Raw genomic sequence first — 115,134 nt, 5'->3', positions numbered from 1 at the left:
CATCTCCTTGGTCTTGATGACGTTGAGGGAGAGGTTGTTGTCCTTGCACATCACGGTCAGGTCTCTGACCTCCTCCCTATAAGCTGTCTCATCGTTGTCTGTGATCAGGCCTGTTGTGTCATCAGCAAACTTAATTATGGTGTTGGAGTCGTGCCTGGCCGTGCAGTCATGAGTGAACAGGGAGCACAGGAGGGGACTGGACACGCACCACTGAGGGGCCCCCGTGTTGAGGATCAGCGTGGCGGATGTGTTTTTACCTACCCTTACAACCTGGGGGCAGCCCGTCAGGAAGTCCAGGATCCAGTTGCAGAGGGAGGTGTTTAGTCCCAGGGTCCTTAGCTTAGTGATGAGCTTTGAGGGCACTATGATGTTGAACGCTGAGCTGTAGTCAATGAATATGATTCTCACGTAGGTGTTCCGTTTGATGGTTTGTCGGAGGGCATAGCGGAATTTCTTATAAGCTTCCGGGTTAGAATCCTTGAAAGCAGCAGCTCTACTCTTTAGCTCAGTGTGAATGTTGCCTGTAATCCATGGCTTCTGGTTGGGGTATGTACGTACAGTCACTGTGGGGACGACCTCCTCGATGCACTTATTGATAAAGCCAGTGACTGATGTGGTGTACTCCTCAACGCCATCGGAAGAATCCCTGGAACATATTCCAGTCTGTGCTAGCAAAACAGTCCTGTAGTTTAGCATCTGCTTCATCTGACCAAAACCTTGAGAGTCACTGGTGCTTCCAGCTTTAATTTTAGCTTGTAAGCAGGAATTAGGAGAATAGAATTATAGTCAGATTTGCCAAATGGAAGGCGAGGGAGAGCTTTGAATGCGTCTCTGTGTGTGGAGTAAAGGTGGTCTCGATTTTTTTCCCCTCTGGTTGCACATTTAACATGCTGATAGAAATGAGGTAAAACTGATTTAAGTTTCCCTGCATTAAAGTCCCCGGCCACTAGGAGTGTCGCCTCTGGATGAGCGTTTTCCAGTTTGCTTATGGCAGTATACAGCTCACTGAGTGCAGTTTAAGTGCCACCATCAGTCTGTGGTGGTACAGTTGAAGTCAGAAGTTTACATACACTTAGGATGAAGTCATTAAACCTCGTTTTTCAACCACTCCACAAATGTATTGTTAACAAACTATAGTTTTGGCAAGTCGGTTAGGACATCTACTTTGTGCATGACACAAGTAATTTTTCCAACAATTGTTTACAGATTATTTCACTTATAATTCACTGTATCACAATTCCAGTGGGTCAGACGTTTACATACACTAAGTTGACTGTGCCTTTAAACAGCTTGGAAAATTCCAGAAAATTATGTCATGGCTTTAGAAGCTTCTGATAGGCTAATTGACATAATTTGAGTCAATTGGAGGTGTACCTGTGGATGTATTTCAAGTGCCTCAGTGCCTCTTACATGACAACATGGAAAAATAAAAATGAATTAGCCAAGACATTAGAAAAAAAATTGTGGACCTCCATAAGTCTGGTTCATCCTTGGGAGCAATTTCCAAATGCTTGAAGGTACCACATTCATCTGTACAAACAATAGTACGCAACTATAAACACCATGGGACCACGCAGCTGTCATACCGCTCAGGAAGGAGACACCTGCTACGAAAAATAAAGATAAAACTCTCTAGGTAGATAGTGTGATCTACCGCTTATCATGAGACACTCTACCTCAGGCGAGCAAAACCTTGAGACTTCCTTAGCTATTGAGCAACAGCTGTTGTTTACATAAATGCATAGGCCCCCATCCCGTGTCTTACCAAAGGCTGCTGTTCTGTCCTGCCGATAGAGTGTATAACCCACCAGCTGTTTGTTCTTAATGTCGTCGTTCAGCCACGACTCGGTGAAACATAAGATATTACAGTTTTTAATGTCCCATTGGTAGTATGAACATCCTTTCAGTTCATCTCATTTATTCTCCAGCGATTGAACGTTAGCTAGCAGGACGGAAGGCAAGGGCAGATTAGCCACTCGTCGCCTGATCCTCACAATGCACCCTGATCTCTTTCTGCAAAATCTCCACTTCCTTCTCCAGTGAATAACGGGGATCTGGGCCTAGTCGGGTGTCTGTATTATATCCCTCCCGTCCGACTCATTGAAAAATAACTCTTCGTCCGGTTTGAGGTGAGAAATCGCAGTTCTGATGTTCTGAAGCTCTTTTCAGTCAAACTGTAATCGATGGTAGCAGCAACATTATGTACAAAACAAGTTACGAACAACGGGAAAAAACTAACAAAGTATCATGGTTGGTTAAGAGCCGATAAGACGGCAGGCAGCCTTCCAGTCCGGCGCCATCACCTCCCCAGTCAGCCTATTGTGTTTATTGACATTCATATTTCACTGTACAGCTTTACCTAAGGATTGGGGACCAAAGAAATGGGGTATCAGTCTACTCAATACCCAATATATTTTTTCCCAACGTCCTCCTCATTTATCAGACTCCAAAACATCCACGCAGTATTGTTTTTCCTCTGGAATAGTGTTCAATACACACAGGTTGACAATAAATGTGGCTCAATTCACAGTTGTTTCAGACTCCCGCAATAAGAGCTACGACGCTAATGTTCTCTGGGTGTCACTGAGTAGACTGATACCATGTCATTGATCCACAATCCATAGGTAAGGCTGTACAGTGAAATAAGTATGCCCCCAATGCAATTCTGAAGTATAATACATCTAGTGTGATTTCAACAGATTTTTGGCAAATTAACAAATGATTGCCTTTTGTTGATTTTATATAACTACATTCCAACCTTGTTTAGCATGATCTATTCAATTATGGCATAATTCTACTATTTGTATTCATTTGCATCACTGTCAATGGCTTACTTTTATTCTGAAGGCTAACCGCAAAGTCCACTATTGTGGAAAATTCTTACTAGGTCTAACTTCACATAGATGGCTCCGACCACCATTAATCAGATAAGAACTGTCTTATATATTAGGGTTATATTAGATGATGACACCTAGCTAAACTCAGCAAAAAAATAAATGTCCTCTTACTGTCAACTGCGTTTATTTTCAGCAAACTTAACTTGTGTAAATATTTGTATGAACATAAGATTCAACAACTGAGACATAAACTGAACAAGTTCCACAGACATGTGACTAACAGAAATGGAATAATGTGTCCCTGAACAAAGGGGAGGTCAAATCAAAAGTAACAGTCCGTATCTGGTGTGGCCACCAGATGCATTAAGTAATGCAGTGGATCTCCTCCTCATGGACTGCACCAGATTTGCCAGTTCTTGCGGTGAGATATTACCCCACTCTTCCACCAAGGCACCTGCAAATTCCCGGATATATCTGGGAGGAATGGCCCTAGCCCTCACCCGCCGATCCAACAGGTCCCAGACGTGCTCAATGGGATTGAGATCCGGGCTCTTCGCTGGCCATGGCAGAACGCTGACATTCCTATCTTGCAGAAAATTGCGCACAGAACGATTAGTATGGCTGGTGGCATTGTCATGCTGGAGGGTCATGTCAGGATGAGCCTGCAGGAAGGGTACCACATGAAGGAGGAGGATGTCTTCCCTGTAACGCATAGCGTTAAGATTGCCTGCAATGACAACAAGCTCAGTCCGATGATGCTGTGACACACCGCCCCAGACCATGACGGACCCTCCACCTCCAAATCGATCCCGCTCCTGAGTTCATGCCTCGGTGTAACGCTTATTCCTTCGACTATAAACGCGAATCCGACCATCACCCCTGGTGAGACAAAACCGCGACACGTCAGTGAAGAGCACTTTTTGCCAGTCCTGTCTGGTCCAGCGACAGTGGGTTTGTGCCCATAGGCGACGTTGACGCCGGTGATGTCTTGTGAGGACCTGCCTACAACAGGCCTACAAGCCCTCAGTCCAGTCTTTCTCAGCCTATTGCGGACAGTCTGAGCCCTGATGGAGGGATTGTGCGTTCCTGGTGTAACTCGGGCAGTTGTTGACACCTTGTTGTGCTGTGCTCACTTGAACAGGAAGGTGGCGCGGCGGTCCTTTGTGGGCAAATTTGGTCATCAAACTCTGTCATCAAAGTCTGGCATTGTGCACCTTGTGCTTGGGACAATAAACGGCCACTCTAAAATGTGCAGTTTTGTCACACAACACAATGCCAGAGCCCTCTCAAGTTTTGAGGGAGCATGCAATTGCCATGCTGACTTTAGGAATGTCCACCAGAGTTGAAATGTTCATTTCTTTACCATAAGCCGCCTCCAACATCGTTTTAGAGAATTTGGCAGTACGTCCAACCGGCCTCACAACCGCAGACCACGTTTATGGCATCGTGTGTGTGAGCAGTTTGCTGATGTCACCGTTGTAAACAGAGTGCCCCATGGTGGAGGTGGGGTTGTAGTATGGGCAGGCGTAAGCTACGGACAACAAACACAACTGCATTTAATCTATGGCAATTTGAATGTACAGAGATAACGTGACGAGATCCTGAGGCCCATATTTTTAAAAAGTATCTGTGACCAACAGATGCATATCTGTATTCCCAGTCATGTGAAATCCATAGATTAGGGCCTAATATATTTATTTCAATTGACTGATTTCCTTATATGAACTATAAGTCATAAAATATTTGAAATTGCTGCATGTTGCGTTTATATTGTTGGTCAGTATAATATAGTTGCTATCTGTACTGTAAAGTAGTGCAACAGAAAATCTATAGTAAACCCAGCTGCACACTGTGCAATACTGCAGAGTAATATAGCTGAAAAGTATGTGTCCAAGGAAAACTAGGAGCCACTGGAAACCAGAATAGTTACTGTCCTTACTGTAAAGTAGTCCAACACAACTATAGTAAACCCAGCGATACACTGGAACTCTCAGTGTAATAGAGCTGAGATGTGTTTCCAAAGGAAACTATGATAGTTACTGTCTGTACTGTAAAATAGTGTAACAGAAAACGAAACACTGCGTAATACTGTATAATAGTCAAGTTACTACTGACCTACAGTATCAGCCTTTGTCTCATACACTGTCTGAAGGAGATGTAAATGGAATGTGTACTGCCTGACCGCGAAGGGGAATTGCACTCTAACTCTGTTAAATATAAACTATGTGTTCAAATAGCTTATGTCTTGCTTTGTACATGTAGGTCGCCTGTAAGTCATGCCACGTTCATAGCTATTTCTTGATTCATACGTGGGGGTTCAAGTAGGCAGGACTTAAGGGGAAAGTGTGCTCATAACTTTGCGCTTAGTCCTGCAATGGTCACCTCTCACTTTGCATAGTTCGTTCACTGTGGAACACACAAGAGTCTAGGCAAGATTGCTGTGCCCTGTGAGAGATGAAAGCGTGGTGCGCCTTGCGTCACCTAGCTTGCTCTCAAGAAAGAACTGCAAGTCCGCCAGAGCAAAACATACACAGAAATACACAGTCTCCCGATCTTGTGGGGTAGGCGCGGTCCCTGAGCCCGAAGGCAAAATAACGGTTCTGGTGGACAGACAAGTCACATAGACAACCATGACAAACCCCCAGCGCCACAATACTGGTCGACCAAACCGAGTATTAGCCCAGGTTGGTTCACTATCACAAATAATTAAAACAGGGCCAAAACCCAAACCAGATAGATCAGGCCAACCCGAATGGGGGACAGCAGTGCACCCAGATGGGGAGGCTAGCTAGCTGCCAAGCTATTTAATAGTTGCGGGTATACTTATGGGTACACTCTAACATAGAGCTCTTACCAACCGAAAACTCTCTGGAATGAGCCGAAAAAAGAAAGATGTGGAAGTAGTGCGTGGCATATATTTAAGGGTTCAGTCGCAGCCGCAGCACTACCAAGTACGGGTCTAATCTGAAATCATTATTCGGAATGTATTCTGCTGCGCGGAAGGATACCCTATTGGAGTAATCCAATATAGTGCTATGTAACAGCAATGGTGTATGATGTGCAGGTATCCACAATTCACCTAGTAACAGAGTTCCATATGACTAAAACAGTAGCTCCAAACACGTTCACAAAACACTCTACATGAATACTTCTGCGAGTAATACAGGACACGTCTGGATAAAGCAGCAGCCAAAGAATAATTAAGGACTCGCGCAAATTCTGGTTGAAAACTGAGAAACCTTAAAGGGGCAGCACACAATTTTACTATAGCGCTATACTGTTATTATCAACTCCACTATGATATTACAAAAGTAACACAGGGTTACACATGCGTAAAATGTGTGCGAGTCCATTCTAGTTTGTAGGCCCTATATGCCTTTCCTGTACACATGGCTGCTTTCACACAGGCAGCTCAATTCTGATCTTTTTTTCAGTAAGTGGTCTTTTGACCAATTATATCAGCTCTGAAAATATCTGATGTAAAAAGATCTGATGTGACTAGTGAAAATACCAATTAGTGGAACAAATATCAGAATTGGGCTGCCTGTGTAAACACAGCATATAGGCCTATATTTATAATAGTAGTTTGGGCCAGTTTTTTTTATATATATATATATATTTAGTTTGGGCCTGTTTTATATTGTATTTGCCCCACAAAACTAAGGCCCTGCAGTACCCTATATTGCAATCAAAATATGGATGGGTCTGTCCTATAGTCTTCAATAGCCTATAAGCGAGGACATGCATCGTGGGACAGCATCATGAGATGGCATCTCTGCATATACACAACACATGGAAATGTGAAGTTGTGTGTAATAGGCTTTATAAAATGAAAACCTATGGTCTACAGCACACAGAAAATCCCCACCAAATTTAAGAAATTCGTTTATATGACCCGAAATGTGTGTGTGTGTGTGTGTGTGTGTGTGTGTGTGTGTGTGTGTGTGTGTGTGTGTGTGTGTGTGTGTGTGTGTGTGTGTGTGTGTGTGTGTGTGTGTGTGTTATAATAAGTAGGTGTATTGGCCCGCCTAAACAATTTTGACTTGTTTTGCAGATATTACGCCTGCTGTATGAGGATATTATGTAGTTATTTTGCATACACTTCAGAACGGACAAAATGTTGTGAAAAATTATAGTTCTACCCAAGTTAGGCCTGTACTTTAATGAAGGTAAATTATGATTAGGTGCTAGGTAGGCCTAGCCCTAGCAAACCCCACTTTATGAGTCCCCTGATTGTAAAATAGTGCCTTGCTATTCGCCAGTCGATGATGCTACCGGTGGCATCAGGGAAACAACAGTGTTCGCGTGGGTTAATGTCCCTCTATTGATCCCTGCAACCACTTTTATCGAAAATGAATTACTCGACCCTGCAGCGAATCCGTCAGCTCCGCGCAGTGAACCTTATTGGTCGGCTCTGTGATATATGTTAACTTTCGTCCTCCTTCGCTGGTAATTCACACGGGTGTAATACACATCAAAACTCAAGATTAAAGTTTTTATAGTGTATAGTTTTATAGTTTTTAAATCACCAAAATGTGATTTTAGGCTAATGGTCGGAATAACACTGTCCCGTTTCTTGTTCGTTATACCCTCTCGTTTCAAATCGATGTTAAACTTAGTTGTTACTGTAGTTTGGTTTTCAAAAGCTGTTGAAAACACTGTGTTCTGGGCCATCAATAGTAGCTTATTTAACATAATATAATCGAATGATCTTTTGGACACACGCACACTTGGTTTTAATAAGGACATGTCCATATATTTTGCTTTGGTTAAATAATGTTAAATAGTGTTGGCCAAGTTATTTCATGCAACTGCAGCTTGTGTGCATAGTTCATATTTGCATGCAAACGATGCCCCCCCGCCCCCCCCCCCCCCCCCTCCCCCCTCCCATTCTTCAAAATCTATATGAATTGGCCTAGAGCTTGGTTTTAATTTGTATTTTAATCTACGGTTTTCGAATGTCCAAATAAGCATATCCTATGGCAAATACAATATGAAATATTAACGTTGTCGATATATGCGGTGTGAGAAGGGCGATGCGCGGGGCCCAGACATTTATTTCACATTATTAACAGCGGGTGGGTCGGTGGCTTCAGCACCACACTGGCATCGACTTTACTCAGCCACGCTGGTGCTGCTACCGCCTACATACTCCGGTTAATAACAGACTTACAGACGCAGACTGGTAGGAAATAAACAGCTTTCATCTCCTTCTGTGAGATATGCATGGTGCCTTATACTATTCTTTTTTGTAGCACCTGTTGTTAAGTAGAACAGCCTTACCAAACGAGTTTCGTCATCAAAAAATATAAGGACTTATTCTCTGGCTCTCTGTTAGACCTTCACAAATATGAGAAATATTAGTCTATATTATTTCAAAAACGTTTTATGTGACCTTTGAATTTACTATCATGTTTCGAGGTTTTTGTTGTTAACATCTCCACCAGTTTTTATTTTTGGAATAGACTAATACACTAATGCTAATATGAACACTTTTTAACGGATTTCATCGTCTTATTATTATTATTACTGTTATTATATTAAGGACTGGGGATGATTGATTTGTGTATTCACAAATGACAAATTTAGTGCACCTGTTTTTGTAATAACATGTTAAAATAATTAGTTTACAAAGTTTGCATGTCGTTTGGAAAAATATTGGAATATAGTGTTTTTATACACAAATAAATAGTACGAAAATTAATATTGAAATAGGTTTTTGTTTTTGTTTCCTCAAATAGATTTGAACATTTGTTTTCTTGCTTGTACTGTATTAGGCCTACATAAAATTCCTGACCACATTAGCTGTTTGAAACCAATGAAAGAGAATTCGTACAAGTCCTCACACAAACTCTATTTTTTCGAGTCTTTAAAAAAATCACTCGATATAGAGACAGACTAATCTTTTCATGGCTTCTTGAAAGACTCCATCGCTGATGGATCACGCTAATGTATTCTAAAGTATATTTACTTGAATCTGGCTATTGGCAATAGTTAAGTACCGGTGTTTAGTAATGTCGCATTGATCAGTCCTCTGAGCAAGTCAGCGGGATGGAGCACTCTGCAATGCCACAGAGCATCAGACGCTAGGTGGCCTTGGGTGTGAGAAACTCAGAAACTCGGTTGTATGACTAGCTCTACTTTAAGTAAGTCTGTGTGTGTCTATAAAACTTAGTGTGTGTGTGTGTGTGTGTGTGTGTGTGTGTGTGTGTGTGTGTGTGTGTGTGTGTGTGTGTGTGTGTGTGTGTGTGTGTGTGTGTGTGTGTGTGTGTGTGTGTGTGTGTGTGTGTGTGTGTGTGTGTGTGTGTGTGTGTGTGTGGATCACTACCATCAATATGGGTCACATATCAATGATCTCGTATACACTGAACATTAGGAACACCGTTTAGTTTCACCCCCCCTTTCAGAACAGTCTCAATCTGTCGGTACATGGACTCTACAAGGTGTCGAAAGCGTTTCACAGGGATTCTGGCCCATGTTGACGCCAATCCTTCCCACAGTTGTGTCAAGTTGGCTGGATATCCTTTGGGTGGTGGACCATTCTTGATACAAACTTAGCAGCGTTGCAGTTCTTGACACAAAGCGGTGCGCCTGGCCAGGGCCGGATTAAGAAATCATAGGCCCCAGGGCTTTGTATTTTTATATATATATTTCCACACATGGAAATATAGGATTTCCACACATGTGGAACATTTGTTAGCAGGATCAGGAAAACAATTGCCTTTTAAAAAACGGATTTCATGCGTTTCAACGTCAACTACATGCTATATGACATTAGCTGAATCTTTTTTTTAATACCACACAAATTACAGAAATGAGTGGCTACTCTGACACTGACAAACTGAGATCAATCTGGTCTTGAATTCAAACAAACAATAGCCAGGTCAATGAAGCGACACACAGATTGTACAATATTAGTAGGCAATGTGTACAGTACCAGTCAAAACTTTGGACACACCTACTCATTCCAGGGTTTTTCTTTATTTGTACTATTTTCTACATTGTAGAATAATAGAGAAGACATCAAAACTATGAAATAACACATATGGAATCATGTAGAAACCAAAAAAGTGTTCAACAAATAAAAATATATTTTATATTTGAGATTCTTCAAAGTAGCCACCCTTTGCCTTGATGACAGCTTTGCACACACTTGGCATTCTCTCAACCAGCTTCATGAGAGAAATGCCTGGAATGCATTTCAATTAACAGGCGTGCCTTGTTAAAAGTTCATTTGTGGAATTTCTTTCCTTCTTAATGCATTTGAGCCAATCAGTGTTGTTGTGACAACGTAGTGGTGGTATACAGAAGATAGCCTTACTGGGTAAAATACCAAGTCCATATTATGGGAAGAACAGCTCAAATAAGCAAAGAGAAACAACAGTCCATCATTACTTTAAGACACGAAGGTCAGTCAATCTGGAACATTTCAAGAACTTTGAAAGTTTCTTCAAGTGCAGTCGCAAAAACCATCAAGTGGTATGATGAAACTGGCTCTCATGAGGACCACCACAGGAAAGGAAGACCCAGAGTAACCTCTGCTGCAGAGGATAAGTTAATTAGAGTTACCAGCCTCAGAAATTGCAGCCCAAATAAATGCTTCACAGAGTTCAAGTAACAGACACATCTCAACATCAACTGTTCAGAGGAGACTGCATGAATCAGGCCTTCATGGTCGAATTGCTGCAAGGAAACCAGTACTAAAGGACACCAATAACAAGAAGAGACTTGCTTGGGCCAAGAAACATGAGCAATATTATTTAACCTTTATTTAACTAGGCAAGTCAGTTAAGAACAAATTCTTATTTACAATGACTGCCTACCAGGGAACAGTGGATTAACTGCCTTGTTCAGGGGCAGAACAACAGATTTTTACATTGTCAGCTTGGGGATTCAATCCTGCAACCGTTTGGTTACTGGCCCAATGCTCTACACATTAGGCTACCTGCCACCCTGTGGAAATCTGTCCTTTGGTCTGATGAGTCCAAATTTGAGATTTTTGGTTCCAACTGTCTTGTCTTTGTGAGACACAGAGTAGGTGAACGGATGATCTTCGAAAGTGTGGTTCCCACTGTGAAGCATGGAGGAGGAGGTGTGATGGTGTGGGGGTACTTTGCTGGTGACACTGTCTGTGATTTATTTAGAATTCAAGGCACACTTCATTTTAACCAGCATGGTTACCACATCATTCTGCAGCAATACGCCATCCCATCTGGTTTGCGCGATCATTTGTTTTTCAACAGGACAATGACACAACACACCTCTAGGCTGTGTAAGGGCTATTTGACCATGAAGGAGAGTGATGGAGTGCTGCATCAGATGACCTGGCCTCCACTATATGATTCCATGTGTTATTTCATAGTTTATTGGCTTCACTATTATTCTACAATGTAGAAAATAGTAAAAATAAAGAAAAACCCTTGAATGAGTAGGTGTGTCCAAACTTTGACGGGTATTGTATATATATAGACTACAGTCGGCTACTAAATACAATTTCCAATGGCACACTGACTCACCTAATGATGAAGATGAAGCCATAGGCTTGGCCGATGTGCCCGTCTTGGCAATAACCTGTCTCAAGACGAGGTACTTTGAAAAACAGTGTTTCTGTTCTAAAAAAAAATGGGAGTTGTTAAGATTTTTTTTTTAATATTGGTTCTACAGGCAGATTAGTCTTCTCTTTTCAGCTGTAGGCATTTGTTTTGCAAACAGTATGTTTTTCCTGTGATTGTATTTTGAAATTTGAAATTTGATTGTACCACGTTCATCTGTACAAATAATAGTACGCAAGTATAAACACCATGGGACCACGCAGCTATCATACCTGTCAGGAAGGAGACGCGTTCTGTCTCCTAGAGATGAACGTACTTTGGTGCGAAAGTGCAAATCAGTCCCAGAACAACAGCAAAGGACCTTGTGAAGATGCTGGAGGAAACAGGTACAAAAGTATCTATATCCACAGTCAAACGAGTCCTATATCCACATAACCTGAAAGGCCGCTCAGCAAGGAAGAAGCCACTGCTCCAAAACCACCATTAAAAAAGCCAGACTACGGTTTGCACCTGCACATGGGGACAAAGATTGCAATTTTTGGAGAATGTCCTCTGGTCTGATGAAACAAAAATAGAACTGTTTGGCCATAATGACCATCGTTATGTATGGAGGAAAAAGGGGGATGCTTACAAGCCGAAGAACACCATCCCAACCGTGAAGCACTGTGGTGGCAGCATCATGTTGCGTTGGTGCTTTGCTGTAGGAGGGACTGGTGCACTTATTGGAGTGGCCATCACAAAGCCCTGACCTCAATCCTATAGAAAATGTGTGGGCAGAACTGAAAAAGCGTGTGTGAGCAAGGAGGCCTACAAACCTGACTCAGTTACACCAGCTCCGTCAGGAGGAATGGGCCATAATTCACCCAACTTATTGTGGGAAGCTTGTGGAAGGCTTCCCGAAACGTTTGACCCAAGTTAAACAATTTAAAGTCAACGCTACCAAATACTAATTGAGTGTATATAAACTTCTGACCCACTGGGAATGCAATGAAAGAAATAAAAGCTGAAATAAACCATTCTCTCTACTATTATTCTGACATTTCACATTCTTAAAATAAAGTGGTGATCCTAACTGACCTAAGACAGGGCATTTTTAGTAGGATTAAATGTCAGGAATTGTGAAAAACTGAGTTTAAATGTATTTGGCTCAGGTGTATGTAAACTTCCGACTTCAACTCTCTCTCTCTCTCCTCTCTCTCTCTCTCTCTCTCTCTCTCTCTCTCTCTCTCTCTCTCTCTCTCTCTCTCTCTATATATATATATATATATATATATATATATATATATATATATATATATATATATATATATATATATGTGTGTGTGTAATATATAATTGTATACTGGATATAGTTCCTTTATTTATATATATTTTTTGTTGCCTCCTGGGCCCAGGGGCTTCAGCCCTGGTAAACTCCTGCATTAAGCCAGTCCTGCGCCTGGCACCTACTACCATTCCCCTTTCAAAGGCACTTAAATATTGTCTTGCCCATTCACCCTCTGAATGGCCACATACACAATCCATGTCTCAAGGCTTAAAAGTCCTTCTTTAACCTTTTACTGCAGTTGGCTAAATCAGCGTTCTTGGTAGTTGTAAACAAATCTACTTTGAAACAAAAGTGTACACCTCACACACATGGTTATGGGCTTTAAAAACGAAGACACCTGTACTATGTCAGATATATAGTTGAAATGTATTCAATGTTGAGTTTGCATCCCAATATTACACTTTATATACATCACAGAAGACTGAAATATAACAAAACTGTTTGACATAGAAACACAGGATTTTTGGCTGTCTAACATATATTTTTTAAATAAATTATGAAATTATGAAAAATATTAATTACATTCCACCCATGAGGCCACTAGGTAATTTGACTGCAGGAAAAGGATTCCCTGTCTCCTCTCCTTCATCTACACTGATTGAAGTGGATTTAACAAGTGACATCAATAAGGGATCATAGTTTTCTCCTGGATTCACCATGTTAGTCTATGTCATGGAAAGATAAGGTGTTCTTCATGTTTTTTATACTCAGTGTATGTGTAGCATTATGTCATGTGTCCTGCTTCTGAAATGTCATAATAATTTATAATAGGCCTAGTTTATTTTAGTTGGCTATTTTGTATTATTTCAAACTAGCTATCTGTTTTGCATTTCTGTATTGTGCTGGAATGTCCTCATACACAACGTGCGACAAATGAAACACATTGACAACTGCTTCCCCGGATAACCATTCTCTTTCCATCTCTCTCACACACATCGGCACCTAGGCTTGGACCAACGCTAATGTTTTACCTTCAAAACAACAGGCCTGTCCCTCTGCAGGGACACTCAACTAATCAATATTATAGGCTTATGTTTTATCATCTATATTGTCCATGCTCAAGTTTTATTTTAAGTAATGTTGTTTTTTACTTGTAAAATAATGTGGCTTAAAGGATCATGTCTTGAAAATATTTAGTTTTTCTACATTTCTACCATTGCATAATAGTTGAATTTGTACATGTGTGAAAGCTCCACTTGCTCTCATTGAATTTCAGTGTTTGTAAAGCGTTTGCGTTGTTTGTTAAGAAATATTAGTCTGTTGCCATAGATTATTATTTAGTTACATTTGCATTTGAAAGCGTCCTGCAATAGAGGATTTGCGGTGAACAATAGCACTGGTGCCATATCGCTCTATCCCGAATTCTGATCAATTGGCAGGCAGTATAGGGCCTAGAATGCTTAGGGACACTATGGTTGGTTTTACTCGAATTATGCAACTTGGATTTTACATGTATGCATCATTTACTTATATGACGTAGCCTAAGATATACACTAAGTAATGTAAGGTGGGGCAGTAAAAGTTTTCGGTTGCCCCAAAAACAACAAGAAAAGTAATTATTCTTTACAGCTGTGAATCTATCGATAATCTATATATTTAGCCATGCCAGGGATGTTTATTGGCATCGTATTAATCAGCCAGATCAGAGAGGAGTTTCATTTTTAAGATGAATTGCTTAGAGGGAAAACATAAACATCCACTGTGGGCTACACTTAACAAATTAAACACAACCTGAAATAAAATATTTTATTTTGAAAACATTGTTTTTTTGTATTCCTACCTTAATTCGTATTTAATGGTAAATTATATAATGGCACATTTTTTAATAATAATAATAACATAGTTAATTTGATAATAACAAAAATAAGGCGTTATAACAGCATAATAAAACATGTGTACTCTTTTTCCTTTCGCCTAACACTGAAATGTATAAGGGGGTCGCTTATTACATCATGTAGATACGACATAAGCATAAATAATAATACGCATATAGAAATAGCCTACATATAATGATTTCATTGGCCCGAACGGAATACTTTTTAAATCATCAAAGTGTGTTAATCTGATTGTTGACTATTTCGAATTTGTGAAGGGCATGTACGAGAAGGCTATAATAAGATGAACATGGATGTTATTTTACAAATACAGTTGTGATATCTAGAATGTGTCTTACTGTTGACTAGTCTACTGACTACTTGTAATGACTGATGATGTAACCAATATTTAGCCGCCTGTCGACACTTCAGATATATTCTTCCTCTGCTATGTGAGCTATGCCAGCCGAATTCGAAAAATATAGCATTTTTGAATTTTTTGGTACTTTTACTATGCATGTGAGTTTGAGTCCGCTTGAGCCACTGAACATCGAACAAGCATTTTTGATTGCACTCCCATCAGTCGGGACTGTTGCTATAAGGGATATGCAGGATATATACATTGATTTGTGAAAACTCTTTTAAAATGTTAGTTTTTAAATATATTTGTATTAAGTAACCACAGCCCTGTTGGGATAGGCCGATAGCATGTCATCATCGACATCCTTATCTAGAGCATCGATCTTATTGGGTGGATTGATTGAATCATCCCAGGTCTAACTTCATTTTGCCCCTGTTTCTGATGAGTAAAAAAATAAATAAAGTTGATGCTATGTTCCAAAACAACACATCCCATTTCCCTGCACATGATAGGCTACATTCATATGATATCGGATTTGTCAGGGATTGTGCAATTAATGTCACATTCTTTACTAAGGAAGGTAATAGGTTTTATGAACCCATGGAGGAACCCATCATCTGTAATATTATATTCCAGGTTGAAAGTAAAACTCAAAATTACTGCATAACTCACAAATTAAACTATTTTGTAACATCTTGCTTTTTTATAAATCATCACCAAACGTAGGTGGTTTTGTATGAAAATGATGTCATTATTAAGCTTATAAGGAAATGAACTGGAGGCTGCATCCAGTTTCTAACAATTTTCCAATGGACACTTTTGTTGTGTATAATGATGGTTATTATCTCACAGGGGGATAGTGAAGACTGAGACCTTTGTTTGTTACCGATTAGACTTGAAATGTAATTACAGTTGCCATGTCTATCTCAGTCATAGTCAGCTGATAACGTGCACCTCCCTCCTGATATGAATGTTCCTAGAGTATTCTCTCTATCCTTAAGTCCCCCTCATACCACACAGCCTTTTCACACTCTTAAAGGGCTCTATTCAATCTGTACCGCCATAGAAATGATAGAAATGTAAAGGTCATTTTCAGATTGAGCCGACATATGCAGCGTTTACCGTGAATGCAGTCACTGCTAAAGTGGGAACATTGCCTTTAAAGTTGTAAAGTCGAACTTCTGCAATGCGGATTGAATAGAGCCCTAATTACTCTCTTATTTACCAGATACTAAATACTTGCTGGATATTATTGAATGAAGAGATTCCAAACTTGCACTTTATTTCTAAATATTATCCATAGGTTTTTCTTTCTTTCACCAAAACACTTTATGAAAGAAACAATATCAATGCTTAATAAGAGCAGTGACATCACAGACTGGATAGGATTTTTTTTTGTTGATTCACAGTCTCATAAAATGGACAGAAAATCACACTGTCAAAGTTGTCGCTCATTATGTGTTTACTGTTCCCCTGTAATATACAGTATAGGCTACATTTGGTACTGTTATGGCAGTTGTGTAAAGTTACATGGCATCATGGATAGACCTGTCATAACAGTCAAGCAAAATACTATAGAAGTAAGGCTATTCCATGAAATAAAGAAATTGGAAAGGTTATCCTAATATTCATCAATATCAACAAGCTCACCAATGTACAATAAGCTGTTAACCCCCCCCCCCCCCCCCCCATTCTAAAACGACCAACCTCCACACCCGATAGAGCACTGGTTGCTAAGCGACAGAGGGAGAGATGGATTGAGAAGGCATAGTCGATCAATTCTACAGAGAGAGTGAGAGCAGAGAGAGAGAGAGAGAGAGAGAGAGAGAGAGAGAGAGAGAGTGACCCAGAGAAAGAGGAGAGGGGGAGAGGAGAGAAAGGCAAAATGCAGAGTGATTGCAGTCATATTCCTGCTTTGAGTTGCAGAGAGGGGTTCGAGATGATCCTTTGAAAAATATAGCTTTCTTAACAGTATCTTGCCTTGGCAAATAAATCATCTCTAAACCTGTCCGCCTATCAATCTCTTATCAAATATTACACTTTCATACGTTTACCACTACAAATTATAATCTGTTCACCCTCCCTATGTTGAATATTCACCAATTCATGAGAGAGCTTATCATTTTAAATGTTATACTGTCTCAGTCTTTCTATCACACACACACACACACACACACACACACACACACACACACACACACACACACACACACACACACACACACACACACACACACACACACACACACACACACACACACACACACACACACACACACACACACACACACACACACAATTACTCATGCCCAGCAGTAGCACATCTCCCCCAGTGTATGTGTGTCTGTGCAGAGCTTGGTGTTGAGCGCATCGACTGAGTATTGATCTCTCCACTCACCTCCCTGCAGTCAGCTCTTGTCCTACATAGCATGCCCTGTCTGATTTCTCCCTTAATGGCTTTTATCCAGCTCCAATCTTTATTTAAACTGAAAAGTAGGAATTAGCGCTCACTCCCATCCCACTCCCCCTTAGCCATCCTTTTCACCCTCCTCTCCAGGTAGTCAACACATCACTGAACCCCATTCCTCCTTTTCTGTCTTTCTCTTTCTGCCCATCCACATTTAACTTACTCCCCCCACCAACCCTGTTTGTCTTTCAGTGTGCTGGTAATGATTGTGGTGCTGTTTGTGTGTCTGTGTGACAGAGAAAGAGAGAGTAATAGCAACAGAAAGATCATATGAGTTTCAGTCATATAGTATCTGATATAACCAAAAATTAGCACCTAACTCATCAAACATCTCCTGAGAATCATCCTTTGCCATATGTGATTTGCTGATTTCTGATTTACCAAATAAATATTCAAGCTTGATATATATGTACATGTAATTTCCATCCTAGTGTCACTGACATTTCAGCCTGGGAATGGGAAGCATTTGTTCTCTGTGGAAGTCTTTGTTATTGATGGGCTTTCTTTATTGTGACTAGCTAAGCATTGGTTGCCTTGGGGAGGACCTGCTGCATGCCGTCACCCCACCATTCCATGCGGTTTGATTTGTTGTTCATAGAAGGAAGTGATGGCAGACTCTTATCTTGCCTGAGCAGAAAACAAGCCATACCAAAGAAGACACGGCCGACTATCTGTGCTGGCACACACAATGGGGATTAATTGATCCCCTAATACCACCGATAAATCAATTCCTGCCTTCCCCTGGAGCTCATCTGTCCAATTGGAGGACTTATCGTTTGATCAACAGAGGCTCCCTGGCCAATGGGGAGGCAGGTGGGAGGGAGACTGACAGACAGCAGCATAGAGGTTAACCCTACTATGGCCAGGGGAGAGTCAATCAGAAAGCCATTGGCAGGAGAATTGTTACTGAGCTGGATGGAATAGAGTGAGCGCTAAATACACAGAGCTACAGAGTGCCCTGTGTAGTACTTGCAAAGTTGGAGTGGGAAACGACTGTATAAGAAGCCGTCTATGGTCAGAGAACAATATCTAGTTGACAAAATATTCAGATACATCTAATAAGAATTAATGTGTTTGTTGAGTCCATTGATATCACGAAGCACACGAGTTACTGGAAACATTTGACAATATCATCAAGTATCATATGGTCACCGTTTCTGCTTGCCCCGCCCAGATAGCCCACCCTCTCCTCCTCCCATGCAGCCAAGACTCTGCTCGGGGCATCGGCCATTTTCTCACAGTCGCATCCTGTTATCTCCACCTTCGTTTGATTCATCTCCATTAGACTATCGCTTCCATCCTCACCATCACTCTCACTCTTCTTCACCTTCTTTTGTCTCTCTCCTCGCTCTCCTCCTCTCCTTTATAAGCCGACATGCTGTTTCTGCCTTTCCCACAAACATGTTTTCGTCTTACAGCTCATATAATAAGGGGCTAAAAATATGCCTTTTTTTCTGGAGAGTATTGATTTTGCCCGTAGCATTGTCTATAGAGAGCGAGAGGAGAAAGAGAGAAGGAGAGTGGGAGGGGGAGATAAATTAACTAGCAGGAAAAAAGGGGAAAGGATTAGTCTGTGTCTGGTGATGCTCCCACCTTTTGTATGACTGTACTTTAGCCTGTTGAAACATCATGGTACTGTACATTACAACACAATAGTAATCCCACTAAGTTGGTTGAGTTTTTCTCCATTGTACCGTCCAACAGCACAGGGAGTGAACATGTACAATATGTAGAAATATGTACCATTATAGCCTACTGTCTACATACATTTTGTGATATGAAAGAACATTCGACAGGCCTTACAATGGCAAATGCTCACCAAATATGTTTTAGTGCTGTGAATGGCTGGCTCTTTTGGCACTTGTGTGTAATGGAAATGGAGAGAGCTGATCAATAGGCTATTGATCGTAGCTGGCCGTAGTCAGGGGAATTGAGAGTGAAAATAGGAGGGAGTCGGGGTGGGGGCTGGCTGCAGGTTGAATTTTTTCAAATGCTCTATTTCAGAGATGACAAATAGTCTGTTTGAAACGAGGGGAGAATGGCAGAGCTGAAGCCTCTCCTTCCAGTATGCACTCTGTCTGAACAGAGATCAGACAGACTGGCTTTCCCAGAAGTTGTCTCTTGGATCTGAGCTGAATCTACTACAAAGCGATGCAGGCTTTTAAGGCCACAGCAGCTTGTGTGTGGGGATCTCTGTTTAAAGGCTTTCAGATCCATCCAGCAGTGTTTTAAAGCACTGCAAGCACATCTAGTCTAGGGATTTGTACTGCTGTCCTGGGTGCAAGAGTGCCGGGAACCCCAGGGGATACACAGACACACTTAGGGAATAGTTCCACACACACAGAACACGTTGACCAGGTCCTATAACCGTACACCCGACACTGGAGGAGTGGATAGCAGAGGCACACCAACATTTTATAAAGGGGGCACTGATCATCAATTCATTTTGTGTGGAAAGAAAGAGTATATCTTTACCATACAAATGGATTACATTGAGGGGGCATGTAGGCTACCTCCTCAGTTTCAGTGGGTATACTGGCTGTGGTGGACAGGACCAGCTGGTAACCCAGGTCCACAGGAGCCATTGGTAAGGCATTGGTAAGTGGTTAGAGCCCTGGTCTATAAGTAAGTCTCCCTGTGAGAGAGGCCCCATACCTCAGTAAAAATGCAGCTGTAAATAATGTATTGAATGGAACCTTAAGGTCCAGAGGGAACAATGGATGTGCTTATTATTATTTCTGGTTGCCTATTTATGCAGTGAAGGTTCAGACTGATTGGTTTCCAGCTTCATTCTCCATTATAATTTCAGCAGTCTATCCAAATCCATATCCATAGGTAGGGCCTATAAATATATGTAGTCTTATTTTTCCATTTTGCCCCCAGGTTTGCATACAATAAACCTGTGCGCCCACATGTTTCTTGCCCTCTCATGGTTGGGGTTCATGTGTGTGTGTTATCTAGACCGGTATCCGAGGCGGATACATGGGCCTAGGTGTGTGTGCCCTGTTAATGCGCAGAGCCAGGATCCATTGATCTCTGTGCAGGATGTCAAACATTTTAGCGCGGATCTTGTCCTTGTTATTGCCCTACACAAGCAGGCTGTTAATGCATTAAAAATCGTTTCTCCCTATCTTTGCAAGCCCATTTCTGAGCCCTGCCCGGAGCAACACAAGAATATACCTCCATTGTATCATATACCACTCCTGACCCCCCTCCTTCCACAAACTGTTTCTCCCTGTCCTTCCATCCTCTTTGTCTCAATCAATCTTTACGACACCCGGTTGCATCAACCTAATGTTTCCGGACTTTACTGTATCCCCTTTCAAAAATTCTTAATTAAGCCCGTTCTGTGTGTTTACAGTTGGGAAAATTACAATCTGACAGGGCTAATAAAAGAACATTTGAGAGAGTAGGTCAAGAAAAGCATATAGGGACCATTCTCTATGATGCTTACCTACTCAATCTACCACTCCATCTCTACCACTCTTTATCTCCCTCCATCCAACTCCTCACCAGCTGTTTAGGGCGACCTAGAAGGTGAACCAAATCAATGTATTTATGAAGCCCATTTTACATCAGCAGATGTCACAAAGAGCTTATACAGAAACCCAGCCTAAAACCTCCAAACAGAAAGCAATGCAGATGTAGAAGCACGGAGAGAGGCCTACCACATAGAGAGTGGTCTACCATCATCTTTTCAGAGCGGAGTCCAACCACACGTGTCTGAGGTCAGAGGTCATGGCACGAACAAATAAGGAGTGGTTTCCTCAGCAACCTGAAAAGAAAGCAATAGACCCCAAATGACGCAAGAGATATTCAAAGGGAGCGTTTGGGAAATGCAAAGGGACATATAAGAGGGCCCAGTTTCACACAACTAAGGTACATTTATTGGCCAAATGGTTGGATTGGTACAACTTATTGGTAAAGAGTCTTACTTACTTTCAAATATTCTAGTGACCAACAAAAACTCAAATAAGTTAAATGAGTTTGAAGCACTTTCAAAGTGCATTATTGTCTTCTGTATGTATGTGCGTGAGCAACAGAGGAAAAGAGTGTGTGTGTATGTGTGCGTTCGAGACGTTTTATGTTGCTCGACACAGTCTGACAGGAGCAAAGCCCTGTAGAATTGAACGTATTGTATTTCACACTCCACTGGACATATACCTCACATTGGATGTGTGAGAAATCCATTGTGGTCTGTAAGAACCTTTCAGAGGGCCTCTGTGAACACACCCTCACCTCCTCTATGTCAGCCATACACACAGGCAACCCACTGCAGTGTGATGTGTTTGACTCTCACAGGAGGGTGTGTGTGAGTGTGTGAACTGAGAGAGAGAGAGAGAGAGAGAGAGAGAGAGAGAGAGAGAGAGAGAGAGAGCGGCTCTGAGTATGTGTCATAGGATCAGTGTGCGTGTGTGTGTGTGGAGTGTGTGTCTGAATGGCTGTCTTTAGTGAGTTAATCAGAGGAGAGGTCTGGAGAGTGTCAGGCAGCTCAGTTGAAGTGTCCTCAAGCCCTCTCACTGTGCGTTGACACCTCTTAACCCCAGTCTATCATCTATCACACTGACACGGCCTCTCCATTGACACTTGCCACCACCGTACAACGTACAGCCCTCTCCAAAGGCTGAGAGTCCACTACAGGGGTTGTTAGCGTAAAGACAGTGTTCAGAACAGTAAAGCATGTGCATGGTATGAACTGTACAGGGCCTTCAGAAAGTATTCAGACCCCTTGGCTTTTTCCACATTTTGTTACGTTACAGCCTTATTCTAAAATGGATTAAATAAATAAAAATCTCATCAATCTACACACAATACCCCATAATGACAAAGTGAAAACAGGTTTTAGAAATGTTTGCAAATGTATGAAAAATAATTAGAAATACCTTAAAACACTTTGCTATGAGACTCGAAATTGAGCTCAGGTGCATCCTGTTACCATTGATTATCCTTGAGATGTTTCTACAACTTGATTGGAGTCCACCTGAGGTAAATTCAATTGATTGGACATGATTTGGAAAGGCACACATCTGTCTATATAAGGTCCCACAGTTGACAGTGCACGTCAGAGCAAACACTAAGCCATGAGGTCCAAGGAATTGTCCTTAGCACTCCGAGACAGGATTGTGTCGAGGCACAGATCTGGGGAAGGGTACCAACAAATGTCTACAGCATTGAAGGTCCCCAAGAACACAGTGGCCTCCATCATTCTTAAATGGAAGAAGTTTGGAACCACCAAGACACTTCCTAGACCTGACCGCCCGGCCAAACTGAGCAATCGGGGGAGAAGGGCCTTGGTCAGGGAAGTGACCAAGAACCCAATGGTCACTCTGACAGAGCTCTAGAGTTCCTCTGTGGAGATGGGAGAACCTTCCAGAAGGACAACCATCACTACAGCACTCCACCAACCAGGCCTTTATGGTAGAGTGGCCAGGTGGAAGCCACTCCTCAGTAAAAGGCACATGACAGCCCACTTGGAGTTTGCCAAAAGTCACCTAAAGACTCTCAGACCATGAGAAACAAGATTCTGTGGTCTGATGAAACCAAGATTGAACTCTTTGGTCTGAATGGCAAGTGTTACATCTGGAGGAAACCTGCCACCATGCTTCACCTTAGGGATGCAGCATCATGCTGTGGGGATGTTTTTCAGCGGCAGGGACTGGGAGACTAGTCAGGATCAAGGCAAAGATGAACAGAGCAATGTACAGAGAGATCCTTGATGAAAACCTGCTCCAGAGTGCTCAGGACCTCAGATTGTGGCGAAGGTTCACCTTCCAACAGGACAATGACCCTAAGCACACAGCCAAGACAACGCAGGGGTGCCTTTGGGACAAGTCTCTGAATGTTCTTGAGTGGCCCAGCCAGAGCCCGGACTTGAACCCAATCGAACATCTCTGGAAAGACCTGAAAATAACTGTGCAGCAACGCTCCCTATCCAACCTGACAGAGCTTGAGAGGATCTGCAGAGAAGAATGGGATAAACTCCCCAATTACAGGTGTGCCAAGCTTGTAGCATCATACAAAAGAAGACGCAATGCTGTAATCACTGCCAAAGGTGCTTCAACAAAGTACTGAGTAAAGGGTCTGAATACTTATGTAAATGTGATATTTCAGTTATTATTTTAATTTTTTTGCTAACATTTCTAGAAACCTGTTTTTGCTTTGTCATTATGGGGTACTGTGTGTAGATTGATGAGGAATACATTTTAATGCATTTTAGAATAAAGCTGTAACGTAACAAAATGTGGGAAAAGTAAAGGGTTCTAAACACTTTCCGAAGGCCCTGTACTGTATCAGTACCCCCCGAGATATTACATTGTAATGAATTCAAAAAGATCAAATAAAATTAGGAGACGCTGATTCGTTCTGTAAAGATATGGATTATAAAAGATGAAAATGAAGTATAATGACTTTCAGCTCCCATGACCATTCTCTGCATGCCTGTCACCTTCACTCGTATTATTCATTTATTGTGCAAATGGATGGATGGATAGATGGACAGATAGATGGATGCATGATAAAAAAGATGGATTGAAGGGCCAGTGATGAAGTGAAAAACAGCATCCATCTGCATTACCCCAGAAACAATGCAAATTTGTTTATTCAAATGTGTCCTTCTCCTGTACAGCTGCCCAACGGAAGAGAGAGGGGTGTCAGTGCTGTCACTGACCAGTGTAAGTGGGGTCAGGGGGTGACGGTCAGTGGAGGAAGGTGAAAGGTCACCGAGCAGTGGGTCTTGTTAAAATACCTTTTAGCCTCCTTCAGGGATGTTATGTAATGGCTCGGGGACCAGTTTGGCTTGCAGGGTGAGGGGGTGCTAGCTAGGAGAATGTATATGCACTTTGCCGGATGCATTTACTCACATTACTCTTTTTTCTATTTGGATTCAAAGTGAGTGCACAGAGGTCAAGAGGGTCAGGGTCAATGTTTATATATTTTTGGGGAAGTATTATTATCATTCTGTTTTACCTAAAGAGGACGTGTCTTTAAGTATCATACTTGAACCTTCCAGACATTTTAATGTCATTGAATGTCATGAAATGATGGTGTTCTTTCAGCTTTATCTTTAATCTCGCGATAATAACCATATTCATTTTCATATGCTTTGCTCAATAGCCTTGTATCGTGAGCGATGATATCCCGCTTTTACATTACAAATCTCCATCACTCTCTCCACATCATCATTGATCACTCCACATCCCCAGTCTCTCTCTCCCTCGGCTATCTTTCTCTTCACACCTCTAACCTCCCTCCATCCTCTAGCCTCACTGTAAAATTTGTCCTTATTCCTTGCTTCAGCAGGCTAACCGTGTGCTGTACCTTTTATCAGTCCAGAGCTGTTAAATTAATAAATTGATATTGACGAGCTATCAGCCGGGGGATAAATTATTTGGGAGCAGAAGGCCTGGGTCATATGACTTTTAGTACCCACGATTCTGTAATTATTCCCTGCGAGTATGCTAGTGCATAACCCATCCCCCCATCCATACATTCACACATTGGTCTATAAACATCCACACGTACAGTGGATTACAGGGGGCTGTGGGGAATACTGATGATCATTATTGCTGTCATATTCATCATGTCATCTTACATGGTTTAGAGCTGAATGTTGTGCATTGCTATTGGTATTAGCCTATCAATACACTCACAGAATACATACAGTATGTGCGTCGTTGTTCATACAGTATGTGCAATATATGTATAAGGATGTATAGAACCAAATGCAAATTGTACACTATTGAGCCCGTATTCTGCTTAAGGGCAGAATACCTACAGAAACAAAAATGTTAAAACATGGATTGTTATTCAGCAGATGTTCCCATTATAAATGCCAAGTTGGAGTTGAAATCTGGGAGAAAGGTGACGACTGCAGATGAGGGGGCAGTGAGCATGTCAGAGTGCCAATCATGGAAACGCTCTCATTGCCCTCCGGCCACCACTAACCTCTTGACCCTGGCTTATGGCCTAAAGGTTAAGGGTCACCAACAAGAGGATCACTGCTGGCCTGGCTGGAGAATCATCACCATAGCAACCCTGTCCCTGGGGAGAAAGAAAGGGAAAGGGCACCGGACTGCTCTAACATCTACCATCTCCCCCAACCATGGGCTCCATCACATCTGTGCTGCTTTTAGAGATTTCAGCTGTCCCTATGGCACACATTGGACTAGCAAAGAGTTGTATCGCTTAGGCTTACAGTAGGAAAAGTAGACACAAGGCATCTAGTAAGTGACCATTATCATGATCTATTTCCAATCAAATGAGGATTGGGAGTGACACTCTCAAGCAATCTGATACTCTCCCAGAGAGAAAGGGCTGATCTCTTGAGATTCTCATATGACAAAAATTTGACATTTGTATCTTGTTCTGTGAAGTATTGTTTTCCTTGTCTTACTAAGATGTCTTGTTATGTCACTTATATTTTATACCCAGAAAATGACATGCAAGTCTAAATACTGCGCGTGTAGGATTTCAATATAGCCTAAGTGCGATGAATATGAGGCCCACTGAACTATTTGTTCCAAATGATCAAAACAATGTTGAGGTTTACTGGCATCTTGCGTCATCTAGAGGCGGAATACCGTATTGCTCTTTACGCAGCGCGGCACAATTGGTCCTTCACCGTCTCTCCGCTCTCCTCACTGCTCCTCCCGCAGAAAAAAATAATTCGGTCTGCCTCAGTCTCCCGGGAGCGCCGGTCGATGCCTCGTCCTACCATATGTCTGAGCCCAGCTGCCAATCAACAGGTCAACGCGACCTCGGGGAGAGAGGGAGGGTTGTTGGGAGAGATCAAACAGTGTACCTCAGGGATGACAGATGCAGATGAAAAGAAAGGCAATAAAACATTGCTTCAAAGATGGCAACGGTGCACTGGGAAGCAAATGATTGTTAACAGTAATGTGTAGAATAGCGCCTTGCATTCATGATGATCGATTGACTATTATGGGGCCTTTGATGCTCAGGCAGCCTGGGCTATTATTCCTACACCATAGAGATAGAGGTTCTGGTTCCAGCATAATGCTGACGTCTAATCTACCGGTTTCTATCTATTCAACAGCTTTACAAAACGTTGTTTCTACCTTTTCCAAAACTCCACGTTCTTGCAGGCGCATCTGCCATATCATTTTGTTTTGAACGTTTGCAATACAAGAGGCTGAAGTCATTTTTGGTCTATACCTATTCAAGAGTCCTCCAAATTGATTAATTCTGTGTAGAATTAGTTCTATAGTTAAACCTTGGCTAAATTTGGGAAATGTAAATGTTGACTAATTCAAATAATCTAACAGTTTTGACATGTTTATTAAAAGCATATGTTTATATTTTTGGTGGTGAAGTTGTGCTTCCTGTCTAATCAGTCATTTCCACAGTTTGAATGTCCTTTTTGATGCTCTGTGGAGTCAGACGTCAACCAATGTTTTGTCAACATTCGTCAATATTGTCTCTTGTCAATCCATAATCAATCCAAGAGATACTACAACAGAGCAATACAAGCAGCTTTGGAATGCTACAATGTAGCCATAACATGGCCATAAGTTTTCATCATCATCACAGCAGGACTCATCTTCTTACCTCACTCTCAGATTTGTTAATCAGGGGCAAATCGTGGACAGTAATCCCAGGCCCCCTGCACCCTTCCGCCTATCCTATTGGATTAAGAAGATAAAGCACACAACCTAACACGCCTCCCTCTGCCATGGCCCTACAAGCTGCGGCTACACTGACAGCCTTGGTCAATTTAAACACGTAACTTGTGGCCATAATGCGCTGAATGGAGACATTCTTTGGTAAACTGAAAAATCTGATGTTTGATGGACGTTCACATATTCCTAACATGTATGGCATCTAGTTGTGTGCCACAATGAATTACGAAACAGCTGAAAGAATGACAATGAGAGAAATGCTTGAATGGAACATTGCATTCACCCTCAATTTGGGTGTACATCATTACTAACACTATAACAACTTGTCAACTTGTGTTTTGTGTAGAGATAAAATGTAAAAACGGTAGATCAGCATACTGTAGCCCAGTAGTTTTCCTATTGTTCATTTTATACATTACACTCTACAAGGAGTGCTTACACCTTGACACATTTTGGGCAACTGTCTGTGTGTGTGTGTGTGTGTGTGTGTGTGTGTGTGTGTGTGTGTGTGTGTGTGTGTGTGTGTGTGTGTGTGTGTGTGTGTGTGTGTGTGTGTGTGTGTGTGTGTGTGTGTGTGTGTGCGGTGTAATGGAAAACTGTAATTTATACAGTAATTTTAAGTATTATTAACAGCAACAACAAAAAACTCTGAAACGTTTTACTGCATCATACTGTAAATTATAATACATTGTGGGAAAACTGCTGTATTTTGAATGATACTGTAATTCCACCCCACAGAATACAGTACCGTACCAGACTGCCCAAACAATTTTGACCACTAGTGGGTGCTTGGTATTGTTGTTTCTGGCGTATTGACATATTTTCAGGTGTGCCTTGTAAGAGATTATATTTGTTGCAGTGAGAATGCTCTAGCAATTTATCTCCTATGTGGTTACAGTGCCCCATCAATTTAAATTGCATAGGGAACAGATTGGAGTGGCAGCTAGTCTAAAACTTTAAATGGTTAAGCATTTCGCTTAATCTTTTTGGTCTGATTCTCCTTTAGTCGCTGCCGGTTTGGAAACCATTTGTTAAGGCCTCTAGAAGTGCAAGTGATATAAAACACCAAATATTCATTAATATGCTGAAATGCGTAAGCACTTTACCCACATTCTAAAAAGAAAAGGTTCCTGGAGTATCCTTTAGGGGTTCTTCAAATTGAAACTGTGGGTGAACCCCTATAAGTTCTTCCAATAACCTTTTAAAAGGTTTCTTCAAAGAATCCCTTTTAATGGATCCTCAAATAACCTTTTGAATAACCTTTTTGGGGGAATTTTCAGTGCCAAGAACCCTAAGGTTCTTCTAAGAACTTTGAGGATCATAGAAGAACGCTTGTTGAACCCCTCATTTTTTTAGTGTAGCAGCCAACCTGCTTGCACCAATCCCATATAATGACAAAAAAATGCTGTGAAACACATGCCTCTCCCCTCAATAAATGTCATTCATCCATTCATTCATTAATTCCGATTACGGTTGCATTTACTTTTACAGTATAATACAGTCAATACCATACAGTCAATACAATACAATCACAGTACTTGCTTTGATACCATATTTATATTACAGTAGGTGTAATGTAATATTTAATACAGAATTGTACTTGCCACCAAGCTGCCAGTATAGTACTGTCAAATTAAAGGTTACCCCTAAACAGTGTGTGTGTGTTTGTGTGATGGATGCAACCTGTTCAAAGCCTTGTTTCCTGCCAGCATGCAGAAAACATATGCAACAGAATTAAAGCCCTAAAGCTTGCGAATTGAAGAGGATTTAATGCAGAGTGCAATTCATGGGAATTAAACAAATTAGTGGTCCAATTAGCTTGTCCGCAATGAACAGAGAGATTTGGTGAACAAAATTAATTAGATGGATTTGTCATCGCTCTAATAAACAGAGAAGAAAATAGGGTTTTGACATGTTTGTCTACTGTATTTTTGTCTTTTCCCATAAATAAATACATTCTATTTTCTTTTTAGAATGTACTCTAATCTACCTTTCAGATGTATTGCCTTATCCATATTTCCAGTAATTGGTAGACAAAAACTGCACATGAATTGACATAAACAAGCAGTGTAAAAAGTCGATCTCTGACCTAATCCACTCAAAAAAACAACATGCTCAAGTATTGTGAATTTAAATGCCAACCTTTGGAAATTACATCTGAATTTCCTATCGATGGAATAACTGACAGCTGATGATTGACTTTTCTTTTTTATGATAATCTTGTTGTATTCTCCAGATATAATTATCTGACCATGCTACTGCATATTTTAACACGTTTTGCCCTTTGATAAAGAAATATGGAGCCAGATCCCTATACATTCTCAGACCGGTATAATGATCAGTATTATTGTATACTGTATAATATACCTTTCACATTTCCAGTTGAACTGTTGTTTCTGACTGGACTCGTCCCTTTATATCTTTTACTTGTTGTTGCCAATGAAGACTTTGACAATGGTCCCCTTTACACGGCCACACCTGCACCTTCACTTCTCCGCGCCACCCACTCCCCTGACCCTTCTGCCATCTCCTTCCCTTTACCTCCCTCCCTCCCCCTTCCCTTCCATACCCTCCCTTCCCCCTCACCTCACCCCCTGCAGTGTCTCCTCACCACAGGAACGGTAACAGATTACACTGTGTGATAAGCTTCCTATTTTTCGAAACTCCTTGGGATCTCTGGGATTATCCGGGTGCTTATCCCCCAGGTCGACTTTGGGAAGCCTGCTTTAGTCTCTTAGGGCACAAGATTTGGCATCCCAGCATCTCTGACTAATTAGCATCTAAACTAGGCCGGGCTTCAGGAGTGGGCTCACTTTTAACACCCTGAATCCACACACAACCACAGGAACACACAATCACAAAAATACACACAGACACACAAAGGTAGAAGCACGCATGCACGTATTCAAGCATGCACATGCACAGTTAATGAACGGTACCACCTGGTGTACCAAATATCTTCTCAGAACAGTCATCTGTACAGTAATATGTCAGTACAGTTATCTGTACGGTACAATATTCTGTACATATAAATTACTGTAAAGCAGGGGTCGGAACCGAAAGATTTTCCAATCTTTTCATTCTGAACAGAACCATTCTTTTTTTGTTTCATTCCACTGTTCCGACCAGCAAAATAAAGTTCTGAACCAGTGTTTATTGTTCCTTTCTGTTCGTTTTCTTTACATTTAGCTCTAAATTAAATTTCTTCACCAATCAGTGCTAATAGAGCAGCTTGCTGTAGAGTGGGTAAGCGATTGAATCTGTACACGAAAGTCGTTAAGAGCAAATTGTATTTTGCCGTAACAGCATAGTTTAATCATAATGAAAGACAAACACACACACTGTGCTACCAGTCACAGTGTAGGGCACTACTAGATGCAACTGAAATGTTGAGGGTGAGGAGAGAGCGAGAGAGGATGGAGGAAGCTTCCCTTGAAGCGCTGGGCATCTTGTTATCTGAATTAGGCCCACAGAACTATACCTACGGAGGAGCGGCTTCTATAGAGGAACTTCAAATGTCTTTGAACTTCCGAGTTGGTTTAAAGTTGGACCAGAGCAAGCGTTAGCTAGCTAGCTTGTGTGTGCAGAGCAGCACTAGAATTTAAAACTAATCTTACCTTTTTGTAGTTAATAAATCCAATGTGAAACATGATAACTATAGTATCCTTAACTAACATTGAAAAAGTCAACCTGTTCTTCTCTTATTTAACATCTCTCCCTAATTTCTGAATTACGCTTGTACCGTTGTCAGTAGGTTTCAGTAACCTATGTTTCAGAGGGGAGGGGCAGGTAGCCTACACACACACGCACACCTACTAGCAAAGATTTCTAGTTGTCAGGCAGACGCTGGAATACGTTTCTGAGTAACTGAGTGAAGGCTTTAAATATGGGCTTTGTTGGCACTTTGTTTGTTGTGTGGGACTGGAAAAAATGCCCAAAATGTTATTAACCGGTTCCCATGCTTTTAAAATAATGGTTCTGTTCCAGAACAGTATAGATCACTTTTTTTCGGTTAGTGTTCTGTTCTTCAATTAATTTTGTTAGTTTCCGGTTTTTGGTCAACCAGTTCCAACCGTTGCTGTAAAGTGCTTTATTTACAGATTTAAAATATTCTCATTCTGTGTACGCATTTTCTCATGTTTGACAGAAATCATTGACACATTGTTTGGTTAGGTTTTTTTGTTTATTTATTTGAAATTGTTGAAGATATATATAATAATGCAATACGTTCATCAATATATTTACAATTCTATTTCTTCATATACAGTACTCATCAAATACTATATACATAATATTACAGTACAAATCTGGTGTATCACATTTCAAACAATAAATAGTGCAATATAGTTCTTTGGTGCTTTGGTACTCTTATTTGTGCCAGTCAGTCACAGATTTCACAATCATACTCAATACATCTCTCTCAGCCACCTGTCATACAAAGAGTAGTTCAACATCAAACATGCATCCAATTCTATGTGGTGCTATTGAACTGGAACGTGGAGGGATGGGTGTCGTCTGGCATACTGGCTAGCCCAGCTCCAATACATCCTGGCTGAGAGGCAGGACAGAGGGTGGGCCGTGGAGAGAGGGTGGGCTAGGGGGCAGCACCAGCACAGCACCCCCCTGGGCCTGTTGAGGGGGTAATAGGGTGTGTGCAGGGCATACGGAAGCTGTCCTGTCACCCTGCGGATCCTGCGGCGAGCTCGGCGGCGATGGTAGTCCCCATTGGAGAAGTCTTGGAAGTTAGCGGGGTGGATGGCCCAGAAATGGCCTTTACCATTGTCACTCCGACCAGCCTTCACAAAGCATTCGTTCAGGGACAGGTTGTGTCTGACGCTGTTCCTCCAGTTCTTATCCTATAGGACAACAATAATGTTTACATAAGAGACATGAAGAATAAAGGTGATTAATGAATTAACTGTTGTATGTGGCCCTGGAACAGAAATTATCCAACATCATCCTTGTACTCAATTATTAGAAACCAAAAATGGTATTCCCTCATGGCTGAATCCACCGTATACATTGTACAGAGAATATTAACAATTTTCCCTTGCTTTTATTTCATTGGTGCCAGGTCATGTAAAAGGGCCATAAGTGACGTTTGGTTATGGTTGTTTGAGTTGACTGACAGACGAAACCACCACGTTCACCTTGTTTAATTCCCCTAATTCCATGAGATAAACCTGTTGTTACACCTGTTAAAGACCTAGTTTTAGTTCTTAGCCCGTTGAGGCTATCAACAGAATTACCTACAGCCTTTAGGTTACTCAGTTAGACCTTCCATGCAACAACAGGATCAGCTGAGCCAGGTTCATGCATGCAGCAATTCTACCCATTACTGTGCCAGACCACTCTTTTTCAACAGTTCACAATGGGAATATAGTGAAAAGAGAAAACCCCAGATATACTTTTTTCACGCTCTTTATTTGAAGATGCTGTCTTTTGACTACAGTGGAGGATGTGCGTAATGTCCCAGAATAGTACTTTAGGTTTTTGAAACTTTCCACACACTAGTCATTTCTTGATCAAACACCTTTGCAAAGGTTTTTCTCATGAGTATCTAATGTTATCCAGTTAAATATATTATAATTACAGACGATTGCCAATACAGGGAGTTAGCAATGTCAATTCCAATTAAATTCAGTCCGTGTTTGAAGTGAATTTAAATTTAATTTCAAGAATCGAAAACAATCTGCTTTCAAAATAAATTGCACTCTTTTCAATTCTTCAATTGGAATTGGAATGTATCTCCTGAATTGAAATTAAACTGATCCCAACCCTAGTTCAGACAAATATTCAACTTGGAATGAACCGTGAATTGAATCACTTGGACATACCTTGCTCTTGAAGTAGGGGTAGCGATCCATGATCCAGTGATAGATGTCACACAACAACAGCTTCTTCTCCTCTGAAGCAAGTATGGCCATGGAGATAAGGGCAATGTAGGACTGGGTGGGCTTGTCCCGTGGACTGTCTGTAGTGGTCGCCTCTTGATCTTCTTCCACTTTGACCTCCTCCTCCTCTTCATCCTCTGACCCCTCTTCTCCTTCTGGCCCCTTCTCAGGGCTCCCAAGTTCGATACTTTCCCTCTCTGAGAGGATGTCAGGACTCTGCTCCTCCACTGGACTACGAGGTGTTTGCTCTGCTGGGGGACTCTTTGCCTCCTCTCTCATGCTCTTACTGTCCTTGTTGTACAGCAGGTAGTCTATGGTGAAGCATAGTCCCAAGCGCTCCCGGCCAGTGTTGCAGCTGCTTCTGTCCTCCATGGGCCTTCTTGGACTTTTAAGGCAGTTGCTAACACTTCAAATGTAGATGACCTATTTCCACCACAATAGGCAATCATCAGATTCTTTACAGATGTTTTTGTTTCTCAGTTTCCCAGTGCTGGTCTATGACACTGCTGTGCATCAAGTAAGATGTCTCTCTTCAATGTCCTTTGGGCTAAGTAAGTTAATGACTGCGGTCTCTTTGGTCACAAGATCAAGTTAGGACAATTAAATGGGATAGTCCCAATTTACCCTGATTGTTTGGTAACTCAACTCAATGTGATGCCAAAGCCTGTATAGGTTAAGGACAATCAAATGTGTTATACCACATTGATCTGATAGAAGAAGAAAAAAAAAGAAGAAAAAAAAGAATTTATGCCTTCCTCAAATGTATCTTGTGAATACTAGATCAGAATGGATCAGTATTGTGATGGTACCACTATTTAAACGTCCGTAAATGTATCCCTCACAGTGAGGGGCAATAGAGACAGGAGAAGCACAGGTAGGGGGTCTAATCAAGGCGGATTAATTTTATTAAACCACAGCAAATCTTTGTAATTACGGGAGATTAAACACTGATTTAGTAGGACATGGTGTTCAGAGGGTGCTTCAGCAGCACCAAAAGGCATTTAAACAGCATTATCACTACTTAAATGGGTTTCAGACAGAGGATGCTCCGTATAGTGCACATTATCAGAGTAACTGTAAGCGATTCTGTTATAAAACAGTAATACATTTATCATAAATGATGTGCTACAATCAAAAAACATCCCCACAGCATGATGCTGCCACCACCATGCTTTACCGTAGGGATGGGGCAAGGTTTCCTCCAGAAGTGAAGCTTGGCATTCAGGCCTTGTTTTCATCAGACCAAAGAAGTGGGCTGTCATGTGCCTTTTACTGAGGAGTGGCTTCCGACTGGCCACTCTACCATAAAGGCCTGATTGGTGGAGTGCTGCCGAGATGGTTGTCCTTCTGGAAGGTTCTCCCATCTCCACAGAGGAACTCTGGAGCTCTGTCAAAGTGACCATCAGTTTCTTGGTCACCTCCATGACCAAGGCCCTTCTCCCCTGATTGCTCTGAATACTTATGTAAATAATGTATTTCTGTATTTCATTTGTTGTAAATTAGCAAACCTTTCTAAAAACCTGTTTTCACTTTGTCATTAACGGGTTTGATGAGGGAAAAAATAATTTAATCAATTTTAGAATAAGGCTGTAATGTAACAAAATGTGGAATACTTTCCAAATGCACTGTATAGGCTAATGACAGAAGAGAAGCTGCATGTATGTAACTATAGACAAGTTGAGTGAAGAACAGCCAACCAAAATCTTGGAAATTATAAGCAGAAACGTATCTAAATCAGACAAAAAAATCCTGCACCCTCTGTCAAAAAATTGTTTGGCATTTTCGGGTTAAGGTTGGGTGCTGGCCTATATTATTTATATTTTTTCAGGGGGTGCTGCAGCAGCATCAGTGCCCCTAATTCCTGCGGCTATGTGAAAAGATGTGGATTCGTTCATGCCTATGTATAAAGGCTTAGATATGTCAGCATGTTGACACATACCCTTTCCAGAGTTAGAATATTCTACAAATACAGTGTCTTCAGAAAGTATTCATACCCCTTGACTTATTCCACATTTTGTAGTCTTACAGCCTGAATTCAAAATAGATGAAAATGTATTCTCACCCATCTACACACCCCTGAGTTAATACTTTTTAGAAACTCCTTTGATAGCAATTACAGTTGTGAGTCTTTCTGGGTAAGTCTCTAATAGTTTTCCACACCTGGATTGTGCAACATTTGCTCATTATTCTTTTCAAAATTCTTCAAGATCTTTCAAGTTGGTTGTTGGTCATTAATAGACAACCATTTTCAGATCTTGGAATAGATTTTCAAGTAGATTTAAGTCAAAACATTAACTCGGCCACTCAGGAACATTCACTGTCTTCTTGGTAAGCAACTCCAGTTTCGATTTGGCTTTGTGTTTTAGGTTATTGTCCTGCTGAAAGGACGACCTGGCCAAGATAAAGCAAAGCAGTGCGACAAAAACAACAACACAGAGTTACACATGGGATGAACAAACGTACAGTCAATAACACAATAGAATTTAAAAAAACACAATAGAAAAATCTAAGTAAGATTAGGGAGGTAAGGCAATAAATAGTCCATAGTGGTGAAATAATTACAATTTAGCATTAACACTGGAGTGATAGATGTGCAGATGATGATGTGCAAGTAGAGATACTGGGGTGCAAAAGAGCAAAAATAAAAAACAATTTCGGGAATGAGGTAGTTGGGTGTGCTATTTACAGATGGGCTGTGTTCAGGTGCAGTGATCGGTAAGCTGCTCTGATAGCTGATGCTTAAAGTTAGAGAGGGAGATATAAGTCTCCAGCTTCAGTGATTTTTGCAATTCGTTCCAGTCATTGGCAGCAGAGAACTGGAACGAAAGGCAGCCAAAGGAAGTGTTGGCTTTGGGGATGACCAGTGAAATATACCTGCTGGAGTGCGTGCTACGGGTGGGTGTTGCTATGGTGACCAGTGAGCTGAGATAAGGTGGGGCTTTACCTAGCAAAGACTTAGAGATGACCTGGAGCCAGTGGGTTTGGCGACGAATATGAAGCAAGGGCCAGCCAACGAGAGCATACAGGTCGCAGTGGTGGGTAGTATATGGGGCTTTGGTGACAAAACGGATGACACTGTGATAATCAAATCAAAGTTTATTTGTCACGTGTGCTGAAAACAACAAGTGTAGACCTTACAGTGAAATGCTTACTTACAGGCTCTAACCAATAGTGCAAAAAAGGTATTAGGTGAACAATAGGTAGGTAAATAAATAAAACAACAGTATAAAGACAGGCTATATACAGTAGCGAGGCTATAAAAGTAGCGAGGCTACATACAGACACCGGTTAGTCAGGCTGATTGAGGTAGTATGTACATGTAGATATGGTTAAAGTGACTATGCATATATGATGAACAGAGAGTAGCAGTAGCGTAAAAGAGGGGTTGGCGGGTGGTGGGTGGGACATAATGCAGATAGCCCAGTTAGCCAATGTGCGGGAGCACTGTTTGGTCGGCCCAATTGAGGTAGTATGTACATGAATGTATAGTTAAAGTGACTATGCATATATGATAAACAGAGAGTAGCAGCAGCGTAAGAAGAGGGGTTGGGGGGGCACACAATGCAAATAGTCCGGGTAGCCATTTGATTACCTGTTCAGGAGTCTTATGGCTTGGGGGTAAAAACTGTTGAGAAGCCTTTTTGTCCTAGACTTGTCACTCCGGTACTGCTTGCCATGCGGTAGTAGAGAGAACAATCTATGACTGGGGTGGCTGGGGTCTTTGACAATTTTTAGGGCCTTCCTCTGACACGGCCTGGTGTAGAGGTCCTGGATGGCATGCAGCTTAGCCCCAGTGATGTACTGGGCCGTACGCACTACCCTCTGTAGTGCCTTGCGGTCAGAGGCCGAGCAGTTGCCGTACCAGGCAGTGATGCAACCAGTCAGGATGCTCTCGATGTTGCAGCTGTAGAACCTTTTGAGGATCTCAGGACCCATGCCAAATCTTTTTAGTTTCCTGAGGGGGAATAGGCTTTGTCGTGCCCTCTTCACGACTCTCTTGGTGTGTTTGGACCATTCTAGTTTGTTGTTGATGTGGACACCAAGGAACTTGAAGCTCTCAACCTGCTCCACTACAGCCCTGTGATAAACTACATCTATTAGGTTAGTATTGTGTAGTAACTACAGTTTTGTTGATCCATCCTCAGTTTTCTCCTATCACAACTTTGTAACTGTTTTAAAATCACCATTGACCTCATGGTGAAATCCCTGAGTGGTTTCCTTCCTCTCTGGCAAATGAGTTAGGAAGGACACCTGTATATTTGTATGACTGGGTGTATTGGTACACCATCGAAAGTGTAATTAATAACTTCACCATCCTCAAAGAGATTTTCAATGTCTGCTTTCTTTTTTACCCATCTACCAATAGGTGCCCTTCTTTGCGAGGCAGTGGAAAACCTCCCTGGTTTTTGTGGTTGAATCGGTGTTCGAAGTTCACTGCTCGGCTGAGGGACCTTACATAGAATTGTATGTGTGGAGTACAGAGATGAGGTAGTCATTAAAAAATATTGTTTTAAACACTATTATTGTACACAGAGTGAGTCCATGCAGTTTATGTGACTTGTTAAGCAAATTTTTACTCCTGAACTTTAGTCTTGCCTTTAGTCACTTTCGCATTGAGGACATTGAAAAAAGCAGAAAGTAATTACGCACAGATAGAACGAGAAGCCCTAGGCATCGTTTTTGGAGTGTGTTTCACCAGTATCTGTACGGGAAGAAGTTCACCCTTCTTACAGATTATCGTCCGCTAACGAGCCTCTTTGGACCGAATACTGGCATTCTGTCACTTGATGCAAGCACAATGCAAAGGTGGGCTTTGTTATTGTCAACACAAACCTACGGCATCAAGTATCGCAAGTCAGAACTGCAGATGGAGTTTCCAGGTTACCACTACCTGTGGTCAAGCCAGAGTCATGCCAAGTGGACATCTCCTACTTCAGTCAAGGGGAAAATGTACCAGTCACTTCAACACAAGTGTGGAGAAACACTTAAAACAACTCAGTGTTATCTGAAGTAATGGAGGTACTGTAGAGTCGCAGGAGATGCTCCGGAACTGAAACCTTACCTTTCCAAGTGAAATGAGCTGTCAGTACAGTCCAGTTTTCTGCCGTGAGGGAGGAGAGTTATCATTCTGCCTTTGCTGAGGAAACCAGTGTTGCAACAACTACACTCAGGTCATTGTGGAATGATTCACATGGAGGAGATCTCACAAAGCGAGCAGCCTGGATTGGATGGAAGCATTGAGGAGAAAGCAAAAACATGCTCCTCATGTTAGAAGGTTCACAACGTACCTCAACTTGCACCTCTTCATTAGTGGGATTGGCTGGAGGAGGAGTGGCAACGCATACGCGTCGACTTCACAACTCCATTTGAAGACAGAATGTTTCTTGTAGTAGTGGATGCTCATAGCTATCATGAAGTCTACTTCTGCAGAGAAGACCATCAAGAAGCTGAGAGAAGTGTTTAGTCGGTTTGGATCGCCACTCCAACTTGTTAGCGACAACGGACCGCAGATAGTGTCCCACAAATTGGCCACGTTCCTACAGGTGAATGGCAGACAGCACATCAGGTCTGCACCGTGTCATGTATCTACCAACAAGATGGCAGAGAGGCTTGTACAGACCATGAAACATGCCTTAAAAGCATCTCAGGGTCAAGGGACACAGCACCAATGTCTGCACAGCTTCCTGCTATCCTACAGGAACACGCCACATTCATCCACCAAGGCTTCGCTGGCATCACTTCTCCTGAAGAGAGAGCTACACACAAGCTTTGACCTACTCAAACCTCGGGAATGCAAAGGAGACGTGGCAGGAGAGCCAAGTCAAACGTTGTGAACTGAGAGCAAAGGACATCGCTTTCAATCCTGGAGAAACTGTCTTAGCTAGGAACTTCCTCAGAGGACCAAAGTGGGTTCCTGCTACAGTCATTGCTCAGACTGGTTCTGTGTCCTACTGTACACTGTCCAGACTGAAAAAGGCACACAGATCAGTTACTGTTGAGTAAAGCCACACCGACAGAACCACCAGAGTGGTCCATAACTGTTACTGGGTGACACCCTGACCCAGCAGTCGTCACCTAGGGCAGTGTTTCCCAACTCCAGTCCTCGAGTACCTCGAACAGTACACATTTTCGTTGTAACCCTGGACAAACTCATCAGGGGCTTGATAATGATAATGGCGCCGGAGGAGATGGCTGCCGTTTTACGGTCCCCTAACCAATTGTGCTATTGTGTGTGTTCTTTTGCATTATTTGTAACTTAATTGGTAAATAACGTTTCTGCCACCGTCTCTTATGACTGAAAAGAGCTTCTAGATATCAGGACAGCGATTACTCACCTTGAACTGGAAGAAGATGTTTTCTTTAACGTGTCGAATGCAAAGGATTTACTTCAGACACCCGACAAGGCCCTCATCCCTGTCATTCTCAGGAGAAAGAGACAGAGATATTTTGACGTAGGTCGGTGTGCCTTGTAAGGATCTGAATGCGAGTGGGTAATCTGCCTTTACCATCAGTCCTATTAGCCAACGTACAATCATTGGAAAACAAAACAGACGAACTATGATCACGTATATCCTACCAACGGGCCATTAAAAACTGTATTATCTTATGTTTCACTGAGTCGTGGCTGAACGACGACATGAATAACATAAAGCTTGCGGCTTTTACGCTGCATCGGCAAGATAGAACAGCCGCCTCTGGTTAAGACAAGGGGTGGCGGTCTGTGTACATTTGTAAAAAAAACAGCTGGTGCACAAAATCTGATAGTGTAGAAGTCTCAAGGTTTTGCTCTCCTGGGGTAGAGTATCTCATGATAAGCTGTGGACCACACAATTTACCAAGAGAGTTTTCATCTATATTCTTCGTAGCTGTCTATTTACCACCACAAACCGATGCTGGCACTAAGACTGCAACGAGCTGTGTACGGCCATAAGCAAACAGGAAAATGCTCATCCAGAGGCGGCACTCCTAGTGGCCGGGGACTTTAATGCAGGGAAACTTTAATCCGTTTTACCTCATTTCTATCAGCATGTTAAATGTGCAACCAGAGGGAAAAAACTATAGTCCACCTTTACTCCACACACAGAGACGCGTACAAAGCTTTCCCTAGCCGTTCATTTGGCAAATCTGACCATAATTCTATCCTCCTGATTCCTGCTTCCAAGCTAGAACTAAAGCAGGAAGCACCAGTGACTCGGTCAATAAAGAAGTGGTCAGATGAAGCAGATGCTAAGCTACGGGACTGTTTTGCTATTACAGACTGGAATATGTTCCAGGGATTCTCCCGATGGCATTGAGGAGTACACCACATCAGGCACTGGCTTCATCATCGATGACGTCGTCCCCACAGTGACGGTATGTACCCCAACCAGAAGCCAACGAATATAGGCAACATCCGCGCTGAGCTAAAGGCTAGAGCTGCCGCTTTCAAGGAGCGGGACTAACCCGGAAGCTTAAAATAAATCCCGCTATGCCCTCAGACAAACTATCAAACAGGCAAAGCATCAATACAGGACTAAGATTGAATCGTACTACACCAGTGCCAACGCTCGTCGGATGTGGCACGGCTTGCAAACTATTACAGACTACAAAGGGAAACACAGCCGCGAGCTGCCCAGTGACACGAGCCTACCAGATGATAGAAATGACTTCTACGCTCGCTTTCAGGCAAGCAACACTGATGAGAGCATCAGATGTTCTGGATGACAGTGTGATTACGCTGTCCGTAGCGGACGAGAGTAAAACCTTTAAACAGGTCGACATTCGCAAGACAGATTACCAGGATGTGTACTCCGAGCATGCGCTGACCAAGTGGCAAGTGTCCTCACTGACATTTTCAACCTGTCCCTGACTAAGTCTGTAATACCAACATTTTTCAAGCAGACCGCATAGTCCCTGTGCCCAAGAACACTAAGGTAACCTGCCTAAATGACTACCGACCCGTAGCACTCACGTCTGTAGCCATGAAGTGCTTTGAAAGGCTGGTCATGGGTCACATCAACACCATTATCCCAGAAACTATAGACCCACTCCAATTTGCATACCTCCCCAAAAGATCCACAGATGATGCAATCTCTGTTGAACTCCACACTGCCCTTTCCCATCTGGACGAAAGGAACACCTATGTGAGAATGCTGTTCATTGACTACAGCTCAGTGTTCAACACCATAGTGCCCTCAAAGCTCATCACTAAGCTAAGGACTATGGGACTAAACACCTCCCTTTGCAACTGGATCCTGGACTTCCTGACGGGCCGCCCCCAGGTGGTAAGGGCAGGCAATAACACATCCACCACGCTGATCCTCAAAACTGGGGCCCCTCAGGGGTGTGTGCTCAATCCCCTCCTGTACTCCCGGTTCACTCATGACTGCATGGCCAGGCACAACTTCAACACCATCATTAAGTTTGCCGATGACACAACAGTGGTAGGCCTGATCACCAACGATGAGACAGCCTATTGGGAGGAGGTCAGAGACCTGGCCGTGTGGTACCAGGATAACAACCTCTCCCTCAACGTAATCAACACCAAGGAGATGATTGTGGACTACAGAAAAAAGAGGATGGAGCACGGCCCCATTCTCATAGACGGGGCTGTAGTGGAGCAGGTTGAGAGCTTCAAGTTCCTTGGTGTCCACATCACCAACAAACTATCATGGTCCAAACAAACCAAGACAGTCATGAAGAGGGGACGACAAAACCTATTCCCCCTCAGGAGACTAAAAAGATTTGGCATGGGTCTTCAGATACTCAAAAGGTTCTATCTCTGTACCATCAAAAGCGTCCTGAGTGGTTGCATCAATACCTGGTATGGCAACTGCTCAGCCTCCAACCACAAGGCAGTGCAGAGGGTAGTGCGTAGGGAGCAGTACATCACTGGGGCCAAGCTTCTTGCCGTCCAGGACCTCTATACCAGGCAGTGTCAGAGGAAGGCCCTAAAAATTGTCAAAGACTCCAGTCACCATAGTCATAGACTGTTCTCTCTGCTACCGCATGGCAAGTGGTACCGGAGCGTCAAGTCTAGGACCAAAAAGCTTTTTAACAGCTTCTACCTCCAAGCCATAAGACTCCTGAACAGCTAATCAAATAGCTACCCAGACTATTTGCATTGAGCCCCCTTTTACGCTGCTGTTACTCTCTTTTTATTATCTATGCATAGTCACTTTACCTCTACCTACATGTACATATTACCTCAATGACCTCAATTAACCTCACGGGTAAGGGGCACTATTTTCACCTCCGGATGAAAAGCATGCCCAAAGTAAGCTGCCTGCTACTCAGGCCCAGAAGCTAGGATATGCATATAATTGGTAGATTTTGATAGAAAACACTCTGTAGTTTCTAAAACTGTTAAAATAATATCTGTGAGTACAACAGAACTGAAATGGCAGGCGAAAACCTGAGCAAAATCCATCCAGGAAGTGCCATTATTTTGAAATGGCTGTTTTTCCAATGAAAGCCTATCCACCATTTAAAGGGATAGGACCCAGATTCCGTTCCCTATGGCTTCCACTAGTTGTGACCAGTCTTTAGACATTGTTTCAGGCTTTTATTCTGAAAAATTAGGGAGAATGACAACTTTGAGTGAGTGGATAGTGGGATGTTCCCAGAGCTGTTTTCTGCGCACGACCGAGAGCGCGCCTTTCTTGTTTTTCTGTTATATTGACGACGCTATTGTCCGGTTGAAATATTGTTGATTATTTAGGCTAAAAACAACCTGAGAATTGATTATAAACATCGTTTGACCTGTTTCTAACAACTTTACTGATAGTATTTGGATGTTTTGTCTGCCTGTTGTGACTGCCTTTGAGCCATTGGATTACTGAACAAAATGCGCCAACAAAATTGAAGTTTTTGGCTATAAAGAGGGACTTTATCGAACAAAAAACATTTATTGTGTAACTGGGAGTCTTGTGAGTGCAACCATACGAAGATCATCAAAGGTAAGTGATTAATCTTATTGCTATTTCTGACTTTCGTGACTAATCTACTTGGCTGGTAACTGTATGTAATGTTTTGTGTGCTGAGCGCTGTTCTCAGATAATCGCATGGTTTGCTTTCGCCGTAAAGCCTTTTTGAAATCTGAAATGGCGGCTGGATTAACAACAAGTTAAGCTTTATTTTGATGTATTACACTTGTGATTTCATGAAAGTTAAATATTTATAGTAATTTAATTTGAATTTGGCGCTCTGCAATTTCACCGGATGTTGGCCAGGTGGGACGCTACCGTCCCAGGTACCCATAAGAAGTTAACCTGTGCCCTTGCACATTGACTCTGTACCGATACTCCCTGTATATAGCCTCGCAACTATTATTTTACTGCTGCTCTTTAATTATTTTATAATTATTTTATTTATATATATATATATATATATATATATATATATATATATATAGATAATATATAATAAAAAATAAAAAAATAAAATATATATATATATATATATATATATATATATATATATATATATATATTTATTTTTTTATTATATATTTTTTACTTACCACTTATTTTTCTTAAAACTGCATTGTTGGTAAAGGGCTTGTAAGTAAGCATTTCAATGTAAGGTTGTCAGAGACCTGTAATACCTGTTGTATTTGTTATATTTGGCGCATGTGATTAATAACATTTGATTTGATTTGATGAGTAGTTGACAAGTTGAATCAGGTGTGCTTGTCCAGGGTTACAATACAAACGTGTACTGTTGGGGGTACTGGAGGACCAGGATTGGGAAACACTGACCTACAGTTGAGGCTCACAGTCACTTTCTCAGGACACTGACTCAGCCGCACCCAAACAAGACTGTGACACAGGCTACTCACCTGCCTACAGCTGTGTCAACGCCACAGTCTAAAGACATTGTTGTTAAGAGTCAGGTTGACTGTCATTACCTTATGAAAGATAGGCATGCACTAGAGGTTTTCACGGTTTCAACAGACACAAAATTCCGAGATCCGAACCGGGACCCGAACAGGTCTGGGCCATGAATTCAGACTTTTGTCTCGGACCTGGTCGGGTGTGATATCATTTCCACGGTCTCGGGTATGTGCAATTAAAATTGATTTACCGACTGGAACCGATTGGACCTGTCCTCTGTTAATTTAGTGCTTGTGTGATGAGAACTATGTGAGCTTGTTATCTGTGACAGCCAATTGCAACTTAATAAAACGTATAGCTTGTGTCCAGCTGAATCTGGTTCTGGCTGCTACCTCACGTGCATCTGCTGCTGACAAGAGAGAGCGAGTAAAATTAGCCTTGGCCTCGGCTACTTTCATCTAAGTGATGAAAGTTAGAGCAGAAACAGTATAGTAAAAAGTATAGTGAAAAGAAGCCGACAAGGGGAATGTCCTCTGGGAAAAGTTTTAATATTTTAGTGGACAAAGATGAAAAGAACGTTGTTGTGGCCAAATGGACTGTGTGTAAATCGTTATTCAGATTTTATGCAATTTTCTAACTTTCATTTATTTATTTTTGTATTTATTAGAAATTGTGTAGTCATTATTATTATTATTGTAAATTGTTATTATTATTATTGTAGGCCTATTTAATCATCTGAACCAGTTCTTGAAATAGCCTATGCAACAAGTATTTTGTTTCATTTTGTTGAGACATTTCTGTTGGCTAAATTACAGTACCAGTCAAAAGCTTGGACACTACTACTCATTCAAGGGTTTTTCTTTATTTGTACTATTTTCTACATTGTAGAATAATAGTGAAGACATCAAAACTATGAAATAACACATATGGAATCATATGGAACCAAAAAAGTGTTAACTTCTTATGTCTGGAATCCCGTTAGCGGGATCGATATGACAACAGCCAGTGAAAGTGCAGGGCGCCAAATTCAAAACAACAAAAATCTCATAATTAAAATTCCTCAAACATACAAGTATTATACACCATTTTAAAGCTTTACTTCTTGTTAATCCAGCCAGAGTGTCTGATTTCAAAAATGCTTTACGGCGAAAGCATACCATATGATTATGTTAGGTCAGCGCCTATACACAAAAAAACACAGCCATTTTCCAGCCAAAGAGAGGAGTCACAAAAAGCAGAAATAGAGCTAAAGTTAATCACTAACCTTTGATGATCTTCATCAGATGACACTCATAGGACTTCATGTTACACAATACATGTATGTTTTGTTCGATAAAGTTCATATTTATATCCAAAAATCTCAGTTTACATTGACGTGTTATGTTCAGTAATGTTTTGCCTCCAAAACATCCGGTGATTTTGCAGAGCCACATCAATTTACAGAAATACTCATCATAAATGTTGATAAAAATACAAATGTTATGCATGGAACTTTAGATAAACTTCTCCTTAATGCAACCGCTGTGTCAGATTTCAAAAAAGCTTTAGCGAAAAAGCACACCATGCAATAATCTGAGTACGGCGCTCAGACACAAAAACATGCCATACAATATATCCGCCATGTTGGAGTCAACAATAGTCAGAAATAGCATTATAAATATTCACTTAACTTTGATGATCTTCATCAGAATGCACTCCCAGGAATCCCAGTTCCACAATAAATGTTTGTTTTGTTCAATAAAGTCCATCGTTTATGTCCAAATACTTCCTTTTTGTTCGCGCCTTCAGTTCACAAATCCAAATTCACGACACGCAGATCAGACGAAAACTAAAAAAAATCCATTACAGTTCGTAGAAACATGTCAAACGATGAATATAATCAATCTTTAGGATGTTTTTATCATAAATCTGCAATAAAGTTTCAACCGGAGAAATCCTTTGTCTTCAGAAATGCAATGGAACTGAGCTACCTCTCATGTGAGCTCGCATGTCTGAGGCTCATGCCCTGCTGGCCGTCCCCTCACTCAGTGAGCTCTTACTCTCTCCCACTTCACAGTAGAAGCCTCAAACAAGGTTCTAAAGACTGTTGACATCTAGTGGAAGCCTTAGGAAGTGCAAAATTACCCCACAGACACTGTAGTTTGGATAGGCAATGACTTGAAAAACTACAAACCACTTCCTGGTTGGATTTTTAAATCAGGTTTTTGCCTGCCATATGAGTTCTGTTATACTCACAGACATCATTCAAACAGTTTTAGAAACTTCGGAGTGTTTTCTATCCAAATCTACTAATAATATGCATATCTTAGCTTCTGGGAGTGAGTAGCAGGCAGTTTACTCTGGGCAAGTCAGTCATCCAAGCTACTCAATACTGCCACCCATCCATAATTAAACAAATCTAAATCTATTTGATATTTTAGATTCTTCAAAGTAGCTACCCTTTGCCTTGATGCAGCTTTGCACACTCTTGGCATTCTCTCAACCAGTTTAATGAAGAATGCTTTTCCAACAGTCTTGAAGGAGTTCCCACATACGCTGAGCACTTGTTGGCTACTTTTTCTTCACTCTGCGGTTCCCTCTGTGCATTTCCAAACCATCTCAATTGGGTTAAGGATCCACCCCTTTTTTTCAATTTTCGCCTAAAATGACATACCCAAATCTAACTGCCTGTAGCTCAGGCCCTGAAGCAAAGATATGCATATTTTTGATAACATTTGAAAGGAAACACTTAGAAGTTTGTGGAAATGTGACAGGAATGTAGGATAATATAACACATTAGATCTGGTAAAAGATAATAGAAAGAAAAGACAACCTTTTTTTGTATTTATTTTGTACAATCATCTTTGAAATGTAGGAGAAAGGGCATAATTAATTATTCTAGCCCAGGCGCAATTTAGACTTTGGCTACTAGATGGCAGCCCTGTATGTGCAACGTTTTAGAGTGATCCAGCGAGATCTTGCATATCTATTCAAAATGTTGTATCAATTCTGCCCAAATGTGCCTAATTGGTTTATTCATACATTTTCAAGTTCATAATTGTGCACTCTCCTCAGAAAATAGCATGGTATTCTTTCACTCTAATAGCTACTGTAAATTGGACAGAGCAGTTAGATTAACAAGAATTTAAGCTTTCTGCCCATATCAGATATGTCTATGTCCTGGGAATTTTTGGGTTTCTTACAACCTCATGCTAATCACATTAGCCTACATTAGCTCAACCGTCCCGCAGACGGGACACTGATCCTGAAGAGGATTTATTAAGGTCGGGTGATTGTGGAGGCCAAGTCATCTGATGCAGCACTCCATCACTCTCCTTGGTCAAATAGCCCTTACACGGCTTGGAGGTGTGTTGGGTCATTGTCCTGTTGAAAAACAAATGATAGTACCACTAAGTGCAAACCAGTTGGGATGGCGTATCACTGAAGAATGCTATGGCATCCATGCTGGTTAAGTGTGCCTTGAATTCTAAATAAATCATTGATAGTGTCATCAGCAAAGCAATCCCACACCATCACACCTCCTCCTCCATGCTTTATGGTGGGAACCTGATTTGGACTCATCAGACCAAAGGACAGATTTCCACCATCTAATGTCCATTGCTCTTGTTTCTTGGCCCAGGAAAGTCTCTTCTTGTTATTGATGTCTTTTATGAGTGGTTTCCTTGCAGCAATTCGACCATGAAGGCCTAATTCACGCAGTCTCCTCTGAACAGTTGATGTTGAGATGTGTCTGTTAGTTGAACTCTGTGAGGTGCAATCTGAGGTGTAGTTAATTGCCGATTTCTGAGGCTGGTAACTCTAATGAAGTTATCCTCTGCAGCAGAGGTAACTGTGTGCTCCTTTCAAATAAAATCATATCAAATTTTATTGGCCACATACACATGGTTAACAGATGTTATTGCGAGTGTAGCGAAATGCTTATGTGGCGGTCCTCTGAGAGCCAGTTTCATCATAGTGCTTGATGGTTTTCGCGACTGCACTTGATGAAACTTTCAAAGTTTTTGAAATTTTCCAGATTGACTGACCTTCATGTCTTAAAATAATGGTGGACTGTGGTTTCTCTTTGCTTACTTGAGTTGTTCTTGTCATAATATGGACTTGGTCTTTTTCCAAATAGGGCTATCTTCTGTATACCACCCATACCTTGTCACAACACAACTGATTAGCTCAAACGCATTAAGAAGAAAGAAATTCCACAAATAAACTTTTAACAAGGCACACCTGTTAATTTAAATGCATTCCAGGTGACTGCGTCATGAAGCTGGTTGAGAGAATGCCAAGGGTGTGCAAAGCTGTCATCAAGGCAAAGGGTGGCTACTTTGAAGCATCTCAAAATATAAAATATATTTTGATTTGTTTAACACTTTTTTGATTACTAGATGATTCCATATGCGTTATTTCATAGTTTTGATGTCTTTACTATTATTCTACAATGTAGAAAATATAAAAAATATAGAAAAACCCTTGAATGAGTAGGTGTGTCCAAACTTTTGACTGGTACTGTATGTTGAGTTGAGCACGTTCCAGATAAATGGTTGAACTGAATTCCTGTTTCCTGTCTCCCGTCTCGTCATTGTTGAATTGATTAAAGATGTGGTTATGAAATCTTCGAGACATAACAGTGAACAGGCACAATTCCGAAAAATACAAAATTAATTCTCAAAGATTCCGGAATGTCACATGCACAGATCAGTACACTTGTAACAACTTAAGCATTATGAAACTTCTATTTGATCAAATACGCCTAATCTATCAAAATAACTATTCCCTTTTATCTTGACCAAATTTGACACTCTCATTGCCCCCCATACAAAAACTCTACCTCGGTCTGCTTAGCACTTATTTTAACTAGGACAGATTTGGAGTGGAGTCGACCCTCTGGCCTCTGTCTCTCTGGTTGTAGTTACTGTAATAGAACAAGGTAGGGCATGCAAACCGTTTTACACCAATGATGTGTATAATGTATACACTGAGTATACAAAACATTAAGGACACCTGCTCTTTCCATTAAATAGACTGACCTGGTGAATCCAGGTGAAAGCTACGATCCCTTATTGATGTCACTTGTTAAATCCACTTCAATCAGTGTTTAAATAATTATTTTTAAGCCTTGAGACAATTGAGACATGGATTGTGTATGTGTGCCATTCAAAGTGGAAATGGGCAAGACAAAATATTTAAGTGCTTTTGAACTGGATATGGTAGTAGGTACCTGGCTCACTGGTTTGTGTCAAGAACTGCAATGCTGCAGAGTTTTTCACACTCAACAGTTTCTCGTGAGTGCCAAAGGATATCCAGCCAACTTGACACAACAGTGGGAAGCATTGGAGTCAACATGGACCAGCATCCCTGTGGAACATTTTCGACACCTTGTAGAGTCCATGCGGTGGACTATATTGCCCTCGTCTGTCCAAGTTGAAGAACTACTACTACAGCCTGCCTACACCATCCAAGTAGCCTGAATGAGTCATGTGGTAAAATGTATCATTAAACAGAAATTATTCCGTAATAAAAAAAATACTGAAGATAATTATGTCATTGTCAGGAGAACATACACCTCTATTTTAATTTACAATATCAACATCTTGCGGTAGCCTATCAACCTTAAGCCAACACTGTTTGATTGTAAAATGGAGCTGATATTTTACAGAACTGGAGGTTTTGTAAGACACTGACTGTCCTGTGAATATAATTTTTGCTAAAATTTGTAAGTGTGCAAGCAAACAATTTATGATAAAGCAAACAGGAATTGTATTAAAGTAGGCCTACATAGAGCAGAGCTGGGACAATATATATTGTTCCAATTGTCTGTTACTTATCACAGTTAAAATGCAAACTTGAGGTGAAAGTCAAATCATGCAAAGATTAAATATTAGAGTTTATATCATCCTTTCATTTGATTTTATACATACATGGTTTTTGTTTACGATCTCTGTTCCTCAGCACAAATCAAGAAGATTGGAAATCCAGAAATGGATTACCAGGGGAGGGTGTGAAATCAGGAGAGAAAAAACGAACACAGGACTGCTCTTATTCATTGGACTGCATTTTTAAATCGAGAAGCATGTATAACCTTTCTTCCAATGTGCCTTCAGTGCACTACATCTGTGTACTGCATTTTGACTTGGCTCCCTATGAATATTTAGATTATTGTTCAAAATAGATAAAGCATTTATTCGATATCCAATGGTACGTTGCATTTCCCGAAGCGGAATTTTCACTCGGACAGGAGTTGATTGGGGCCATGCGCTCCTCCCCATTTAACAGGTCATGCGTTCCTCTTGTTTTGAATTTGAATAATTTTCACAATGCATGTCCTCTTTGATTCGATAGTATAAAACTCAGCAAACTCCAGCGTTCGGCTACTTGGTGGCTGGTTATGTTTTCTTATAAGTAAGGCCTTACATAGATGGGAGGCCTGTCTCTGAGTGTTTTTTAAAAGTTGTACTGTCACTTTAAAACAATGATGACACGCCTCCTTTCAACGTACTCCTTGAAGCTCGTAGTGTGGTTGCGCTGTGATTGGAAGCAGAGAAGCGTCGAGCAGCGAGCGACCCGTCTGCTTCTCACTGGTGAAGGACTACCTTTCGGCTCTGCCTCTCGCGGGGCTGCTGTACAAAGATGGCGGGCGAACTGGTGGAAGCGATGGTAAGCAGAGATCCGCTCGACCGGGTTGATAGGAAAGGGCCTGCGTGGGAGATGGCCGGTTAGTATGGGAAACTGTAAAGGTTTCCCATGAATACTGTATAAAAGGGTTTAACTTAGTGATGGTTGATTAATTGGTAGCTATATTGAAACTGGTTTCTCTTCGCCGCTAAGTGCGTCTAGCTAACGTTAGCTAGCAGGGACATGGAAAATGAATGATGAGGCCATAAAAACAGTCGCCAGCAGGGAGTCAGTGCGAAATTGTGTCATTCAATGTTTAAGCGAGAGATTGCATTGAACATTCGGTCCATCCACTGGCACTTTGACTTGTCAAATGGACGTATTTTCACTGTTGGGATAACAACAAAGCTAGTGGAGTTAACGTTAGTTTACCCACTAGCCTAGCTTCTTGTCAGACAAGGCAATTGGCAATGCCGCTGTCCACCTCTACACGCTGCAAGCCTGATACACGAGTTGTAGAAATGAACCTGAATTGATGAGATTGACTGATGTAATTAGTTTGCAAGACTTTTCTAACTACACTGAACAAAAATATAAACGCAACAAATATTTTACTGAGTTACAGTTCATATAGCAAATCAATCAATTAAAATTAATTAATAAAGCCTAATCTATGGATTTCACTTGACTGGGAATACAGATTAATCTGTCAGTCACAGATACCTTAAAAAAAAGGTAAGGTCGTGACCACCATTTGCCTCATACAGAGCGACACATCTTCACATATAGTTGTTCAGGCTGTGGAAAGTTGTCCCAGTCCTCTTCAATGGCTCTGCGAAGTTTCTGGATATTGGCGGGAACTGGAACACGCTGTCGATTCAGAGCATCCCAAACATGCACAATGGGTGACATGTCTGGTGAGTATGCAGGCCATCGAAAAACTGGGACATTTTTCAGTTACAAGGAATTGTGTACAGATCGTTGCGACATGGGGCTGTGCATTTCATGCTGAAACGAGGTGATGGCGGCAGATGAATTGCACGACAATGGGCCTCAGGATCTCATCAGGGTGTCTCTGTGCATTGAAATAGACAACGAACAAATGTGTTTTATCAATGGCTATCTTATGCCAGCCCATACCATAACTCCACCACCACCATGGACTCTGTTCATAATGTTGACATCAGGAAACCGCTCACCCACACGATGCCATCTATCCGGTACAGTTGAAACTTGGATTCATCCGTGAAGTGAATACTTCTCCAGCGTGCCAGTGGCCGTCGAAGGTGAGCGTTTGCCCACAACTCTGTTACAACACCAAAACGCAGTCATGTCAAGACCCAGGTGAGGACGACAAGCACGGAGATGAGCTTCTCTGAGACTGTTTCTGACAATTTGTTCCGAAATTCTTCAGTTGTGCAAACCCACAGTTTCATCAGCTGTCCGGGTGGCTGGTCTCAGACGATCCTGCAGGTGTAGAAGCCAGATGTGGTGGTCCTGGGCTGGCGTGGTTACATGTGGTATGCGGTTGTGAGGCCGGTTATTTTTTTTATTTAACCTTTTATTTAACTAGGCAAGTCACACAACACTACATAAAGAGAGAGACTTAAGACAACAACCTAGCATGGCAGCAACACATGAAAACATAGCATGGTAGCAACACAAAACATGGTACAAACATTATTGGGTACAGACAACAGCACAGAGGGCAAGAAGGTAGAGACAACAATACATCACGCGAAGCAGCCACAACAGTCAGTAAGTGTCCATGACTGAGTCTTTGAATGAAGAGATGGAGATATAACAGTGGAGTTTGAGTGGTTTTTTTTTGCAGCTCGTCCAAGCCGCTAGCTGCAGCGAACTGAAAAGAGGAGCAACCCAGGTTAGACGTACCACCATTGGATGCGGTTTATTATAGAGAAATTAACATAAAAAATTCAAAGGGCACTCGCACATCTGAGCTGTCTTTTATTTTGAAGGTGCATGGTAACAGTTGAATAAGATGAGGGAAAAAATAAGAAACCCACACATTTCTCTTGATAGTATCACTTCTCTTTAATAGGCTTTACGTATTGGCCTCAAGGCCTTCGTCAGAGCTTTTGAGTTAAAATTTGTAAAATTATGTAGACATGGCTCCACCCACATCCGTTCCGTGCATCGAATGTGGTTAGAGTCAAGGGAAAATAAGTAAGTGTTACCAAAACAACAATGTGCATTTGATAAATATTCAAATAAAGTGTGACGTCAGAATCATCTGAAATCTGGGCGTTAATTGATCAAATTTACAACATAACATACTTGGCATTTCATCATTAAGACACCTAGGAAATAATGTCTGGAGGGTGAAAATCCAAAAACATTCTCTTTTGCTGAGAGTATTATTTATATCACCTCCCCTGTCTTGATATCTTGACTTTCTCTATGCCACACAATCTAAAGGTAGAAATGTCATATTTTTGGTCATTTAAAATGTACTGGGACTGGATAATCCCTGTTGTTTCTCCTGATTTTTAACTTATGTTCACAAATTCTCTGTTTGAGAGAACAAGAGGTTTAACCTACATAACACAATCCACATGTACATTTAATCATGTAGATAACATGAGTGATGGAGCACGTATTAATGTTATTTATTGGGAACTGTTTTGAACATGAATGAATGCTCCCATTTCAGATTACTCTGTTTTTATTGCGCTGTACCCAATGATTTATGAAAACTTGCTTGGTAGGTTGATGTCCTCATTGTGGTTTTACAGACGTGTTTAATATGTTTTATGTACACCCTTTTATTAGAGTATTTATGAAATTCACAATGTTATATTTGGTAACACTTATTTTTCCCTCGACTCGAACCACATTCGATGCATGGAATGGATGTGGGTGAAGCTATGTCTACATAAGGGTGCTAATGAAAAAAAATATTGAAAAAAAATCACAGCTCTGATGAAGGCCTTGAGGCTGATACGTAAAGCTTATTAAAGAGCACTGATGCTATCAAGAGCAGTGTGCGGGTTTGTTTTTTTTCTCTCAGAGAAGTAAACATTAAATTCTCTGGCAACAGCTCTTGTGGACATTGCTGCAGTCAGCATGGCAATTGCATGCTCCCTCAACATGAGACATCTGTGGTGTTTGACAAAACTGCACATTTTTTTGTGGCCTTTAATTGCCCCCAGCACAAGGTGCACCTGTGTAATCATGCTGTTTAATCAGCTTCTTGATATGCACACCTGTCAGGTGGATGGATTATCTTGACAAAGGAGAAATGCTCACTAACAGAGATGTGCACAAAATTTGAGAGAAATAAGCATTTTCTGCATATGGAACATTTCTGGGATCTTTTATTTCAGCTCATGAAACATGGGACCAACACTTTACATGTTGCATTTACACTTTACATGTTGCGTCACACTTTCCAACAAGTCAGTTCGTAAAATATCTGCCCTGTTAGAGCAGCCCGGTCAACTGTGAGTGGTGTCATTGTGAAGTGGAAACGTCTAGGAGCAACAACGGCTCAGCCGCGAAGTGGTAGGCCACACAAGCTCACAGAACTGGACCGCCGGGTGCTGTAGAGCAAAAAAATTGTCAGTCCTTGTTTGCCTCTGGAAGAAACGCCTGCACAAGAACTGTTCGTTGGGAGCTTAATGAAATGGGTTTCCATGGCCGAGCAGCTGCACACAAGCCTAAGATCAACATGCGCAACGCCAAGCGTCGGCTGGAGTGGGGTAAAGCTCGCCGCCATTGGACTCTGGAACAGTGGAAACGTTCTCTGGAGTGATGAATCAAGTTTTGAGGAGGAATAATGGTCTGGGGCTGTTTTTCATGGTCAGGCAAGGCCCCTTAGTTCCAGTGAAGGGAAATCTTAACGCTGCAGCATACAATGACATTCTAGATAATTCTGTGCTTCCAACCTTGTGGCAACAGTTTTGGCGAAGGCCCTTTCCTATTTCAGCATGACAATGCCCCCATGCACAAAGTGAGGTCCATACAGAAATGGTTTGTCGATCGGTGTGGAAGAACTTGACTGGCCTGCACAGAACCCTGACCTCAACCCCATCGAACACCTTTGGTATGAATTGGAATGCCGACTGTGAGCCAGGCCTAATCGCACAACCTCACTAATGCTCTTGTGGCTTAATGGAATCAAGTGTCCGCAGCAGCAATGTTCCAACATCTAGTGGAAAGCCTTCCCAGAAGAGTGGAGGCTGTTTATAGCAGCAAAGGGGAGGACCAACTCCATATTAATGCCCATGATTTTGGAATGAGATGTTTGACGAGCAGGTGTCTACATACTTTTGGTCATGTAGTGTATTTCAATTTAGCATAAATAATTGTAGTTAACATGCTGAGTGTTAAATTCTTTATACCAGGTAATTGTATAGATAAGTCTGTGCACAGCTCTTCAAATCAAATGGTATTGGTCAAATACACATTTAGCAGATGTTATTGCGGGTGTAGCGAAATGCTCGTGTTTACAGACAGATTATTTCACTTATAATTCGCTGTATCACAATTCCAGTGGGTCAGACGTTTACATACACTAAGTTGACTGTGCCTTTAAACAGCTTGGAAAATTCCAGAAAATGATGTCATGGCTTTAGAAGCTTCTGATAGGTGAATTGACATCATTTGAGTCAATTGGAGGTGTCTCTGTGGATGTATTTCAATGCCTACCTTCAAACTCAGTGCCTCTTTGCTTGACATCATGGGAAAATCAAAAGAAATCAGCCAAGACCTCAGGAAAAAAATTGTAGACCTCCACAAGTCTGGTTCATCCTTGGGAGCAATTTCCAAACGCCTGAAGGTACCACGTTCATCTGTACAAACAATAGTACACAAGTATAAACACCATGGGACCACGCAGCCGTCATACCGCTCAGGAAAGAGACGCGTTCTGTCTCCTAGAGATGAACATACTTTTGTGCGAAAAGTGCAAATCAATCCCAGAACAACAGCAAAGGACCCTGTGAAGATGCTGGAGGAAACGGGTACAGAAGTATCTATATCCACACTAAAACGAGTCCTATATCGACATAACCTGAAAGGCCGCTCAGCAAGGAAGAAGCCACTGCTCCAAAACTGCCATTAAAAAAGCCAGCCTACGGTTTGCAACTGCACATGGGGATAAAAATCTCACTTTTTGGAGAAATGTTCTCTGGTCTGATGAAACAAAAATGTAACTCTTTGGCCATAAGGTCCATCATTATTTTTGGAGGAAAAAGGGGAAGGCTTGCAAGCTGAAGAACACCATCCCAACCGGGAAGCACGGGGATGGCAGCATCATGTTGTGGGGGTGCTTTGCTGCAGGAGGGACTGGTGCACTTCACAAAGTAGATGGCATCATGAAATAAAATTATGTGGATATATTTAAGTAACATCTCAAGACATCAGTCAGGAAGTTAAAGCTTGGTTGCAAATGGATCTTCCAAATAGACAATAACCCCAAGAATACTTCCAAAGTAGTGACAAAATGGCTTAAGGACAAAGTCAAGGTATTGGAGTGGCCATCACAAAGCTCTGACCTCAATCCTATAGAAAATTTGTGGGCAGAACTGAGAAAGCTTGTTTGAGCAAGGAGGCCTACAAACCTGACTCCGTTACACCAGCTATGTCGGGAGGAATCGGCAAAAATTCACCCAACTTATTGTGGGAAGCTTGTGGAATGCTACCCAAAATGTTTGACCCAATTTAAACAATTTAAAGGTAATGCTACCAAATATTAATTGAGTGTATGTAAACTTCTGACCCACTGGGAATGTGATGAAAGAAATAAAAGCTGAAATAAATCATTCTCGCTACTGTTATTCTGACATTTCACATTCCTAAATAAGGTGGTGATCCTAACTGACCTAGGACAGGGAATTTTTACTATGGTTAAATGTCAGGAATTGTGAAACTGAGTTTAAATGTATTTGGCTCAGGTATATGTAAACTTCCAACTTCAACTGTACATATGAAATGAGTAAAACGTTATTAAAGTGATCAGTGATTTCATGTACATAAGGCAGCAGCCTCTTAATGTGCAGGGTTGAGTAACTGTAGTGTAGGCTACCTTTTTAAGTTATTGGCACTTGCCTAGCTCAAGGAATCCAGATGGTAATCCAAAACTTCCCCTCTTCTTTCTATCACTCTCTCCTTTGTGTCTTCCCTTCAGAACATGGTGAAGAGTTTCCGGGTGTCTGACCTGCAGACGCTGCTGGCCTCCATGGGCCGCAGTAAGAGCGGTCTAAAGCATGACCTGGTGGGACGGGCGCTGAGGCTGGTGCAGACAGAGTACAGCCCAGAGCTGCTGAAGAACGTGCGGCAGCTGTACGAGTCACGCTTCCCCAAGGCGTCGGGTTGGCTGGCTGCTCGGCGCCCGGAGGGGGTCCCGGTGGCCTACTCCTCCCTCAGCTCCTCCCCCACAGGCACTCAGGGCACAGACTACCTCAACGGCATCCCCAAGCTGTCCTCCACACCTGCGGCTGAGGTCAAGCTGGCGTCGCTGCCCTTCTACCAAACTCTGGAGACGCTGTTGCCACCAACAGAGCTAAGTGAGTGATTTTTGTCAGTAAGATGTAGAGAGCTTTCGGTCTACTCAAGTCCTTGTAGAGGTCAAAAAGTTCCTGGTCAGCTCTTATAGTCAGTAAAAAAAAACCTGGCCCGACACATACAGTGCCTTTGGAAAGTATTCAGACCCCATGACCTTTTCCACATTTTATGTTACAGCCTTATTCTAAAATGTGTTAAATACATAAAAAATCCTCAGCAATCTACACACAATACCCCATAATGACAAGTGAAAACAGGTTTAGAAATTGTTGCAAATGTTTTAAAAATATTTAAAAAACTTTTACCTACATATGTATTCAGACACTTTGCTATGAGACTTGAAATTGAGCTCAAGTGCATCCTGTTTCCATTGATCATCCTTGATGTTTCTACAACTTGATTGGAGTCCACCTGTGGTAAATTCAATTGATTGGACATGATTTGGAAAGGCACACACCTGTCTATGTAAGGTCCCACATTTGACAGTGCATATCAGAGAAAAAAAACCAAGACATGAGGTCAAAGGAACCCAATCGAACAGGATTGTGTTGAGGCACAGATCTGGGGAAGGGAACCAAAACAATTCTGAGGTATTGAATGTCCCTAAGAACACAGTGGCCATCATTCTTAAATGGAGGAAGTTTGGAACCACCAAGATTCTTCCTAGAGATAACCACCCGGCCAAACAGCAATCGGGGGAGAAGGGCCTTGGTCAGGGAGGTGACCAAGAACCCGATGGTCACTCTGACACAGCTCTAGAGTTCCTCTGTGGAGATGGTTGTCCTTATGGAAGTTTCTCCCATCTCTGCAGCACTCCACCAATCAGGCCTTTATGGTAGAGTGGCCAGATGGAAGCCACTCCTCAGTAAGAGGCACATGACAGCCCACTTGGAATTTGCCAAAAGGCACCTGAAGACTCTCAGACCATGAGAAACAAGATTTTCTGTTCAGATGAAACCAAGATTGAACTCTTTGGCCTGAATGTAAAGTGTCACTTCTGGAGGAAACCTGGCACCATCCCTATGGTGAAGAATGGTGGTGGCAGCATCATACTGTGGGGATGTTTTTCAGTGGCAGGGACTGAGAGACTAGTCAGGATCGAGGGAAAGGTGAACAGAGCAAAGTACAGAGATCCTCAATGAACCTGCTCCAGAGTGCTCAGAACCTCAGACTGGGGGGGGGGAGGTTCACCTTCCAACAGGACAACGACCCTAACCACACAGCCAAGACAACGCAGGATTGGCTTTGTGACAGGTCTCTGAACGTCCTTGAGTGGCCCAGCCAGAGCCTGGACTTGAACCCGATCGAACATCTCTGGAGAGACCTGAAAATAGCTGTGCAGCAACACTCTCCATCCAACCTGACAGAGTTTGAGAGGATTTGCAGAAAAGAATGGGAGAAACTCCCCAAATAAGGTGTGCCAAGCTTGTAGCGTCATAACCAAGAAGACTCGGTTGTAATCACTGCCAAAGTCACTTCAACAAAATACTGAGTAAAGGGTCTGAATACCTATGTAAATGTGATATTTCCATTTATAAAATTTTATAAATTAGCAAACCTTTCTAAAATACTGAATTTGCTTTGTTCTTATGGGTATTGAGTGTAAATTGTTAGGTTACAGACTTTTCTCATCAATGTTGAAAAAGTTAAGGGGTCTGAATACATTCCAAAGACACTATATATTAATGACAGAAACATGACATTACAATGAGAAGTACTAAGGACATTTTGAACATTGCGAAGCATAGTGAAGTTATGGTATGTGTATGGATCTTTTTTTCTTCTGCATCTGTCCTTATAGTTGCCCAGAACAGTGAGAAACTGCAGGACAGTCAATGCATATTTGAATTAACACAGAGCCAAGCGGACCAAGTCAGAAACTCAACGTGAGTGTAACACTTTTATTCAAGTTAACTGTCTTATTCTACTGCTTGTGACTTTGAATGGGTACCATAACATTCCCTCCTTTGTTTTAGTGAGCTTCGACCAGGAATGAAGGCAATCCAGGTGGTTCTTAGGTGAGTTTACAAGCGTTCTCAACTGTTCAACACATAACAGCACACCAATCCCACAATTGCATAGGTAATTTCCGGTACATACAGTTCAAGCCTATTCTAGATCAGAATAGCTAGGCTTCCATCAATTTGTTCAACCATATTCAAGTGAATATACTAACATTTAAACAAAAATTATGCACATTTTACCTGCAGTAGTGGTTTTCCATGAAATTGTCTTCTTGGTAGCCTTGAGATTAGAGCATTGGACCAGTCACTGAAAGGTTGCTGGTTTGAATCCCAGAGCCCACAAGGTGAAAAATCTGTTGCTGTGCCCTTGAGCAACGCACTTAACCCCAATTGCTCCAGGGGTGGTGGACAATGGTGACTGTGGCATGATCCCATTCCCTACGGCTGTCTCAGGGGGAGTTGGAATATGCAAGAACACATTTTAGATGGTTTTGGCACAAAAGTCTGCAATACACAGCAAGTGTGCCCACTTTGCTCTTGGCACATGCGCTCTAGCCAACAGCTTGCAGATGCAGCATAGAGGGTAGGCTTCATTATGAGATTATGGATCAGTGAGTTTTATTTTATTTGTCAATTGACAGTCAAGCATCAGTCATCATGCCAACAGCATAACATTTAAGGCCCTCTTTATTGGAAAGGAGCATTTAAAAAAAAAAAAAAAAAAACTATAATAATAATTTGTACCTTTTTATTTAACTAGGCAAGTCGGTTAAGAACATTCTTATTTACAACGACGGCCAAACCTGGATGATGCTGGGCCAATTGTGAGCCGCCGTATGGGACTCCCAATCATGGCCGGTTGTGAAACAGCCTGGATTCGAACCAGGGTGTCTGTAGTGACGCCTCAAGCACTGAGATGCAGTGTTTTAGACTGCCGCGCCACTCTGGCGCATCAAACTCGTGCACTTTCACCATCCTGTGAAGTTCATCATAGCTTTTTTAATATTTAGCCTAATACACTGCAGTGTGAATACTTTTCCAACAGCTCATTCCAAAATCATGGGCGTTGATATGGAGTTGGTCCCCCCCTTTGCTGCTATAACAACCTTCACTCTTCTGGGAAGGCTTTCCACTAGATGTTGAAAAATTGCTGCGGGGACTTTTTCCATTCAGCCATGAGCATTAGTGAGGTTGGGCGATTAGGCCTGGCTCGCAATCGGCGTTCCAATTCATCCCAAAGGTGTTCAATGGGGTTGAGGTCAGGACTCTGAGCAGGCCAGTCAGGTTCTTCCACACCGATCTTGACAAGCTATTTCTGTATGGACCTCGCTTTGTGCATGAGGGCATTGCCACAAAGTTGAAAGCACCGAATCGTCTAGAATGTAATTGTATGCTGTAGCATTAAGATTTCCCTTCACTGGAACTAAGAGGTCTAGCCCGAACCATGAAAAACAGCCCCAGACCATTATTCCTCCTCCACCACCCAACTTTACAGTTGGCACTATGCATTGGGGCAGGTAGCGTTCTCCTGGCATCCGCCAAACCCAGATTCGTCCATTGGACTGCCAGATGGTGAAGCGTGATTCATCACTCCAGAGAACGCGTTTCCACTGCTCTAGAGACCAATGGTGGTTGAGCTTTAGACCACTCCAGCCGATGCTTGGTATTGCGCATAGTGATTTTAGGCTTGTGTGGCTGCTCTGCCATATTCACTTGTCAGCAACGATTTTGGCTGAAATTTCAAAATCCAATCATTTGAAGGGGTGTCCACATACCTTTGTGTATATATAGTGTAGCATTTCTTGACTGCAACATGGTTATTCTATCACAAAATGTGCATCAAAGCATTTCTACTGCATTTGTCACATGGTCTATTTCACAGGTTAGAAAAATTATTCACCCGTCTATTGTATTTTGTTCTGTCGACATTTGGAAAGTTTACAGACAATTATACAGTTTCCTCTACTGTGTCCTTTATCAACTTTATCAAGTCCCAACAAAGCAGTGTACATTTTATGTGTGTATTGAATGACAAATCTGACCACCACAACCATTGGCTGAATGGCTGTGTTTAAGAGGATTACATATGTTGCCATCTAACACTGATAACCATTGATAACCTCCTGTGCTGTTGCTATGATCCTTTACAGAATCTGTTATACAGACTCCATCGGTGTCCAGGAAGATCAGTACCCTCCCAATATTGCTGTCAAAGTCAACCAGTCCTACTGTCATGTACCAGTAAGTAGTCAAGCTGGGGAATCCCATGCCCTCAGGCAAACAAACCAACCAACAAATCAGAAGAAAATGCCAATATCTTGGTTGCTAAACATGTCTATATTTGTTCTGCACAGGGTTACTATCCGTCTAATAAGCCAGGTGTGGAACCGCGTCGTCCCTGTCGCCCAGTCAACATCACACCCTGGTTACACCTCTCCACTGCCACCAACCGGGCCACTGTCACATGGGGCAACTTCGGCAAGGTCAGTCTCTGGTTGAAACTTTACATTGTTATTTTAGAACCTTGCCAAGAGGCGATGCCTTTTGCACATCTAAAGTAAACTCTGATGTACGCAATGTAATTGCAAGCTGTTTTGATTCATTTCCATGACAAGTATTTGAAATGGTGTGGTTGTTTTTGGCAGCTGTCTAAATGTTGACAGCTTCAGATGATATCTGCTGCTATTTCCAGTGTGTTCATTCTGTTCAGTGCTCACTCATGTCCTCTCGTCCTGTGCAGCGCTACTCGGTGGCAGTGTATTTAGTGCGGGTCTTCACATCAGCAGAGCTCTTCAGCCAACTTAAACACTGCTCAGTGGAGAGTGCAGAACGCTGTCGGGAACGCAGTAAGTGGCCTCACCATTTCTCTTTCATGCTTTATTGCATTTTAGTAATGTTTACACCTGTGTTGTGTGACGTTGAACTAGTTTATTTCTGCTGTGTCCAGTCCAGGACAAGCTACGCTTTGATCCAGAGAACGAGATCGCCACCACAGGGCTACGGGTGTCCCTCATCTGTCCTGTGAGGATCTGCACTCTCACCACAAGCCATATTCACCCAGTCATGCTTTCATTTCTTATTAAAGAGCAAGTCTCAAACCTTTCAGTTGTTACTGACCAAAACCACAACACGAGGAACAGGCTACCACTCACCATTTGTCTACAGCCTAATGCTCATAACATACCTCCCTTTCCTTTTCCTCCTCTCAGCTAGTGAAGATGCGGATAGGAGTGCCGTGTCGGGTGCTCACCTGTGCCCACTTGCAGTGTTTCGATGCCATCTACTTCCTGCAAATGAATGAGAAGAAGCCCACGTGGACCTGCCCCGTGTGTGACAAACAGGCTCCCTTTGAGCTGCTCACCATTGATGGGTAAGTAAGGCATGCTGAGGCTTGTCACTTACCAACAGCACCACTACTACTCACTCTCCAGGAATTTGAGAACCACTCTTCCTTTTAAAGGTCTTTGCATGGGTTAGAATTTTTGGAGCAATTTCTTTGATACCTAAAACTTGCAATGGCCTACCTACACTGGGCTACATTTTACATCCACTTATTGAGGACCTGGATAATTTGGACTAAAACCCAACTATGGTAAGCGTGCTATATTACGGATGGAGTCTCTAAAAGATACAAACTGTATGAATTTAATTTTTTCAATCTACACACAATACCCCATAAAGACAAAGCGAAAACAGGTTTTCAGAAATGTTTGCAAATGTATTAAAAATAAAAACATACCTTATTTACATACAATACCAGTCAAAAGTTTGGACACACCTATACATTCAAGGGTTTTTCTTTATTTTGAGTATTTTCTACATTGTAGAATAATAGTGACAACATCAACTATAAAATAACACATGGAGTCATGTAGTAACTAAAAAAGTGTTAAACAAATCAAAATATATTTGAGATAGTAACCACCCTTTGCCTTTGACAGCTTTGCATTCTCTCAACCAACTTCATAAGGTAGTCACCTAGATTGTATTTCAAATAACAGGTGTGCCTTGTTAAAAGTTAATTTGTTGAATTTATTTCCTTAATGCGTTAGAGCCATTCAGTTGTGTTGTGACAAGGTAGGGTGGTATATAGAAGGTAGCCCTATTTGGTAAAAGACCAAGTCCATGTTATGGTAAGAACAGCTCAAATAAGCAAAGAGAAACGACAGTCCATCATTACTTTAAGACATGAAGGTCAGTCAATCCGGAACATTTCAAGAACTTTGAACGTTTCTTCAAGTGCAGTCGCAAAAATCATCAAGCGCTATGACAAGGACCGGCACAGGAAAGGAAGACCCAGAGTTACCTCTGCTGCAGAGGAAAAGTTCCTTAGTTACCAGCCTCAGAAATTGCAGCACAAATAAATGCTTCAGTTCTAGTAACAGACACATCAACTGTTCAGAGGACACCACGTGAATCAGGTCTTCATGGTCGAAAAGGACACCAATAAGAGACTTGCTTGGGCTAAGAAACACGAGCAATGGACATTAGATGGTGGAAATCTGACCTTTTAGTCCAACCACCGTGTCTTTGTGAGACGTAGAGTAGCTGAATGGATGATCTCTGCATGTGTGGTTCCCACCGTGAAGCATGGAGAAGATGTGATGGTGTGGGGGTGCGTTGCTGGTGACATTGTCAGTGATTTATTTAGAATTCAAGGAACACTTAACCAGCATGGCTACCACAGCATTCTGCAGCGGTACGCCATCCCATCTGGTGGGACTATCATTTGTTTTTCAACAGGACAATGACCCAACGCAGTGCTTCAAGTTCCTTGGTGTCCACATCACCAACAAACTATCATAGTCCAAACACACCAAGACAGTTGTGAAGAGGGCATGGCAACACCTCCCCAGATCCTCAAAAGTTCTACAGCTGCACCATCGAGAGTATCCTGACCGGTTGCATCACTGCCCGGTATGGCAACTGCTTGGCATCTGACCCTAAGGCGCTACAGAGGGTAGTGCAAACAACCCAGTACATCACTGGGGCCAAGCTTCCTGCAATCCAGGACTTGTATACTAGGCGGTGTCAGAGGAATGCCCAAAAATTGTCAGACTCGAGTCACCCAAGTCATAGACTGTTCACTCTGCTACTTCACGGCAAGCGATCCTTAAAAGCTTCTACCCCCAAGCCATAAGGCTGCTGAACAATTAATCAAATGGCCACCAGACTATTTACATTGTTTTTACACTGCTGCTACTCGCTGTTTATCACTTTACCCCTACCTACATGTATAAAAACTGCGTTGTTGGTTAAGGGCTTGTAAGTAAGCATTTCACGGTAAGGTCTACACCCTTTGTATTTGGAGCATGTGACAAATAAGATTCGATTTGATCAGACCACGAGAAACACGATTCTCTGGTCTGATGATACCAAGATTGAACTCTTTGGCCTGAATGCCAAGCGTCACGTCTGGAGGAAACCTGGCACCATCCCTACGGTGAAGCATGGTGATGGCAGCATCATGCTGTGGGGAAGTGTGTCAGCGGCAGGGACTGAGAGACTAGTCAGGATCGAGGGGAAAGATGAACGGCACAAAGTACAGCGAGATCCTCAATGAACCTACTCCAAAGTGCTCAGAACCTCAGACTGGGGGGGAAGGTTCACCTTCCAACAGGACAACGACCCTAAGCACACAGCCGAGACGGAGTGGCTTCGGGACAAGTCTCTGAATGTCCTTGAGTGGCCCGGACTTGAACCCTATCCAATATCTCTGGAGAGACCTGAGAATAGCTGTGCAGCAACGCTCCCCATCCAACCTGACAGCTCTTGAGGATCTGCAAAGAAGAATGGGAGAAACTCCCCAAATACAGGTGTGCCAAGCGTGTAGTGTCATACCCAGGAAGACTCCAGGCTGTAATCGCTTCCAAAGGTGCTTCAACAAAATACTGAATAAAGGGTCTGAATACTTATTTAAATGTGATATTGAAACATTTCAAAAAAAAAAAAAATGCTTTGTCATTATGGGGTATTGTGTGTAGATAAGGGGAAAACAACTATTTAATCCATTTAAGAGTAAGGCTGTAACAAAATGTGGAAGAAGTCAAGATGACTGAAATACTTTGAGTGCAATGCATTCTGTTCATGTTTTATGATAAACTTGGGCAAATGTAATTTAATACATTTAGTTGAATCCCTGCTAAGGTCAATAAGCTAAAAATAATATATATTTTTGAATTCTGTTTTAATGCCTGGATTCCGTGAGTGTGCTAATTATCATATTTGAACCAGAATGAGGCTCTGTTGTTCCTGCAGTGATTCATCATCTTCGTCAAATGTTTTCATAATTTATCGGCAGCTAATCGCCACTGAAGCCTAGGCCAACCAGTAGCCTATGCAAATTAGAGAGCCAAATGAATGACACTCACCGATGCAATTTGGTAGGCTACACTGACTGACAAAACGAGTCACTCACTTTAGCAACCAGAGCTCTGTATATAATGACGAGATGCTCATTTCTCCGCCCTAGCAATGGGAGTCGTTGTCCCAAAGGCAGGAAGGCAGGCGACAAGTTTAGGTCCAAAATAAAGCTAATAGAAACGCATTGGGCTTATTTTGGAAAGATTTTGGCGAGAGTGAAACCTCTCGCTTGGCCTCTTCCTCTCTGCTGTGTTTCTCTGTCATCGTTAGCTATGTGACTGACAGGCGCCTATCCTATCAATAGATGGCTAGAAGATGCATATCATTCATTCCAGCAGGAGGGCTCGACGGACTAGCGAATTAAACTTTTAAAAGAGAAGTAGCCGAATTAATATGACGTGGAAAATGTAACCCGCTGATTAGCCGGCGCTAATGGAAAACACTTAAGTCAATGTATTTAAATTGAAGTTTTATCCTAATTTCAATGTTTACAACGCTGGTTAAAATTATTACCTTTTTTTATGTAATATCACCAATGCGCATTGGTCCCCGATTAAAATATTTAACTGGTTAAATGTAATCTACGTAATCCCCAAAGGTAATTATTTAGATGGCTATAAACTATAACTAGTAATGCTGCATACTCCAAGAAAGGTTAAAATCTCACCTTCCTGGTAAAAATAGTTACATTGCTGAGGTGTAGTCATTTGAGGACAAGCTCAAGTACACAGTACAAATGTGATAAAAATGAAGTATTTGATGTATTTCCTATTCAACAACTGAATAAGGCTTGAAACGACTTGTGCTTTCTAAATATAATCACATTTATAAAATGACCTAACTATAAGAGTTCACCTTCCTTATAACTGTAACATACATATTTGTATGTTTAGTGTTAGAAGGTGCATATTTTCTAAAGGTCTCCCTTGATCAAAATGTCTGGCCCTATCGCTGTGAACGTCACACACAGCTCTAGCTTGGGTTCCTGAACTCGTTGGGAACTCTCCTTTCATCTCATATTGATCTTGTCTGTCTATGACAGTGTTTTTGTTTGAAATCGATACATTTTACGTTTGATAAAGTTGGCTATAAATCGAATACGCTAGAGGGACGAAACCACTCTCCTCCTGTGCTACGATGTGACGTAGGGTTCAGCAAGGAGTTGGACAGTCAGAAGAGCAAATTAAATGGTAAGAGGGACATCCCAGCTTCAAGTTGTTAGATTTTACATCCTACTTCACATAGGCGTATGAGATATACTCCTGTGTCTGTGAGAATCAGAGCTACCGCTCAATGCAAGCCATTTCGATCTACGGTGTCAGAACGGAACTGGTACCAGAACCATGCAGGTCCCCTAAACAGGGGAATTTATATTTAGAGAGTTAAGATACAAGTGCATCGATCCGCGGACCCAAACCAATAAAAAATATCTGAAAAATCTGTTCACAATTTATGAATCGCCGGTTCACAAAAATGATTTGCTCATATCACATTATTTCTACTTTCCAAAAATACTTCCTCTTTTGTGACAACTGATGCGTCCTCTCTCATTCAGTGTCAAACTCCATTCAACTGTGTAGACAGTCATTGATTTTTCAGTAATTTTGCATGCCAAACAACCCCAGGCCTAGTCAAACTGCGCACTGTGCCCAGCTTTGCGCACTGACCAACACGAGGTAGGCAGCCTGTTCCTGATCTAGCACATCTGCGCAGTACTTTCAGCATTCAAATGCTAAAATGGCTTGCGTGATATTGAGCTTTATTAGTTGAGTGACAACCTGTGTAATTTGCTAGGTTAATGTTATCTATCTGTTGAAAATGTGTTTAACTTTTATTCCGGTAAGATACTGGAGACACAACTCATCTTGCTATAGCTGCTAAACAGGGCTTACAATAGATTTTATTTGGATGGTTCAGCAATAGGTTTTATAGTTTAAAGAGAATCTGTTTATATGGTCATTTTTATATATACAAGGTAAAGTTGAAAATGTCATAATGAAGACAGCAATCACTTTTGCAAGGCGCACTGCAAATGCCTGAAGCAAGAGAAGAGAAGTTCTCTGTAAAAACTTCCAAACTGTCAAAACCATTTGAGATTGGGGGTGAAATCCAAAGTTGTGCTATGTCTTCATTGGCTAGGTCATAGCTAATTTTTGGAAATGATAAATATTGATACATTAGTAGCTAAAACACAATCTGCAAAAATTCCAGAACCAAAGTGGGAGGACAAAAACATATGCTACATTGCCCCCCTCCCTAATCTGGTAGTAGGGTGGTAGATGCCTAGGCTCCCTTATCACTCAGCTCACGTTCCTACATAATACATGCATCATTTACACCCAATCCTCCCCGTCCCCCATGCCGTGGACCCTGCTGACTTTCCCTTCTCGCTGGTGCTGCTGTGGGCCGGGGAGTTGCTGTACGCCTCAGGTATGGAGCTGTATACTCAATACAAAAGTATAAGCAACTCATCACAGCTCTGCCACAAACATGGAAGAGGCATTTACTCAAAAGAGAAAAGAATGAATGTTTGTCTGCCGCCAATCAAAAAACTTGCATGGCTAAAAAGACTAGTATAAATCGCATAATGTATCAGTACCACTTAAAGTCGAGAGGTTTGACAACTATACTGCATCAAATTCAAGGTAGTTAGGAACCGATTTCATGTCCCAATACCATGGCATCGGGTTTATCAGATTAAAAAAATATTTGACTCATCAAAGTTATTTTCAATTTAAACTATATACATTTCTCGCCACAAAAATAATGCTCAATATATGGGGCATTGAACAGTCAGCCCCATGCAGATTCTGCCACGAGGAAACAATCAATAGAGCATCTCTTTTGATACTGTCGCTTTTGATTTGTTGAGTCATAATGTACAGCACAAATAGAAACTATATATAGCTTCTTTCCACAAACTTCCTTAAAATGTATATCTAATATTTGAGAGTTGTGTGTTGTGGGACACATCCAATCCCTGCTTGTGTGTCCTGATATGATATGTACTTATTTGCCTGACTCTTTTGTCTCTGTGTGTCCAGGCTGGCATCTGAGATCTTAAAGGAGACCCATGAGGACATTGAGGAGATTGAATATCTGACTGACGGTTCATGGAGAGCCATTCGAGATGAGAAGGAGAGGGAGAGGGAACGGAGCAACACTCCCGACTATCCTGTAGTGGATATATGTAAGTGCATGTCAAATGGGGCTGGGTGGTATGGGCAAAATATCATCATGATATTTGTAGGAAAAAAAGTTATGTCTGCATTTTGTTTTTGAATGATAAAAGTTGTAAATATCATTTGAGTAGTCCATGACCCTAGGGGGGCAGCACATACATTCTAAGTGATTTTCAATGGGTCTTTCTCAATTCTGATTTGTTTTATACTGTTCAATTTAACTTCAACCGCCAACGATGTCTGCATTTTCATCAATTTCTACATTGCCTGCACTTATTTGTTATCATTTCCACACTGTGCCACGTAGGGCTGCATGATATTGGCAAAAAATCAAGCCCTAATATTGCGATTTGACTTTGCAATTTAGATCAAAACACTTGAGTGAACTGTTGGAATCATGGCCATAGAATAATTATTCTGTTGTAGTGGGCAGTACTTTGAATACAGTGTTTGAAATGACAACGAATGAAATGAAAAAGGATAAAGCCAGGGAGGAATTATTTCGACAGGGTAGTAACCAAGTTATGCTCAGTGTTTCCCAGGAGACCCTAATTTAGATATTACTTTACATGGTTTATGTAGCTAGATACTGTTGCACAAACATGCTGATCTAGGCCTACACCAGCACTGCTATCTGTTTGTTAGCTACGTTTGTTCTGACACTGAAAAGACAAAAAGACAAACTAGCTATTTGCAGACAGTACAATACATTATCAGTTTGTAATTCTAGAACGCTTGTGGATTTATATTTTAAGAAGAAAAGTGTAACGCCGTATCATTGTCACCAACATCTGACCATGCAGCAAGTGCTCGTGACTGTGGTCGAGCAAAAACGTGTCTCCTTGAGTGACTGGGAAGGGCTTGGTGTGTACGTGCAGAAGGAGTAGGGTGAGAAACAACTCAAGTAGCAAATGGAGTAAACTATAAAAACTGGTGGCGTATCACATTTTAACAAACCAAACATTGAAATACCGTTATAGAAGGTAAAGTAAAAACCCAAACCGGTCCGTGCATCAATACCGGTGTGTGTATATAGTAAAATATGGTATTCTGCCCGGCCCTAATGTCAAATATTTCCATTTTAGCTCTTGCAGACTGATTTTGATACTTAGTGCTTTTGGAAAGTATTCAGACCCCTTGACTTTTTCCATATTTTCTTATCAGCCTTATTCTAAAATGGATTAAATAAACATAATAATCTACAGCGAACTACACACAATACCCCATAATGACAAAGTGCAAATGTATAAGAAATAAAGATACCCTATTTACATAAGCATTCAGACCCTTTGCTATGAGACTCAAACTTGAGCTCAGGTGCATCCTGTTTCCATTGATCATCCTTGATGTTTCTACAACTTGATTGGAGTCCACCTGTGGTATATTCAATTGATTGGACATGATTTGGAAAGGCACACACCTGTCTATATAAGGTCCCACAGTTGACAGTGCATGTCAGAGCAAAAACCAAGCCATGAGGTTGAAGGAATTGTCCGTTGAGCTCCAAGACAGGATTGTGTCGAGGCACAGATCTGGGGAAGGGTACCAAAACAATTCTGCAGTATTGAAGGTCCCCAAGAACACAGTGGCCTCCATCATTCTTAGATGGAAGAAGTTTGGAACCACCAAGACTCTTACTAGAGATGGCCGCCTGGCCAAACTGAGCAATCGGGGAGAAGGACCTTGGTCAGGGAGGTGACCAAGAACCTAATGGTCGCCTAGAGTTCCTCTGTGGAGATGGTTGTCCTTATGGAAGGTTCTCCCATCTCTGCAGCACTCTACCAATCAGGCCTTTATGGTAGAGTGGCCAGATGGAAGCCACTCCTCAGTAAGAGGCACATGACAGCCCACTTGGAATTTGCCAAAAGGCACCTAAAGGAAATTTCTTTTTTTTTTCTTTTTTTATATTTCAATTTCTAAACTTGTTTTTGCTTCGTCATTATGGGGTATTGTGTGTAGATTGATGGCGGGAAAAAAACGATTTTAATGAATTTTAGTATAGGTCGACCGATTATGATTTTTCAACGCCGATGCCGATTATTGGAGGCCCAAAAAGCCGATACCGATTTAATCAGCCGTTTTTTTTTTTTACTATTATTTATTTATTTGTAATAATGACAATTACAACAATACTGAATGAACACTTATTTTAACTTAATATAATACATCAATAAAATCAATTTAGCCTCAAATAAATAATGAAACATGTTCAATTTGGTTTAAATAATGCAAAAACAGTGTTGGAGAAGAAAGTAAAAGTGCAATATGTGCCATGTAAAAAAAAGCTAGCGTTTAAGTTTCTTGCTCAGAACATGAGAACATAATGAAAGCTGGTGGTTAATTTAACATGAGTCTTCAATATTCCCAGGTAAGATGTTTTAGGTTGTAGTTATTATAGGAATTATAGGACTATTTCTCTCTATACGATTTCTATTTCATATACCTTTTGACTATTGGATGTTCTTATAGGCACTTTAGTATTGCCAGTGTAACAGTATAGCTTCCGTCCCTCTCCTCGCTCCTACCTGGGCTTGAACCAGGAACACATCGACAACAGCCACCCTCGAAGCGGCGTTACCCATGTAGAGGAAGGGGAAACAACTACTCCAAGTCTCGAGTGACGTTTGAAACGCTATTAGCGCACACCCGGCTAATTAGCTAGCCATTTCACATGGGTTACACAAGCCTCGTCTTGGGAGTTAAACCGCGCAATGCATTGCAAAGGGCTGCTGGCAAAACGCACGAAAGTGCATTTTGAATGAATGCTTACGAGCCTGCTGCTGCCTACCACTGCTCAGTCAGACTGGTCTATCAAATCATAGACTTAATTATAACATATAATAACACACAGAAACACGAGCCTTAGGTCATTAATATGGTCGAATCCGGAAACTATCATCTCGAAAACAAAACGTTATTCCTGTTACATTGCACAACCCTCAATGGTATGTCATAATTACATAAAATTCTGGCAAATTAGTTCGCAACAAGCCAGGCGGCCCAAACTGTTGCATATACCCTGACTGCGTGCAATGAACTCAAAATGACACAATTTCACCTGGTTAATATTGCCTGCTAACCTGGATTTATTTTAGCTAAATATGCAGGTTTAAAAATACATACTTCTGTGTATTGATTTTAAGAAAGGCATTGATGTTTATGGTTAGGTACAGTCGTGCAACGATTGTGCTTTTTTCGCAAATGCGCTTTTGTTAAATCATCCCCCGTTTGGCGAAGTTGGCTGTCTTTGTTAGGAAGAAATAGTCTTCACAGTTCGCAAGAGAAGTGACACATTTTCCCTAGTTAAAAGAAATTCATGTTAGCGGGCAATATTTAACTAAATATGCAGGTTTAAAAATATACACGTGTATTGATTTTAAGAAAGGCATTGATGTTTATGGTTGGAGCAACGTGTACCTAAGCGATTATATGCAACGCAGGACAGGCTAGATAAACTAGTAATATCAACCATGTGTAGTTAACTAGTGATTATGATTGATTGTTTTTTATAAGATAAGTTTAATGCTAGGTAGCAACTTACCTTGGCTTCTTATGCATTCGCGTAACCTCGTGGAGTGCAATGTAAAGCAGGTGGTTAGCGCGTTGGACTAGTTAACCGTAAGGTTGCAAGATTGAATCCCTGAGCTGACAAGGTAAAAATCTGTCGTTCTGCCGCTGAACAAGGCAGTTAACCCACCGTTCCTAGGCCGTCATTGAAAATAAGAATGTGTTCTTAACTGACTTGCCTAGTTAAATAAAGGTGTAAAAAAAAAAAAAAAGAAATCGGCAGCCAAAAATACCGATTTCCGATTTGTTATGAAAACTTGAAATTACGATTAATCGGTCGACCTCTAAATTTTAGAATAAGGGTGTAACTTAGAAGTGGAAAAAGTCAAGGGTTTCTGAATACTTTCAGAATGTTCTAATTTATACGCCATGCTTTGTAGGTCATTTATTTTAGATTATATATATTTTTTTTATAGCATTGGTTTGTAATAGTGTTCACTTGTTCCCCCCCTCTCCCTCCCAGGTGTTCCTGAGGCGAACGGCCACTCCCCAGCCCACAGCAGCACCAGCCAGACAGGGAAGTCAGGAGCAGGGTCCACGGCAGGGGGAACGGGCGGAGGAGTGGTGGTAGATCTGACTCTGGACTCAGAGGAGGAGGGGGGAGGGGCTAGAGGAGACAGCGACGACACTGAGGACAGCCAGGACAGCCCCGCCCCCAAGAGGGGCCGATACGACTATGACAAGGACCTGGTCACTGCCTACTGACTGGCGGATTGACCCCACAAACTGAGAGAGAGGGTTGGGCTTGATTGGAGGACAGGAAATCATTAGTCCCTTCTGCATCCCCTGCCCGCCCGCCTGCCCCCACTTCTCTGGCGTTTATCCACACACAGACACACTCTCATACATGCACTGTCATCCTCTGGAGTGGTTAGGCTTCATCTATACACCACTGGAAACAACTGCTCCCTAACACTTGTGGCTCACCTCTCCCAGCATTCTGTATCCTCCCTCCTTAGAGACAATTTAAAATGATAACCTCTCAAACTATTCCCCCTCCATCTCCTTGTACTTTGTATTTGACTTGAATTTAAGGCTCTCAAAGCCACAAGCATTTGGTGTTTCGCCACTTTTTGTGATCGCAGGCAATGGGAGATATGGAGCATCATCGTTGTTCAGTCGTAAGAGGTCAAGATAACCTATATGAAGAATTTGTGACTCGAGTCACAGACTAGATCTTTCTGGAATATGATGAAATTGAACACCCCAACTTTCTTTCTTGTTTAATTCATTCAGACAATGAAGACAAAGCAAATGGGCTCTAACAGTATTTCAAATGGTTTAAGTCAGAAAATCCCTAAAAATTATTGGTTTGATACTTCCCCCATTTAATTTTGTCCTCAGATGATGACAACCTACCTCAGTCATACAGAGAGAGTAGCACCTGAACTATGGTTGCTATAGAATTTTAACAAGAGGGTCTACTTTTTCTTTTTTCGCTCGCATCACTTAAAAATAAAGAAATCCATTAAACATTTTATACAACTTGTACGGCCCAAATAGGGAATAGGTTATGGGAAGCAGAGTCATGTTCATTAGGGCACAATAGCAACATGTTTTTTTTTTTTAATGTTTTGTAATGGAAAACGAGTACTTCCCTGTTTGAGTGTTTTTGTTTTGTGCTGAATATGACCCAGGAGTGCTGTATCTTTGAGAAGTTCTTGTAAGTACTCCCCACTGCATTGAAATATATACGATTTCAGTTGGTGTCTGAATAGCTACACAGTATGACAAGCAATTGTCATAGTGGCGGGTAAGCAGAGACCAGCAGTTATCGTTTGAGGTTTTGGAACATAATCTTTTCAGATTCTGTCCAATGTTCTGTGTTGCCAGTGTTGTTCATATTGATCAAGGAAACTAATACAGCATGGATTATTTTCACCTGCCCATTTATTGTCAGTTAACCGTTGGATAGTCTGAGACTAAACACTGCTGCATTCAACCTTCTTCCCCCTAAATCATGACAGCTTTACAGTGTTTTGAACCAGATGAATTTTTCTTTCAGTTTCTTAAATTTGTTCATTAAAAAAAAAATGATTGAACAAGGCACTTGACTAAAGAATGTCACAAATATTAGTATCGACACAAAACTGGTCAAAACCATGTTGAGGCAATTGTGCCAAAGCAGATTTGTGTCAATTATCTCTTGTTGCAAGGTCAGATTTGGGTGCCTTTTTTTGTTTTGAGTTTAGATTGGTGGAGGCTGGAGCCCACAGTTTGGCTATTTGAACTGGTCTACACAGGAAGTCCCAGTAAGAAAATATATTATTTAAGACGATTTGTCATTATTTACTTTTTTTTTTTTTTTTTTACAGAGTGGGGGACTTAAGGAGGGATGTATCTCCAGATGTGGAATGGTATCGATTTGTGAGTGTCGACATCCTTTTGACTTAATTGTCTTTGTCTAAAGTATAGTATTTATTGATAATTGATTGCGTCACAACTTTGTTTTATTTGAAAGGCAGTTTGTATTAAATTGTACATATGTGGCAATCAAGAGTGCTGTACCAGAGCCATTTATATATGGCTTTGTACTGTACACAAGTTCCCAGTAAGGGGTAGCAGAACACTTACGAAGCTGGAACTTTTTTTGTGAATGAATACGTGGCAAACTGAATGACCCAGGCTCAAGGCACTGCCATCGTTAGACATGTCCCTTTCCATCTGAGTAAACTGAGTTCTAACCAATAACACATTCTGCCTCTTCCCAGTTCAATGATATTACACTCAAATTAGCCTTTATTATTACATAGGCCCTAGATGAATGTCCTCTCTACAGGTAGTTTAAACAATCTATCAGTAATGACTGCTTCAGATTAGCTTTTTCCACAGGCACAGTTCAAATTGTAGTAAACATTGTTCATCTTTTGGGTTCCAACGGTTGCTGAGACTTACAAACGTTTAAATATTTTCGTTCCTGGTCATTAGATTCCTCACCCCAGCGATAGTCCCCGTTTTTTAATTTGTGCTGTTTATGGTATTTGTCTACTTTCAGGATTTTATAGAACAGTCTGTTGTAAATTCCTAGAATCTCTCAAATGGTATTGGTAATACATGCATTTGACTATAGCGTAAGCATATTGACATTTTGTAATCATCCTGAATTCAGACTTGCATAGACACTCAGTACTGTATGAGTAAGCCATTTTGTGGAAGATGTAGTAGTATACCTAATCTAATAATGAGATGGTATTGACTGAGGAAACGTATGGGATCTTGTCTTCCACTTTTCTGCAGTACTCATGACATTTCCATATATTTCAAGCTTGCGGATGTTATACCGATAGGTGAGTTCTGAAACCATTATAGGTAACCCGCATGGTTTGATGGCACTTTCTGTCAAATAACCCCAAACCGTAGTGGTGTCCCTGAATATGACCATAGATGTATGATTCATGCATTTTAAGCAACATGTTATTACGTCTAGCAGAATTTCATCTTCAACTAAGCCGATCTATCCAACAAATGACTCTACAGATTTGAATCCCGTTTTAATTTATAAGTGTAGAACATCACTGCGCAGATAGATTTCCTCAAGCTTTTTCATATTGCGAGAGAGATGAAGTACAGGTTGTTTCTGAGGAACTGAGCAAGATGGTGAAACCTGGGTTAGGGTCCAGAGTGGGTTTTAAGCAAATGGTGGATCAGGTCTTGATGGTGGCATTCCTTATTATAACTGCTTAAGGTAGCATGGGCAGGGCTTGCAATCCATTATGTAAATGTTTTGTTTGTCTTTTATATCTTCATATTAAAAGACAATACAATTAAAATATTTTATTAAGCTTCGAATCGCCTCCAGTTGTTACAAAAGTCAGACACAATAAAATCACAAATACCAGTATTGGAACTGATGCCACTTTAGGGGTAAGAGGTGGTTGGGTCATCACTAGTTACCACAGCCACAAAGTCAATTATGGCTAATCATTGCCTAGTTCTACAATTTAACTTATTACAATCTGACTTTAACCTTATGCCTAACCTTAAGACCAAAAAGCAAATGTTTGTTTTCATGAGTTTTTACGGTATAGCCATTTGACTTTGGCTGTGGTAACTAGTGACAACCAGATGGGGTTGAGGTGTAGATTGGTGTGACATCCTTCACCTGATGCTGGGGCCTCAGGGACACATTTGTCTCCTTTTCAAAAATAACTGTACAATTCAAAATCATATTCTAACACCTGTTATTGACTTGTGGAATTAATTAAACCTTTTTTTTCTTTTTTATCGAATTGTCTGCTAAGTCATGTTAGCTTGAAAAGTAACAAGTTCCTTCTGGAAAAATAAAAGTTATTCAAAACAGAGATCATGATCAAATTACTTTTGCCAGTTTTTTTTCCCCATGGGTAGATTTCCCTCAAGTTTAAATACTAAAATTAAACAATCAAGTCAAACCTTTTGAAAAGTGAAGTTTGTAAATTTAGGAGAGTAATTTACGTAGTAGTTGAGTAGCTAGGCCTATTTGTAGAAATCTGCTTGATCGTGCCATTGGAGGTCGCTACCATTAAACATGGCTGTTTTAAAATCCCGCGATAGTTCAATTGCCATGGCATGATGGCTCAGACTCGCGATTTTTGGAAGACTCCCCATGTTGCTGCTTCCTGTATCGAAACACCGAATTCCGTCTCCGCAGTCTGCAACCAAGCTTCACACCCCGGCTCCATCCTGGGGAAGGTCTACAAGTGTACCCCTTTAACCTTCGAACGCTAACAATCCTCGGTCAGTGACCAGCCAGTCCTGTCAACCACAGCCGTTGTCCTTGTAGCGAGGGCCGCTCTGATTTGAGGAACGCAGCACACGATTTCCGTAGGGGAGGTGGTGCTAGCTGGACAAGAAGCAAAAGGAACAGTAATGTGTACAAATCTAGTGTACTATTATAGCTAGTTTGTTTTTGAAATATACCTTACTCGTTAGATATCTAAAATAGTCAAATGCACCTGACCTGATGGTGACGTGCATGTGTGATTGTCCTTACAAACATCTATCTGTCATGCTCGCAAAGTAACTAGCTGGCTAAGCCACTAACAGCCAGCAACATTTACCCCTGTTGCTGTTTTAGAACAACTTTGAATTATCAGTTCCTTGTACTGATTTGCTTCGGAAAGTCGTCCAGGACACTGTAAAATATTTCGATATGGCTCCGAAGAGAAGACCCGTTCCCCTAAATATCACGCCCATTGGAGAGGGGCAGTCCATCTCCACAACCATCGATGCTGCGTCCGAGTGAGTAACTCGGGAGGGCCGAGAGCATGTCTATTGTGTACTGTACTGATATCGGGTAAATTATGGTTCTGGGGACTAGATGCACAATTTTGTTCCAGAACACTTACCTATATAACACTAGCCTAACTCGCCTGATTCAAACCAATCATGGGCTCAGTGATTAGTTGTATCCATGTGCACCCATATGTCCCCAGGACCAGGATTGAAAGTATGTTTGTTTAATATTGATCTATGCCACACTCCCTCAATGCATCTCCACTTCTCAGAGCCAATCTGGAGGCCTTACAGAAGAAGCTAGGTGAGCTAGATTTGGACGAACAGCAGAGGAAACGCCTGGAGGCTTTCCTCACCCAGAAAGCCCAAGTGGGCGAGCTGAAAGATGATGATTTCCACCCCATATGTGAGCTGGGCGCTGGCAACGGTGGAGTGGTCAACAAGGTCCGCCACAAACCCTCCAGACTGGTCATGGCCCGAAAGGTGAGTCTACCCTTGTATCAATTTTTTATATTTCTCCCTAAACTCAGTTGTAGATCCACGCTACACTACTAGCCTTGGGTGCCAGGCTTCTAGGCTGAGACATACAGCCGTTGAAGGAAACCAGGTCCACACAAACAAGTCTGTTTTCATTCTGGTTTATGGCTCAAACTGTTATTCTAGATGAGCACTTGATTATTCTTATGTTCTCATCTGATCCTCTCCTCCACAGCTCATCCACCTGGAGATTAAGCCTGCCATCAGGAACCAGATCATCAGAGAGCTGCAGGTGCTGCATGAATGCAACTCTCCCTACATCGTGGGCTTCTACGGGGCCTTCTACAGCGATGGAGAGATCAGTATCTGCATGGAGCACATGGTGAGCTTCTGATAGAGACCGGTTTGAGTAGAGGGGGTGGATCAGTCGGAGGACTAGCATTGTGCTGGAATGTCGGAAGACATTGGGGGTCAGTGGCAAAAAGGCTGATGTGTGAATTAGAGTTTTGGCCGGGATTAGGAATATTTGTTTGTGGTTTTGAGACTGCAATGGTGCTTATTACAGGACCTGTGGCATAACACTAACAAACCAGTTGTAACTTTGATTTAACAAGTTAAAATGTTGCAGTGGTTATGATATATAAATCATGTCATGCACCTGGAGCTATTGTGCATTACAGAATGCGGACAATGTACAGACATTAAACCGTTGCCTATTGGGTACAGGATGGAGGCTCTCTGGATCAGGTGCTGAAGGAAGCCAGGAGAATCCCTGAGGAGATCTTGGGAAAAGTCAGCATAGCAGTAAGTATTACTCAACTTAATTAAGATTTCAATTAATTGTTTGTGCTTAATTGGTGGTGTTTTCCTTCATTTGGTATTTTTTTCATAAATTCCCAAGGTAAGTTTATTATGACTAGATGAGTTAAAAATATATATTTTATAATATAAAATGCTCTTTAATTATTTGTTACTTTTATCTCACTTTTTTAGGTATTTTCTTAGCTGTATTGTTGGTTAAGGGCTTGTAAGTAAGCATTTCACAGTAAGTTCTACACCTGTTGTATTCGGTGCATGTGACAAATAAAATTTGATTTGATATTGTTGTTCTAAACGCAACTTGGCAGTTTGTCACAACTGTGATCAAGTGCACTCTGTTCCTTTCCCTTGTGGTTAAGGAGTTTTTTGTTTCTCAATGGACTGCTTTTTCTCCTGTCATTGTGATAATCATGAGTCACAGGAAGCTCAACATGCAAGGCCTTCTCACTGTTCTCACCATTAACACTGTGGGCGTCAGTGCGTGTTTTGGTGTGATCTTGTATGGATGTAACTATGGACCCAGGCAGGGTAAAACGTCTCAGAGCTGGTCTTTGTGTAGGACTTCCGGTCCAGGAAGTGTGGATGATACGCTGTCAGAGTATGTTGTGTTAAATAAAATTTTTGCATATCACTCTTAAAGGTACTCCGAGGACTTGCCTATCTGCGGGAGAAGCACCAGATCATGCACAGAGGTAAGACAGCTCTCCATATGGACTATTGTTTTCCATATAGATTGTATTTTTGTGCATATAAATGATATGATTTGAGACCCTGGGTGTAGTGTTTTATTTGGACATAGTGAAATAGTGTGAGGTGTGTTTGGGTGTATCTTGAGTTGAGGGGATGTAACGTTTATGGTGTATAATGGTGTTCTGGAGCTGAGGGTGGTGGTGGAGTGTTTTGAGCTGAGGGTGGTGGTGGAGTGTTTTGAGCTGAGGGTGGTGGTGGAGTGTTTTGAGCTGAGGGTGGTGGTGGTGTGTTTTGAGCTGAGGGTGGTGGTGGAGTGTTTTGAGCTGAGGGTGGTGGTGGAGTGTTTTGAGCTGAGGGTGGTGGTGGAGTGTTTTGAGCTGAGGGTGGTGGTGGAGTGTTTTGAGCTGAGGGTGGTGGTGGAGTGTTTTGAGCTGAGGGTGGTGGTGGTGTGTTTTGAGCTGAGGGTGGTGGTGGAGTGTTTTGAGCTGAGGGTGGTGGTGGAGTGTTTTGAGCTGAGGGTGGTGGTGGAGTGTTTTGAGCTGAGGGTGGTGGTGGAGTGTTTTGAGCTGAGGGTGGTGGTGGAGTGTTTTGAGCTGAGGGTGGTGGTGGTGTGTTTTGAGCTGAGGGTGGTGGTGGAGTGTTTTGAGCTGAGGGTGGTGGTGGAGTGTTTTGAGCTGAGGGTGGTGGTGGAGTGTTTTGAGCTGAGGGTGGTGGTGGAGTGTTTTGAGCTGAGGGTGGTGGTGGTGTGTTTTGAGCTGAGGGTGGTGGTGGAGTGTTTTGAGCTGAGGGTGGTGGTGGAGTGTTTTGAGCTGAGGGTGGTGGTGGAGTGTTTTGAGCTGAGGGTGGTGGTGGAGTGTTTTGAGCTGAGGGTGGTGGTGGAGTGTTTTGAGCTGAGGGTGGTGGTGGAGTGTTTTGAGCTGAGGGTGGTGGTGGAGTGTTTTGAGCTGAGGGTGGTGGTGGAGTGTTTTGAGCTGAGGGTGGTGGTGGAGTGTTTTGAGCTGAGGGTGGTGGTGGAGTGTTTTGAGCTGAGGGTGGTGGTGGAGTGTTTTGAGCTGAGGGCCCTGGTGTGAGGTGTGTGGTGTTGTTCTGGAGCTGAGGGCCCTGGTGTGTGGTGTGGTATGTGGAGCCGATGGGTGTTCTCCGGTGTGTGGTGTTGTTCTGGAGCTGAGGGCCCTGGTGTGTGGTGTGGTATGTGGAGCCGATGGGTGTTCTCCGGTGTGTGGTGTTGTTCTGGAGCTGAGGTCCATGGTACAGTGTTTTGGGCTGTGTTGTGGCAGGGCTGAGGCAGAGCTGTCTGGGAGCCCAGGCTGTAATTACAGGCTCTCAGATGTGATTACATGGCAGCCGCGCCCTGCAGCCCCCTCCCTCCGTCTCTCCCTCTCATACTCGCCCCTGTCTCCCTCTCTCATATTCGCCCCTGTGTCTCCTCTGAAGTGGGAGGGGGTCACCACAGAGGATGGATGTCAGGTCTACAACCCCATTATTCAGTTTCAACTTTCCAGACTGTTTGTGACTAGGGGGGATTGAGGAGGATTTGGCTTGTTTGTATGGTCTCAACTGTAACTGTAGTGTTCAGCTCTAGCTACCACAGAGTCGCTTTGTGAAATGTGTCAGTGTTGAGGTGTCTGGCATGGTAGAGGGGCTTGGACAGGGACGTGGGGAAGGGGCAGCTGGTGCTGCTGGGTCTGGAACCTCGGCCTTCTCTCTCTCTGGGACCTCAGCCCTCTCTCTCTCTCTGGGACCTCACCTGTCCTCCCTGCTCTGCCACGCAGACGTCAAGCCCTCCAACATCCTGGTGAACTCGCGCGGGGAGATCAAGCTGTGTGACTTCGGCGTGAGTGGCCAACTCATCGACTCCATGGCCAACTCCTTCGTGGGAACGCGCTCCTACATGTCGGTGAGTCAGCTCTCCTTCTCCCTCCCTGCCCAGGACGCCCTGCCAAGAGCTGAGGCCGTGCCCAGTAGAGGGCCGTGTGGCACGGAGGCAGGCTCTGCCAGCCCTGCCCCCTCCCCTCAGACACCTGGAGGGCGCAGTGCACAGAGCCGCCCGCCCACTTGGCCAGCTCTGCCTGGGTGTGACGTACGTGTGTGTTCCTCAACAGCCGGAGAGACTGCAGGGCACACACTACTCTGTGCAGTCGGACGTGTGGAGCATGGGCCTGTCCCTGGTGGAGCTGGCCATCGGCCGCTACCCCATCCCCCCGCCTGATGCCAAGGAGCTGGAGGCCATCTTTGGCCGGCCCGTACAGGACGGAGCTGAGGGGGAACCACACACCATCTCCAACCGTCTCCCCAGACCACCAGGAGGGCGACCAGTCAGCGGTGAGAACTGACCTGAATCCCCTCCTCACACATAATACAATATAGATGATATTAGTGCTTTTCAAACAGATTTCCTTTTGCTTCTCAGTAAAAAGTAACTGGAATCAAACATTTTAAGTATTTTATTTGTGATATCCATATTCTCCTCTTCCTCAGGACATGGGATGGACAGTCGACCAGCCATGGCGATATTTGAGCTGCTGGACTACATTGTCAATGAGGTCAGATGAACTGCTGACCCCACACATTATTCTCCTTATTACCAGTTCTCCTTGTCTGTGTGCTCTGGGGATTTTGAAATCACATCTGTCTTACACACCTTTTTTACTCATTCCCAGCCTCCTCCCAGGCTGCCACTTGGTGTCTTCACCAACGATTTCAACGAGTTTGTGACAAAATGGTGAGCCCAAGCATTCATCATATAAGAATAGTGCCCATTACCTCAGCACCTTTTATTGTTGTTTTACCATGACACTTCTGTTTTGTGGCTGTGTGTGGACTCAACACACGTCTTGTGAATTATTGTAGGCAATAGGCACAGCATAGAGAAATGTGGAGCAAACGTACATGTTAAAGGTCATTTTCTCATCCCTTGAGAATGATGGCCACGTCAGCAGAATGAGATTTCTTGTGCAGCTTAATCAAAGCGTTCCTTTCTATTCTTCTCTGAGGGGGGGGTGGGGGGTCTAATGATTTCTCTGGAGTCATGGAGATTATCAAATGTTTCTGTTTGTGTTAATAGTCTGATCAAGAATCCAGCAGAGCGAGCTGACCTGAAGATGCTCATGGTGAGTAGCTGTTGACTTTTATTTCAAGTGCATCTATGTAGTTGTACAGTTCAGCTCTGATTGTTCATTGGTCCTCTGTAGCTCATGTTCCTCTAGCTCAGTTGGTAGAGCATAGCGCTTGCGATTTCAGGATAATTTGGGTATATTCCCAGGACCACCCGTATGTATCCATAAATTACTAAGTCGCTTTGAATAAAAGCATCTCCTAAATGACGTATTATACTATATTTATTATTGAGGTTTGTAAAGACATTTTTTTATTTGCAAACTGGCTATGTTCCCTACTGTACATGCCCTTTCAGTATCAGCCATGGACTAATATTGATGCGTTAACTAACTTGCTTTTACGGTTTGTTATTGTTTAGAACCACACGTTTATCAAGCGTGCTGAGGTGGAGGAGGTGGACTTCGCTGGCTGGATGTGTAAAACCATGGGCCTCAACCAACCCAGTACCCCCACCCGTGGCACTGAATGAGAAGCCCAACGCCAGCTGCTTCCCACACGAGGATCCCCAGTGCCTCACTGTCTCTCTCACACACACACACACTTTGGCACCCCTTTCATCTTGCTCTTAAGAGGTTTCAGCTCTTAAGTATACTCATCATCAGGGCCCATTTACTCATTGTATGACCACAGGTTTCCCATACCAGTGTCATGGTAGAGTCACACACATCATGCTATTTTCTCCTATCATATTAAAGATATTCATTTCATGAATTGCCATTGATATCATCTTACCACTTGTATTGATAAATTCTGTATTATGTTCATGGTTTGTGCAACAGCATATTGGTGTAGGCTGTAGAGGAGCTATCTTTGACAATGAAAGTGTCCATGACAGAAATCAAGTTAAGTGCTTTGAAGGTACAGGAGGACTGCAAACCAAAGAAGGTTCTCATCTTGACTACTAATGTTTTGGATGTCATGCCTGATCAAAGTACTTAGTTTTGTACATTCATGACCAGTACATTTTTGAGAGAGGAGTACTTTCAATGTTGACATTTTGATTTGATTTTAATGATCATTAAACACTGTACAATGAACATCAAATGTGCTCATTTTACGAAATGGAATGATTTACCATCATATATTTTCCAGACACCCGTGGTTATTTTTTTTTTGTACTTGTATCAACTGCCTGAAACTCATGTCAAGTTACAATCTCTCAAACCGTGACTATAGATGCTCTGAAAGGTTCAGATTTTTGCCAGTCTACTCAATTTATTCCCAAGAGTGTTTTTCGGTTGTGCTCCACTGTTTTGCTTTGCGTGAGTAAGTAAGTGTAACCTACACTCCAAGCGTTCTCATTGTGAAGCCCCAGCGTGGTGACTGGCTTTGTAACATGTATTAGCCTGTCGTCTATAAGAGCCCATGTACTGTATATTCTCTGCTTCTGGCTGATTTTATCATTCTCAACAGACTTGCATTTGTTGGTAACAAAGTGGATGCGTTGTCGCCTGTATGTGTATAAAGCTATATAAACAGTACGCAAGTACTATTTAGCAGTCTTAAGAAAAACACTTTTTTTGACTCGTTTAGGGGGAAATGGAAGAGATGCCATTTTATTTTATGAAAATGTGTTGGATACGGTTGTAATGTAAAAATAAAACTTTGAATGTATATGGAAATGAGTTTTTATGTGGAGGGTTTTGTGGTTAGTTATTGGGGGAACTGAATGGCGTTGCCCTCTTGCAGGTGCGTTCCTTTAGATGAGACGTGCAGCAAGCACTCCGAGGACCCTACCCGAGGCTTACCGAGGAAAGACTGGAGGTAACAAGTGCCAGAGGATGTTCTTTACTCAGGTTATAACATGCTACACATCCTCCAAGGCAGATAGATCTATGCGGCATGTCTACGTATTTCCCAAGTCGATCTACGTACTCTTACAATAGCTTTCACCCAGATAACTGCTTTGGATTCTTCTATTAGAACCAACCACTTCTAGGATATTTATCTCAGCATTGTTCTTCAGTATATTTTCTCTCGCCTTGGGCCTGAATTAAATCAAAACCATGGCTCCGACACAAATTACAAAAGCAGAGTAGTTGGTGGGTGTCTGTGGTGGAGGGAGAACTAGTTTATATTGGACTGTGAGACTATTGTAATAAACATGGCTGACATCATCTGGAGAGCTACCAGAAGGGAAAATTAACCAGTTTGACGGTTTGTTAATTATTTCAGATTTGTATGAAAACTATGTATTGTAGCTGTCTCATTTTAAGCAAAGTATAATTGTATGTATTTGTTTATTGAAACAATGTTTTTTTTAGCCATGAAAATCGTTTCTATTGATCAACCGAAATGATCCTGCAGTTAAAATGTTTTTATAGTATGTGTTTTGTCTGATTGTGAACTACCTCTGGTACCTACTGAAGTGCTGACACTGCCCTCTAGGCTGGGTGTGTGTTACTGCCTCTCCCCATGCTGTCAGAACATGCCTAGCCTAGTTCTCCCCACAGTGCCAAGCCATGCCACACAGTGGGGTGCACCAGCTTCCAGTCAGACCGAAGAGACACCTTTCATGGCTAGCTGTTACATCACATTACACAAGGTAAGCCGTTTCACTTCATATATGTTAAATGCATTCCTACTCTGTGTGTAGCCCTGTTAAAGATAGTTTAGAGTATGGAAGATCTCCACCCCAGTCCACTGCAGCGTGACTGTGACGGTCCAGGTGTACAGTGTAGAACATGTAAAGTGCGTAGGCGTGTTAGAAATCAGTCAAAATGAGTTCTTCTAAGCGATATAAAGCTGACTGATTTGACTGGTGTCTTACACGCCACCGAAGAAACATTGGTAAAAGTGGGCTTGGTATGAATGAAGAGGTGAGGCGTGTGGTAAAGGTGTTACTGTACAACGTGAGAAGTGGGAGAGATGAAGGTATGGGTGTCGGGGGTTGCTGGCAGCCCCTGTGTCCTGGAATGTGCCAAGGCTTGTTTTTGGGGTGGGACACTAGGACCTCAGGCTATGGGATGGGTGGGTGCGACTCATCTCAAGGCGCGAGAGAGAGATACAGTAGAAGAGAAAAGACAAGAGTAACAACTATAATCAGATCATGACCAATTCATCTGGATGCTGTTCACAACTGTATCAACATATACTTTCAAAAGAAAGAGGATGAAGTCAAGTACTCATTTGTCATTTTTTTTATGTGATCGATATGACGAATGTCCACTCTTGATCGCAGGTGAATATCTCTTTCACTTTGCTCCCCAGAGAGGAGAGGAAGAGAAACATAGAGGGGAATGCTGTTTCTTTAAGAGAGAGGGAGGGAGAGCGAGAGAAAGGGAGGGACCTCTTTGCCCTCCAGAAACCAGGAAGGGAATTGAGTTGATCTGCTGCTGCTTGGTTAGCGCATATGGGGCTTTGAGCAGCACGACAGTTAGAGAGAGAGAGCGCTCCAGAGAGGAGGAGGGCTGAGCTAACCCACAACAAGCACCATCACGGCCATCGCAGGTGAGCTAAAGGCACCCCCGCATACCCCCCACTGTCCACCCAGGGCCTGTCGACAGGAGGGAGCAAGCACAGGAGGAGAGGAGAATGAGGGAGGGGGACAGAGAGATACTTGGGGGGGGGGGGGGGGTGAAATGGGTCGCAGTCAGTAGTTATGGTTCTCTTTTTATTCCTGCTAAACTACTTCTCTGATTCCTGCTTTTACCTTTTGGGCTTGCTATGATAGTTTTATTAGCTGTGTTTGAGGCATTAACTTTACGGGCAGGTGGGAGAACTTAGGGGAGGAGGAGGATGGGGGCGTTCGGGGGGGGGGGGGGGGGTTCTGAAGAAGAGGAAGGAGGAAACAAAACTAATTTTATAGGACAAGGTACGATGACAAGCGAATTACTTTTCGGGATGTTGTCATTCACTAAGAAATCATGCTTGGAGGGAAAAGTTCCTGACCCACTTGCATTGTTCATTCTTTCCTGCTGGTTTGGAATTTATCAGAATAAGAATGTCTTAATTTAGGTCAGGAGTCTTGAAGTGCGTTTAAAACATAGACAGAGGGGTTGTCACAGAATGCTACCCCAGTGTTTGGCTGTGGCTTAGACAGTTCTGGTCGAGACCCTTTTTTTCGTTTGCAGCACAACCCTGTTTGATGGCTGGTCTGTACTTTTAATACCTGGCATTCTGCTAGCAACATACTGAAGTGTATAATTCTGCCCTGAGTGCTTACGTTGGAACAGGCTTGGAGAAGTGGGGGTGGTGAGGGACAGAAAGCTGGTACTCGTAGTTCGCAGCAGGGGCTGTGAAGCAGGTCAAATAGTATTTAAGGACTCCACATCCCAGAGTGCCTTGCCCTTGGCCATACAGGAAAGGGAACACCTACCAGCCTATCCCAGCAAGGAGGTGTGGTGAGTGAGCAGCTGTCAAGCCAATCACAGAAGGGGAAGAGATGCCAGAGCGGAGCAGTGGGCTGAAAATAGAGGGGGGTGGTAGGTGTCTGCTTGTTTGGGATCAGGCAAGGGCTTGCCTGTATGACTAGGGCCACTCGGAAGTTTCCTGTCTGCAAAAGCTCCAGTACTGAGGCACCAGGCAGGGCCCTGCTCAGACACGAAGACAGGAGAGCAGGCAGGAGAGCCGGATAGGGCCTGGGGAAGGGACACACGCTTCTGCCCAGCTGGTAAGAGCTCAAACTGCACTCTCTCCTGACACTGAGGAGAGTGAAAGAGGGGAGAGCTTAGGAAATAAATACCAGGACCTGCGTGTGTAAGAGAGCGAGGGAGATGGGGCTTGGTAGAGTTCAGAGTTCCTGACCCACTTGCACATAAAAAATAGATGGCAAATAGGGCACTGCTCAGAGCAGGTTGAGCACATCATGTTTAGAGAGACTGTTGTTGTCTTAAAGTTTTGGCTATACACACTGTGCCCTTTTAACCCTTTACTTACTGGTTTGATTTAAAATGAGTACAGTTGTTAATCTAATCATCTGAATTGGTGTTACTGTGTGTAATGTTAGTTATTGTTATTAATGTATGAGACTAGGAATAAATGAGCCAACTGCAGATCCTTTATATATCCTTACCCCCAATGCTCGACTGTGACTGGATAGAAGAAAATGTGACACCTCTTGTGGACAATTTTACCTCGTTAGTGAGGTGTAGTAAACGAGATGCCATAACACAATCATAGCACATAGAATCTTGAGCAACTGGAAACTTTACCCTCTGCCCTTGGGAACTCCTTTATTCATTTATTAACTTTCAGTTCTTCTCCATGGCTGCCCACACCCTTTCTGTCATTCTCTACATCCCTCTTGCTTCAAGTAGCCCCTATGGCACTGTGTGATTTGCGTCACAACATCATTTAGTCTCCGGTATCTGTCCGTACGTTGGTGGTTTGTCAAAAGATGTTAAAGGAGCGTAACTTATTTTTCTAATTCACAGATGCGTATTCCTGGAAACACATACTTGTTGGACTTGTTTTGAAGCGTGCGGGTACAGCGAGAGAGGGAGGGGAGTATTTTATTGTCAGACGCCCAGACTCAGGGAAGTGTTTGGTTAGCTTTCAGATGCAGAGTTTGAAACATTATTCATTCTGTCAAATGTCACAGTGTTGTCATAATGTTACTCGTGCCACTCCTGAGTGACAATTGCAGAAGGCTGTACTTTCAGCCTGAGTAAATTCCACTAAGAGGTTAAGTTGGGACACTCCATGCTACCCACAATAGACTCAAGGGGAATTGTAGGGGACTTCAGTGGCTGTGGGTAGGCCTTAGACACCACCCATCAATTTGGCGGTGAGCATGTTGAATACAGTTTGATATTCCTGTATGTTATGCACCATAATGCCCCAAACTAGCAGGTCCACAGCGACAGGAGTAGACAGGTTGCGTGCTATTACACTGCCAGGCCTTGGAAGGACTAGTTTTGGGGTTATGTTGCTTTTGGGTGGTGCGCTAAACTATAAGCTGCCCCCTTATTAAGGGTGAACTCCCCTTGTCAGCAGTTAAATGTCCCACTGCTCCTGGCCCAAGCTGACAAACAGACAGACAGGGCTCTGTGTGTTATGTTGTTGTCTTGGGGGAGTCATAGGGGCTGTTCTGGGCCTGCTGGTTTATGAAGCAAGCAGTTCACACAACCTGATCAAATTAGAGGCTGAGATGCAGCCCTGGGTTAGACTAGGCCATTGTGTTGCGAGTCTGACTTCACTTACATTGTTTACTTTCATGGTGGTGGGTTGTCTCCAAAATGTCACACCTTTTTTCTGGCTTTGCTGGATGCTGTCGTTGTTTTCATACATTAGACTCTAGACAACCTTAGACAATAGTTGTCAGAAAAACCAGATGTTTGAGTGAGTAATCCCAAGTTGACCTAAGGCACTACATAGGGATCAAAGAGCGTTAGCCAAACTCTCCTGTGATCATGGGAGGGTACCATATGACAATCTCATGGTTGGTGAGATCTCATCTCTAGACGTGGGATGGTGGGTGGGTGTTTCAGCTTCCTCAGCAAGCTGAAGGGGGAAGTGGGCAATGTGGTGGGCTGATGTCTGAGAGAGCCAGCAAGAGGGAGAAGGAGGGATGGTCATCTGATAACAAAGCAGGTTCTGTTACACGCCTGTCACAGACACACAGGAAGTCCTCTGCCTGCAATGCACGGTAGCACTCACAGATTGGCACAGGGCTCAGGGGAGGAGCTGCTGCTGGACTTGGCACTATGGGTGTAGCTTACGGCCTACTAGGGGTTCTGTTTCTGGTGCCACGTGGGAGTTTGGATCTGCTACTTCCTGACTGACAGCATGGCAGCGTTAGGAAAGTCTAGCTCCAGCAGCAGAAGTTGTGTCTCTGTAACACTGCTGCCAGATGTGCACGGCTGTTTCTGGACCAGCTAAGTCAGGCTGGAGGAGGGAGGCAAGGAAAGCCAAGTAGAGCCTTCACTTTGGTTTACTTTACTTTGCAAGGAGGAGGGGGATGGTACAGTAAACCTATACAGTAGTCAGTGATTCCCGACAGTGGCTCTCCACCAACTATCTCTTGATCTCTGGGGTAATGGTACCCTTAAAGAACTTAGACCTTTGAAATTAAATCATAAAAATCTCCCACTTCCCCTTGCACTAAACTTTTATTGACAAACATGATACAAAGATTTAAGATAATGATGTCAAACCCTTCCTGCAGTGAGGGGTTAGTTTCTTACAGTGGCTAAGTAAAGGTTTCTCAAGTCTGAGACACTTTTGAAACACATTACATTGACATAATTCCTTGGGCTGATGTCAAGGTTGTGCGTCTTTAAGACTGCCTCACCCAATACCGTTCAGTCAGGGGCATTGTCTAATTTTTGGCAGTCGGACGTGTTTCAAGTCGAGTAGCCCAGCCCCACAACTCCAGTTTTATCAGTTGCTCACCCTCTTCCTGCTTGCTCCCAATACGACCAATCAAGCTTCCTATCCTAGCAAGCCTGGCAGTAATGACTCAGTCAGCCACACTAGCACTAGACCAGGCAGGCTCAGCCTCAGTCAGCCACACTAGCACTAGACCAGGCAGGCTCAGCCTCAGTCAGCCACACTAGCACTAGACCAGGCAGGCTCAGCCTCAGTCAGCCACACTAGCACTAGACCAGGCAGGCTCAGCCTCAGTCAGCCACACTAGCACTAGACCAGGCAGGCTCAGCCTCAGTCAGCCACACTAACACTAGACCAGGCAGGCTCAGCCTCAGTCAGCCTCACTAGCACTAGACCAGGCAGGCTCAGCCTCAGTCAGCCACACTAGCACTAGACCAGGCAGGCTCAGCCTCAGTCAGCCACACTAACACTAGACCAGGCAGGCTCAGCCTCAGTCAGCCTCACTAGCACTAGACCAGGCAGGCTCAGCCTCAGTCAGCCTCACTAGCACTAGACCAGGCAGGCTCAGCCTCAGTCAGCCACACTAGCACTAGACCAGGCAGGCTCAGCCTCAGTCAGAATCTAGTTCTTCTTGGAACTGTCCAGCCCCCCCTCACCTCTCCACATAGCTTTTCCGATTATCCTGTAATATCCTCTGTGACTTGACCTTGAACCCTTGTGACCCGATCCAGTGATTCCCTTTCTCTGGGCTGCATGCACTCCTGTCACTAATCATCAGGGGCTCTGCTTATCCCGTGACAGTCTGCCAGGGAGAGACAGCCTGCTTGAACTCTGTTGTCCATCTATATTACTCAATCTATGCTTCTAGGAGTTAGACCCTGGCTTCTGCTGTCGTTGTTTCACTCTGGTTTGGTTATTCACAGATATGCTACTTATCCCCCACACACTTGCACTGCTAAAGATGCTTGTTTTCTGGTCTCTATGTTCTCCCTTCAGCAGAGCAACAAAGTATTGTGGTGTTGACTACTCTTAAAAAGCATCGTCGTAAAGAACTTCTAGTTTAAGTGACATACATTTTTGTCATGTAAGGAACACCTGAGGTTGATCTGGGTAAGGTTGATAGTCATTGTACTCCAGGATGAATGGTATGTGTAGGACAGACTGTAGATCCTTTGATGCAGGTTTCAGTTGACCTGAGAGGATATTTCCAGTAAAACGCACCACCCAGTTTATAACCACGTTTATAACTACCAGTTTAACCACATATCACTGTATTGGTCATTAAATAAGAAGGGAACTACTGTAACTAGGGGAGAAGCCCATCTATCTCTCACAGGTCTTATGAAAAGCCCAATAGAACTGAAACAAAGTTGACGTTCAGGTCCAGGGTTCCCCAACTGGCGGCCCGGTGGATTTATTTGGCCCCCCAAGTTTTCTGAGCAAAAGCAAAAATATAGAATTATTATTTTTGAGAAGTTTCATTGTTGGACATAAGACTGTAAAAACACCAAGAAATTGGCTCAAAGTGATTTTACATTTTGGAAATGTGTTCCGAAGTATTCCCACGCATAATAGAGAGATGTGATCATGTACAAATGGAAGCAAGGTTCGAAGTTATTGTTTTAGTCAAATATATCGATTTGGGCTTCTTGCGGTTAGTTTGGAGTCTGCAAATTATTTGTAATTATCTTCCGGTCCCCGACCAACCGTTCAACAAAAAAATCGGCCCACAGCTGAATCTAGTTGATGATCCCTGTCCTAGTCTTGCGTTGGATCATCCCCGAAATCTAATCTTGATAGCGGCTCTCAACGCTTGCTTGGCGCAAGCGCAGGGGTTAGTATTGAGTGATGGTGGGGGAGGAGTGGGATCTGCAGCAGTAAGTAGTGGTTTGACTTGCAAAGCAGTGCTCTGTGTGTGCGGAGTGGGACCCGGTGAACTAGGCAGGCAGCTCTTGGTCGGTGGCGGCCCTGGGAACTGAGACGGTGTGGTGCTGCAGCCTCTCACCCACAGCCATGAATAAGTGATAAGGAATGTTTCAAGCCATGAGAAGGTGTCAGGATCAGGTTTGTTTGCACAGTTTTTCCTCTTTCTTTCTTTGGTCATCTTTGTGGGTTATTCCTGGCCTGGGCCTCTACTCTCCCTATAGCTCCTGTGTAAAGGACATGACAGAGCAGCTGGATGCCTCAGTGGACTGTATGCTGGGCTGTTTTAACTCCTTTCAGCCTCCTCTCCCCTCCACAGAGCTGTGTGTGACCCAGGGTCAGACATGTATGTCCTGGGGATAATGTGTTAGCAGGTTTGCACCAGGGACCAGCCCAGCAGCCTGGTGCAGTAAACAGCAGCATCAGTGAGAGCAGGTTGACTCGGCTTGAGTCTCTGTAGGCTCACCCAGGATCTATTTCCACACTGTGAAGGACGTGACCGTTATCCCTGTGGTTGCCCTCTCTGACTCCCCCTATCCCTCTCTCTCTGCCCTCACTTCCCTCCCACAGCATATTCAGATGAGAGCTGGAGGATAATAATATTTTCCCATGTCAGACAGGGCAATTTTATCAGGAAGACAATGGGAGAGGTTGTAGTGGCGGTGTGGTCAGTTGCGTATCAAAATGGTAGAGGGTTAAAGGAGAAAGAGTAGGCTAACTGGGTTTGAGCCAAAATGAAAGGCCATTGTGTCATGAATAAACGACACACACTACTCTGAATAGAACCAAGTGGGACAGTATTATTTGCATGTGCAAGGCTGCAAGCTTGTTGTTTTACGATTACCACGAGACAGATGGACCGGTTTTCCATACTCAGAAAAGTGTTTATATACTCCATGGCCAGTTTATTGGGTACACCCATCTAGTACCGGGTCGGACCCCCCTTTGCCTCCAGAACAGCCTGAATTCTTTGGGGCACTGAACCTTTGCTCAGTTGGTATCAAGGGACCGAACATGTGCCAGGAAAACATTCCCCACACCATTACACCACCGGTACCAGCCTGTACCATTGACACCAGGCAGGATGGGGCCATGGACTCATGTTGCTGACGCCAAATCCTGACTCTACCATCAGCATGACGCAACAGGAACCAGGATTCGTCAAACCAGGCAATGTTTTTCCAGTCTTCAATTGTCCAGTGTTGGTGATTGTGTGCCCACTGGAGCCGCTTCTTCTGGTTTTTAGGTGATAGGAGTGGAACCCGGTGTGGTCGTTTGCTGCAATAGCCCGTTCATAACAAGGGCCGACGAGTTGTGCGTTCCAACAAGCTGTTCTGCACACCACTGTTGTACTGCTCCGTTATTTGCCTGTTTGTGGCCCACCTTTTAGCTTCCGCTATTCTTGCTGTTCTCCTTTGACCTCTCTCATCAAGGAGCTGTTTTCGCCCACAGGACTGCCGCTGACTGGCTGTTTTTTGTTTGTCATACCATTCTCTGTAAACCTTAGACGTGTCGTGTGTGAAAATCCCAGGAGGCCGGACATTTCTAAGACACTGGAACCGGCGCGCCTGGCACCGACGATCATACCACACTCAAAGTTGTTTAGGTCGCACGTTTTGCCCATTCTAACGTTGAATTGAACAGTAACTGAATTCCTCCATACATTTCTGACTGCTTTATATAGCAAGCCGTGGCCACGTGACTCACTGTAGGAACAAACCATTTTCTTAAACAGGGTGGTGTACCCAAAAAACTGGCCACTGCGTGTATGTCACACATGGGTTGACATGACTGACAGGTCTGTTTTTAAGGATTTGAACCTTTGTCAACAGTGTTGGAGTGGAGTTAATAGCAGAGTAAGGGCAGTTATGTTCGTAGCACACTACCCAGAGTTGACTTCTCAGAGAGCGTTACCTAAGTATGACCTGTGGTTAGTGCTGACACAGTGCCAGAGTTGTAGGTGTGGAGAGAGGTGGAGCTTTGTGAGGAGGTGTGGGAAAGAGCCGAGCAGGGGAGAGAAGAGGCAGCCAGGTTGAGCAGGTCTAGTGTACATACCAAGAGGCTTGATCTGAAGGAATGTCATTTGAATGCATTGCTCTTATAGAGAATAATCCCCCTGGCCTCACCCCCTGCTGGGTCTCCCTGGCAGATGGAGAATGGAGGGGCTGGCTTTTGTGTGTGTGTGTGTGTGTGTGTGTGTAAATGGACGAATCATGGAGGGCTTGCATTGCTGAGCCCCCCTCCCCCGCGCAGGCAAACTGCAGTCTATAATTTTAATCCCCCCCACACACGTGAGCGAGGGGACAGCCTTTCCTGAAACTTGGCACACAGTACAGGGTGGGGTAACCGGCTCAGACTGGATTGACAACCTCCCTTTTTAATAGCGATCCCTTGCAGCTTGTGCGTGTCGTCCTCCTGTGGGGTTTTTCCACGGGGTCTGTAACCGGCAGCCTCCCCCTACCCTAACTGACAGAGCGATGCACACGCTGCTGCACAGCCCCGCCTCTGCTCTTCCTCCCAGCATGCACTCTGATCCTCCCTGCTCTCCCTTAAACTGCCCTTCACTCTCTCTCATGGTAATAGGTTCAGCAGTGGGCCAATATATCCAGCATTCCAGATACAGCTAATTCAACACTGAAGGATGTATGCCATAGCTATACTGTATTTTCTATTAGATTGGTCTGTAAATACAGTAAGTCTGCCAATAGCTGTTCGTCAGTGAAATCATGGTAACTGTAGTGTTGTACGTTGGTGATGTTTCAACATGGCTCACCTCCAGGCTCTTTAGTGGACTTTGGGGCCTGGTGTTTAAGGTATAAAGTGACAGACATCACAAGAGGTAAACTGATTATGCACTACCCAATTTCGCAATGGCATTCTATTATTACAACTTTCAAGAGTAAGTTGAAGCCGGACTAAGTTCATAAAAAACAGTGTCATACTGTGAAGAACTTTGGGTTCCAGCCCATAGCAACTCTGACGTGATTTAATACTTATTTGATCTTTAGTATCAGTGAGCCGAGTCAAAACCGGTCCATTACTTGCAATGACAAGCCACGTTATTGTGATATTAGTGAGCAACATTTCAACACATGGGTATTTCCATCTATAAGGACCGATGAGCACCGACGGGAAGTTCATTAGAGCATATCTAATTGGGTGTCAAGTGAAAGCTGAGTCTATATTTTTGAGAAATGAAGGCATAGTTGAAGTTGGAAGTTTACATACACCTTAGCCAAATACATTTAAACTCAGTTTTTCACAATTCCTGACATTTAATCCTAGTAAAAATTGTCTTAGGTCAGTGAGGATCACCACTTTATTTTAAGAATGTGAAATGTCAGAATAATAGTAGAGAGAATTATTTATTTCAGCTTTTATTTCTTTCATCACATTCCCAGTTGGTCAGAAGTTTACATACACTTAATTAGTATTTGGTAGCATTGCCTTTAAATTGTTTAACTTGGGTCAAATGTTTCAGCTAGCCTTCCACAAGCTTCCCGATATAAGTTGGGTGAATTTTGGCCCATTCCCCCTGACAGAGCTGGTGTAACTGAGTCAGGTTTGTAGGCCTCCTTGCTCGCACATGCTTTTTCAGTTCTGCCCACATTTTCTATGGGATTGAGGTCAGGGCTTTGTGAAGGCCACTCCAATACCTTGACTTTGTTGTCCTTAAGCCATTTTGCCACAACTTTGGAAGTATGCTTGGTATCATTGTCCATTTGGAAGACCCATTTGCGACCAAGCTTTAACTTCCTGACTGATGTCTTGAGATGTTGCTTCAATACATCCACATAATTTTCCATCCTCATGACGCCATCTATTTTGTGAAGTGCACCAGTCCCTCCTGCAGCAAAGCACCCCCACAACATGACCCTGTGCTTCACGGTTGGGATGGTGTTCTTCGGCTTGCAAGCCTCCCCCTTTTTCCTTATGGCCAAACAGTTCTATTTTTGTTTCATCAGACCAGAGGACATTTCTCAAAAAAGTACAATCTTTGTCCCCATGTGCAGTTGCAAACTGTAGTCTGTTTTTTTTAATGGCGGTTTTGGAGCAGTGGCTTCTTCCTTGCTGAGCGGCCTTTCAGGTTATGTCGATATAGGACTCATTTTACTGTGGCTATAGATACTTTTGTACCTGTTTCCTCCAGCATCTTCACAAGGTCCTTTGCTGTTGTTCTGGGATTGATTTGCACTTTTCGCACCAAAGTACGTTCATCTCTAGGAGACAGAAGGTCTCTCCTTCCTGAGCGTGGTCCCATGGTGTTTATACTTGTGTACTATTGTTTGTACAGATGAACGTGGTACCTTCAGGCGTTTGGAAATTGCTCCCAAGGATGAACCAGACTTGTGGAGGTCTACAGTTTTTGGCCGATTTCTTTTGATTTTCCCATGATGTCAAGCAAAGAGGCACTGAGTTTGAAGGTAGGCCTTGAAATACAGGTACACCTCCAATTGACTCAAATGATGTTAATTCGCCTGTCAACAGCTTCTAAAGCATGACATTTTCTGGAATTTTCCAAGCTGTTTAAAGGCACAGTCAACTTAGTGTATGTAAACTTCTGACCCACTGGAATTGTGATACAGTGAATTATAAGGGAAATAATCTGTCGGTAAACAATTGTTGGAGAAATTACTTGTCATGCACAAAGTAGATGTCCTAACCGACTTGCCAAAACTATAGTTTGTTAACAAATGTGTGTAGTGGTTGAAAAACTAAAGTGTATGTAAACTTCCGACTTCAACTGTACATTAAAACACAATGTTGACAAAGATCCCTGCCAACGAATATCAACACTTACTGTATATTTCATTTTGGAGAAATCATTTACCTTAAGAAACATTGCCTTGAGTCTTGTAATTCCGTTACCACAAACCTACATATCTTTAAGATATTTTGTAATTTCTCTCCCTCATGAGGGAGGACAATGAAAGTTCACAGAAGTAACAAGGAACGGTAGACCCACCAATTGTTTTTTACTAATAATAAACCAGTAACGGAATTACTGCAATTGAATTGGCTACAATGGGAAATCATAGTTGCCAAAAACCACAGTTGGTTCTCCTGCTACTGTCCTCCCTTCCACTGGCATACTGTTATGTTCAGCTCATAACTGTTTTCTTTCTGTCGTCTGGTGGTCAAAGCAAGACTGTGAAAACAGTCTGAACAACCTCCCTCTGCCTCTTCTCTCTCCAGTTAATGTCACCTCTCCCAGCTCTTACTGACAGCTACCATTACAGCTACCACCTACCCTCTTTCCATTTACCGTAACAAGCATCCTCAACCACTGAGCACCAACCGATCCCGGATATCCATGGACATTGAAAAGTAGTTGAAATTTGGTCAGTCAGCTCTGACCAGACCAAATCTGAACCAATCCTAGACATCTGTTTCACAAGTTTGGACAGCAGTACAGAAAAGTAGAGTACACGAGCCAAGTGAAATGGTCAGAGGAAAAGAGCGCGTAGATGCTAGAAGGAATTTTACAGCAAGCAAAGTGATCATGTGGCTCTATGAAAGTCAACTGTGTGTGAGGGTGATCAGAGGTGTAGTCATTCCGCCGATTCTGTTGCAAAATATTTAAAAAATGGAAGCAAACGAAACGTGGAGGAACCTACAAGAATTTATCCAATTGAAACGGAACGTTTTGTAACAGTTTGGGCTAATGATTGCACCCTAGATCAGCTAGATCACGGTGAGAGTGTGCAAGGTGGTATTGAATGTGTCACTGTCTTTCACCTTGATTACCGTAAATTCCGGACTATAAGCCGCAACTTTTTTTCCCAGCTTTGAACCTCACGGCTTAAACAATGACGCGGCTAATATATGGATTTTTCCCGCTTTCCATTTTTTTTTCAAAAAAAATACACATTCTGTGACATGCTCAGTTTTTTGGCGGCATGAAGCTTTCATTAGACCAATGAAATTGCTGAACGGGTTATGGTCAAACAACTTTTTTGTTTACTGTTTAGATTAAATCGAGCGCTCTCAAACTTCCCATCATTCTGATTACGGTAGTCATTTTGTCACCCTCATCATGGCAAAGACATGGAGAAATGCATATGATGCAGCTTTCAAGTTGAAGGCGATTGATCTGGCTGTTGGAAAAGGAAATAGAGCTGCTGCACGGGAGCTTGGTCTTAATGAGTCGATGATAAGATGTTGGAAACAGCAGCGTGAGAAATTGACTCAGTGCAAAAAGACAACTAAAGCTTACTGCTAATTTTTTTTGTTTGTTGTTACAAGCCGTGTTTCGTTAAAGCCTATTTATTTTTGTTACAAGCCTTGTTTCGTTAAAGCCTGTGTAAAGTTAATTTGTTTCAATGTACCGGTAGGCACCTGCGGCTTATAGACATGTGCGGCTTATTTATGTTCAAAATAATACTTTTTTTTAAATTCAGTGGGTGCGGCTTATATTCAGGTGCGCTTAATAGTCCGGAAATTACGGTACTCTAATTTGTCTCTTGACCTGTGCACTTACATTGTAAACTTTAATTCATAGGCTAGGTTGTAGCAACCTCATGGGTATAGGGCAAATTAGGGTACCATGTAGTAGCCTAAACCTGTCAATGTTACATTGAACTGGGTGAATGGAATATGAATGACAGTCATCCAATATGCTGTAATAAAAATCGTCCTACCTAATCCTGAATGGCACTAACCAACACTGTACAGTACTATACAGTTGAGTAGAACACACGAGTACAGTGTACTGTACTGAACATATTTACTGTACTTTACTGTGAAACATAGATATCTATGACTGGTTCAGATTTAGTGTGGTCCGGACCAACCAAATGTGGTCTTATTTCGGGGAGGAGCTCATTAGAATAACAACTAAATAGGCAAAAGAAGGATATTGCCTAGTTCTACCTTTGTGTACCTATTCTGGATACATCACAATGAAGAGAATTCTATTCATATCCAGAATGATGCATTTCTGTATAGTACAGATCAGGGACCCATGATCTAATTCTGTTACCGTAATTCCATTAACGGTTGTAAATCCACTGCACTTACTGTAGTTCAATAACCAAAATATACCTTTTTTTTTACTCAAGATGTCATAGCTGACACCCCATTCTTTCTGCAGGCATCTTTGAATCTTAATTCGGAGCAGATATTTAAAGAGTTTTTGGAAAACCTAGTCTCATAAAAAGGGGGATTTTACCATAATTCAATTCTTCCAGTAAATATGTTTTTGTGAAATGTTCTGTGTACATTGTTCAGAGTAGTCCTTGTGCATAGAGTTTTACGGTTTGTTTAACTTTTTAAAGTATAAAATTGGAGTCAGACTAATTCTGTTACTGTGCCAATATTATTTTAATGTGTTGTCTCCAGTGTGAAGGCTGAAGCCTGTCGGAGCACATTGAAATTACTGTAATTTCAAAATAACCCCCAGCCCTTACCCTGAGGCACCTAGCCTACCGTGCATTGCTACTGTGCCTACCCAATCCCAAGGAGTATTGCCTAGGAATTGAACTGGGCATATGTGTGTCTTAAAGACTGAGAACTGATCCTCCCCTTCTCTTCCTCCCTCAGACAGGCAGACGGACAGACGGCAGGACGGACACGCGGGCGGCGGCTGTGATTGGCGGCTCGGCGGCAGGCTGGTGGAAGATGTCGTCGGGAGCCGGTGGGAGGGGTGGGCGGTGGCTCAGGGGTGGGGGGGGAGGGGAAGCGGCGGAGGAAGGCCCAGTGGGCATCCCCTTCCCCGAGCACAGCGCAGACATCCTGGGCAGTCTGAACAAGCAGCGCCTCAGCGGCCTGCTGTGCGACGTGCTCCTGATCACCCAGGAGAGGGAGTTCACTGCCCACCGTTCAGTCCTGGCCTCCTGCAGCTCCTACTTCCACAAGTTGTTCACCTCGGGCCCGAAGGCCAGCCAGCAGAACGTCTACACCATAGACTTTGTGGCGGCCGAGGCCCTGGGCGCCCTGCTGGACTTTGCCTATACAGCCACGCTAACGGTCAGTCACAGCTCCGTGGGAGACATCCTGGCCGCCGCCCGCCTGCTGGAGATCCCGCCCGTCCAGGAAGTCTGCACTCACCTGCTGGACACCAAAGTGCTCTCCCCGCCGGTAGGCTGGTCATCATGACAACACTATCGTAACATTCTGTCAACAGTCTCTGTCCTATCATTAAATCCCAACACATGGCCTTTACTAGTATGTCTCCCTGCGGGTAGATCTGCATCGAAATATAGTCACTTAGCAAATGATTTTATCCAAAGAGATTTACAGTTAAAATACATGTATTCAGTATGGCCTATGTGGAAATCAGTCAAACCTCTCTTGTTTTGAGTTATAACTATTGTATTGTAAATGCCATTCTTGATTTCCATCCAACTGTGCCGCCACAGACCACGTACCACACAACCTCTGTCATCGCGTCACTCTACCAAACAAACACTCCATCATCAGTCTCTGGCCATCACATAGTCAGCACGCTTACATCATGCTCTTCATTAATCTCTCACTCTCACACTGCCAAACACACATCCACACCCCGGGGTCACAATAACACTCAACTTTTAACACTTACCCATGCTGGGCCAACACCAGTCTCTGAGTCTCAGGACAGCGTGCTCTATCACAAGCTGCATTATACAGACAAAGCATATTGCAGTTACATGCTATGCTTCAAAATGTAGAATAGAAGTAGCGTGGTCATATTCATGGTCATGTGTCTTTCTGTTTTGTGTGTGTCTGAGTATGATTGTGAGTGTATGAGAGTTATGAAATCCTGTTTTGTTTTTTCATAGGCGGGTAGTGAGCGAGGAGAGGAAGAGGAGGATGGGGAGGGGGAGGGAGGGAAGGGTGGAGGAGGATGGGGGCAGCAGGGGAATCGACTGCGGGCCCGGGAGTATCTAGAATACTTCCAGAGAGGGGCCCACTGGAGCAGCAGCTGCAGCACGCCAGAGCTCAGGGACATGCCCACACACCTGCACTTTAACCATGGCAACGGGGCCCACAGCAACGGGGCCCCCGGGGGCCCCAGCGAGTACTGCTCTCCCCTGGACCTTGCCCAGGCCCCCACACAGGACCCAGATGATGAGGAGGACGACGAGGAGGACGAAGTAAAGGTGGAGCACTCTGAGAGCCACAGGGACACGCTGACCTGGGCCAGGGGGAACGGAGGGGGGCCAGGGGCCTCTTTCTACGCTCCAGCCCAGAACGGACACTTCTACCTCCCCACGGAGCCCAAACTGGAGCCGGAGGAGGAAGAGGAGGAAGATGGCATGCGGGATGGGGAGAGAGGCTCGGCCAGCGCCCTCCTGCAGCAGATGATGGACTCAATCGAGAGGCAGAAGGAGCGGGCCGCGGCCGGGGAGGACCCGGGGGAGGGGGAGGACCCGGACGTGGAGTTTTACTTGAATTACTTTAACAGCACGCAGCATGAGGACGCCGCCGTCTCACAGGGACTGCTGCCCCTCTGGGCGACACGGGGAGGCTCCAGCCAAGATAGAGGGGGAGGAGAGAGGGGAGGAAGAGGAGAAGAGAGAGGAGGGGGCGGAGGGGAGAGGAAGATGCGCTCCAAGGCCTTCCAGAAGTGCCCCATCTGCTCCAAGGTCATCCAGGGCGCAGGCAAGCTACCCCGCCACATCCGCACGCACACGGGAGAGAAGCCCTACGAGTGCGCCATCTGCAAAGTGCGCTTCACCAGGTACGGCCCAATTAATGCACTGACCACCCATGTCACACCTACTCATGGTCAGGAAGAGGGCTGGAGGAAAAACAAGACCACTGTTGTCCCACAGCCAAGGACACTCCTGCTTAGCAATAGCTGCGTTAGCCAAATGTTTGCTATATGTCAATTTATTAATTCACTATCCTGAAAACAAAGTGAAAAACATTGTTGATAGCATAGGAAACAAATGATCGCCTAGATGTCCCTCCCCCGCCCCATGTAATAATATGGATCATTTTGCCAAGACCTTTCTGGAAAACTTTAATCAGAGATGAACATGTTTCATATTTCATCTAATGAATGGGGACAGAGTGTCATAAAGATGTGTTTTATAGAGACGGGGCTCATGGCAAAGTCCTGGAATGTTAACAGGGGGTGGTATAACAGGCTATCTAGGAGGAGGCTGCTATAAAATGTTCTGATACAGGCAGTGGGGTTAAAAGCAGAGTGGTGCCCTATCTGTGCCAATGCTGTAATTTATTTTTGAACTTACTGATCTCTGGGTTTGTTGATTATTGCCCACGGCAGAACCGACTGGCCTTCTCTCTCTCCCAGTCCCTAGCCAGTTAATGAAATCTGCCCCTGCTCAGACAGCACAGCTAGCTACAGTGTGGACTACTAGACTAGAGTGCTGTGTTACTGGTTTCCCCGTATGATTATTATTCTATTTTTTTAGGGGGTAGATCAGCTTTAATATTGCAAATGGATTGTAGCTTCCATCAATGTAACTGTCTGCATCATTTCCAGTCCCCCATATATTTTTTTGTAAATATATACAGTACCAGTCAAAAATTGACACACCTACTCATTTATTTTGACTGTTTTCTGCATTGTAGAATAATAGTGAAGACACCAAACATATGGAATCATGTAGTAACCAAAAAAGTGTTAAACAAATCAAAAATATATTTTCTATTTGAGATTCTTCAAAGTAACCACCCTTTGCCTTGATGACAGCTTTGCACATGCTTGGCATTCTCTCGACCAGCTTCATGAGGTAGTCACCTGGAATGCATTTCAATTAAAGGGTGTGCCTTGTTAAAAGTTAATTTGTGGAATTTCTTTCCTTGTTATTGCATTTGAGCCAATCAGTTGTGTTGTGACAAGGCAGGGGTGGTATACAGAAGATAGCCCTATTTGGTAAAAGACGAAGTCAATATTATGGCAAGAACAACTCAAATAATCAAAGACAGATGACAGTCCATAATTACTTTAAGACACGGTCAGTCAATACGGAACATTTCAAGAACTTTGAAAGTTTCTTTTAGTGCAGTCGCAAAAACCCTCAAGTGCTGTGATGAAACTGCCTCTCATGAGGACTGCCACAGGAAAGGAAGTCCCAGAGTTACCTCTGCTGCAGAGGATAAGTTCATGAGAGTTACCAGCCTCAGAAATTGCAGCCCAAATAAATGCTTCACAGCGTTCAAGTAACAGACACATCTCAACATCAACTGTTCAGAGGAGACTGCATGAATCAAGCCTTCATGGTCAAATTGCTGCAAAGAAACTACTACTAAAGGACACCAATAATAAGAAGAGACTTGCTTGGGTCAAGAAACACGAGCAATAGACATTAGACTTGTGTAAATTTGTCCCTTGGTCGGATTTCCAAATTTGATATTTTTGATTCCAACCGCCATGTCTTTGTGAGACGTAGAGTAGGTGAATGGATGATCTCCGCATGTGTGGTTCCCACCATGAAGCATGGAGGAGGATGTGTGGGGGTGCTTTGCTGTTAACACTGTCTGTGATTCATTTAGAATTGAATGCACACTTAACCAGCATGGCTACCACAGCATTCAGCAGCAATACATCATCCCATCTGGTTTGTGCTTAGTGGGACTATCATTTGTTTTTCAACAGGACAATGACCCAAAACATACCTCCAGGCTATGTAAGGGTTATTTGACCAAGAAGGAGAGTGATGGAGTGCTGCATCAGATGACTTGGCCTCCACAATCACCTGACCTCAACCCAATTGAGATGGTTTGGGATGAGTTGGACGGCAGAGTGAAGGAAAAGCAGCCAACAAGTGCTCAGCATATGTGGGAAGTCCTTCAAGACTGTTGGAAAAGCATTCCAGGTGAAGCTGGTTGAAAGAATGCCAAGAGTGTGCAAAGCATTCATCAAGGCAAAGGGTGGCTACTTTGAAGAACCTAAAATATAAAATATATTTTGAATTGTTTAACACTTTTTTGGTTACAATATGATTCCATATATGTTATTTCATAGTTTTTCATTCACTATTATTGTACAATGTAGAAAAAAGTACAAATAATTAAAACTCTGGAATGAGTAGGTGTGTCCAAACTTTTGACTGGTACTGTATGTACAGTTGAAGTCGGAAGTTTACATACGCCTTAGCCAAAAACATTTAAACTCAGTTTTTCACAATTCCTGACATTCAATCCTAGTAAAAAATTGCCTGTCTTAGGTCAGTTAGGATTACCACTTTATTTTAAGTATGTGAAATGTCAGAATAATAGTAGATAGAATGATTTATTTCAGCTTTTATTTCTTTCATCACATTCCCAGTGGGTCAGAAGTTTACATAGACTCAGTTAGTATTTGGTAGCGTTGCCTTTAAATTGATTAACTTGGGTCAAACGTTTTGGGTAGCCTTCCACAAGCTTCCCACAATAAGTTGGGTGAATTTTGGCCCCTTCCTCCTGACAGAGCTGGTGTAACTGAGTCAGGTTTGTAGGCCTCCTTGCTCGCACATGCTTTTTCAGTTCTGCCCACACATTTTCTGTAGGATTGAGGTCAGGGCTTTGTGATGGCCACTCCAATACCTTGACTTTGTTTTCCTTAAGCCATTTTGCCACAACTTTGGAAGTATGCTTGGTATCATTGTCCATTTGGAAGACCCATTTGCGACCAAGCTTTAACTTCCTGACTGATGTCTTGAATTGTTGCTTCAATATATCCACATAATTTTCTTTCCTCATGATGCCATCTATTTTGTGAAGTGCACCAGTCCCTCTTGCAGCAAAGCACCCCCACAACATGATGCTGCCACCCCCGTGCTTCACGGTTGGGATGGTGTTCTTTGCCTTGCAAGCGTCCCCCTTTTTCCCTCCAAACATAACAATGGTCATCATGGCCAAACAGTTCAATTTCTTTTTTCTCCATCAGACCAGAGGACATTTCTCCAAAAAGTACGATCTTTGTCCTCATGTGCAGTTGCAAACCATAGTCTGGCTTTTTTTATGGCGGTTTTGGAGCAGTGGCTTCTTCCTTGCTGAGCGGCCTTTCAGGTTATGTCGATATAGGACTCATTTTACTGTGGATACTGTGTTTCCTCCAGCATCTTCACAAGGTCCTTTGCTGTTGTTCTGGGATTGATTTGCACTTTTCGCACCAAAGTACGTTCATCTCTAGGAGACAGAAGGTCTCTCCTTCCTGAGCGGTATGACGGCTCCGTGGTCCCATGGTGTTTATACTTGCGTACTATTGTTTGTACAGATGAACGTGGTACCTTCAGGCGTTTGGAAATTGCTCCCAAGGATGAACCAGACTTGTGGAGGTCTCCAATTTTTTTTTCAGAGGTCTGATTTCTTTTGATTTTCCCACGATGTCAAGCAAAGAGGCACTGAGTTTGAAGGTAGGCCTTGAAATACATCCACAGGTACACCTCCAATTGACTCAAATGATGTAAATTAGCCTATCAGAAGCTTCTGAAGCCATGACATCATTTTCTGGAATTTTCCAAGCTGTTTAAAGGCACAGTAAGCTTAGTGTATGTAAACCTCTGACCCACTGGAATTGTGATACAGTGAATTAATTATATGTGAAATAATCTGTCTGTAAACAATTGTTGGAGAAATTACTTGTGTCATGCACAAAGTAGATGTCCTAACTGACTTGCCAAAACTATAGTTTGTTAACAAGAAATTTGTGGAGTGGTTGAAAAATGAGTTTTAATAACTCCAACCTAAGTGAATGTAAACTTCTGACCTCAACTGTATATACATATAATTTTTTTTTATATATGTTCCTCTATTATTTTCCTCCTAACCCTTTCACCCCTGCCCTAATTTGAGTTAACTAATTGACAACACTTAGGCTTCTACTTCCAGTTTATACATACTATATAATCTTTTTTTCAATAGTTATTTTTTGTTTGATTTTATTCCCATCCTTTTGTGAAACAGCACAGTTAAAAATATATGGCAAATAGAAATCAAACTGGATGGTCTTCAGAGATAGATGGGAGGGGTTGGGGGTAGCTGAAGGTTTTCCCGTATTTAAGAGCACCATCTCTTCCTTGAAACCATCCCCTTAATTAATTAATCAAGGGACTTGCGTTGGAAATAGATGCACACTGGATATACCCAGGACCCTTTGCGCAGGCGGGCGGGTGGGCGGGCCTGATCTAAATGTGGCGTCTAAATTCAGCCGGTCGGCAGTGCACTGAGAAGGGAAGGTGGTATTGTAATCTTAATCCTGTTTGACCAGGGTTAAGAGTGTGCTGTTCTCGCACTAATAAATCACTCCTCCTGCCCTTTAAATAATTCACCTCTGTCATTGTGCTACTTTGTGTCACTGTGTGTGTGTGTGTGTGTAGAGGTGGGGTGGGTGGGTGGTCTGTGTGTGGTGTGTAGTTTTAGGTCAGTGAGTGCATCTGCCTATACGTGCTTCGTTCACCAGTATTTTTTATTTATTGGATTTCCCCTTTCCAGGTATTAGTGTGTGAAGGTATCTGCTCCAGAAATAGATCTCCCCTGAACCTAGCCACACTGAACGTTGAGCTCTGGGCCGGGTCTCTGCGTGTGCTTTGAGAAATGGTGTAGATAAAGATGTGAAGTTTATTGTCTATCCTCAGGTGACCTGGCTGCCATGGCAGAGTAAACAACCTGGAATGAATGAATGACTTAATGAATAAATACAAAAATCTGTGTCAATCTCGCCATTTGGCAACCCGCCCCTTAGGGGGTTAATTGACACAGACAAACATTACATTAATTCAGTCATATTTCACAGTGATAATTATTCCGGTGTTCTGTGCAGTGCACTCTGCATAAAGAATGAAAAAGAAACAATAATTACAAATTTTATTTAATCTTTATTTAACTAGGAAATTCAGTTAAGAACAAATTCTAATTTTACAATGAGGGCCTACCCCGGCCAAACCCTCCTCTATGGGACTCGCGATCACGGCCGGTTGTGATACAGCCTGAGATCGAACCAGGGTCTGTAGTGACACCTCTAGCACTGAAATGCAGTGCCTTAGACCGCTGTGCCCCTCGGGAGCCCAATCTATAATAGTAAAAAAGGTTATCCAAGCGATAATATCCCTAGTGCAGTAAAACGTTTAAAATAAATACCTGAGAGTGGTCCATATGGTGAAGGAGATACACAGGGAGACAAACTGCCTCCATAGGCACGTTCACCCAAGGCCAGGGATCATCAACTAGATTCAGCCGCGGGCCAATTTGTTATTGAGCGGAGGGTCAGGGGACCGGAACATAATGGCAAGTCATTTGTAGACTGCAAATTGACCGCAAGAAGCCCAAACAGATATAATATTTGACTAAAACATAATCATTTCAAACCTTGCTTACATTTGTAATGATCACATAGATTCTCTTGCGAATACTTTGGAACAGATTTCCAAAAATGAAAATCACTTGGAGCTGATTTGCTGGTGTTTTTACAGTCTTTTATGTCCAACAATATACAAAGTTTTTAAAAAATGACTCTGAAATAAAGAAATAAAATCACTGTGGGCCGCCAGCTGGGGAACCCTGCCCAAGGCAAACACCTTACTTTAAGATCACGTGTTCCTCAATATAACAATGTCATATATTGCCAATGTATAACAGTGTCATATATTGCAAAGATAAATAGCTACATTTTGGAACATTTTATACTTTTTATCAATGTCAACACAGACATGGTTGAAATTGTTGCTTTTCTGAAATATAATAGACAGAAATGGCTATGAAAATGTGTATAAGATTGTGATTCTTACTGTTTGGTTAATAGTAGTAGTTTGCTTAGTACTTTAACTACCTTTGTTGCTATCAGAGTTCCTACTGTACTAATCAATTCTCTGTTGTCTTGGACTGAGCCTCTGTGTTCTTCCTCCGCAGGCAGGACAAGCTCAAGGTTCACATGCGTAAGCATACGGGAGAGAAGCCTTACCTGTGTACGCAGTGTGGTGCAGCGTTCGCCCACAACTACGACCTGAAGAACCACATGCGCGTGCACACAGGCCTGCGGCCCTACCAGTGCTCCAGCTGCTTTAAGACTTTTGTGCGTTCAGACCACCTGCACCGCCACCTCAAGAAGGACGGCTGCAATGGTATCCCGTCCCGCCGGGGCCGAAAGCCTCGGGTACGGGACCCCGGGCTCCTGGAGGCCTCCATGGGGCTGGTGGACCCCGGCCCTCGCAGTGGCAGGGAGAGACGGCGCATGGAGGCAGCCTCGGCAGAGGGGGCCTCCAGGGTCCATGCACACAGTCCCCAGCCCCAGGAGAGGCCAGAGGAGCCGGGGCACTGAGGCAGGGAGACAGGGAGGGACGCTGGACACCATAGTCATACTTGGCCCCTGGAGGGGCCGCTGCCGAAACAAGAGGAGAAAAAAAACATGCTAAGGCAAAAAAAAAAAAAAAAAAAACACAACTAACTATTTCTCTATAAACCAAATCAGGGTGTCACAAATCTAATATTTTCAGTTTCTTTTATCCCTTTGCTTTAGGAAACAGTAGACACAACAGACAAACATGAGTCAGTGTTCTGTTAAAGAGCAAGGAACGCTTCAAATCACACACCCATGATGTCTCCTTTCTGGGTCATTTCTGTCTGATCTGGGTTTTTATACATTTGGCAAAAATGCTTTATATGCATAACAAAACAACAGAAAACCCTGAGCAAACTATGCAGTTAAAATAGGTTTTGAATTCAGAGCCAAACGATGAGGTGTCCCACACCTACCGGCTGCAGCAGGGGTGAACTGAGTGTAATCTCTCATATTCAGATGGAAAGCAACCAATCTTTTTCTATTCTTTTGCAGTTCTAAAATGTACAGTTACCATAGAAACAGTATTGTCAGAATATGGCAATATATGCAAGATTAACTTACCCACACCTCTGATGCAGCATCCTTTTTTCTAAAGGCTTCAGAAAGAATCAGACAAGGGTTTGATTTAAGTGTTACTTACTCGATAAAATATATTTTAAAAATCTATGGTTCATCTTTTTTAAATGTCGAGTCGAATCCACGTTTGGGGGGCTCTTCCATTGCAGGGGTAGGGAACGCGAGGGGAGGAGGGGGTGTGTTTCTGAAGCACTACCATGGCCATGGTGCCGTTCGGCTTGACCACGTCATTGACTCTTAGCCCTCACAACCCTGACATTTCATTTCTGTTTTATTTTTCATTTCTCTTCGTTATTGTTGTTTGTCCCTTTTTGAGTGACTGCTTTGGGTACTTGACACTTTACATTTGTATACATGCGTGTGTGTATGTATATGTGTGTGTATATGTATGTATGTATGTATATATATACACACACACACACACACACATTAGGTGGTGATGATTTAATGCTGAGGTATATTAGCTTACCAATCGGGGTTTCCTTCGGCTTGACGTCAGATTTCTCACAGAGTGAAGCTTGTGGGTAAAAGAGAAAAGAAACTATATGAATGTTAGAATATATTGAATTTAGAAACCCATTGGTCCTAACCTTAACACTTGATTGAGATGTATATAGAGTTCCTGCCCGAAGGTAGAAGAGATACTATGTGGTTAACTTTGTGCAGTTCTGACAGGATCTGCCCTCTAACCAACAGCAGGTTGAAAGACGAAAAGCAGGGATAGACCGAGATATATACGTTTGCACAGCTTTACTAAAGATATCCAACAGAGAGAGGTATATTTAAAGGAGATTGTTGAGAAAAGCTGTGTATTAGTGCTTATTCCAATCTTTTTTGCCCTAGGGACCACGAAACCATGAGGCAACCTGTGTGATGAAGAGCATTAAATACCTGTCCAAGTTGGGAGGCCAAATAAGCACACAGCTGCAGGGTGAGGCAGGTCGAGGGGAGGGGGATTTCACAATGTCTGTTGCATTCCAAAATATAATCTCCCCGGCACAGCCACTTTTCCAGGCAGAACGGGTTCAAATCAGACGTTTTCTCTCTCTCGCTTTAGTTCCCCAACGCCCCAAAACCAGCCTGTGGAGTGCAGGGTATTATAGAGCCCTGGGTAGAGGAGGTCTGGTCGGTGGCTGACCGGACTGCTGCTGGGTGTTGGTGTGTGTGGCAGCCAGGGTCTTTTCTCTGGCTCACTCACTAGACTTGGGCTGGGAGTGTCAGCAGCTCCTCCAGTTGTGGACATGTTGAAACATGCTCTCCAAACTGCCAGTGCACTAACAGCCAGGCAGCCATTATAGTGGGCAAAAAACATGAGGGCAGCCACCAGAGATCTTGGGGTGTTGCTCGACAGACTTATGACGTGTGTTTGGAAACGGCCACTGGTTCATATAGATCTGAACACGTTTGTCTTTGTGTTTTGAGTCGCTTGGCTAGTCAACTCTGTGTTTTTAACCATACTTGTACACTGGTTTTGGGGCAAAGGAGAGTGTGCCGTACCGGTGACTGTAGATTGAATTCCCCTGCCATTGCTGCAATGCTGTGTCCTGAGTATCAGTCCTTTGCACCTTAATGGGAAAGAAGCAGGTTCTGAATGCACTTTGTTACTGAGAAAGGCACTTTTGTCAAAGAAACGGGTACTTTGAAACAAACTAAGGCGAATTAGCTTAATATCCCCATCGCAAGTGGTTCCGTTAAGCTTGTTCTCTGGTTTTGTTCAGTTTTTGACGACAAGCTGCCAAAAAAGAAAGATGTATGCGTGTTTCGGGTCTCTTAAGAGAAGTCAGGCGGGTTCAAAAAACAAACATGTTTTGTGACCTTAAAAACATTTTTTCTAAAAGACAAAATAACCCCATGTAACTGATTGCACTTGAAGTTAGGTTTGGTAAAACAAGCGCTAGTGAGTTGTCTATATTCATGTCTTAATGCAGAGTGGGGGGGGGGGGGAGGACGGAGTGTGAGTGTGTGTGCATGGCTGGAGGGTCTCAGGGCAAGCCTGGATAAACAAACTATCTCCACCCATCTGTTCACCAGCTCCCCTCTCATAGCTTCACATATTATCACAGAGAAGAGAACACAGACACTTTCAGACCAACTGCGCGGCAGTTCAATCATACACAGATAGACCCTTTTCCAAGTAGTGGCTAACTAACGGTGTGTGTGTGTGTGTGAGTATACTTGAAACTTCCACACACCCTCAACCATCTTTTCCATGGCTTTTCACTGCTTTGTATTCTGTTGAAATCCTTATTTCCCTGGGATGTTGACTCCTTCTCTTAGAAGAATGCAAATCAATAGTCTGTCAGTATTGATATCCACAGATCAAGTAAAAGACAAGGTGGTAGATGAGAGGGGTTGATATGTATAGCCTGACAGCCAGGAGCTCAGGGTATAGTCATGTATATGCATAGGTCTGATGAAAGAAGCCGTAGTCAGGTGATCTGTTAGGGGTTCTAAGTTATCACTCTCAAGTATATGTAGCCATCAAAACTTGTAATGTTCTTGGGCCTTAATATTGTGATTTCAAGTTGTATTCCTATTTTATTTCTTTAATCTTGGTTAAGCCAAAGTTACCCTGATTGTACATAGTACACTCTTATAGAGTTCTCCCTAAATTGCTGTTCATGTCTTGTATATGATATAAAGGTATGAAAGTAATTCTAAACATATCCAGAATGAGACCACTTCTGACCAAGCCACACACCAACAAAACCCACCCCCTCGATATGTATGCAGGAAATTGTGTAGAATCAGTTCACATTTTCTTTATTTCCGTGGACTCTAAAATCAATGGTGTAGATGGAATAGCTTCTCTTTTATGTCTTTATGTTCAAATCTTCTTAAAAAGTTGTCCCTACAGCTTCACTTTTTTTCTAATCAACTTTATGGCTGTTTTGTGTGTGGGTCGGGGTATAGGATTTGGTTTAGGGTAGGGTATTTTATGAGTTCGATTAAAGGGGTGTTTTGGTTGGGGATATAAAGCCTGATAGCACTGGAAATAGTGCTTTAGCTGAGACAGCAAGAGTTTGCACTAAAGTCCTTGTCCTACTAAAGGAAGGAGGGCGTGAGACCTCAGCAAGGCCCTTGAGTTTCTGTGAGCACAGGGTGTTATACACTCAACGGTCCAACACAGACAGTCCATCCATTCCCCTAACCAACAGACTTAATCATGTAGAGGTTCTTCTGAGGAGTGTACCAACATTACTTAACCAAACCAAAAGAGAAAAATACTTTGATAAGTCGTCACAACATGTTGGATGTATGGGATTTGAATACATCAAAACCTGAAGGTGCTTGGAAGTTTTAGGATGGTACACACAGAAGAGACAAAACTATTGTAACAGCGAATCTGAAACTCCATGTTGTACACATTCAGGCCCTATATTATATATATATATATATATATATGCTGCCTCTGGGAGGTAGTATGACAACCCTCTGAGCAGTGTGTTCAGGGTCTAGATGTATTCAGGTGTATTCCAGTGAGTGTCCCTGGGACTCTCTGGCCTTGTCTGAGGACTAAGCTTTGTTTAATGGGTCCAGTAGAAGTCTGAGGCTGGGCCTCCGTCTAGCTCCCATGTGGACATGGGTCATGGGCAAGAATGTGACTTAAAACAGAAGGAATGGAAGAACCTTTCTCTCCCTCATTCTAATTTTAGAGCGCCTTACTCAAACTTCCACATAGTTAGAGTTTAAAATGTGGATGTTGAGTGTGGCTGTAAACCTTTCCATACTGAACATTGGGACGATTGGCAGGTGGGGGACAGAATCAAAAGGCAATATATACTAAACTGTCTGGAATCTGATCTCTAGTGAGCCTGACTCTCAATCCAACTCCCACTGTAGTGATTGACCAAACTACTATGACTTACTTGAATGAATTGGTTATTGTGAGAAGTGTCCCTGTGAGAGAAACGTACTACTGGGTGATGTAGTGGTGAGGCTCTCTCCTCCTTCGTGGCCCTATGCTCCCATTCCTGCTGAGACCTCCCAGCCCCAGACCACCGTTACTCCAACACATGTTACACTGAGAAGATGTCTCACAACTCCTTAAAGAGAAGACGTATCGTTGGGGTTAATCCAAATCGACCAGATGTTTTGTTCCTAATTCACTATGACACAAAATAAAATGTCTGAAAGCATTAAAAACGACACAAAACATTTGATAACAATGATAATTGTAATAATCATGGGACAGGAGTGGGTGGTGGTTGGAGGAGTGTGTTTTGTTAGTGGTGCTGCACACCTGAATGCCCAGGCTGGTGAAGCACAGCAAGCTGAGGATGACATATGTAGTATGGCATAATGCACAGCGTGGCACTGGCACTTACACAGCCATCCCTGGGGCCAGAGAGGCTGTTGGCTGGTTGGTTGGCCAGTTTAGGAGTCTCTACGTCAGTGGGCTACAATGGTTTGCACAACATGGGAGGGTCAGGATTGGGGTGGGACGGGACTGGACCAAATTGGTCAGCAGCGACGACATGGGAGAGACTAGATCAGGGTTGCGGTGCAATGGTTCAGGTTGCCCCATCTTGTTGTGTTTCACTGGGAATGATATGATGTAGCAAAATGGTGGATGACATAGGGTAGTCACCGAACTGGTGATGGGGAATGGTGATCTGTTTTCTGTGCTTCTAAGTTGAAACACAACACTGAAATACATTGTGTTCCTGTTTCTGTTCAGTTTGTGGTTTGATTCAGAGCTAACATCTCTTTCTTTGCCTTCCATGTACAATTGGGAAATTGTACCAATGTTTAAAGAAATGGTTTTCAAAACACGGAGTGCGGAAACGGTTGGTTCCCCATTGCCATGTGACTGTGACCCCCCCCCCCCCCCCCGTTACTATTGTTAATGTTGATTCAATAGCTTGTCTGTGGGAGGGAGAGTGCTGAGAAGTGTGTTAATCAGGTTGAAATGTATAAAAGTAGCTGGGTATAAGAAGCACGGGGGGGGGTTTCTCTCTCCAGACCTTGGTGTCCACTTCTCTACTGACTGGCCTTTGATTACAGATCACAGGCCCTCAGCAGGGGAAGCTAGGAGGGAGGGAGGGAGGGGGAGGGAGACTTGTGGTTTAAAGCCACCAACCAATAGAGGATGCATTCCATAACTTCATACTGTAATTTCCACTTCTGAGTCTTGGCGTGGGGAGACGGAGGGGGTGGAGGGAGAGGAACAGTCAGCGTTTTACAGCCGAGTGTTTCAATCTGTCCGTCCCCCCTTCTACCACCCCCAGTCTGACAGACAGGCAGTGAGTTGGGCCTCTCCAGACCTGGCCATCCAACTGCCTGTCTGTCTCAGCTTCTGCTATTGTAACAAAGCACTTTGCAAAAGGCCATCCAGAATATTGTGTCCTGTTGTTTTTTGGTTATTACTATTGTTATTATTCTTGTTTATATTTTTGTTCTCATTATGGATGATTATTTAAATGCAAAAACTACATGAAAAAATGAAAACTTGAATATTTGGGTTTAGGTCCATTCGAGCTGCCGCCCCACTAGGCCATACACACACTTCTGGCACACACACCGTCTCAGATAGATACTCAGAGTGGAAGGGTAAAGGCAAGGTCTCCCTATCGCCACATACAATCTCAACTATATTTGGAAAACAAGTCATATAATCTCATTGGGAGAGTTGCATTGCACAGAAACTTCCATAACACAAGCTTTCTGAGAAGGCGAACTGTGCTGTACTACTTAATGTCAAACATGCAGATTTAAAGCTGTTTTATTTTGTATCCCTCACATCATTTACACATACTGTAGTAGCCACATATTGATCCTGGTCCATTAATGTATGTGGTGTCTATGCCCTACACTAGTGACCCTTGTGTAGCTAAAGTAAATTGCTGGATCTGGTATAAAATAGACACAACCAAATGATTATGCCATTTTTGTCACCTTTTTGGAGTTAAGGTTTTTTACAGAATCGATTTAATTGATTGGCCTTGATGGATTTTTTTTCTGTCAAATCAAAATTACTTTCATCAAAATAGAGTAGTATGCAGACATATAGCAGGTGTGAGGGAAAATAGTTATTATCATTGTAGAATGATTTCTAACTGTAAAAATGACAATAATCATCCATACTAGTTTAGAACTCTGCTGCACATATGGGGGAGGCAGAGTATTTCCTGTCTGCCAGGCTTGGATGCTAAAAACCCTGTCCTCTTCAGAAAAGTCATTTTCCTTAAACATTGGCTAGTGTCTGTTGGAAGTTATGCGGGATAGGTGGTTTTGGAGATTTGCACTTTTGGCTACGAAAATAAATTGTGTTGTATATGAGACCACTAAATCCATACCATCTAAACCATATAATTCCATTTGTTTTGGTTTTTGGTCTGTTTTTTTCTTTTTTAATATATCCAAAAATGTCTGTTGTCCTGGTTTAAAGAAAATAAGATCTTTCTATTAAAAAAAAACAATGGTTGCGACTTTTTGTGTTCGTTTATAACTAAAGACAGAGAATGGATTCAAGAGCAAGTCTCTGGCTATTGTCACGTCAAACGTCAAGCAAATTGTTTCTCTTTTGTTATGCCCACACACTAAAACCACATCAAGTAGCCTTTATAATTATTAATTTCGTATCATATATGATCTAAAACAGTTCAAAGTACTGTAATAGTTTACATACGTGTACATTTACAATGTCTTACATGTCAATATTTAGTCTAAATCTGCTTCACTTTAAAACGGTCCTACTGACAAATACAGAATAATCCAACCTGTTTGTGAATATCAAATAATTAAGAATATTATAAACTACACATGTACTTAATCTATCAATGTAGTATCAGATCAATTATTACAATATTTTATTCTGGTAAGAAGAGCTCCCACAACTTTTTTCCACATGCAGTCCTCAGGGCATCAGTCCCCCCACAAGATGGCAGTATACTTTCTAAAATGACACACGAGTACT

At 42.7% G+C, this 115,134-nt stretch overlaps 4 protein-coding genes across 7 annotated transcripts; 3 read left to right on the top strand and 1 right to left on the bottom strand.

Annotated features, from left to right (window-relative positions):
• Nucleotides 1–31,173: 31,173 nt before the first annotated feature.
• Nucleotides 31,174–33,655, bottom strand: LOC106614005 (uncharacterized). Its single transcript, XM_014216897.2, has 2 exons — nt 32,834–33,655; nt 31,174–31,852 (listed from the first exon to the last, which is right to left on the bottom strand). Exons 1-2 carry the CDS (start codon nt 33,260–33,262, stop codon nt 31,478–31,480), a joined length of 804 nt encoding a protein of 267 aa, XP_014072372.1. The 5' UTR covers nt 33,263–33,655; the 3' UTR covers nt 31,174–31,477.
• Nucleotides 33,656–50,209: 16,554 nt separating this feature from the next.
• On the top strand, nt 50,210–72,881 carry pias4a (protein inhibitor of activated STAT, 4a). Of its 2 annotated transcripts, none has more exons than XM_014216379.3 (11): nt 50,210–50,352; nt 56,462–56,840; nt 58,640–58,724; nt 58,815–58,856; nt 60,953–61,043; nt 61,157–61,285; nt 61,543–61,648; nt 61,750–61,823; nt 62,012–62,172; nt 68,210–68,355; nt 72,378–72,881. In XM_014216379.3, exons 1-11 carry the CDS (start codon nt 50,326–50,328, stop codon nt 72,617–72,619), a joined length of 1,482 nt encoding a protein of 493 aa, XP_014071854.1. In that variant the 5' UTR covers nt 50,210–50,325; the 3' UTR covers nt 72,620–72,881. The 2 variants fall into 2 exon arrangements, with proteins under 2 accessions (XP_014071854.1, XP_014071855.1); XM_014216380.3 differs by lacking the exon at nt 50,210–50,352 and adding an exon at nt 50,391–50,410.
• Nucleotides 72,882–76,762: 3,881 nt separating this feature from the next.
• map2k2a (mitogen-activated protein kinase kinase 2a) lies at nt 76,763–83,275 on the top strand. The gene is made up of 11 exons (XM_014216381.3): nt 76,763–77,134; nt 77,401–77,611; nt 77,841–77,987; nt 78,332–78,409; nt 79,065–79,116; nt 80,887–81,011; nt 81,217–81,436; nt 81,593–81,657; nt 81,775–81,836; nt 82,179–82,224; nt 82,590–83,275. Exons 1-11 carry the CDS (start codon nt 77,046–77,048, stop codon nt 82,698–82,700), a joined length of 1,206 nt encoding a protein of 401 aa, XP_014071856.1. The 5' UTR covers nt 76,763–77,045; the 3' UTR covers nt 82,701–83,275.
• A 1,032-nt stretch (nt 83,276–84,307) lies between these two features.
• zbtb7a (zinc finger and BTB domain containing 7a) lies at nt 84,308–114,646 on the top strand. 3 transcript variants are annotated; one of them, XM_014216377.3, is made up of 5 exons: nt 84,308–84,388; nt 84,620–84,776; nt 98,969–99,505; nt 100,189–101,090; nt 107,210–114,646. In XM_014216377.3, exons 2-5 carry the CDS (start codon nt 84,660–84,662, stop codon nt 107,616–107,618), a joined length of 1,965 nt encoding a protein of 654 aa, XP_014071852.1. In that variant the 5' UTR covers nt 84,308–84,388; nt 84,620–84,659; the 3' UTR covers nt 107,619–114,646. The 3 variants fall into 3 exon arrangements, with proteins under 3 accessions (XP_014071852.1, XP_045543462.1, XP_045543461.1); XM_045687506.2 differs by lacking the exons at nt 84,308–84,388; nt 84,620–84,776 and adding an exon at nt 85,449–85,681; XM_045687505.2 differs by lacking the exons at nt 84,308–84,388; nt 84,620–84,776 and adding an exon at nt 86,510–86,843.
• Nucleotides 114,647–115,134: the final 488 nt, after the last annotated feature.

This window comes from Salmo salar, chromosome 10, assembly GCF_965601325.2.
Source record: "Salmo salar chromosome 10, fSalSal1, whole genome shotgun sequence".
In the NCBI taxonomy this organism is placed as follows: domain Eukaryota; kingdom Metazoa; phylum Chordata; class Actinopteri; order Salmoniformes; family Salmonidae; genus Salmo; species Salmo salar.
Note: the sequence above shows the minus strand (reverse complement) of the source record. Positions and strands in the feature narration are given on the sequence as shown.

Bases quoted from the DNA above. Each gene is read 5' to 3' on its own strand.
- LOC106614005 (XM_014216897.2), bottom strand. From the start codon at position 33,262: ATGGAGGACAGAAGCAGCTGCAACACTGGCCGGGAGCGCTTGGGACTA. The intron at 31,853-32,833 runs GTATGTCCAAGT...GTTGTCCTATAG, and splicing joins ACCCCTACTTCAAGAGCAAG to GATAAGAACTGGAGGAACAG.
- pias4a (XM_014216379.3), top strand. From the start codon at position 50,326: ATGGCGGGCGAACTGGTGGAAGCGATG. The intron at 56,841-58,639 runs GTGAGTGATTTT...CTGTCCTTATAG, and splicing joins GTTGCCACCAACAGAGCTAA to TTGCCCAGAACAGTGAGAAA. The intron at 61,649-61,749 runs GTAAGTGGCCTC...TGCTGTGTCCAG, and splicing joins AGAACGCTGTCGGGAACGCA to TCCAGGACAAGCTACGCTTT.
- map2k2a (XM_014216381.3), top strand. From the start codon at position 77,046: ATGGCTCCGAAGAGAAGACCCGTTCCCCTAAATATCACGCCCATTGGA. The intron at 77,135-77,400 runs GTGAGTAACTCG...TCCACTTCTCAG, and splicing joins ACCATCGATGCTGCGTCCGA to AGCCAATCTGGAGGCCTTAC. The intron at 79,117-80,886 runs GTAAGACAGCTC...TCTGCCACGCAG, and splicing joins GCACCAGATCATGCACAGAG to ACGTCAAGCCCTCCAACATC.
- zbtb7a (XM_014216377.3), top strand. From the start codon at position 84,660: ATGCCTAGCCTAGTTCTCCCCACAGTGCCAAGCCATGCCACACAGTGG. The intron at 84,777-98,968 runs GTAAGCCGTTTC...TTCCTCCCTCAG, and splicing joins GTTACATCACATTACACAAG to ACAGGCAGACGGACAGACGG. The intron at 101,091-107,209 runs GTACGGCCCAAT...CTTCCTCCGCAG, and splicing joins TGCAAAGTGCGCTTCACCAG to GCAGGACAAGCTCAAGGTTC.